The sequence below is a fragment of the Manis pentadactyla genome, chromosome 5 (genome assembly GCF_030020395.1).
Source record: "Manis pentadactyla isolate mManPen7 chromosome 5, mManPen7.hap1, whole genome shotgun sequence".
Lineage (NCBI taxonomy): Eukaryota > Metazoa > Chordata > Mammalia > Pholidota > Manidae > Manis > Manis pentadactyla.
Genome location: NC_080023.1, coordinates 151751016 through 151895194, shown reverse-complemented (window position 1 = coordinate 151895194; position 144179 = coordinate 151751016). Strand labels below are relative to the sequence as shown.

Below are 144179 nucleotides of genomic sequence, written 5' to 3'. Positions count from 1 at the left end.
TCTTTGTATTTCTGTGGTGTCCACTGTGATTTTCCTTTCTGATTTCTGATTCTGTTTATGTGTGTAGATTCTCTTTTTCTCTTAATAAGTCTGGCTCAGGGTTTATCTATTTTGTTCCACTCTCCCCACTTTTATTCAACATAGTACTGGAGGTCTTAGCCATGGCAACAAAGAAATAAAAGGCATCCAGATTGGCAAGGAATAAGTTAAACTGTCACTGTTTGCAGATGACATGATATTGTACATAAAAAACCCTAAGTAATCTACTGTGAAACTACTGGAACTAATATCTGAATTCAGCAAAGATGCAGGATACAAAATTTATACACAAAAATCTGTTGCATTCCTATATACTAATGGTGAACTAGCAGAAAGAGAAATAAGGAAAACAATTCCATTCACAATTGCATCAAAAAGAATGAAATACCTAGGAATAAACCTAACCAAGGAAGTGAAAGACCTATACCCTGAAAACTACTCTTGAGAGAAATCAAAGAAGACACCAATATATGGAAATCCATCCCATGCTCATGGGTAGGAAGAATTAATATTGTCAAAATGGCTATCCTGCCTAAAGCAATCTACAGATTCAATGCAATCCCTACCAAAATACCAACAGCATTCTTCAATGAACTAGAACAAATAGTCCTAAAATTCATATGGAACTACACAAGACCCCGAACAGTCAAAACAATCCTTAGAGGGAAGAATAAAGTAGGGGTTTGGGTGGGATTATGCACCCCAACTTCAAGCTGTACTACAAAGTCACAGTAGTCAAGACAGTTTGGTACTGGCACAAGAACAGAGCCATAGATCAATGGAATAGAATAGAGAGTCCAGATATAAATCCATGCATATATGGCCAATTAATATATGATAAAGGAGCCATGGACATACAATGGAGAAAGGACAGCCTCTTCTATGGCAAAACTGGACAGCTATATGTAAGAGAATAAAACCGGATTACTGTTTAACTCCAGATACAAAAGTAAACTCGAAATGGATCAAAGACCTGAATGTAAGTCATGAAACCATAAAACTCTTGGAAGAAAACATACGCAAAACTCTCCTGAACATAAAAATGAGCCACTTTTTCATGAACATATCTGTTCAGGCAAGGGAAACAAAAGCAAAAATGAACAGGTGGGACTACATCAAACTAAAAAGTTTCTGTAAGTAGGACCTGGTGTTTCCTAGGATAATAGCCCACAGGTCCAGGATATAACAGAAAATTACCTGTTATACCAAGAACCAGAAAACCACAGTTTGAACGAGAAAAGACAATCAATTGATGCTAAAACCAGGATGACTCAGATGTTGGAACTATCTAACAAGGATTTAAAAGCAGCCATCAACACAATGCTTTGATAAGAAATTACAATTCTCTTGAAACAAAAGAAAACATAGAAAATCTCAACAATGCAATGAGTTATACAAATAGAAATTATAAAACTGAATGATACAATAACTGAAAACAAACAAAAAACTACCTTGCTGATGGACTCGGTAGTAGAGTGGAGATATCCAATAATGAGCAAATACCCAACCTCCCTCTCCTTTAATTGGGATAGCCTGCGGTGTGTTCTCCGCTATCTCCCACAATTCCCTTGCAGGGAGTTGAGCTCCAGTTGTCCCAGTGGTAATCGTGTCACTCCATGGGTTGTCCTCCTGTCCTGTTTCATTCCTTACTCAGCCTTATGTTCCCAGGATCAATACCCAAATAAATTTCTTAAACTCAAATCTTTGTCTCAGGGTCTGCTTTTTGGCAGCCCCAAACCAAGACGGTATCTTAAGTAATTCTCATGACCTCCCATAAGGTAGTGCAGGTAAAAACAATTCCTAGTCCAGAGGAAGTTCTCCCAGATTTTTTCATTATTTGTGCCTCCCTGACATCATCTATAAAAGAGAGACATTGAGCCCCCCACATCCCTTCAATGGACTTCATCATCTCATTCTCCTCTTAAATCAGAATCTCTGCAAATCCTGTCTTCATTCTTCCCCTCATCTGGCTTTTCCCAAGGGAAGGTGAACAGCCTTGTCCCTGGGATGCCCAGGCAAACAAAGGAGCTGCTTCAAGCCAGCTGCCCCTCCCTCAACAACCCCAGTGGAATCACAGCCCCCCAGTGTCAGCAGCTGGCCTGCAATTTCTTCCCGTAAACAAACAAATTTAAAGAGATGCCTTAATGCCACCCGCCAAATCCTTCCCCAGCCTTTTATGTCCATGTGTGGGAGTGGGCTCTGCCGAGAGACAGCAAAGGCTGCTGCGAGCCGTGGGCCATCATTAGACCTTCTGTTGACTTGCACCCCTCTCTCTTCCGTCTGCTCCATGAGGAATCCCCCAGATTCACTCCCCACCCCCAGTTCCTATGCTCAGCTTAGACTTGGGAGCCAACTGCCTAGATTTGAATCAGAGATTTCCTACATATTAAGTGTGACTTTAGGCAAATTATTTCACCTATCTGCCTCAGTTTCCTCAGCTCCTGAAAATAGGGACAATGTTAGTACCTACTTCATAGGGTTGTTTGAGGATTAAAATAAATACATATGAAGTTCTTAGAACAGTGCTTGGCACAAGGCCATGCTGTATAATGTTAGCTATTATTAGTTTTACAGGTGGAAGAGAAACTAGGATAGCAGATGCAACAGGAGGTGTAGTGACATTTGGACTTTCCCACAACAAGCCTTTTTGGGCCTTCCCCTGGGGTGTTTATTTAAACATCTGCCCAACACCTGGCAGCTTGCAAGCTTGCGAACATCCACTATTTTATTTGATATAACTATGGAAGGATTCAGCAGAGGGGTTATGATTATTCCAAGTGTACAAAAGAGGAAACTGAGGCCTAGTAGGTGAATTGATTCATCCATGGCCTCAGGAAGTGGTAGATTCATTTTTGGTGGTTTGAGGAACCAAGGTGAATCCTGATCCTGGTCACACACTGAACTCTCTCATCATAGAGTGAACCCTGGTCCTTCATCACCCACTGAAACTTGCCCCTGATCCCAGTCTGAATCGTAATCCTGGTCCCAGGTGGGTCTCTGGCCCGAGTCTCGACCATGTACTGAACCTCAGACTAAGCCACCATCTCGGTTTCAGAAAGAACCCTAAAGGTTGTTTCATACTAGGCCCTGACTCCAGCCTCAGACTGAGCCCTAATCCTCATCTTAGCTTGAGCCCTGACCCTGTGGCAGACTGAGCCCTGATCTTTGTTATAGACTGAGTCCTGGTTCCATACTGAGCCCTATCACTGTCCCCATATGGAGCCCCCAGTTGGGTCTCTAACCTGGAGCTCTACCTCTAGCCCCATCCTGTATCTGCTGTGTGAACTCAATTGCCCATCTTCCCCAGGCTTCAGCACATCATCCTGATGGAAAAGGATAATTCTCCCAGCACCCTTTGGAAAAGACCCACCTCAGAACAGGATTTACAACCCACTGTGGGAAGCAAGACCCATTTCCTCTCCTGTGTTTGCAAAGCCCCCAACCCCACCCCAGGGCAGCCTGAAAGACCCCAGTCCTCCTGACACCAGAACTCTGAGGAGTCCTATTGTTGGGGTGGTTTTCAGTTTTGATTACTTAATACAGTCATTTCTGGTTTTACATTTGGAGCTCTGGTCTGGTCTACTGGGGTAGGGATTTTCTTCCCCCTGTGGCTGAAGCTGTAACACTCTTTCAAACAAAGGAAAATTTTTTAAAACAACCGTGAAAATATTTCTAAAATATGTTCACAATCAAGTTGATCGCTCAGAAACTGGCTAGGGGACAGAAGGGAAGGACAAAGAGAAGGGAGACTGGAAGGTCTCTGGTGGGCTGGGGTTGGGGGTGTGGGGGCCACCTTGGCGCTGGGTCTACACAAAGGTGGCAATGAGGGTGGAGACGGGGGGACTGAGGGTAAAAATGTAAGGAGCAAAGCCAAGGTTCAGGCCTCCAAATGTTCCCACTCTGGAAGGAGCCGGGACCAGAGCCTCTTACTTGCTGTGCATCCTTTACTCTGAGCCTCACTTTTCTCATTTGTGAAATGGAGACAATGACATCTGTCCAAGGAGGATTCTGGAGGTCAAAAGACAAAGGGAGTGCACATGCCCAGCACAAGTCCTGACACTGAGCAGGTGCCAGTAATAGTAGTTCCTGCCCTTCCTAATGTTTATATATATCCATTGTTAGTCAGTTGAGAGGCAGTAGAGGTTGGTGGTACATGGAGGCTGGAGTCAAACTGTCTGGGTTCAGGTTCCATTCTCCTGCTTACTACCTATGTGACCCTGGGCAAGTTGCTGAATCTTTCTGAGCCTCAATTTCCTTATCTGTAAAATGAAGGTGGGAATTGAGTTATTGTGAGGATTAAGTGAGTTAATACATACAAAGCACTTAGAACTGTACTTGGCACATAATGAGTGCCTAACAAGCATTAGCTCTTATTATCTGTTCAAAAAATATTTCATGCATCCCTACTATTTGCAGATTGCAGGGACAGAAATATTATTTCCCATGAAGTGCTGTGAGGTACACTGAACTCCCCGAGTTTTCTTGCTTCACATTCCCTGTCTCAATTCTGACCATGAGCTATTGATAATTGATCAACTGGTGGAATTCATTCACTACCAAACCAACAACTGTGTGCCAGGAGGCAGGGAGAGTTAAAAGACACAAGGCCCTCATGGCCTGGAGGGAAGACAGAGAAGGAAAGTGGGAGATCACAGGAAAGTCAGAGAAATTCTAAAATTCCCGCATGTAGAAGGGGTTGTGGGAGCCCAGGGGAGGTGCTGGAGAGAGGCCTGTAGGAGCTGATGTCTGAGCTGAGTCCTGAAGGGCTCCCAGGAGTCAAACATTCACATGTATTTGCTACCCCCCCGCCCCCGGGCTTACAGTCCAGTGGTGGAGACAGGGAGCAGTAAGGAAACACATGCAGGTAGAATACGACCTTGGTGATGGTCAGCACTGTGAGGAAAACTCGAGTTGGGTGAGGGGACAGAGGGGACCAAGGGGCTTCTCAGGGAAGTGATGCTGAGCAGAGCCTTGAATTAAGTGAGTTGTGTGGAGATCAGGGCAGAGCATTCCAGGTGGAGGAGACATGAAGGCCAGAGGGAGGGAAGAACCTGGGGACAGAGCAGTGAAGGCCCCTGAAGTGGTTGGAGCAGAGGGAGTGAGGGGGTTTGTGGGAAGGGGAGCAGAGCAGTAGCAGGGATGGCGGGGTTGGGGGACACACAGTCTTGTCTGAGTGTCTTCCCAAGGAAATGGGAAGGGGTGGTGGGAAGGGGCAGATGCCAGAGAGCCAGGCCAGGACAGACTGAAGGGGCCCTGCTTGCCGGGAGGAAAATTGGGGGTGGTTTCAAACTTCTCCCAAAGCCATTGGCAGCCACCAAGGGGCATCGATTGGACAGGGGAAGAACAATATCAAATACCACATGAGAAAGGCTGGAGTTCTAGATCCTTCCACACTCTCTCATTTAATTCTCACAGCAACCCATTTCACAGATGGGCAAATGGAGGTCGCAGAGAGTCACACTGATAAGACACAGATCCAACTGCCTTTGGCTCCCAAACTCTGGATCCCTGAGCTCCCTTTTTCTTCTCTGCTCTTTGCCACCAAACCTTAAAGATCCTCAGTGCCCACAGCCTCTCCTGGATCACCAAGAACTCGGCCACCTTCTTAGTGGCAGCTCAGCCAAAATTGGTGGGAAGAGGAAGTGACAGGCACAAACCCTCCAGCTGGAAGGAAGGCTGGTAAATCTAATATTTCACAGGGCAGCCATGGGCTCAGCTAAAAATCAGGGGAAATATTATTATCCAAGAGAAAGGATTGGAAATGGGGATGCCTGGAGGTCTTTACCTGAGACGTCAGTGGAAACCACCAGCCCCCACAGCCATTTTCTGCATGCGTGCTTGTTGGCCCCTGTTTGTGTGAGGTGGAGGGGAAGATGGCTGCTCACAGTCCTGGAAGAGCCTGAATCCCACCTCTGGGACTCTGCAGCCTCTGCTAATGCCCTCCTTCCCCCTGTCCTTCTCAGGACATCCAGCCAGGGCTCCCCGATTCCTCCCTCTGTCTGCCTATAGCCTCTATCCTCTCCAGCCTTCCTTTGCTCCAGTCCGATCTTTGCCCACTTCTGCCTCTCATCATGAAGCCCCTTACAAGTTCTACCCCCACCTTCTCTCTCCAGTCCCTCTGGAAGTTTGGGCTCTCTACTCCTCCTAGGTGCAGCTGACTCAGCTGGGACCAGATCCTCTCTGTCACGAGAGCCACTTATTCTCTCCAATCTCCCTGGGGCCCTATGTCCTGCTGGACACTTTATTACCCACTGGGAACTAAGGACAGAAGCTGTGCATTCAAGCAGAAGAGAAGCGAGCTTGCTTCACCTCTCCAAGCCTCAATTACTTCACCTGTAAAATGAGGTTAAGAACATTTGTGAACTAATTAAACAAATGTTTATCTGCAGCCGCATCTTACCAGGCATTTAAACAAACTCATATAAATGCATTTCTCAAGTTAACAAAGCCAGTAATACCATCACTGAGTGCTTAACAGTCCTCTGCTAGGCTCTTCACACCATCAGCTCAGACGCTGCCCCGCCTCGGCTTCCTTTGCACTTTCTCTGCTTCTTTGCTGACTCCTCTGGCTCTTGCCTCTCTGTACTGAATGCCTGAGTTAGTGTGCACTCTGTTCTGCCCTCTCTGTTTTCATGGCCCTCCCAAATCCTTTTCCCAGCTTTATACCCCTGGCTGGGCAGCTCTGCTTGAGGTCCTGTTTGAGGACACAAACCCAGGGTGTCTAGAACCAAACTCAGTCTGTTCCCCTCCTGGCTCCCGGCTCTGGAAAGGGCCCACTTGTGTACTCACTGGGCCTGTGGAGCCAGGCTGGCACCCAGTCCCCACTTCTATGCCACCTGGGCTGCAGATGGGCTCAGGCCTCAGTTCCACTGCAGCCACTTCCCTGGGTCTGACTTTGACCTTTGCTCCAACCCCACAGCCACTCAATTACTCTTCCTAACACACTGCTTTGTTACCTCACCTGTAGCACACGCTGCCATTGACCAGCCTAAGCCCTCAGCACTCACCTTTCCCTTGGAAGGAGGCTTCCACAAACATGGCAGCTCTCTGCCTGAGGCCAGAGGTGCTGGCGAATTAAGTCACATGGTACCCCTTGGCCAATGACTGATGGGAGTCGATGGATCAATACCCAGCTCCACACCCTGTGGTGGGATACCTCTGAGGGGTGCTCTTCCCTGCCTCCAACAGGTCCTCAGCTGAGATGCAGCTGGCATTGAGCTCTCATAACCCACAGCAGCAATTTGCAAGATTAGGCATCATTTTGGCTAACTTTCCTCCCAGGCCTTACTTCCCCCTCTACCGTGTTTCCTAGAATCACCTCCTAAATTAACCATCTGCTTGATATCTCTTCTCAGTGTCTGCTCCATGGGGATCCCAAACCAAGACAAATTTAAAAAGACACAAATCTTTAGGGGCTTCAGTTTAAAATACAGCACAAATCTTGAGTGGCTTCAGTGGCTTACAGAATTTTATGGACGTCACAGCCAGTCTCCCCAGAATACATTTGCGAAGCCCCTTTCCCTCTGTTTGAGAAATCCTGGTCTCCAGGATGACATCTAAGCTTACCTGGCACTGAAGGCCCTCGATGCCCTGACTCCACTGTGAAGTATCTGCCCTCACACACTTTGCTCATGCTGTTCCCACTGGTATGGAATGATTATTTTTTGCCTAACGCTCATCTGAATTGTACATACTTTTCAACATTCAGTTCCAGTTCTCTTCCAGGAAGCCATCCAGATGACATTACATTAATCCTTGGAGTGTTCCCACAGCCCAAAGAGTCTGCTGCTCACTCGTGGCACAAATATTGTCTTGAATTTTATTTGGTTTGTTCTTCCATCAAGTAGTTAGGTTAGCATTTTCTCTGTTCACGGCTCTGAGAGCTGGAAGAGCCGAGACATGGAGGTGAATGAATGGAGATCCTGCTCTGAGGTCTGAACAGGCCAGTAGAGAAGATGTGCAAGAGAGGAAGTTGGCATTCCTGGCAAGACCATCAATACCATGCAGAAAGGGACCATTTTTATGCACTATGGGAAAACCATTTATTTCAGTTGCTTGAAACAGGTTAGCAAACTATGGACCAGAGACTGAATCGGGCCTATCATTTGTTTTTATAAATGAAGTTTTACTGAAACACAGCCACATTTATGTATTGCTTATAGCTGATTTTGCATTACAATGACAGAGTAGTTGTGACAGAGACCACATGGCCCACAAAGACTAGGGGGTTAAAGGACATCGTGATATAAGACATTTGGCATCACACCTGGTACATTGTAATTGCTAGAGACATGATGCAAAGAGCATTCAGTATACTTACTTATAAGGGAAGCAAGGAAAAGATGTTCAGAATTATAGAATATTGTGGCTAACATGGCCTCAATATTATCAAATGGGGTATTCTTATTCTAATGAAATAGTAAACCAAGAACAACCAAAGAACAAGTCCACTTTATCACTGGGTCTTCACAGCAGTCCCATGAAGCAGAATTCATTTTGTATATTATGCAGATGTGGAAACAGGATCAGAGAGCACAAGCAACTCAGCTAAGGCCACATGGGGAGTGGGGAGAAGATTGGAACAAAAACTAAGGTCTGTTTGATTCCAAAGCCAGTACTTTTTCTACCCTAACCACTGACCCATCAACCCATTGACCCACTGACATCCTCCCATCTACCCATTCACCAACCTATAATCACCCATCCTCCCACACTCCCACCCACCCATCCTCTCATCCACCCAGCCACCCATCTACCCATTTACTTGATAGTTCCGGAGGTCTTACCATCCACCAATCACTGTTCCAGGGTCTGAGATATGATTTTGAGCTCAATGAAGTCTTGTCCTCATGGAGTTCATATTCTGGTTGTGGAAGACAACGAACAAATACATACACACTGTGCATGAGGCATAAGTGCTGTGAAGAAAAATAAAGCAGAGGAGCAATCTCAAGAGTAACTACAGCAAGTTGGCAGTGAGGGAAGTCCTCTCAACAAAGTGACATTTGGGCAGAACTCTGAAGGAAGTAAGGGAGCAAGCCCACGACAACTTGGGAGAAGAGCAGTCCAGGCAGAGGGAATAGCATGCAAAAGGCTCTGAGGATCGCCGAGGAGGCTGATGTGGATGAAGCAGCGTAAGGGAAGGAGTGATGAGAGATGAACAGGCCAGCAAGAGGTAGATGACATCGGGCCTTGTCATTTACTGTAACTGGATTTTATTTCAAGTGAGTTGGCCAATAGAATCTCACCAATAGCAGAGTGGTTAATCATCTGCCAGGGAAGGGAGCACAGGTCAGTATTTCCTGATCTCTCTTTCTTCGGTCTCCCAGCCCACTGACTTTCACAATGCAGTTGATTCTGGTGCCAGGTATGGAAGTTTAGGAGGTTGACACCTGTGCACCAGCTTCCACAGGAGACAAGAAGAGGAAGTTGAGGCTCAGAGAGGTCATGAGCTTGCTTGAGGTCACATAGCCAGGAGGCAGCACCAGATTATCCCAGATTCTACCTTTTCACTCTACTCAAATATTTTTTTAAAAAATGTTTGTTTGAGTTCTTACTGAGTGCTGGACTCAGAGCGAGAGATACTTGTAAACTCACTGCCAGTTCTGGAGGGAACCTTCACCATCACCTGGCACAACTCACCATTCCACTGGTAGAGAAACAGCGGCTTTGAGAAGACTCATCCTTCAGGTCACATAGCTTAGGGAGGGTGAAGCTGGAATATTTAAACTCAGTGTATTTTACTACAACTCTACATGGTAGGAAAGGGAAAGAGGCCATATTTTCCTCTACAATTTTCGTGGCTTGAGTTGGAGCTTGACAACAGATGTGTTTTTAGACTGTTGGCTGTAAAACACACCAGCTTTCCCCACTGAGTGTCACTGTGTTTTGGGTATGGAGCCTAGAACTTTGCAGTGTCCACCCTGGATCAATAACTGCCCCACACAAGCATATCTGGTAAAAGTAGGAATTTATTAATTCATGAATAGGTTTCTTGATTGATTGCTTGATCTCTCTGTCCCTATTGTGAAGGGTTTAATGCAGCTTAGGAAGGAAGTGAAGGGTGGTAACTGGTCATCTTCTGTGCTTCTTGCATTCCGCTCATTGGGAACATGAGGAAATGCACACAAAAAAAAATCTAGCTGCTCCATAGCTGGGGAATAAATTCTTGGTATGGAAGTAATTCTGTTAAGGCTAGTCTCAAAGTACATTCCAAATGCTTTTCCTGTTTTCAAATTTAATTAGGAGATGTTTCTGTAATGTGAGTCATCACTTAATAGTGGGGGGTGTTTATTAGGGAATGGGTAGGAAGAGGACAGGACAGTTGGACAATTCAGCTATGAGTTCTGCAAGTCACTCAGTGACTGTGTGATCTTGGGTGAATCACTTTACCTCTCTGAGTAACCAGTCTCCTTGCCTGTGAATTAATATTTACCTAGCACAGATTTGAGGGAGGTCTAAACTAGATAAAACACCTAAAAAACTTGCTACAGCACATACTCACTGTCTTCTCTTCCCATTTAATCTCTGAAGCAACTTTGAGAACCATGGTAGGAGTGTTTACCTTCTCCAGCATGGACCAAAGCCCTCCAGATACCATTCAGTCACCCTTCTGAAATGGCATTTCAGGTCCAATCTGATGCACCTTCCATTGGCACATCTTTGTTTCTCCCCATGGAACTAAGCACATAGTCATTGCTGTAAAAATAAAGAGTCTTTGGATGGAGTGGGAAGTTTAGAAGAAGGAGACATGTCCGGGGTTGGGGTCTTCAAGGAAGAATCCCTAGAGAAGTGCTAGGATTTGGTCAGGTGGGCATTCAGGAGGTAGAAAGAGCAAAAGTCAATGTGTGCCATCAGGACAGCCTTGAAAGATGCTGTGGTTGGAGGTAATAATGGTAGACTAGCCCCCAAAACCACTGACAGCTCAAGAGCAGGAGGGGAAAGAAAGATCCAAGTCCCTCACTGGCTGACTTGTTCTTGGGGCAAGCGTTACTTTCTTCCCCTCCCGGAGGAGTTCTATTTCCTTGAGATAATAAGCATTGGCCAGCACAAAGTTTGTTTTTCCACTATGCTTTCTTTTCCCCTTTGGGAAACTCCTCTCTGATTTCAGGAGCCTGGATAGAGTTGTCAGTCAAGATGCTTGTCCCTCTGGCTACAATAGGAGGGCTTTCCAGATGGATCCAGTTGGAATCTTTTCCTTCTGTTAGGCTATAAGTGAGGGTCTCTCTTGTCAGGCTATCAGGATGTAGTCTTGCATTTGCAAGTGCCATATTTATTTCACATGGAATGAAGCTATCTGGAGCAAAAAAGGATGATGCTACCAAACTGAGAGATAAGAGAAGCAATGCTGAATGTGGAGGGAGGCCTGCCTATATTGTCTATGTGCCTGGATCCAGCCCTACCTGCAGCCCATTTGGACGTGCCCTTTCTGTGAACCAATAAGTCCCCTTTGCTTGTTTAACAGAATTTCCATCACAGGCAACTGAATGAAGTCTGACTAATCTAGTCAGCAAATCAGAGACAGATCTCCTCTTTAGAAACAGAGCAGGAAAGGAACACAGCAGACAGAAAGGCTAAGTGCAAGTCTGGGCTTCTCTGCTGATTCACTGCAGCCCTGGCTCAAGTCACTGCCTCTCTAAAGGCCTCAGTTTCATCATTTGTGAAATGAACTGCTATGAACAAGAAAGAAAGTCATTTATTTATGTCCCACCTTGTTGCAAAAATGATTTTAGGCAACTTAGAGGTGTTATAAATCCAGAGGATGGGAAAAGAATGGATACTGTAATTGTGAGAAGGGAGAAAAATCTGAGCTCAAGGATGAGATCAGGTTCTGAATGCTTGCCATGAGGTTCTGGACCATTGCTAGAGGTGAATAAAAACTTTTGTTCTGTGCTTCCTTGCAGCCAAAGCAAGTAAAGAGAAATACAGTCACACAGATTCATAGCAGGAAAACCCAAATCAGTTCTGGACAGGAAGACCAACTTTTCTTAGAGTAAAACTCTGAAATTAATTTGTGATTCTCCATCAGAAGGACTTTGTGAAACACCATGAGCAAAAATAAAAGAGAAGTAAAAGACTGGAGAAAGTAGTTGCAATGGACATAATATATAAGTTGCAAGATCAAAATCCATAATAAATTGAGAGCTCCCACAAGTCAATAAGAAAAACACAAAAAACTCCATCATAAAATGGGTAAAGGGGACTAAAGATGCAATAGAATTCACAGTAAAAGAAATGGCTATCAGATCAGCAAAAACTCAAAAGAATGGGTAACACCAGTGTTGGTGAAGGTATGGAGAAATAAGCATGCTCAGACACCTTTATTTTCTTTTAGTACTTACCATCTGACATTATATACTTCTGTGTTTTTTGTTGGGATCTATTTCCCTGACCAGATTGCTAGTTTCATGAGGGTAATGACTGTCTCCTCTCCATGCTGAATCCCCAGAACCTAGAACAGTATGCCCAGCTCAGAGAGCTTGCTCAATAAATATTTATCAAGTGCATGACTGAATGAATGAATGGACAGCACGTAAATTGGTATATCATTTTTTGGTAGGCGATTTGACAATATGTTAGAATTTTAAATGCACATGCACTGATTCAGAAATTTCTTCTTTAGCCATCAGCCCAATAGAAACATACACACTCTCAAAAAGAATGTTCCTTGCAGCATTATTTAAATGGCAAAGGTTGGAAATAACCTAAATTGCCACCAACACTGCTCTGATTAAGGAAGTTATGATACGTCTTCACTATGGAATATTATGTGTACTTCTTAAAAAGAACAAGAACAAGTCTATGTGATCTGATCTCTAAGATGTATTACCAAAAGAAAATAGCCAGTATGAACAGGGGTATGTAATATCTATGGGAAAAACAAGACAAATCCTATCTATCTTATTTATCTATCCACCCATCCCCTTATCATCTATCTATCTATCAATATAAGCAAATGAAGGAATACTTTGGAAGGAAACACCGAACTGTTGACAGCAGTAGCTTCTGAAGAAGGGAATAAAATGGGGAATAAAATAAGATGTGCAAAGAGCTATTTTTACTTTAAAGTTTTATTTACGTATAATATATACATCTAAATGCACATCAAGAGATGTTAAAGCTGATCAGTTGTCACCAACTGCATACAGCCCTGTCACCAGTACTCAGATGAAGAAAGAGTATTGCCAGCACCTCTGTGCCCCGATTTTTATACTCTTAAGGAGTTTTCATTACCTTTCTATCTATCCCCTTTTCACCTTAGTTTTGCCAATTTTTGAAATTTAAATGGGATCATAAGTTGAGTATAGGTTTGTGTTTGGCTGTTTTCATGCAATGTTCCATTTATGCATTTCATTATTCTTTTTTATTGAGATATATATATATATAGATAGATAGATAGATAGATAGATAGATATATTCCTGTACATTTCAATCATTTTTGAAGAGCATGTATCACTTGTATTCTGCCTATGCAAGTTGGATAATTACAATTTATTCATTAAAATAAATGACCACGGATAGCGAGTGCACCAGCAATTTGCCTTCACCAAACGCATCAGGGAGTTGCTCTAGGTAGGAGAGAGCAGAGCCGGACACAGACCCCTCATCCCAGAGTGAGCAGCTGGATCACGGAACCTGCTTTGTGGGGTTTCTTTGGGCTTTGACTGCGGCTTTTGTGGGAGTTGGAGGTTTGGCTGATGGGCTCATTTTCCATGACAGCAGCAGCTCCCGGGTGGTGAGTCCCACCTTGTCAAGCTTGTGATGCTTCAGCTCGTGCTCACACAGGGACCTGGAGAGGGGAGGTGACTTCGTGCAGCAGGGACTGAACTGATTCGGAGCCAGTACTTTACAGCTTGGTGGGGAAATAGGCAGCCAAGAAAAAGAAGAAAACGTGCTAACCAGCACACGTGTGGCTGCACAGAAATCCACACCCCAGGAGATGTAGGTAGGGAGAGAATGGGGTGGTAGGAATTCAGGGACTCTGATGCAAAACACAAAGGAAAAGCCTGCAGGCTGAGGTGGCAGCTTGAGGGGACAGCTGCGGTCAGAGGCCAGGGTGCTCATCTCAGGCCTTCCAGGCCTCTCTGTGTCTTCCTCTGGGGATGAAAGCACCAAAGTCTCCACTTTCAGAGACAGATTGAATGGCCTCCTTTCATTTGTCCTCTATGATTCTTTTAATGCATTTTCAACAGTGCACCAGGAGAGCAGATATATGCAGACAATTATTAAAAAACATTTTTTGAAGTTTTCTTCCTTCCTTCCTCCCCTTCTCTCTATCATTACTTCTTCTCTTCCTTTGCCTTTCCCCTTTCTCTGCCTTCTTCTCCTCTTCCTCTTTCCCCTTCCTTCTTGAATATGAAGTATAAACACAAACAGTACAGAAACGGATGCCAGACACAGTAATTCTCCATCCCACCTGTCTCCCTGCCACCCAGTTGCCCTTCCAGGAAGCAGAAACTGTTTTCAGTTTCTTGTGTTTCATTTCAAAATGGTTTATGTATTTCTGAGCCTATGCACATACATGCACTCCTCCCCTTTTTTCTTTACCAAATGATAGCACAGTACACAGTGTTCTGCACTTCACTTTTGCAACACATCGTGGATATAACGCTTCATCAGTACTTGGACAGCTGTCTCTGTCTTTTTAACAACTGCATAAATCACCATGGTTTAGATGTACCAGCCCTTATTGAATCGGTGCCCTAGTAATGGAAGTGCAGGTTGCTTCCTGCTGTTGGCTGTTACCACAAGGCTGCAACGTTTGACCTTAGGCAGATTTCATTTTTCAAATATGCGTATGTGTAGAATAAACTCCCAGAAGTGGAATCAGTGAGACAAAGAACATATGTGTCTGTAACCAGGTAGATATTGCAAATGGCCTGACACTCCAGCCAGTGTGGCAGAACGCCTGTTCCCCTCTGGCCAGTCACCCAAAACTTCTCATCTAAATGGCAGTCTATATTCTAATTATGTCAACTGTCCCAATGATGTCTTTTACAGAACTCGTTTTACAGAGCAGAATGCAGCCCAGGATCATAAATTGCATTAGTTGTTATGTCTCTTTAGTCTCTAATCTGGGGCAGTTTCTGACCTTTCTTTGTCTTTTATGACATTGACATTTTCAAAGAATACAGATACATTTTACAGAATGTAAAATCCCTCAGTTTGGGTTTGTGACTTGCTTTGACCTTTAGGAAAACAGCAAACATGACACAAGCAGAAGGTCTTTAAGGACTTGTGCATTTGGTGTCTGCCATCTTGCAGCTGGGGAACCCTGTGAGCACCACCAGGGTGGTGGGGAACTCAGGTCGGTTTGCGGGGGGATAAGAGGATAATTTTCTGTAGACAAAACAGCTGATATCAACAAGCAGACATATGAATGAGGCCACTGACCACCAGCTGACTGCAGGCACAGGAGGGGTCCCGACAATAGGCTCATGAGCAAGTCAGTGGTAGTTGTTCCCAGCCACTAAGTTTTGAGACCATCTGTTACATGGGAAAAGCTAATGGATGCATGGTTTCCTCTTCCTTGGCCTCATCCCTCTTTTTGACGGAGCATATCTGTAGCAGAGCTGTTTTAAGAAATATCCTCAAATTCTTTGATATTTGTCCCATTAGGAGATGGAGTTTGTGACACACTCACACATACACACATATGCACCCCACTTGAGTCTGGACCAGCCTTAGTAATAGCAACAAAGTGATGCCACGTAACTTCTGAGGCCAGGGCAGAAAAGGCCATGCCGTCTCCACCTTGTTTCTTCAGACTCTGACTTTGGAGGGGAGCCAGCCACTGAGGTCCCACTACCTCAGACCACGAGCTGGAAAGGCCCCATGTAACCAGTCAGCAGTGCCCGCTGAGCTCAGCCTTTCCGTCATCCCTGCCAAAGGTGCTAGACATGTGAGTGCAGCCATCGGGGATCCCTGACCAGCCCATGCAGCAGCTGGAAACTGCAGTGTGACTTCCATCAACACTGTGTAGAGCAGAACAGTCACACAGCTGAGCCTCCCGAGTTTCCAACTCACAAAATTATCCTCCTACTTTTGGGGGCTAGTTTGTTAACACAGCAGCAGAAGACCAGAACAGCCTCCATCTCCTGAGGGGTGAAGGGGCAGGTGTTCTGGGAGGGAAGAAATTTGTGGCTATTTATGCATTCTGCCTTGCATATTTTTAAGTCTGCTTTCTTACCCTCTATTCCTTTTAAATAGCTTCCTGTTCATGTTTTATGCTTACAACATAATCTCTCAAAGAATATTAATTGTAGGATTTATCATTGACATATCTCCTGTTCCCTTCATTGTCTCCCTCTGAGTCCTTCTTCCTCAGGCCCAGGGTTTGCTTTGGTCTCTTTTGTGTTGGAAATTTCTTTAAGTATGTGATCTCTGGTTGTCCACTCATACTAACAGTCTGATTGGAAGCTGTGGGTGGGGATAGTGGACCGGTGGGCTTCCCTGTAGAGTGGGTGATCAAGTAGCTAGTCGGCTTATTCTGTGGAACATTCGCTCTCTCCTACCAAATTATCACATCTGTGGGTCTTTGCCTCGGAAGTGGTTCTCCAGAGAATTTTCTGCCTGGGAGTGAGGGGAGGGTATAAGCCCACCCAATGACATTCTGGAACAAGGCAGGTAAATGGAGCTGAGGCTCTCGCCTTCCCTGGGCCTGGTGTCCCCTTTTAGAGCCTCTTGGTTCCCTTCTCCAGAAAATAAATCTCCCTTTGCCAGCCGAGATGCTTCTGTTATGGGCTGGACAGAGTGGAGGTCAGGGATCAGGGGGGTCGGCACTCCTTATGCAGACATCCAAACCATTCCCGCTTTCAATCCCCACCTCACCAGCACCTTCTAGACAGCTGGTATCTCCAATTTTTGAGCCTTTCAGGCAAACCAGCTTGTTTCTCCTTGCAGCAGTCCACCCACATGGCAATCACCTCAGGCACTTAGGTTTGACCTTATCCCTCTCTGCTAAGTCACTGACAATTTCTTTATCCACTTCCCATCTTTGTAGATTGTGGTTCAGGGCTACAGCATCTCTCAGTTTTCTCAAAGACAGAGTTTGGGTTTCTGTTTCTTGTTTCAGGGAGATTGTTTACCAAGAGAAGGGAGGTAGAAATGCCATCTTAAAAATATCACTTCATTAGAGTTTTAAGTGGTAAAAGCACCATTATATTGAGCAGAGGCACGTCAGCAATACTGGTTTCACAAGTCTCAGTGCACAGCCTGTACTGTAACCCAGGCAGCTTCGTGTTCTGCTTTTACAAATGTATTTGATACAGTTAATAAAATGACAAAGTATATATTAGGGAAAACACAGGTAAGTCATTGCTGGCCAGGTAGAGGGCAGAGAAGAGGGCAGTCCTTCAAGCCTGGGCAAAAGATCAGAGGTGGCAAAGGGAGGTGGAGGCATGAGGCCAGTCTGTCCCTGCTATGGCAGAGGTGTCACTGTCCTCACAGATCGCCTCTCCCTACCTGCAGGGCCGCTCTGCTCAGATCTCACCTCCTTAAAGAGGACTCCTGCCCACCCATCACTTTCTACCTGCTGACTCTGCTCTGTGTGTCCTTAGCTGACTGCCCGGCAATGGATCACATGCCAACTTCTTCATTTTTCGTGGGTCATCCCCACTAGAATGTGAGCTCCATGAATGGAGGGAGTTTCTCTTCTGTATGCCCAGTGCCTAGCACATTAGTAGATGCTCAATAAAGAGCTGCAGAGTGAACGAATGAATTATGAGTGATGCTGCAAGGTACAGGTTTCCACAAGAAGACAGGAGTTCTGAGGCTAGACAGACAGAGAGATGCTAAAGGGAGTCAGAGAGTCTTTCTGGCCTGGGCAGTGGGTCTCAAGCTGCCTGCCATGGCAGGCCCTGCTCTTGGGAACTGCAGTTGCTTCCCCTCTAATAACTTCCTCTGTGGAGGCCAGGGGGCTATGAGAAAGGCAGAGAACACCAAGTACCTTTATTTGGGGGAGTGGATTCCATCTCAAGACCAATTGTTACCTCAAAGGCCACCAGTCACCCAACCAACCCATCACCCTGGACTCCCTCTCGAGGATGTGGGCACAGACCTGGCCAGAGCTGGAACTGCCCTGGAAACTTGTCTCCCCTTTAATTAACAGCAAAAACGACCAAGGCCGCCAACGGGGTAGGGTATGGAATGGGGGTAGGGTCAAGTTCATAAAGTCCCCACAGCAGCAAGGCCTTCTTGTTTATTTTCCCAAAAATGTTCCCCTTTACCCAGAACAGGGTGGGGGCCCAGAAGGCCGCAGGCAGGGAAAAAGCTTTAACCTCCAGCCTGTTCAGCTCAGCATGTCACAATTTGCCTTGCATTTTTTTAATAATTGCAAACTTAATGAAAAAATAGCCAAACCCCAAAACACAGCAGGGACTCATGGCCAATTGCTGGCAGAAGCCCCTGGCAGCTGTGAAGACTAGATGCAAAGGGTAGAGGAGCCACTGGAAGACAGGGGATGCCCTTCATCTCCAGAGCCAGCCTTGGCTCCCTATTGCCTTTCATGTCACACCCACCTGCCTCAGCCTATGTTTTAGAGCTGATTTTCCTCGGGTTGTGTGCTGAGTGAGAGCGATGCAAATAGTGAGGTGGCCTGGGATGAGTTCTTGGAGAAAACTGGAGGGAAATGAGAGTATGTACTTGTCACAATTGGAGCCCTGGCTGGGTCTGACCGACATGTCAGGCAGCTAGCCCCGGGAAGCAGGCACTCTGATCACCGCTCTTGTATACCCCAGGTCTTGAGTCCAGGCCTGTTTGGCTTTTAACCCATATATTAAGTGCTCCAGAGGAAGCTGGGGGTAACCAAGCAACAATAATGATAGCAGCTTTCATAGACTGCAGACTTGCTCTGTGCTAGACACGGTGCTGTGTGCCTCCCTGTCACTATCTTTTTGTCCTTACAATAACCCTATGTGGTAGGCGGTGTAAGTGGCCCATTTTACATGAGGTTCAAAGTGCTGGTCCAGCATTTTGCAGGCAGGAAACGGCCTGTGCTCTTGCCCCCTGAGCATAATACTCTGCACTGAGTGGGCCTGAGATGAGTTTTATGAGCTCCCAAAAGGAGAGCCCTTGTCTATCTTATTCACTTTTGTGTCCCTAGGTACTGGAACAGAGTTTAGCACATAGTAAGTAATTAATAAATGTTTATGGAGTGAATAAATGAATAAATGAATAAATGAAGGTATATGGATCTAGAAGTAAATTCTAAAGGAATTATCCCTATTCTCCCATCCCCATTCCAGATGACCTCAATTTTATCTTAAAGTGGACAAGGTATGAAGAGACTCCAAAAGCCAGGCTGAGAAACAGGATTTGATGTGAAGGACAGTAGGGAATGACAGCAGGTTCTTGAGAAAGGGAGCTCTGAAGTATGGGAGTAACTGTCTTCCTGCATCTCCCTGGGTTCCAGGAGTTAGTTAAGGTCAAGGAACCTTTGGCCAGAAAGTCACGATATCTCCAGGGGCGTGTGTGTGTTGAGGGCAGAGAAGGGCACTTCTCAGAGCTTGTGGTCCCAAGCATGTCATGCTCTTCGGGGGTTGGTGACTTAGAGGGTGAGAATTGGGCCACCCAGCCAGGCTCCTCGGCTGGCCCTGGTAAATTCCCATGATCCTGGGGCAGGAATACCAAAATATGTCCACAGCCAGACTCCAGAATCAATGCATCATCAAATTTTTGAACAATGGATCCTTGAAAACTTTCCACCCTAGAGTCTTGGAGGCCCAGAAACACCCATCTCAGACTCTGAGGCTATAGAAACTTTCCTATCCAGAATAATGGTAGGAACAAAACATTGCTGAACAAAACATTGTGCTCCAAGCACTGTTTACAAATATTACCCCTTTTGTCCTCACAACCACTCCATGGGGTGGTCACTATTGTGCTCCTTACTTTACAGATGTGAAAACTGAGGCATGTTTTCATGTAATTTGCCAGAGGTCATCCAGTTAGTGAGGGTGGGGCTGGTAGTCGATGAACCCAGGCCACCTGGGTCTAGAGGACGCTGCACTGCCTCAGATGCTTAAAGTCACAGAGTCTCAGAACTGTAGAGGTAAAGAAAGTTACACGGGCAGAATCTTGGAGCCATGGAATCTTAAAATTATAGAACTTTAGAATCCACCATTGTTGACTTGTCAAAGTCTGCAGTCATAAAATCCAGGCGTGTTAGCATCATGGAATTCTAGACTCTGTGGGCTTCAAGGCAGAAAAGTTTGGGTCCTGGGATATTAGAGAGACAGAAAGGATCTTGGGTTGTAGACCCAAGTTCAGTCCTTTCATGTGGCAGACAAGGAAACTGAGGCCCACAGAGGGAAAGGGAGGTGTCCAGGAGAGGGAGGGCCTGGAGGACTGGGTGTTAGTGTTTGGGGAAATTCAAGTGAACAAAGAGAGGCCCTGGGCAGGCAGGAATCTGTTCGTGATTAGAAGTGGGTTTTAAAACTGCCTAGGAATGTGCCCACGTTACTGTTAACCCCGCAGGTTGCTGCCTCCTTTCTTCCCCCTCAGATGCTCTCCTCGGAGACTGCCCTCACCAGGCTCTATATCCTGTTTATACTGCCGACAAATTGAATTTTCAGAAGTTGCCTTCTTAGAAGCTGGCTTAATACTTTGGAGGTTTTCTTTGCCTGCAAACTGGTTCTTGGAGAGATGCCTGCTCTTCAGGAGCCCAGAAGAAGCCCTTAGAGATTTTGAACACTCCAATCACCAGCCCAAGAGGAAGGAGGGACAGGACTCATGGACCAGGTGGCTAAAGGCATGGACCCAGGGGCAAGAATAGAGATGGGGTGTCCTGAGGCAGGAGGTGACAGGCCCACAGGAGCTCCATGCCTCTCGGGCCACACCTGGGAACGTGGGTCCTAACTGGAGCCTTCAATCTCTCAGACACCAACCAAATGGGATTTGTCCAGACTGGGGATAGGGAGAGGTGGCAGCCTTACACTGGGAGGTCTTTAGCCTGGAACAGGTGCTGAGGAAGCAAGAATTCTAAAGCTTAGTCTCCTGGGTGCTGCCCTCCTGAAGGCAGAGAAAGATGGGTGGGACCTCTGGAGGCAGACCTAAGCCCGAAGGGTGGGAACTACCTGGAGCAGATTGGGCTCCGTCAAAAGCAATGGTTCTCCAAGTTCAGCTGGAATCCCTGGTGTCCCAGGACCCTTCCAGGGGATCTACAAGGTCAAAACTATTTTTATCATAATAGTTATAATAGTTTTACTTGGCCTTTTCACCTCGGTGAACTTTTCCAAAGTTGATATGACATGTGATAGCCCCATCACTCTGAAAACAATGAAAAACAAATGCAAAAAAAATTCATGATGAACAAAGTATCACAATTTTAAATAAAGACAAGGTCAATATTATTGATTTTTCCTTTTGCCTCAGGTTCCAATATGGATCTTTCAAAAATATTGTATTAAAATATTTATCTTATGCTCTCTTAACTTACCCTAGTCCTGGCTCTGGGTATAATCCACATGAAAAGAAGTTCTCTAGGATCCTCAATAACTTTTAAGGATGAAAAGGGTCCTGAGACCAAGACGTTTGAGAATCACTGACCAGGGACCACGTTCTTTCAGTTCAAAGTATCCAACAGTGGAAGAGCTTGTATTCCAAAGTACTGAGCTCCCCTCACAAGGTGTGTGCAAACAGAGAGTTTTAAGAGTCAGGCATGGGGAGAAGGGAGAAGTGCCAGCATCCCTTGTCTGGCTGCCTACAGCAGCTGCCCTATTGCTTCCTGTTGCCTCATTGCCCCTGGCAGCTGAGGGATCTTGTCATTTTCCCACTTGAAACCTCCCAAAGGTTTTCCATCACACTCTGAGCAAAAACCACATTCTTCCCTTTGGCCTGTGTGCCCTGACCCCCTCTCCCACACCTAGCCCCTCACGGCTCAGCCTCACGCTGGCCCCTCTCCAGGTCCTCAACAAGCTGAATCCTTTCCCACCTCAGGACTTTTGCATGTGATGTACCCTTTGTCTGGAATACCCTTCTCTTCACTCCCTCAGCCTGTTCCTTTCATCCTCCTCAGCTTGAGTCTGACTTCCTACCAGGTAGTCCTTCCCTGACCACCCTAAGGGAGGGTTTCTCTATCATCATCTCTTAAACTCTTAATTGCTTCCTGCACAGACATCATCACTACCTATTTTAACTTTCTCTGTGGGTGTGGATGGTTCTTATCTGTTCTCCCCACTAGACCACAAGTGGGTCCAGGGCCAGAAGCCTCCTGTCCTGTTATCAGGTCTCAGCACCTGACATAATGTGCGGTGTGGAGAAGGCCCTTGAGGGATATTGTTGAGCAAATAAACAAATTCCTTATGAATGAATTAATTAGCAAATGAATGAGTAAATGAATAGACGATGAAACCAGTTTCCAAGGTGATGCTCAGACACTCACCAGGAAGACCAAGCAAAGGAACACAGCTCACTGGGAACGTGAGTAACCAACACTGGACAGTGTGCGATGAAGTAGAGTGTCCCACCACCCATCAGCGTTAGTCAAGTGGGAGGAGACAGAGATTGACGTGGCTGGAGAAATCAGCTAGAACTTGGATGAGGCGGGACCTGAGTACAGATCTCTGGGCCTTTGCTAAGGCAATGTCCCCTGCCTGGAATGCCTTCCTATCTTTCTCTGTTGATTCATATTTTATTCATTGTCAGGATTCAACTCAAGTAGCCCTGCCTCCTCACGCCCTTCCCTGTCTCTCCTTGGGTCAGAACGAATCACTCCTTGCCCTGAATGTTCTTTCATTAGGACAAACCTGTCTACTACCCTGATTTGAAAACATCTGCTTATAGAAACGTCCTGACAGTCTAGTTATCATTGTCCCATTTTAGAGATCATAAAAGCAAACGCCTGAGAAGAGCTTACATTCCAGTGGAGGAGAGCCATCCAAGGCAAAATAAACAGATCCATGCCCTGTCAGAGGTGATAAGGACTCTGGTGAAAAATTATACAGAAGGGGAGAAGGGGCCTCTCGAGGGGTCATATAGACATGGGTTCAAATTCCACCTAATCACATCAGCTGAAGTTCTATTAACTGTTATTCTAACATTAGTTACTTTACTTCTGGGATGTCTGCCTGTGAGGGCGGGAACTGTGTATATGCACTGCTCTGCCCCCAGCACCTAGTAGGTGCTCAGGGTATGGTAGAGGGTGAATAAATGGCTGATTATGCTCCAGGCATTACACATGTATTACCTTATTTAATCTCAACAGTCAGTGAGGTAGGGGCTATTACCATCCCCATTTTATAAATAAAGAAACTGGGCCACACAAAGACCAACTTACCCAAGAAGACACAGGTAGGAAGTGGAGCTGGAGATGACTTCTAATCCCACTCAGTCTGTCTTGCATCTTAGCCATTACTGCACACAGCCTTGCTTCACTGACTTGCTGGGTGGTCAGGGCACTTTGCCTCCTTCCCTGAGCCTCCATTTGTCTTTAGAATAGTATCTGTGTGACAGGGTTATGTGAGAGCTCACTTCCCGCAGAGCCCTTAGACCCCTGTGCGCACACCATCACATCTCCATCCAGGTGACCCATTCTCCCTTGATAGTCTATCAGTTATCATGAAATAAAAGGATGTAGAACAAAACCTTCCAAATAGACACATCTCTAATGATTTCTGGAAAGTCTTAGAAAACTTGACCAGTTATAGAGGATTTTACAGAGGAAGGCAGCCTTAAGAGTGAAATATAAAAGTGGTATCCTTGCCTATATTTGATGATTTGTAAACAGCCTTCCTCATCCTTTAGGAGGTATTGCACAGGAGCTAGCATTTATGGGGTTCCCACTGGGACCTCAGGCACTATGCTAGGAGCTGAACAGCATGTCTGTTGATTCTTCCCAGCCCCATTATACAGTTGGTACCATGGAGGCCCAAAGAAGTGAAGGGACTTGCCCCAGGCTCCAGAAAGGGTCAGAAACAGCTGGAATTCAAACTCACGGGAGGGCCTCCAAGCCAGCACACCCAACCACTGTGGTCCATCACCAAGGATCAAAGTGGGCCATGAAGACAAGGTCAGGAAGAAGGCTGGAATGTTCCAGAGACCCAGGACTGGACCGCCCAGCTTTGCCCAGGCCAGTCTCCCACCCCTCCTCTCTCACCTTCCTTCCATCTGCCTCCCTCTCAGGCTCCTGCAGTGTTCCTGTCTAGAAGGGCTGGAACTCCTGACGCGCCTGTGTTCTTCTCTTGTTCCTGAGATGGAGATGGGTGTTAGGGGCTTGTTTGGGAGAGCGCTCAGGATAATACCCTTGAGGGAGTAGGGAAGACAGGGCTGGGCTGACAGAAAAACTGACACAGAGTGGAGTGGCAACAGAAATCTCAGCTGATCTCATGAGGCTCTGAGCTGCAATGCCCTTCTGAGTTGTGCCCACCTGAAGGGTAGAGTCAAGTATTGTACGGCACATCAACCAGTGGATGAGGAACCAGCCTCAGAGGGGTGAAGTCGTGCTCATAGTTAGGAAGGGGCACAGACGGGCTTTGAACCCAGCTCTGTCTGACACCAGAGCCCAAACTCTGAAGGGCTCCAGCATTTTGCTTTCCAGGCAACATCTGCTCAACTCTGGCTTGGTACAATGTAATTACGAGGAGGATGGCATTCCCAGGAGGCATTCCTGGACACCCTTTCAGACAGCCTGACCCTTGGCAGCATTGGCGTTAATTAAAACCACACTCAGAGCAAACCCATGTGGGACTGTCCAGGGAGACAGAGCTGGGAGGCAGTAGCCATGGCCTGTGCGTGACCTCAGAGTAGCCGGGCCTGGAGGAAGAAAAGGCTCCATGCCCACAGAGCTGCATGAGGTTATTTCAATAACGGTAAGTAGCATGTATCCAGCACCTTCTTCATGGCAAGCATGATTCTACATCCTTTTCATATTTTAACTTATTTAATATTTTCAGCCACCCTGTGAGGCTGGTACTGTTATTAATCTCCACTGTTGAGTTGAGGAACTGGGCACCATGTGGCCTCAGCTCAGAGGAAGTGTTCAGTAAGCGCTGCTGTTTATCGTTACCATCAGAGGATCTTTAAGACTTGGATTCTGCAGGGCTCTCCAGAACTTAATTTTCCCATCTGCAGCTCTTGCCATCTCTCGAAGACTCACTTTCTCGCATGTCATGGAACCAGCATGGTCTACTCCCTTTATTCTGTCCTCCCCTCACTCCACTCAAAGAAACAAAGGCCAGAGTTTGGAAAAGCTCTGTACTAAGACTCATTCTGTACTAAGATTCATAGGATCACAGCTTAGCGACCAGTTGGGGGAAAATCTACTTCGGTGCCAAGGGACAGCCGTGTTCTAGGAAGATTGCTGACTTTGGAGCAGCCAGAACTCAATTCCAATTCTGAGACTGCCACCACAGTTTATGATGTGGAAGATGCCAAGTCATGCCGTGTGCCACCTTTGCGACCTGTGAAGTGGTCCAGCAAAATCCCCATGTCTGTAAAATGAGAATTTAGGGTCTGTCTCAAAGAGCTGCTGAAAGAATTGAATGAGCCAACATTTATAAAGTGTTTACCATGAGGCCTGCATATAGTAGGTGCTCAAAAATCAAGATAGTTATAATGTTGGTGTGAAATTGTCTAAGGCCACAAAGTTAATAAAGGCAAGAGCTCAGACTCAAACCCAAAGTTAGCTAGCAAATACTTCTCACTATGTACTTTTTATCATATATAAAGGATGAAGGAAATGGAATGAATGATTTACTTATCTTTGTTTTAGTCCAAGGCACAAAATTGGTGCCAGATAGATCTCGGATAACCCTGTGTTGGAAGGACAGATGAGCGTGTGTCTGGTTGGATGGTTAGGTAGAAGAATGGATGGATAGGTGGAATGTTAGATGGATGTTAGATTATTGGCTGTATGGAAGGGTAAATTGGTAGATGGTTAAGTGGAAGGATGGGCATGTGGATAGGTGGGCAATACCTGAATGCTTGAGTAGGTCAATGAATGGGTAAGTGGAAGGACAGATGGAAGGATGGGTAGGTAGCTAAATACGAGGATAAATAGAAGAATGCTGACAGAAGCATAGGCGAGTATATCTGGCCTCCTGGCTGCCCCCTCCCAGCTGCCTTTCCCAGTGGAAAATTTAAAATCACGGGCCCTGTGAGGACATTTCCTTGCGTGTTCTGCTAACAGAGGCCCAGAAAGGCCAGATGAGGCTGAAAGTTCACCCCTCACCAGGACCCTGTCATTAGCCATGCTCCCCTACCTTGGCCCTTGGGTGGAAGTATGAGCTGGCAGCCACTGAGGGACTAGGCCCACCCAGGCCCTCATTAAGTCTTATTTAGCTGACAGAGTGGGAAGAGGAAGGCGAGGGGAACTTTGTCCCAAAGGTCAGAAGTTGGAAAAAGCAAGCAGAGATGTACTCGGGGGTGGTCGTCTACTCCCAAGCCATGAGGAATATGGAAGCTTGTCTAACCCAGCCTGCTCCACCCATCATCTTGCAGGCTGCAAACTGAGACCCATACAGGAGAGAAGAGGAGCACACACAGGTCAGGACAGAGCCACACTCAAACCAGGCCTCCTGACTCACAGACCAAGCCCAGCCTTTCCCTGAAATCTGCAGCCTTAAGATGGATATTGGAGAGGAGATGGAATTAGCATCAGTAGGCTCCTGCATATCCCAAACTCTTGGGCCAAGATTTCTGTTCACAGAGGCACTAGTCTCCAATGTGTCCCCACTGGTAAGATCAAAATTGCTTGTTCTTTCATTGATTCAACATGTATTTATTAAATACCTACTACAGGCCAAGTACTGATCTAGGTGCTAGGAATATGACATTAACTAGCTAAACAAAGTTTCCACCCTCACAAAACTTACCTTCTAGAAGAGAGTAGAGACAATAAACATGCAGATAAATATAATATACTATGAAGGAAATCAATTAGGGATACAAGATGTACAGTAATGGAAGAAACATTCTTTGGATGGGATGGTTGGGGATCGAGGGCCTCTATGAGAAGATAACTGTGGCCAAGGTAGTCAACTGCCCATCAAATATTTGCCCCCCTTGCTGGTATATGGTTGGAGCTGACATGTGGCTGCCCAGGTAAGGACAATGTTTCCCAGCCCTCTCTGCACCCAGATGTGGCCATGTGGCCAGCTCTTGCCAATGGGATGGGAACAGAGGCTATGAATGCCACTCTGAACCTAAGCTTTCAGAAGTGGGTGATCTTCCATACTTTCCTTCCTTTACCCCGGCTGAATGCAAGTGACAGCAGGACCCCAGTATGAAACAGCCTGGATCTCTGCTTCACCTCATGGAGGAGAGCTACATATTGTGCTGGCACATCCATGACATAAATGAGAAATACACTTCTAGTGTACTTGAGCCATTGCACACTTCAGGGTCTTTTTGTTATAGCACTTCAGCCTAACCCAAGGTATTCCATGTTGAGACCAGAAAGATGTGTGATGAACTGGGTTTTAGGGCATTGCAGGCAGAGGAAATGGCAAGGAGAAAATCCTCAAGGCAGAACTGAGCTTGTTGTATTGGAGGAACAAAAAGGATACAAGTGTGACCAGAATGAATGGCATAAGAGGTGAGACATGCAGGCAATAGCCATAGTCAGAAATCCAGATTTTTAGGGGAGATCACTGTGTGTGGGGCCATAAGCAGGGGAAAAATAACATCTGATCCACATTTTGAAAAGAACCCTTGGCTGCTATGCAGAGAAAAGCTGGAGGGAAGCAGGAATGAAGGGGGTTGGTGCATTCATCCTGGTAGGAGATCATGGTGGCCTGGATGAGGCTGGGGGACATAGAGAGGGAGCAAAGTGAACTAATTCAGGGTATATTTTGGAGGGCTTGCTGATGGGTTGATTGAGAGACCAAATAATCAGCAAGCATTAAAATATAATGCAGAAGCCAATATATACTGATAGACACTTTTGGGGTATCTTTTCTGCTCATAACCGTCTCCCCTGAGAACCTCCCACCCATAAAAACTCTGCTTAGCTCATAACCTGGCCTATCCCCCATTGCTGAATGGACCAGAGATGGGCCCCTGATTGGGGCTCATCCCATCAGATTCCAGGACTCTCTCCCAGACAGAGACCCCAGGGAGATGGGCCTAGAAGCTGAGAAAGAATGAGCTCCCCCAGGGCCATCCACACACCCCAGAGGAGAGGAAGTACATAGCTGCAGATGGAGTCAGTCTCCTTCAACCACAGCTAACCTTGGAGAGGCCTGGCAGGGCAGGAATGGGTCTTCCGGGGCAGAGGATGGGAAGAGCAGACCAGGCTTCTGTGGCCCAGCTGGGAGGCATGACACCTGGGGCCTGTCCATGTGTGCACCTAGGCAAGTCACACTCTGAGAACAGGGAAGGAGCTTCAGTTTCTCCATCTGTGAAATAGCTGAGTATGGCAGATTGTGTTTCCAAAAATGGCCACAACAAATATTTCCATGCCCACATGCTCTTAAAGAACATTGCACTCTCCTCTATCAAGAAAGGGAGTCTATTTCACCTCCCCTGGAACCTAGGTAGGACTTGTGATTGACAATGAATAGAATGTGGCAGAAGTGACACTATGTGGCTTCCAAGACTGAGTTAGAAAAAATGATACAGTTTCTCTTGGAACCCGGTTGCCATGTTGTGAGGAAGCCCAGGTCCTACAGAGAGGCCAGATACAGATGATCAGGCTAAAAGCCTAGCTGAGGTTAATTACACAGGCCCTGGACCCTCAGTGAGTTCTTTCACCTTGGTCTCCTCATCTGTAAAATGAGGATCACAATAATAGTACCTCCCTTCTAGTCTTATGTCAGGACCACATGAGTTAATCCACTGAAGCACTGAGAACAGTGCCAGACACATGGTAAATGGTCATAAATATGAACTAGTATTAAAGCAGGAGCGACAGCTGCAGAATCCTAGACCAATGCATGGACTTGTCACACAGTAGGCACTTTGTAAATTGTAAGGATCTTTCTTCTCTTTCTCTTGCTCTATAACATGTGTCACGACCCAACACGGTACCTATCTGCTTATGTGATTATTGTTGCTTTCCTCTACCAGAATGTGACACCATGAGGGTGGGGATTCTGTCTGCTTTATTTCCTGCTTTGTCCCCAGAGCCCAGAATCATGTCTAACACATAGTAGTTACTCAGTGAATATTTCTTGAGTGAATGTATGCATTTCTACTATCATTTTTAGTTTCATGCTTGGCACTCAGGAAGTGATCTATAAATGCTGATCCTCCTCACCCCTGCCAGTCTCTCCATCCTGCCGGTCCCATTTCCACCTGCTCCAGGAAGCCCTCCTGGGCCTTACAGCATCTACTGGCAGCCCTGTGGCCCTAGGGTCTTAGTCACCCCAGGCCAAGTTCTCCACTGACCTCCTCAGCCCACCTCTCACATGTCTCCCTTCCTGTTGAGCCAACATTCACCTTGTTCCCCAGCCCTCACACCTGGCATGTGTGTTGTATCAGGACTTGGGGATTAGAACCAGCCCAAAGAGGAACCCCTGCCCACATCCAACCCCAAGCCAGATGCACCCTTGTTCCTGGACAGACCATGGAGATTTTCCACGTTGTTGAGGGCCGCATGGTCAGATGCCACCAGATATTTCCCTCCCCCGTCCCTCTGGCTGTAGGGCTGCAGGGCTGCAGTCCCATCAGGACCACAGCCATCCTCCGTGCGTGTTTCCAACATCTAATACTTTCCCTTCTCCTCACAGACTTCCTCCTCCAAATTCCTCCTGCTTCATTATTAGTATGTATAAAAAAAAATTAAGCTGTCTTAATCATTTTCCATATTAGCTGACAGCCGGCTCCCATATGCCTGGGAGTGAGACCATTCCTCCTGTGCACGCTTCTGCTTTTCCAAAATAACTAACCCCAAACAAAGCCCAGTTGTTAAAACCCTCAGTCTTGGAGCTTCCACAGCCCTGTCTCCACGGGGTCCTGTCTGGCTGGAGTGGCCCGAGTCAGAAGCAAAGATGGAAGTTCTCTTACCTCCCCAGCAAGCACAGACCTTGGGGCAGAGCTGATTATGGTTCAAATCCCAGCATTGTCACTCACAAGCTGCAATTTCCATTTTCATTTATGTCTGTTTTGCCCAACCCAGAAGAGGAAAGGGCGCAAATTCTGGAGCAGACAGATCTGAGTTCATATTCCAGCTCTGTCATTTACCAGCTGTGCAACCTTGGGTAAGCCATTTAACCTCTCTGAGCCTCAGTCTTCTCATCTATAAAATGACAGAAACAGTAACACCACTTCTCAGTGTTGTGATAAGGGGTCAAGAAGACCATGTAATAACAGTTAACATCCGGGGCTTCCTGCTCCACGCCAGGCACTGAGCCAGGCCCCTACCTGCATCCCATCATTTAATCTGCACAACAACCTGCTCTACAGGCTGGGAATGGAGAGGCTGAGAGATTGGGAACTTCCCCGGAGGATAAACAGCAGGGAGGTAGAGGAGCTGGGATTCTAACCCAGGCACCCTGACCCCAGTCCCTACATCATCAGGTCCCATCCTGGGGCTGGCCTCTGCAGGTGCTCCGTAAGTGCTTGCCCAGCCTCCTAGCCAGTTTCACTTGTGGTCTTTCCCTCTCTTGGCCTTGAAACCTGGGCACCAGGGACTAGCAAGGATTACTTCCCACCCCCTCATTGCCAGGCTGTGGACATCAGGAGGGTAGGTGGGGGCCCACAGCCCATGTATGGCTGACCCAGGTAGACCCAGCTCCACTCTCGCTGCTCATCAGAATCACCTGGGAGCACTTAAAAGCATAGACACCTCTGCCCCATCCCTGGAATTGAAGAAATAGAGGTTCTGGACTGAACTTGAATTGAATGAGAGAAGTCCCAAGCCAGAAGGAAATATACTATTTTTCCAGACCTCAAACTTGAAGACTATTTTCGGTTTTGCTTAATTGTGAACCAAATTGATTTTTTGTTTTTCACAAAAAATATGAGTCAGTGTAATAGAAGCTCCCAATACATCTCCTAGAATTTAACCAAAATATCTCAACTAGAACTTGTCTAAAATAGCCACCCTTTAGAACATACATTGATACCAACATGCCATAAAGACTTCTAATCTTTCTGCTACATGCTTAATCCAAACCCCAATGATTTAGTTTCTCCAAAGTATTAAGTATTCTTTCTGAGCCAGGAACTTTGCCTGTATAATTTCTCCTCCTTTCTACAGCTCTTTCGAGGATGTATCTTTTGTCTCTATTTTACAGATGAGGAAATCAAGGCTCAAGGTGGTTAGTTGATCTGTAAGAATGAGATCTGGATTTGAACCCAAGAACCAGCTACAGAGCTAAGTTATTGATAAGGCAGCCTCTGCTTGCTTCTCCAGGAGGCCTCTGGCCTCACCAAGAAACAACCGTGTCCCACAGTCCTGACCATATTCCATGAGCCCTTCCTCCCTGGACCAGACTGGCCTCTGCCCTGAGAGGCAGCAGCATGTCCAGCTGCCTGGGCTCAAATCCACATTCAGCCACTGATTAAGCAGGACAACTCAGACAAGCCCCCTTCCCTCCTCAGCTTCTGTTTCCTCCTGTGTTCAGCGTAAATACTCTCCTCCGCCTTTAAGGGCTGTTCTATGGAATGAAGCGATCATGTACTAAAGTGCTAGCAGAGTCTGGAACTCTTACTGTACTTCCAAGTCCCTAGGTGGGGTATACAGAGTAGGAGCTCAATAATTACTCACTGAAAACAAGAGACTGGAGAGAAATTTTACAAAATGTTACCAAAAAATCCCTCTAGGGATGAGATTATAGGTGATTTTTGTTATCTTCTCTGTGATTTTTTCCCAAACTCTCAGCTTGAAAGAATATTATACTGTTTCCCCAATTCTATGACTCTATGAACTGTGAGGTGCACCATCAATTTAACAGTATATTTTCAGAGGAAAGAAGGAATTGTAAAGCTTCTCCCGATTTTCGGAAAGTTAAATCTATGGGGGGAAAGTATCTCATATCAAGGAAATATGTTTGTAATTAAGCCGTCAACATGGGGGTCTGCAGGAAATGAAATATTTTTAAAAGAAGATGTGGATACAATGAAAATTTCATAACGTCCCCAGAACATCAGCTTAATCCTGGGGATACACACCTGACTGACCTGGGGTACTTGAAAATAAATACAATATCTGCGTCCCACCCCAGTCCTAATAACCTGGCATTTCTGGTGAGGACCTGAGGATCTGTGTTTTAAGCTGACAGGGCAGATCCTGGGAACTGTGTTGGAAACAAACCACCTCCTATACCTTCTGTCTCCATCTTCCAAATGAGAAGTCTGAGGTCCCCGGAGGGGGTCATTAGGACCCACCTGCTTGAGTAGTAGGAGCAGCCAGTCTCATTCCCCCAAAATGCCCTTTCTCGCCCTCTGCCCCAGCCCTTCTCCCCATCCTTACTCTGTCTGCCTGGAGCTGTTTCTTCTCTCTCCCTAAGGGAGTGTCCGCTGTTCTTCATTAAAGAGACTCTGGGTATTTTTGTCTCTTTGAGTACTGTATTCTATTGCCAGCAAATAACTTTAAATAGAAAAAACATGCCCCAAATTAAACTGGAAAACAGAAAATAAATAGGAAGGGGGTGGGTTGAATGTCAGCCTGCCCTCTCAGTAAAGAGGGTGGGCTCTGAGCCTTCTTTCCCTCATCCCTGAAATGGAGATCGTAGCATCTACCTCCCAAGTGCTGTGAGAACTGGATGAGAAATGCATGCAACTCACTTTGCACAGAGCATCTAAGTGTTCGTTACTGTCCAAAGTTACCAGGCCTACTCACTGCTTTGGATTTGAGATAATCATTTGGAGAAAGCATCAAGGGACTCAAAGTCCTCCTGTTGAAATTTCCCAATCAAGAGCCATTTTAAAACATGCCATAAGATGTCATTTTTCACTAGGTACAACTTTAAGAGCATTCCTCCACCTCCCTCCCTAATCCAGCTGTGCATAGCTGAGAGTGACCTTCCAAAAGCCTAACTCAGATCATATGATTCTCCAACTCCAAAACTTTCCAAAGCTCCCCATTGTCTACAGAACATAACTCAACATCCTCAGCCTGGCCTCGGAGCCCTCCAGGAGAGAGGCCAGGAAGGGTTTCAAATTTCAAGTTTCATCCTCCTCTACCTTCCTCCCACCCTCTGCCCTCCAGCCATGCAGAGCTGCTCCCTGGTCCCCAAATGGGACATCCACTTCTTTTCCCCCCCCTAATTGGAAGTCAGGTGCACAGAGTTAGTTTATTCATATGCCTTAGCTCCAACCCCATACTTTTGTTACTGCACAGGGATACGGGCCTTGTCTCCAGAAGATAGTGATCCCAGGAACAAGCACGGATGGGTGAGGCCATGAATCCAAATCTAACCCTACTTCACCTTTTACTGCTGAGAGACCCTAGGAAAGTCTCACCTCCTTTCCATCATTCCATTTCCCCTTCTGCCAAAAGTAAATGAGAATACCTCTCCATATCAATTAGGAATGCTTGTAGCTGCAAATAGTTGAAACTGACTAACAATTGCTTAAACAATATCTCACAAACAAGAAGCCTGGAAGCGCAAAGCTCCAGAGCTGGCTCACTGGCACAGTGATGTGATTAAGGACCCGGTGCTCAATTGTACTCTCTCTCTCCCCCATCTCCCTCCTTCCCTCTTCGCTTCTATTTCCACTCTGCCATCTATCAACCATTTGCCTTTTGTCTGAAATCTTGTTGCCTCATGGTCTCAAGATGGTTGCTATAGCTCATAGAATCACATTCGTGTTCAAAGTTAGAAGAAAGCTTTGAAAGGAGAGGTGGCATCTAGAACACTGCTTACATGCCTTTCTCTTTTATCAGGAAATAAATGTCTTTCTCAGAACACTCTCAGAAGCTTCCCCTTACATACCACTGGGCAGACATGGGTCACGTGGCAACTCTAGTAGGTAAGTAAAGTGGGAATGCCAGGCTTCTACCTGCAGCCTTCCTGGTGGAGGTAGCAAAGGAAAAAGGACTAAGGATTGGCTCCTGGGTATCTACCTACCTTTTTACCTCACAGAATTTTTGTGAAAACTTGGATTTACTAATAACAGTGGCCACAAGCATATCACACAACAATTTACCTTTATTGCTATTCACGACCTATTAAGAAAAATCAGTATTGGAAGAGAGCAATAACCCTTTGCATTTGCTTGACACTAGACTTTCAAAGGCAGGGAGAAAAGCAAATACTAAGCATAGCCCAGGTCTCGAGACCATGCCAAGTGCCTTACCTGCAAGCCTGTCCCCTCCTCCAGTGGCCCCTTCAGTCAGGCTGAAACAGCCTCTGCCAAACCACCCAGAATTTCCATGCTGCCAAATCTTGTGCTCATTTTCCTGATCTTATATTCATTGTAATTCTGCCTCAGCATTTGTGTTATTTTATTTGACCAGCCACTTGCTTTGTGACACATGATCCTGCTTGGGCTTCCGAGTTTCACAGCGCTGGCTGCTCCTCCTCCACCTGGCTTCTAAATGTAAACTGACTCAGGACTCACACCTTAGCTCTCCTCCTCTTCCCCAAACTCTCCCCACATCTCTCCCAGTGCTTCTCAAATCTTAGCGTATATCAGCATCACGTAAAGGGCTTGTTAACACATAGATTGCTAAGTGTCGTCCCCACAGTGCCTGGGATGAAACCGGAACATTTGTATTTCTTCCAAGTTCCAGATGATGGTGATGATGCCGGTCCCAGGACCACACCTAGAGAACTACTCATGGATGGCCTCAACCTGCGCTCAGAGCCTTGTAAAACTTCTCACCCTTGCCACAAAATCTCAGCTCCAGCCCCCTTCTCAACCTGATCTATTCCCCTCTCTCCAACCATACAGACCCTCCTTCTGTTCCTTAAACACATCCAATTTCTTGCATTGGCTGTTCCATCCACCTGGAATTCTATTGCCCTGGGTCTCTGCTCGGCCAGCAACTTCTCATCTTTCTAAGGTCTAAGTGTCACCTCCCCAGAAAGAATAACCTTGATCCACCTGTTATTCTTTATCATCACACTCTATATCCTTCTCAGCACCCTTGAGTCAGTGATTATTTGATTTATAAATTTACTGGTTCATTGTATTTCCCACTAGACTGTGAGTTCCTCAGGGCAGAAACTGTCTTGTTCACAGCTGGAGCCTCAGTGCTGGGGGGAATGAGACATGGGTATTCAAAAAATATCTGGGGAGGGAGGAGAGAAAGAAAGAATATAAAGGGCTCTGGCAATTCTGAGAGACCACGAGCTACCTGCCATACACCCTTGCTTCTGCCCAGGAGATGGTTCAGATCAGAGATTAGATCCCAAGCCTCCCATTTGGTGGCTCAGAACTGCTTGTGCTAGAGGCAGAATATGCAGGCTGCAGAACCAAAATGTGAAAATACCTATAGGTTCTTTGAGAGCAGTATCCCTGGTTTAATCTTTTAACACTGGTGTGGTGTGTGCACAGATCCCAGCCTGAATGGGTGTTTAATAAAAGTTTCATGAAAGACTTGAACGTCATTTACCTGAAAGAACTCTAAGATGATCTTGTCTCAGTTTTCCCATTAAGTGGGGCAAGCAGTTCTAATACTGCCTTCCACAAAGCTGCTGTGAACCTAAGGAATCCATCCTGGAAGACAAGACTGGAGGCCACCTCCACCTGATGGGGATCCTCAGCTGTCCTCGCCGTATCTGCACCCCTAAATTTCCCAGGTGACCCCAGTAGGCCAGCCTGCCCAGCAGCTGGAGCATATCCTTAGTTATGAGTACTCTGCAAGAGGATGTCTAACCGCCTTTGCTAGCATGTCGTTAATCCCCCAGGGGGCTTCCTCTAATTAAAACCCAAACCGCAATTATAGCTGTGTCAAAGCATATGCACATGGTGCCACTTAAAAGGGACAGATTTACAAGGTGTTAACAACTCCAGAGGCAGCCCTGCCCCAGCACCAGGTGCTACAAATCATCAAAATTGGAACCAAATGAGTCACTAGGGCTCAAGATACAATATCCAGTGAGGCCTGCTGGGTAGTTCTAAAAAAATTTAGGAGTATTTGCAACACACTATATATGCTCTTGCCACAGGGCCTTTGCACTTATGATAGCAATAGTCCATAATTAGTCATTTGCTACACACACAACAGTCTGAGATAATAGTATTATCACCATTAATTATAATTACTGAGAACAAATTTTAATATTTTTGCATATGCAATCCCATGCCCTTCCTCATTTTTAAGTTTATATTATCAGGTAACAAAGCCTTTAATACTATATTCTCTTCCTGTTGACCATCCCCCAGTCTTAGTTCTACAAGTAAGTATATATTAATGCTTACCACCGGTCTTTTTTTTGACATTTCTCTATTCCTTTTTGTTGTCTACAGTTCATTTTCTAATAGGTTCTTCAGGAAAAGCTCATGGAAACAGTATTTCCTGAGCTCTTATATATTGATAATACCTTGTGCCCTTTGTATTTGAAAGTCACTTTCGATGGATACAAAATCCTGGGTCATCATTTTATTTTGTCAAGTATCTTAAATATGTTGCTTAATTTTCTTCTACCATAAGGTGTTGCTTTCAAAAAAATTCTGATGATAATCTAATGTTCTTTCTTTATATAAGAACTCTTTCTGTTTGAATAACCATCTTTTCTTTATTTTCCTTTAAAGCGCCATAATTTTCTGGAACGTGTCTTGGTCAGTTGAGCTCAATATCATCATGTAAGTTTCTCTTTCAATATACAATTTCAGGTTTTTTTTTTTTACTTCAATAAAGTTTTCTTGAATTGTAGTATTTAGTTTATTCTGTGTGGTTTTTTTCCTTTGATTTTCTCTTTTAGATCCTTCTATTATCCATAAAATATATTCTTTGCCTCCCAGGATTTATCCCTTCCTCTCGAATCTCTTTATGTTATTCTTCACTTTTAATTAATAGCTTTCTCCCTTTTCACCTTCTCTTTCTCATATGGGATTAATTTTTGTGTTGATTCCTTCTAGTTTAGAACTTATTTTTTTTTATGGTGTTCCTTTTATTCCTAAATAGCACATTCTGAGATTTTCCTAATGTCTTTTAGCTCCATTGGAAATAACACATTGCAGTTCCAGTCTACTTTATGAATACATTTCTCTGGAGTGCTTTCATTATCTGTAGGATGTTATTGTCCACAATCTTGTTTTTTTTTAAAATAACTCTGTATAAGATTTGAACTTAATACTTTTTGGGGACTAATTTTTATGTTAAATTTGTCTACCTGAACATTTAGAAGGGGGACATTTGGAATGAGCCCACAGGTCAGGGGAGTTTTTCTGAATTCTTAGAGCTTCCTCTTTAATTCTTCAAAGTCCAAAAATATGGTGGCTTTACTTCTGAGATATTTGGGTTCTATTTCCCTCCCCTACTTTAGTCAGGCCCTCCCTTTTCTTCTTTGTCATCTCTATCCAGCTCAACTCTGCGTATCTGTTGCCTTTGGGCGTTTACCCTGCTTTCAGGTCTGTCAGACACAGGTCACTCACCCCAACACGCCTTTCTCCAGTACAGGCTGACTCCCTAACAAATGTTGTGACTGTTCCTGGTTTCCCCCAGTGTGCTATCCTGAGAGATAAAAGGAACACTTTGTTACTGAGTATGGCTATAAATGTAATCCATGGGTTTTGTCTGCTATCTACCTGTTCTGACGGTTTTTCTGTGGGGGTTTAGAAAGATTTAGAAACCGTGCTTCTGTGGAACAGAACAGCAGCAGCAGCCGACTCACAGACACCGAGAAGGGATTAGTGGTTACCAATGGAAAGGGGTTGGGGAGGCCGGTGGGGAGGGAGAAGGGGATTAAGGGGAACGATAATTCGCAATCACAATATAGGTATTTGTGCCCTTTGTATTTGAAAGGTAGGTCACCGGAAGGGCAGGACAGCTCAAAGAAGGCAAGTAATGACTCTACAGCATCTTTCTACGCTGATGGACAGTGACTGCAATGGGGTGGGAGAGGACTTGATAATATGGGTGAATGTTGAAACCACAGTGTTGTTTATGTGAAACCATCATAAGATTGTATATCAATGATATTTTAATAGAAGAAAATGAATGAGAAAAAAAAGTGCTGTCATTGGTGCCATCTTCCCAGAATTTTCCAATACATTTGTACTTTTGATTGGATCAAACTCAGAGCTGAGTCTTTCACGCTAGGCTATAAAGGAAGACATAAAAAATGGGTGGTTGTGGTGGTGGTGACTGTGGGAATCTCTGTGGTGGTGTTATTGTTTTTGAACATAGAATCTAAATGTTTTCAAATAATTGCCAACAATTAACAATAACAAGATTTCAAATACAAGTTCAGATTTCTGACTTCTCTAGAAGAACTGGCAGTTCTGGATGCCATGAGAACATGGCATTTGCAAGTGGCAACAGAGACCCGCAGCCAGTCAGGGGGTATGTGTGCTCTCCACAGCCCCATGCCAACTGACTTCACTTACTTAAGTTACCTGCCTTGGCCCCTTAGGCTTTTGGGGTTGCAGTCCCCGAACTATGGGCACTGGGTGTATTACTTTGCTGCAACTGCTATAACAAAGTACCACAAACAAGGTAGCTTAGAACAACACAAATCTATTGTCTCACAGTTCTGGAGACCAGAAGTGTGAAAGCACGTTGTCAACAGGGTCAGGTTCCCTTTGAAGTGCTGGGAAAAGATCCATTCTGGTCCTCTCTCCCGGCTTTTGGTAGTTGCTTGGCTTGTGGCAACCAGCTCCAGTCTTTCATATTGGTGTTCTACCTATGTGCGTGTCTGTGTCCAAATTGCCCTTTTTGATAAGGACACGAATCATATTGGGTCAGGAGCCCACCCTGCTTCAGTATGAGCTCATCCTAACTGGACAATTACATCTGCAGTGACCCTATTTCCAAATAATGTCACATTCTGAAGTGTAAGTTATTATAATTAAGTATACTATTCATAAATATTCAACATATGAATTTGGTGGTAGGATACAATTCAAGCCACAACACTAGGTTTCTCCAGTTTCTCTCTGGGAGAGAATCTACTGGCCCCAAAGTCCGTTGAGGCCCCAGAAAAAACTCAAACCCCTGCCCATGTCTCTCCAAGCCTTTGCAGGGAAAACATGTTCCCACTGAGTGGGAATATATGATCTGTGTTTCTCCAGAGGCAGGTCTGAGGGTCTTGAATCAGCCGATTGCCAAACCAGATGGGGAGAAGTCTCCAAATGGCACTGGTAAAGGAGGGAGTGGGGGCAGACATGAGCAGCCTTCTTTTCCAAAGACATCTGAGCTCACGCCAGCCCACGCTGCAAATTAATCTCCCTTCACTTACTTTTCTTAGCTACAAAGATGGTCCCTTGAATCAAAGCCAGGAAGGGCAAGGGAGCCACAGAAAAATGGGGAGAGTCGGACCCTCCTGGATCCAAATCACTGTCTAGAGTCATCACGTAATTGGAATCAGCCTCAAAGTATGAAATCTAGAAGGGAGCTTTGGCAGGCCCATCCTAGGCAGACCAGTGACCTTAGTGATGTTTGTTTCCAACAATCCCCACTGACCCCAAGTCCAGCGTCCAGCTGGGCTGCCCAGATGTGCCCTCTGCTGCAGTGGGACACAATCTGAGGTGCTGTATTACCGTGCATGGTTTGGGCCAGGTCTACCAGCATCTGTATTTTTACTGACTCTTTTTCTTTAGCTTCCTTTTTCTCTTTATATAAATAAATACCTTTAAATGTATTTATTGAAGTAAATACACTTTTAAAAAATCATATCACAACTGTAAGTGGAAAGGCATATCTATCTCTTGCTATGACTAGAAGACTTTATATAGATATAAAATACTGAACCCTAACAATGCTATTAAATTTTCCCTGGATCTTCTTGCCTACCTGAAAATGTGAACCTAGAGCATGTTCTCTCTCTGTTAAAAAAATATCACAAGTGCTGGAGAGGTGTTGAGGACACTTTAGTGCCTGACTGAGACTTTCTCCTTTAAGTTATCAGAAGGACTAAGAAAGAATTGGAAATGGAGTAACACGCACTCTGTGTGAGACAGTGTTTTTCAGAGTCCTGTCTGAGTCCTTCCTAGGTTATCTCAGGTACACTTGTGTTCCACCCACACTTGGGGAGAAAATGACACAGTGGAAAAAGAACTGGAGAAGAATCATTGGTGCCACTAAGGCACTTCCCTATGTCCATCAGTTGGTGTGCAGCAACCATTGTAAAGCTTAGTGGCTTGAAGCATTTACTGTTGTAGCTCATGCATCTCTGGGTCAGTTAGACTTCTGTTCATTTTGGCTGGTCTTGACCATGTGGGTTGGTTGGGACTTTGCTCAAGGCTGGGCTTGGCCAGGGCATGTTAGCTGGTCAGCTCTGCTCTGTTTCTCACTTTACTCCTGTGGGTGCCCAGACACATTTTTCTCATGGTGATGGCAAAAATACAAGAAGCAGATGGTAACATGAGAGGCTTCATAAGGTCTAAGCACACTTATAACTGCCTCCTTTTATTGGCCAAAACAAGTCACATGTCTGAGTTAGGAGTTACTTCTTTTGTGGAAGGAACTGCAAAGGGCATAGATGCAGGGAGAGGTGAAGGATTGGGACCAATAATGTAATCTCATACAATAATGCAATTGCTTGCATTATGTTTAAAATTGCACCACTTGTAAGATAATGACATTGGACTATATCAGCCCTTTCACCCTGAGGGACTTTTAAAATTTTTCTTCCACAAGGTCCAAGTTCTGAAATATTTTTGTGTCTTAAGTAAACTGCATTTATTAAGGTGCAATTTCTTTTAGGCTTTTTGAAATAGTACCATCTTCTGGGACCTCAGTTTTGTAATCACAGGATTAGATACCCTTTAAGTATCCACCATTCCATATATCCAAGATTCTACAAATCTATTGAGCAATTGTTCAGACTCTATGTTTCTGAAACATTCAGGACTCAAGTTCTTTTTGTTACACATGTCTAGGACTGAACAACTAATCAAAGAAGCTACATTTCCAAAGAATCTGTTCATATTTCTAAGATTCTCTGGATTTGTTTCAAAGATCCAAAGACCATATGTACTGTCTTAAAACAGCAATTGAAGATTTCTCCTACACTTTTTACACCCTTTGTCCTAGTCTTTCACTCAGGATAATGGCTATTTTAGTAAATTTTTCATGTGTACTTGAAAATAATGTGTGTTAAGTTGTTGTTAGGTAGAGTATTCTATAAATGTCTGTTAGGCACAGTTGTTTGATGGTGGTGTTCAGTTCCATATCCTTGCTGATGTTATCTTTACTAATTCTATTGATTTCTGATGGAGGAGTATTGAGGTCTTCAACAATAATTGTGGATTTGTCTATTTTACCTTTCAGTTCTGTCAGTTTTACTTCCTGCATTTTAAAGTTAATTTGTTAGGTGTAAACACACTTTAGGATTGTTTTGCCTTTTTAGTGAATAGACGCTTTTATCATTATTTAATGTTCCTCTTTATCCCTAGTAATTTGTTTTGCTCTGAAGTTTACTTTGATATTAATACAGTCACTCCAACTTTCCTGTGATAATTGTTTACATGGGATATCATTTTCCATCCTTTCAGTTTTAACCTGCCTATGTCATCATATTAGAAGTGAATTTCTCATAAACATCATTTAGTTGGGTCATGTTTGTTAAATCCATTTTGTCCATCTCTGACTTCTGATTGGTATGTTTTGACCATTTACATTTAATGTACTTAATGATATATTTGGATTTAAGTCTTCCACTTTATTATTTGTTTTCTGTTTGTTCCCTCTATTTTTCATTCCACTGTTGTTCATTTTCTGACTGTTGTTTGGGGTTATTTCTACATGTTTTAGTATTCCATTTTAATTAATTTATCATGTTTTTTACTTTATCTCTTTGGATAGTTATTTTTAGTGGTTGCTCTATTGATTTCAGTATACATGCTAAACTTGTTACAATATTTTTAGAGTCAACATTTTACCACTTTAAGTGGAATGTAGACACTTCTCATCATATATGTCTTCCTCCCTTTATAATTGTCTTATTACATCTACATATTTGCAATGTCCATGAGACAATGTTCAGACAAATTTTCACCTTTAACTGTCAGATGTATTTTATAGAATTCCAGAGAAGAAGAATAGTCTACTATTTTCACTTGGATATTTATCATTTTATGACCCATTATTACCTTTTATTCTGCTCTTCCTTCATTCTTGATCTTCCAAATTCTCTTCTGTTTGAAGAACTTCCTTTAGCAATTCTCTTAGAGCAGATACACTGGCTATGAATTTTCTTTGTTTACTTTCACCTGAGAATGTCTATTTCACCTTTATTCCTGAAGGGTATTTTTGCTGGGTAAAGGATTCTGAGTTGATGGGTCTTTTTAGCACTTTAAATATGCTGTTCCACTTCCTTCTCACCTCCATGGTTTCTGATCTAAAATCTGCAGCCAAAAATGTAAGGAAGAGTATTATGGGAGTGTCAGACAATTAATAAAAATAGTGTGTTACTTTTCTGGATTTTGTATTGCTTGTGATTTGTCAACTTTTAAAAATTTGTGGTTTATTTTCATTTTCTTCTCTCATTTGAAATAAATATTCACATTCATACCTAAATGTATATTCATAACTTTCTTTCTTTTAAAGAGGGTCACCCAAAATGGTATAAGCTTTAGACTTCACAAAAACTAGAACAAGCCCTGATTCCATCTCCCAACCCCCTTTAGCCCTCCATTCCTTTCAGGATATGTCAGAGTAAAAAAAAAAAGACAGGTGGTGGCTACTGGCTGAGTCCCAGCCAGATTATTCCTTCCTGGCACAGTACAGAAACTGGAAAATTCTTCAGGAGGTGCATAGGCAGACTGGTAGCCTCCCCCAAATTCCTTCAGGTCAGAAAATCAAGGTAAGCCAGGTATGTGAAGGTGGCACAGGGGTGGCATCAGAAGCCACAGTCCCATTTGAAAATCAGAATGAAGAGGGCACAGTTGAAGCAGACAGCATGGCTGCTGCAGGACTAGATGCATGAAATGTAGGACTAGCTGCTCCTTTCTGTCCTGGGATTATGTAAACCCCTTAAGATTTAGATACAACTCAGCTGGGAAGGAGAATATTAAACTGACTGAGCTTTCAACCTCAACCTCTATGATTCCTTCCCTCTCCCACCTCTGCCCAGCCATCCAGTTCTTCCTGATATTTCTCACACAACAGGCCAAGCACACTCCACCTGGCCCCAGGGCCTTTGCCCTTCACATTCTCTCACCCTGGGTCTTCATGAACCTCACTCCTTCACATCTTCCAGGTCTCTGCATAAAGTTCACCTCTTCAGGACACATTCTATGATCACTCTATATAAAATAGTGCTCTTTCTCTATCACTGCCTATCCCATTCCCATTTGATTTTTTTCCTTAGAGTACTTATCACCACTTATGACATTCTGTCATTTATTTGTTTTTCATCTGTCTCTTCCACTGGAATGCAAATTAAACTCTCTAGTAGCCGAGATTTTTATCTGACATGTCATGGTCATATTCCTACCCCCTAAAAAAAGAAAATGTCTGGTACATAGAGGTCCTTGAGAAATATTTGTTGAATGAATTAACTAATTAATTCTTTTCTACCTGTCTGAATGGAAGCTAATGCATTTAAGTTTGTGTAAAGAAAAGTAAAGTTATATTTATTGGAATTTGTACCTGGCTCATCTATACTTGGTGCCAAGATAGACTGAGGTTTTTAAGAGTCTTCCTGTGTATAAGATTCTATAATCTGGCCTGTATTTGTTTCTAAATTTCTATAATACTGTGATTCTCTGTGTCTGTATCAAGGATCCTGGAAATCCTGGCCCTGTTGGTTCTGGACAGCTTACCCTGAAATATAAAGCCAGATCTTAATGACTCCAATATGTACAGGATAAGCCAAGGGCACCCAGCTTGATTTCACACAGCAGTTTCAGCTTGGAGGGATAATTGAAAAGATTATCACCAGGAAATTGTTTACAGGACAAGCAAGCTCCAGACATAGCCATCACCACTCCCAGCCCCCGCCTGGCTTTTATTTCACATAAGTGGTTTTCTGAGCAGAGAAAAGGGTAGAACCCTGCCCGGTTTGGTAGGTTTATATAGCTCCAGGAATAAAAGGGGGGCACACACAGGCATCAGGGTTGTCCAGGCCATCATGGGAGAGACAAAGGTGCTGAGATCTTGGGTACCCCACAAGGCAGTAGGATGGTTCTGGCCTAGGGCTAGCAAACCCACATGCCTGTGGGGGCCCGGCAGGTGACCTAAACAGGCAAAGACGGTTAGATGGGAGCCAAGGCAGACAGCATCCATATCTCTTCTCAAGAGGGCAGCTCTGACCAATTTTTGCCAAACAGGGATGCTAGTATGCCCAGATTTTCTAATTTCTCATTAAAAGCCAAAAAATCCAAATTTGTATGCAAAATCTCCCAATTGTACATGTTGGCAACAGAATCAAAAATTTTTATAGCACTTTTTCTAGTTAACATTTCCACGTAACAAACCACTCCAAATTTAGTGACGTAAAGCAACAATTTTATTATGTCCATAGATTCTCTGTGTCAGAAGTCTGGACAGGGCACAGTGGGGATGGCTTGACTCTACTCCATAGTGTCTGGGGCTTCAGCTGGGAAATCTCAAATGGCTGGGGCTAGATTCATCTGGAGGCGTCTCCACTCACGTATCTGGTGCTTGAGCTGAGATGACTCAAAGGCTGGGCTCAGCTGGGACTGTCCACTGGAGTGCCTACACATGGCTTCTCCATGTGGCCTGGGCTTCTCATAGCACACGTCTGGGTCCTGAGACAGAGGAACCAGAGAGAGCACTGCAAATGCAGAGAACAAGAGCTCTGCAAGAGAGCCAGGCTGAAGCTGCACAGCCTTTTATGATCTCTCCCCAAGTCCCATAGTGTCACTTGCACCACACTCTACTGGTCAAAGCAGCCACAGACCCACCCATAGTCAAGGGAAGGGGCATGAGGACCCCATCTTTTGATGGGAAGAGTGTCAAAGAATGTGCAGCCATTTATAAAAAGCACCATGCACCATGTGGCCATATCAAGTGGGTCTGCAGGCTGGATTTGGCTAGAACACTGATGGCAGCATCTTCAAAGGGCAGAAGTTGGTGAAGATACAGATCACACAATGAGATGAAGACCAGCAGGGACATCCCCAGAGTACAGATACAGGTGGAAAATCAAGAGCAGAGGAGTGTCTGCCTGCAGACACACAGCCATGTGGAACCACTGGCCCAGACCCCAATCCATGTACCAGCACAGCGCCTACTCACAACCATCCTTTCCCTCATCCACAGATTCAGGACCATCCCAAGTCATGGCATGACCCAGAACACATCCCTCAGCATGACTGAGGCATCTACTTCTTTACTGACCCAGAGCTCTAGCCATTTTCCTCTCCTCTTCCTCTCTAGGAGGATCTTCCTTTAAGTCCTTGGACATAAAGTCTGATCACACCATTTTTCTATGCAAGATGACATAACTGCCTCTGGTGGGCCCAAGTGTTCCCAAGGGGAATATACCTTCCTTAGCGACCGCTCTTTCAAAGGCGATCCTAGGAGGGATGCCCAGAAAAGAGTGTGCAGTGGAGGAGAAAGCATGGACTTCCTGCCAAGCATTGTGCTATTGGCCTCTTCACATTTGTTCTTTTATATAATACCCACAATGGACTTGGTAAACAATCATTCCCATTTAAGAGATGCAAACTGAGTTTCACAAAAAGTAAATAACTTGCCCAGGGTCACCCAGGCAAGTGGATGGGTTCACACTGGTGGAGCCATGAGCCTGCCCCCGAAACTCAGGTGTGGGGGGCATGGGAGGACAAGCTGCTTAGGTGGAGGATGTGGGTTAGGGAGGAATGAGGTGAGCCAGGTGGGGCCAGACTATGAAGAGCCCTGTAAGCCCCACAAGGAATCCTCAGCTTGGTGAGTCGGGCAGTAGGGAGCTATTCAAGGTTCTTGAGCTGAGGGGTGACTCCACAAGTGAAGTCAGTCCAGCAATGATGCAAGGAATTCCTTACAGAGCATTTTATTTTATAGATCTTCTCCCTGCATTTCCTCATTTGATTCCCACCATGTGGTTAGGCTCCCCATTTGCCATATAAGCCAAGAGTCACAGAAATTACAGTATGCCAAAAGTACCAGTGGCAAGGCCAAAACTGAAATGCAGGCCTCCTGACTCCATACCCCAGTCAGTGAGGGGCAGTGATACAGGGGACATCTGCCACTCTGGCCACCTAACATCACTTCCCCATCCCCCTCTTTTCCTTTTGGGTTCTCTCCCTCCCACTTCTTGACTCCAGGTGCTTCTAGTGGGGCTGTCAATCATGTGGTTGATAGGGGTGGACATAAGACTAGGCTGACCAATCAGAGTCCTTCTTCAGCATTAACAGGGTTGCCGGGGAGAGACAGTTTTGTTGTTTTCTCTTGGGCTGCCAGCAGTAAGGCTCATGTTAAATCCAGAGCCTCTGGCAACTGTCTATGATTACCTGGGGGATAGCTGCTTGAGAAGGAAGCCAACAGAGAGGACAGCTGTGTTGAGAGGAAGATAGAGGGACTGCCCTACTGACACCAGTGAGAGTCCACGGATACAACCATGCCTCGGCTTCTCAATTGTGAAAGCCACTCTGACTTAATTTTTTGTCACTTGCACCCGAAGTACTCCTGACACACAGATTTAGGACCTCAACTTGAGCCTCAGTTTCTTCATCTATCAAATGGGAATCATTAAAATACCAAACTTATAGTTTCTGGAGAATTAAAATGTATTTTGTAAACTATAAAGTAGCAAAAAAGAAAAGGAGAGAAAAGTATAAAAGAAAGTTAAAATGAGAAGGAATAAAAATTACTGTCATTTATAAATGATGTAACCACCCTCAGAAATTTCAAACTACAGCATAATATTAGAACTCTTAAGAGAGTTCAGCAAAATTGTTGAATAGTTGATCAATATTCACACATCAGTCATGTTCCTATATAACAGCAATGATAAATTTTAAAGTACATTTTTTTAAAAAGGCCTCATTCACTCCAGCCACAAAATCTACAAGATTCTCAGGAATAAATCTAACAGGAGGTGTGCAAAACCTCTAAGGAGAAACATAAATCTGTATCAAAGGTCATAAAAAAGACCTAAATAAATGATAAAATATACTCAGTCATGGATGGGAAGGCTCAATGTTATAAACGTGGCAAACTGTTCTCCCAACTTAACTTGTAAATATAATACAATTTTAGTCAAAATCCCTACAGGGTTTTTCACTGAACTTAACAATTTGATGCCAAAATTCATGTTGGAGAATAAAGGACTAGAAATTCCAAGCCTCAAAAAGGAAGACTCATCCTAGAAGGCATCAAGATGTGCTCACCCTAAGGCTATAGCAATGAGACCATGAAATACCAAATACAGATTCATTGTAAAGGCATGCCTTTCTGGATCAGTGAATAAATCCAAGCTAGGCAGTATTTTTTTGAAACAGGATGGCTACTCTCAAAATGACAGAGTGGACAGTATTTTTTCCCCCAGATTTCTCTCTCCCTGTACACCCTGTACCATTGGCATCAGGCCTAGCCGGTGACTTACTTTGGCCAATGATATGTGAACTTGAATACTGTAATGCCTCTTCTGAGCAGAAACTTTAAAAGCCATCATATGTTTCCACTGCGGTTTCTTTCCTCCCTTCCACCAGAGCAGTATATCCCAAATAGGGTCACTGGGTCCCAGAAGGAACCAGCGGGGTCCTAGAAGGAAGATGATGTGGCCAGCGCTGCAGCCAATCTTGGGTGTAGGATGAGGGAAAAATAAACTTTTACTGTAAACCAGAGAGATTTGATATTTGTTTATTACCTTGGCTTAATTTAGAGAAGCTGGCTAATACAGAAATATAATTGAGTGAATTGATAAAATGCTGCAATTTTTGTCCTTTCTTAGAGTATAAATGGCAATTTTTTATAAGTAGTACATTGATGCTTTACATTGGTTTCTCATCTTCTGCCAAACATGAGCATTCCCCAAAATATTTAAAATGATTTATATATTTTTAAACAAGTTTGTGGGAGTGTTGCAGGCCAATGTCTTCCTCAGTGAGAACCATCTTCACATTAGCATATTAAAGACTGCAAAGTCCTGCAGTAAATAAAACTTCACCTTTTCCCAAATTCTTTTGGTGGTAGAACCCTTAGCCTGCCTATTAACATACCATGAGAGTTTGGGACACAGACTTTTCTCAAGATGATTTTTTTTCTTTGCTATTATGTATTTAACACTAGGTAATTTACACGCATATATCATGTAAATCTGTTAACCTCCATGACAAAGGCATCATCGTTCCCATTTTACAACTGAGAAAATGAAGGCTTAAAGAGATAAGGAGTTTGTTTAGACAAACCACAGCAAAAAATAAATTCTTTAAAATTTAGTGGAGCCCGGGCTTGAATTCAAGTGTGACAATAAAGACTAAGCAGGCAACCCACCTAATTTCCTCTTGCCTCCAAAATCACTTCCTAGCTTCTGGAGCTAATGGTCAAGGTTCTTTATCAGTTCTAGTAGCTACCCAATCCAATCCTCTCCATTTTACTCCTCACCACACCTCTTCATGCTCTATGTATCTCCTGCCTGACTATTCCTTTCTCACTCAGGGCCTTTCTACTACCATCCTTATACCTCTTTTCCATCCTTAAGCCTTTTTTAAGATTTAGTTCATTACCCCTCCTCCAAGAGGCCTTCCTTGACTACTTCTCTCCATAGTGAACTCTCTCTGACTTTATATGAATAGATAGTGGAGCAGAACATTTCCCTGGGATATAAATTTTCAGACACCACCTCAGACCTACTGAATCTAAAACTTTGGGAATAGGATCCAGCTATCTGGGTTTTAACAAGCCCTTCTGGTAAGACAGTGATGCATTTCAAGTTTGAGAACCACCAGTCTAAGCTGACCACATTGGATCCTTTCCCCTGACCAGTAATTAGCTTAGAAAGAGACATTGGACAAAATTCCGGACAGAGATGTGAGGGAGAATCTGTAGGGAGGGGGCTTCTGGAAAATGTTCTCATTCTTATTAAGAGACATAGGATGAAAGGCTGTACCCATTAAGGTGTTTTTGGTTTCAAGCAATAGAAAATCCAGCAAACAGGGGCTTAAATGAATAGGTGTTTTATTCTTCTCACTTACAAAAATTCTAAAGGTAGGCAGCTACTAGCATTGATTTGATGGCTCAGCCATGTCTGTAATTTTCTTGTCCTTTTCCTCTGAACACAGGATGGTTGCCACTGATTAGGTGTCACATCATATTCCAGGCAAGAGGAAGAAGTGGTGAAAGCTGCTACAAGCAATGTCTGTCTCTTATCTGGAAAGTGCAGGCTTCCATGTATGTCTCTGGCCAAAATGGCCATGTGGGCACCTCTGGCAGCAAAGGAGTCTGGGAAAGTGGGCACTTGTGTTTTCCAACCTCTATAATGAAGGCAGTTGAGGAAGGTTTGGGGATGATGTGGGGGATTAATAATATGATTTGGGAGTCAGACTAGGGGTCAGCTTGCAAACTATACCACAGTTGATACATATTTCCCCAACTTGTCTTTCCCCTTCTCTTATCTTACTGTGTTTTTGTTTTTCACAGAATCATTCCTTCTGAAATATAGCAGAAGAACAGGCACGCAGAATTAATCAAAAAATGCAAGCAGGGTAGAGCAGTTCAGGTTCTGAAGTGAGAAAGTCCAGGGGCTAACTTCTGTGTGACCTTGGAAAAGTATAGCTCCACCTCTCTGAGCCTGTTTCTTCATCTGTGAAATGGGGCTAATGAGGGCCCTTATCTCCCCGAGGAGACTATGAGGATGAAATCAGATCAACCATATAAAGCAATGAGCTCAATGCCTAGTACTAAGGAAGGTCCTCAGTGAACTGGTACCTATTATTGTCATTATTATCAATTATTTTAGCACAAACCTGTAGTTGTGGAGCTGAGGAGGTTGCTGTTCAAATGACAGGGCATGGAAAATTAGTGTGCATGTTTCTTATTACACCTCCTCAGAGGGCTGCCTTCATGAAATGCAAAATGAAATTCTCATTAGCACATCAGTCATTTCCATGTAAATGAGCATCATCATAAGCTTGAAAGTGGTACCTCTAAGTGAAGGGGAAGAATGCCTTCCCCTCAGCCCCTTTATCAGAAGCTCAAGCCTAGTGGGGGAGGGGAGATCAGCCACTGTCCCTGCTCCTAGGATGGAGGTGGCCAGCATTCCAAGCTGCCGTCTGTACTTCCTGACATTTGTGGTTTAATCAAGCCCCATTAATCCCTCCCAGTTTCAAAGCCCAGCACAGGAACCACAAACTCCCACAGCCTCTGACGGGAATTGTGTAGCTAAAGCCAAGGGGCACTCTTTGAAAGGTAATTAGTGTCCTTTGAATACAGGGCCTTTGATTTTGCTTCCTGACTTTAAAAAGTCACAGGAGATTTTGCAGCAAGAGGGGAAGAAGGCAGCAGCAAGAGCTCCTTACACTGGGCCTTCTGCTGCCCCTCAAACCAAGCGGTGGCCTAAGAGAGGACATCTGCGAACGTGGCCAAGGGTGGACGAGTTGTTGAGTTGTACCAGGGGCCCTTTATTCACTCACTCATTCAGGCTCACACACCACGGGCCAGGCACCATGCTAAGTCCTGGATGTAGTTTGCATTGGTCATTCATTCATTCTCATTTACTATGATTTCTGTGTCAGGTACTGACTAGACCCCAGGGCTATGAGTTTATCGTTTAGTGGGAGAGGCAAACAATAAACAAATAAAGAAAAATAATTGCTGTTGGGAATAAAGCACCGAAATTGAATAAACTGGGTGTTGATTCAGAGAAGAGCAGAGGGATCATCCTTGCGACGGGTACTTAGGGAAGGTTGCTCTCAGGAGAGAGCAGTACGAGTGGGCATTGTGGTATATGTAAACCAGGTATTGAACACAAGTCCCTCAGAGATAAATGTAGTGATAGAGGTTTGTATTGGTTGCCATGGCAACCCAGGGGTCATGCTCTGCTAGTTCGAGGAAAGCTTAAGGAAGATTTCTTAAGGAAAGGAGTCAATACAGGATAAGTAATGCTGTTGCAACAACTTGGAAGTCTTAGACCACAAGGTGGATTTTTAACTCAGCACATCTACTGTGACTTGGCTGTGGCCCTACTCACACCATTGTCTTCACTCAAGGCAGAGGGAAGAGAGAATTCTGGAGAGTCTTGAACCTGCTCTTAAATGTTCCAGCCTGAAAAAGATATGTGTTACTTGCACCACAATTCGTTGACCCGATCTTGTCACATGGCCCAGCCCAACCACAAGGGCACCAAGAGGAACCATCCCACATCATACTCAGGAGAACCAGGCGTGTTTGGTGAGCAGTGTTAAAAACAACCTTAGTGGGTGACTGTGGACCAGGCTTTGCTGCACAGAAGCAGAATATGTGAATTGCAGACAGAGGAGGCAAAATGTGCAAAGGCACAGAAGCCTAAAACAGTCTGGAGTGTTCAGGTAGTTAGAGTGCTGGCAGGGTTGAAAAGAGAGCTGGAAAGTTGGTCACACCTTTGGGTATCCTATGTAATGGATACAATTATCATCTCCATTTTTGAGATGAGAAAAATTGAGGACAAAATTGGTGAGTGGTAGGGCTATTACCTGAACCCATGTGATCTGATTTCAGTGTCTGAACTTTTAACCTCTATGCCATTTTATCTTTAAGATAGGGAAGGACTGGATCACAAAAGATCTTCAATGCAAAGCTAAGGATGCCAGGCAGTAACACAGTAAGAAACTGTGGTGGTTATAGTTGTTTAAAATACATACACTTCATGTTCATATTAAATACACAGGAATATTCTTCCCCCCTAACAAGAAATGTGGTCCCTCTGACTCTTTTTAAGATGGGAAGCCCTGTTAATGTATCTTTTCTTTGCCCTCTTAATACAGATAAGATTTCAGCAAAGTATTTCTCCCTAATAAGGAAACAACCCAAGAATAATATTTAATGATCACTAAAATTCAGTTTCCCTGTCAGGGATCAATAAGGAATGATGGGGACTGTGGGAAACTAGAAAGAATCATGTCCCATGCAAAAAGGGCAGCTGTTGTTCATTTCCATTCTGTTGTTACATATGGAAATGTGGGATACCTTAGATATTTTAGATATTTTGTAAAATCTCCCTATCTAAAAATATTAAAGTGTGGTGCAAGCTTAGGAACTATATCTGTAGATCGAAGTGCTCATGGGAGCACATGCTTGCATCCTCTATGTGGTAACGAGCTTCTAAGATTGCCCCGATCATACCTCTCCTAGTATTTACTGTCTTGTGTCACCTTTCCTACACTAAATCAGGGCTGGCCTGATTATGGCAAAAGTGACTATGTGTGGTTTCTGAATCTAGCTCATAAAGGCATTGAGAGTCCACCTTGTTCTTTTGAATCACCTGCTTTGGGGACAGTAGCCACTATGTCATCAGGACACTTAAGCTATCCTGTGTTACAGCTCATGTAAAAGAGGAACTGAGGCTGCCAGCCTACAGCCAGCACTAAGTGGCCAGCCACATAAATGAGAATTCTTTAGCCCCAGTCAAGCTTTCAGATGAGTGCAGCCCAGCTAATATCTAACAGCAACCTCAGGAAGGACCCTGATCCAGAACTACCTGGCCAAGCTGTTCCCAAATTTCTACCCATAAAAACCATGTGAGGCAATAAGTGATTATTGTAGTGTTAAGCCAGGGGTCAACTAACTTTTTCTGTAAAAGACCAGATAGTACATATTTAGTCTCTATGGACTATGTAGTCTCTGTCACACCTGTGCAAGTGCGGCCATAAATTATACATAAATACATGGGTGTAGCTGTGTTCCAATACAACTTTACTTATAAACATAAGCAGCAGGCCAAATTTGGCCTGAGATCTCTAGTTTGCCAACCTCTATTTTAAGCCACTATATTTTGTGATATATTATATAGCAATATATAACTAGGCCACTCCTGAATTTGTAAGGTTCCCTGAATACCTCACATTTCAGGTAAAGCACATTGTTGGTGATTTGAAGATTGGATTAGAAGCAGCTCACAGACTGAGCCTTGAAAGCAATGGTCCCAGAAAGCTGATGAACCCAGGCTTATGAGAGGAGATATTTGGACCCCAAGTGATGGCATAGATGTCTTTTGTGCTTCCTGCCAATCAACATCATAAGAATGATGTAAACTATAATGGAGACTGTTCCCTTTAATTCTCTCCACAGTCTGGTGCTGACCTTGAACTGTCCCAATAATGAGCAAATGGGACAGACAGGGAGGAAGCTTTTCCTCCTACATGGCTGTGAAGAGCTGGCCTGTGGCAAGCTCCTAAGCTGGTAACAGGGCTATTGACACCAACTGAACCATGAACCCAGAGTAAAGAAACTCCCTGTGGAAGGTTCTAGGAACACTGCCTGTCACCTGGTCTTTCTGCCCTTTCCATGTGCTGCAGCCTTTTCCTTATGGCCCCTCTAAAGACCCAGTTCCTACCCCTGCTGGGGTCAAGGTTGCAGCTGGGCGAGTACACAACCTGGGAGAGAACTGAGCCTCAACGTGTGATGGATACCACAAGAGAGGAGGCGTGATGCTCAGGAGCTGTTTGGGTGGGGGCTGGGGGAAAGGAGATGGAAAAGCATGAGAGAGAGGAAGGGAAAATAAAGGGGAGGTGAGATAAAGGAGGAAAAAGAGGGAAGAGAGAATCGAATAGTCCAGGGGAGGCTGGATACAGGGTTCAAACAATGTCATCAGAAACTGGCCTCTCTCCTGATCATCTGTGTGGATCCCATTCTCCAGCAACCTAGGCAGCTCCAGCTTTCAGATTCCAGAGCTACCAAAGCCGTGGCGACCTTCCAGCAGTCAGTTCACTCCAATTGGCTCTCAGGTCACATGCCCACGTGCCTGAACCAATCACTGTGGTCAAGGAATACTTAAGTCATTTTGGCTTGGATCCAGTGCTCCGCCCCCAGCCCTCCTAGACTGAAGGAAGGATGGGATGGATCCCCCCAAAAAAACCAGGTGTTTGCCAGAAGAAAGGGGAATAGTTAGGGTCAGGGCAGAATGGAGTCCCAATCGATAAATGTCCCATTTAGGGTTCACTGGCTGGTCAAAACTTTCTTTTCCTATCCTTTCCTTGTACAAAAGGGGAGATCAGGCTCAGAAAGGGGAAAGATGTACCTGTCATCACACAGCTTATCGGGGGGCTTTGAACTGAATGTTTGGGCACCCCAAATTCAATTTATGTTGAAGCTCTAACTCCCATGGTGTTGGTGGGGCCTTTGGAAGGTAATTAGGCTTAGGTGAGGTCATCAGGATGGAGTCCATGTGATGGAATTAGTGCCCTTGTAAGAAGAGGAAGAGACCAGAGTTCTCTGTCTCTGCCATGTGAGGACACAGCAAGAAGGTGGAGGTGTGCCAGTGAAGAACAGGGTCCTCACCGGACACCAAATCTGCCAGCACCTTGATCTTGGACTTCCCAGCTTCCAGAACTGTGGGAAATGAGTGTTCATTGTTAAAGTATTCCCAGTGTATTTTACAGGAACCCAAGCAGACTGAGACAGTGACAAGGCCCAGGCTGAATGAATTCTAGGCCTTACTCCCTGGCAACTGCCTCCTCGGGGGCATGGCCAAATGAGCCAGGCCACATGGGAGCTGATGGTGTTCTGAGGTCACCAGGGAAGATTTCCAAGGTGAGGGGGCTGTGGCAGTCTTTAAGCAAGGGTTTGAAGAGTTTACATGAAAAGCATGGAAGAGGACAGGGCTTCCCTCAAAGGGAGTTCTCCCTTCCTGGCTCTCTCTTCCTTTGATGAATGAACAGTCTGGTGGGGAAAGAAGACAGGTGGACAGACAGTTGTCATGGAGTGTGACCAGGGCCTTATAGGAGAAAGCATTACAGAGGGAAGTGGGGGTCCAGCCACAGGCCCTTGCTCAGCTTGGGGAGATCAAGCATGCTTCCTGGTGGCAATGATGTTTGAGATGAGCTTTGAAAGATGAGCACAAGTTGGCTAGGAAAAGAGGAAAAGCCTTCCCAGTGATGAGAACATCACATACAAAAGTGCAGAAGGACAATAGTTCACGATGTGGTGGTAGACGGTAAACAGCTCCATCTGGCTGGACGTGCCAGAGAAAGGTGGGCAAGGAGACCGGGGATTTCAGCAGGCCCTGATGGCACTGCCCTGTGTCTGAAGCTGACCAGAGATCTGACTTTGTTCCCCAAGCTCTGGGGACATAGGGAAGGACACAGAAAGACTGTAACATGGACAGTGGCCACTTGTAAATATGCAAGTGGCTTTGGTCTTGGGAGGGCTGGAGGTGGCACAGATATATAAATCAGAACTTCTGGTTATTGAGAGCAGAAGCCAGCCAACTCAAACCACCTTGGCCCAAAGTGCAGTTTGGGAAGAATCTTGAGGTAACTCATGTTTCCAATACAAGTTGTGTGAAACATCTACGGGAAGGTGACTGTATAATTTGGGATTTTCTTTTTGGAAGACACTTGGGTAATAAGAACTAAAGCCTAAAACATACATATTCTTCAACCTAGACATTCTACTTCCAGAAATTTATCCTAAGAAAATTGATAAAGATGAGGGCCAAAATTCAAAGATGTTCTCTGAAACTTGAAATAATCTGGATGTCCAACAATCAGTGGCTGCTCTAACTGGAAGTCTGAATGGTCTAGTCTTTAGTCATTTGATCTGCTGCTGTGGTAAAGATCAACAGTTCCCAGATATTTGTCCACAGGCCAAGGCTGCTCTATGAAAAAGTTGCTGCTAGTATATGGCAAAATCAGAAAAATAGAGACAATAACAAGATATTTGTAAATTTTTTTTCCTGTAACATTATCTCCACTCCTCTGGATCAAAGATGATCATGAATGTTAACTTTTTTCTTCTTTCTAAGCTGCACATAACAAAAAATTCAGTTAACAGTGGAAAAAACATGTAAGAACTTTTGTTGTAGATGAGAAAAAGTCTGGAAGTAGCAACGGCTGGGGACGTTTCACTGCTCACCAATGCTAGGCAGGTGGGCATCTCTGTGATTCTCTTGCCCTTTCCTTCATGGTCCCCAAAAGGCTGCCACTGGTCTTGGCAAGGTACTCATGTTCATGTTCATGTTCATGATAGGAAGAGTGGGGATGAGAAATGCCATAATGCTTTCCCTTTTATAGGAAAGCAAAAGCTTCCCTAGAAGTCTCCAGAAGACTTTCTCTTATGTGTTATTGGCTAGATTAAGTCATAAGGCCACTCTTAGCTGCAAGGGAGTCTAGGAAATCAAGAATCTGGCAAAAGGAAATGGGACTATCATGTTGGGTTTATTAATGATGACTAATTGCCCAGTACATGGACCCTTCAAACAAAACCAGGAAAGGAAGAGGTAGAGTGGTAGGAAATGGCTAATGGGAGGGTGGCAAGCCATGCCCACCGCATCTGATGGAAGGGAAGCTGGCAACCCTAGATCGGTTTCCCCTAATTTTGGAAGGTGTGATTTACTGGTCTGTGAAATGCTGAAGCCTAGGAACCACTGGAATAGATGACTGGTTTTCAAACCAGGTTCCTGTGTTGCCCAGGGCTGTTTGGGGACTGCCATTAGGGTGAGAGGTAGGTGAGAAAGGGTAAAAGTACCAACCCCACTCTTTCAACCCAAGCATGTCTACTTTTATCTGTACATTATATTGAGCATCCACATAAGGTTCCACTTGATGTATATGTATATATGTGTGTATAAAGATACATTTATATATATTTATAAAAAGTACATTTAAAATATTTATAAAATATTCATTTAAAAAATTAAGCATATGTATCTTAAATGAATGGATAGATAGACCTAGAAAGATACATAGCAAGGGTTTCAAACTGGTGACCACTAGAGCCTAAGTCAGTACTTAAAATCTCTTTTGAGTACTGTTACCCCACAAATTCAGACATCCCTGGTATTTTTTTAATATCGCAATTCACATATTTATATTAAATTTCATATAAATTACCCTACTCACACATTTATATTAGTTTTAATGCTTCTCAATTCACACATTTTTATTAATTTTAATACCATCCAATTCCCATTTACATTAACTGACTGGCCCCCTGTGCATTTAGTTTGTGGCCCCTGAATATACCAGGGTGTTAACAATGGCTCTCTCAGGGTCACGGGTGGTTTTTAACTTTTTCTCTTTCCTAGTCTGGCCTGTCTAATTTTGCTAAAATAAACAGACGTGGCTTTTGTAATAAGGGAAAAAGACGCCATTTTAATTAAAAAGTAATAACAATGTGGCCTGTGATCCTGTGGGCTGTTTGGGCCATGCTCCAGAGGCCCCGCAGAGTCTGGCTCTTCTGGGCCTCTGCTCCTGCCTCCTCATCCTGCCTCAAATGTGTGGCCAAGTGAGCGGCTGGGGCCCCAGCCTTGCCCTGTGAGTGAGGCTCTCCCCACAAGTGGGCTAGACAACCTCTGAAGAATGAGCCCCTCCTGGAAGCTCAGAAACCCCATTAGGGTCTGAGGCCCTTTCAAATGCTGAACTCAAGCATGGGGACATAGTCCCTGCAAATGCCAATTGCTTTACTCTGACTGGGCTGTTAGATATATTGCTTCAAGCTAATGTGGTATTATCACAACGCAGTTCCACTCTTTGCTACTGCAAGTCACCAAGACAACATCTGGTTTGAATCTTTTCTCATTATGACCTAAAAAAATAAAAGCTGAAATCTTGAAATCTAAGCCACCACTTTAACACTCTGTATCTCCCTCCTTTCTTCCTCTCCCCTTCTTTGCCCCTTTTCTTTCTCTTTTTCTCCTGCACCCAATAAACTTCAAACCAGTTGTAAGACTTTAAAAATTGTCCAACCTAAGTGACCTTCCTGCCCATTTTACAGTTGGGGCCGTAGAGGCCCAGAGGGGCACAGTAACTACATCACTAACCTTTGAGCTGCTAAGTAACCTGCGGCAAGCAGCTTGAGTACCTCAGTTTTTTTACCTGCAAAGCAGAGTGTTGCTGACGCCCCTCCAACCCAGTCACCTCAAAGGGCCCCCTGTGAGCAGCAGAAAGAACAGGGGGTAAGAAGAGCCTGGTGATCAGCAAGGCTGTTGTCACTGTTGCTCAAGGGCTTCTGGTTAGTTGCTGGCAGAATTAGGGCCTTCTAGAACTCACATCTCCTGATTTCTAACTAGAGACAATAACAGTGCTGCACCCAGTGCTGTGCGGACAGAGCAGCAGTTGTAGATGAGAGGAGCTCTGTGGTCAAGCTACAGCCTCGAGAAGCACATGACTCTCTCAACCTCGTGGGAAAAATGAGGGTGGTAATAGTGCCTACCTAATAAGCTTCCTAACAGGAGGAAATGACAGCATGTGTGTATGGTTGTAAAATTTTTCGCTGGGAGCAGGTGTGCACACATGAAGCAAAGTCTTTGCTTTCTCTAACTGAGCTCTCTGCCTCCCTGGAATGTTTGACAGCGCCCACCTTGCACTGCACCGTGTGTGTGTGTGTGTGTGTGTGTGTGTGTGTGTGTGTGTGTGTGTGTGCGCGCGCGCGCGCGTGAGAGAGAGAGAGAGAGAAAAAATAACTCCCAGCGATTTTCCTCTCTCTCCCTATTTTTCCCTGACTTCTCTCTTTCCCCTGATCTTCCTTCCTAAGCAGGAAGGACAATCCTAACAACTTATCTCAGATCTTTTCTACCTGTGGCTTATGGTCGAGACCCATCTTCCTGCCTCCCAGTCCAGGTTCTTTATATATTGATGGAACCCGAGGCATTAAGATAATTTGTTTCCCTCTAAATGACATAGGCTTACGAGATTATTCCCTTGTGAGGCACTCAGCACTCTTGAGTTTCTAAGATTAACATCAACTTTTTCTCTTGAGCTTCTGCAATCTTGATGCCCTGAAAGGCAAATGGATGTGTCTGGTCATCTGGGGGAAAGCTGAGATACAAGGCAAGAGGAAAGAGCAAGCACATTGAAATATTTCAAAATTTTAATTCTTGTTATGCTCCTGTGAAGCATTTACTCAGGGCCTGGACTTCAGTAGAGCTTGATGATTTTGGCTATTATATTATTGTTACTATTCTTACATATTCCTCACAAGAGCACTATCATTAAACTCACTTAAAAAATAAGTTATTGAATTCAAGTATAACTTACACACAGTATAACTTATACACAAAGTGGACACACCCTGTAACTGCCACCCCCACCCTCCCTCCCAGCTATTCCTCCCTCCCTGCTCCCAAGAGTCACCCTCAACATGACTTCTAACACCCTGGTTTTGAACTGGTACACAGAACCATGCAGTGCTGTCTACTATTTCTGGCTTCTTCACTCAAAATTAAGATTGTGAGTTTCATCCATCTTGTTGCATGCAGTAGAAACTCATTTATCTTTTCTGTATTGCTCTTTAGTTTTCTCTTATATATATCACAATTCATTCATTCATTTCAATGGTGGTGGACATTTGAATTGTTCCCAGTTTGGAGCTATTAGCTATTAGCTATTATCAGTTACAGCTAATAATTCTATGAACATGTTTTTATACCTTCTGGTGCTCATATGGACTAACTTCTATTGGGTAAAAACCTAGGAGTGCAATTGCTGGCCATAGGGAGTGCATACATTTGGCTTTACCAGACACTGTCAGTTTTCCAAAGTGGCTGTACCAATGTAAGCCAAGATATATAAAAGTTTCAGTTGTGCCACATCCTTGCTTACATTTGCTAGTATCAGACATTTTCTTTCACCCATTCCAATGAGTGTGTAGAGGTATTTCATTGAGGCTGACATTTTCCAGCGAGGTCAAGCATCCTTTCATGTGCCTTTTTGGCCATTTGGATATTCTTTTTCTGTAAAATGCTTGTCTGCATGCATTTTCTTTTTTGAAATTAATTTGTCTCTTAATGAGTGGAGGCACTCCTCATACAGTCTGGTTAACAAGTTTTTTGTTGGTTGTTTATACAGAAGATATCTTCTCTTGTGCTGTGGCTTACCTTTTCACTTTCTTAGCAGTATTTTGGGATGAACAGACATTCCTGATATCAATAAAGTCCAATTTACAATGTTTTCCTTTGTAATTAGTATTTTTCTGAACTCTTTAGGGAAACTTTGCCTGACCTGAGGTCATGAAGATATTTCCCTATTGTTTTACTTATTTCAATTTTCACATTTAATTTTTAATTTTCACATTTAAGATACCACATCCAATCTTCTTGTGTGGTGTGAGATAGGGAGTCAGGGTTCATTTTATTCCCCAATTTGATGTTCAATTGACCTACTACCATTTATTGGAGATTATCTTTTCCTCACTGTACTGCATTGTCAATTTTGTCCTAAATCAAGTATCATATACATGTGAATCTGTTTCCAGTCTGTCAACCCATTCCATTGGCCTCTTTCTACCCACACTATCTTTTCCTAATGACTGGTTTTATAATACAACTTGATATCTGCGGGAGTAAGTTTTCCTAACTTTCTTCAAGGTTTTACTGTTTATTCTTGACTGTTTGGATTTTCACATACATTTTGGAATCAGCTTGACATTCTGCACCATAAGAGAGAGAGAGAGAGAGAAATTTCTTGGGATTTTTATTGAGATTGAATTGATTGGAGATCAGGCCACGGAGAACTGATATTGTTGCAATGCTGAACAAACATAAACAGATTATAACCATTTTAGAGATGAGAAGATTGAATTTCAGCTCAGTTCAGTTCAGTTCAGAGAAGTGATCCAGTCTTTGAAACAAGATGATCACAAGCATCTGAGGGGTCTACTGTCAGGAATAACTCTTCAGGATTCATTGGAGGGCTGGGAACTTGGCAAGAGGAGTCCTACATTCAGCCAGTTTGGGAAGAGAAACAGCCTTGGCCAGAGGAAGGAACCCTGAGGGCAGAGGGAGATGAATTCACTATGTCCCTTTATCTTCATAGAACAGGAGAGCCATGAGCCCATCACCTGCCCTCGCGGAGCCTCAGTCAGTAGAGCTAATGAATCAGGTCTAACCATACAGTGTCAGTTTGCAGTTCAAGCTAGATCATGGGGATGTTCATCTATTCATTCATTCATCCATTCACAGAGCAAGTAAGTATATTAAGTACTAACTGCAAGCTGGGAAATGCCAGGTGAATTAGACAAAGTATCTGCTCACCTAGAGAGGGAAGAAGACAAAATGAGGTGATGAAAAATAATCACAGGCGTGATCAAGGGTCATAATTACCTTCTAGTGGGTGGGGTGGCTTCTTTAGAAAAAGATTTGAGAATGCTTTGTAATCTGAAAAGGCTGTATACACTTGAGAGTCTTTTTTATTCTGCTTCTTTTCCCCCTGTTTTTTCTTCCTAATAAGCAGAGGTCAACATAGGACAAATTATAGTTAATTTATTCCTCCACCCCACTAAGCCTAGTAAAATGTGTTTTAAATAATAGCAGCTAATGTTTAATGAGCTTACCCGGTGTCTAGCACTGTTCTAAACCTTTTTTTTAAATTAAGAGATAATTCGCATACTATAAAATTCACCCTTCTTAAAGTGTACAATTCAGTGGTTTGTGCAACCATAGTCCCTGCCTAACTCCAGAACATTTTTATCACCCTAAAAAGAAACTGTCCACCAAGAGTGAACCCTAGTGTAAGCTATGGCCTTGGGGTGATAATGATGTGCCAATATAGATTCATTGATTGTAACATACTACTCCGGTGTGGGGTTTTGATAGTGGGGGAGGCTGTGTGTATCTGGAGGCATGAGCTATGTGGGAAATCTCTACCTTCTGTTCAATTTTGCTGTGAACCTAAAACTGCTTTAAAAAAAAAGTCCATTTTTAAAAAGGTTAACCTATCATTTTCCCTAAATGTTTCTACCACTTCAGGCAGCCCCAAAGTTGAACAATTGCCTCTCAATGTTTTTGACAAAGGTGCCCAGGGAGAAAGCTTTTTGCACCAGGTGAGCTCCTAGTTGGATCAAATAAAGGCAGCCTTGCAAGTGGGGTCATCCCGGGAACCACCAGACAGGGTGAATACTGGCAGCCTTCTGAGAATGAGGCTTTGAAGGAGCTTCAACCTTATTTTGTCCCTTCTGGTGGCAGCCAGACTACTGGATTTCAAGTCTGCCACAGGTTGGGATGGAGTCAGGGAGAACAGGACAAGTTAAAATGCTAAAATGGCCACTATTCTTAACAAGAGTCAGTCTTTTCCTTGAATAAATGCTCCCTTGACTGCTGCACGCCTTTGATTAATTTCAAGAACTCTGAAAATGTTGATTCTGGCAATTTTTGCCTGTTTTGTCCCAACTTTTATAGAAGAGAGGATTTTTGGAAGCCCTTCTCTACCATTACTGCTCTTCTAAGCTTCTTGTCTTGCCAATGAGTTTCAGCCCTGGGCAAGTTCACTATGGATTCAATGAGACCAAAGAAATGACAGTAGAATGTTCTTGGGGTGAAAGGGTTTATTTATATCCAACTTTATTCCCATGGTGGCAGGTCAATCACTAGAATCCCATCCACTCAGAATCCTGTCCACTCAGAGTGAGTCTGCATGCAGCAAGCCAGTTTCTGCCACTGGGCCTCTCTACCCCCACAGCCGTCTCAGTCTCTGTCCTCGGCGCTGCCACCACTCCAGCCTCTGCTCTGCTCTCCTATACCCTTGCAGCCGTGCCACCGTGTTGCCCAGAGCACTGGTTGGAGCTCTTTATATAGAGTCAATAACGATGTATTGCCCACACCTGTGTAGTGAGCTAGCCAGCCAGGGCCAGGTGAGAATCTTGGCCAGAGGAACCGTCACTTTATCCACACTTCTGCAGGTATCACCTTATTTAATTTTTGCCACAGCCCCACAAGGCAGGCATTGTTTATCATCACCTCCAGTTTACAGATGAGGAATTGGAGGCACTGGAAAGTGAAATGATTTGCTTAAGGTCAGACAGCCAACAATTGGTGGAGCCAGGGCAGAGGCCTGCATGCCTCCTGGGCTCCTTTATCTCCCCAGGATTAAGAAAGGAGCACTGGTTTTGGATTTAGGAAGTCTGAATTCAAGCCTCAACTTTGCTGCTATCCCACTGTGTGATCTGGGTGCAGTTGTCTCTTTCAGTTTCCGCATATGTAGAATGAAGCAGTTGGTTAATGTCTCCTATTCTCTCCCAGGACTTGGGGTTTCCCCAGAGCCGGGAGTGTCCACCAGACACTCCCCCATGAAGTTATGAGCCCTGGATGGGGGCCAGGACTGGGTGCTCCTGCTACAGAGAGGGCCTGTCCATGCAGAACTCCCCCGTGGTGGGTGGCGGCTGTCAAACTGCTCTGGCCCAGCCTAGTTGCGTGGAGGCTTTCAATGAGTCCAGAGGAGGCTTTTGCCTGCTGGGCTGTTACTGATGACAGGGTCCCTTATCAGCTGTGCCTTGCAGCCCAGGCCACTAATTACCCTTCTGGCTCCTAGTCTGGCCTCGCAAGGCCAAGGAGGGCCAGGCTTGGAGGGGGTGGTCCTTGCTTCATCCTTCTCTCCCCCTGCTTGTCACCTCAACCTCCTCCCCACCAAAGCCTGCAGGAACCTGACTCTGCTGTCAGGCATGGCATCAGGAGCTTTCTTTTAAATTTTTTTCCAATTATTTTTCTAATATTTGGCTTTGGATGGCCCCTCTGACCTTATTCCCTACCTGTCCCCTTCCTCCCTGGGCTCTGGACACACGATCCAGGCACCCTCCCACCTCAGGGCCTTTGCACTTGCTGTCCCATCTGTCTAGGACATCCACCTGGCTCACTTCCTCACCTCCTTCAGGTCCATGCTTAAATGTCCCTTGTCAGTGAGACCTTCCCTGTCCTCCCTAGTTAAAGTAGGCCCACCTCACTCCTACCCATCTTTCCCTCCCATTTCACTTTTTCCTTAAGACAGACTTTTTTGTTACATAAGCCAATACTTTTTTTTTTTTGGCATTTTTTTTGCCCAAACCAATTTCTGTTGAGTTTTCCTTCCTTTGCAAACCAAGCATTCCTAAGATTACAGCCCTTGATGGAGCCTTGACAACTAAACCCTCTGAAGGCCCCTCCCTTAGCCCCCACAGAGTACTTGGCATAGAGCTGGGTGCATCAGAGGCACTGACCCAAAGCAAGACATCCTGCCTTGTAGCTGCAATTGACACAGAGATGCTTAAGATGACATCTGTGTGGAGGGTGACAGCTAGACCATGAATAAGGCAGAGGGAATGCACAGTTCAGATGACGCTGGACTGTGCTCCTTCCTTCCCATCCTCACCAACCTGGTGTTTGACCCAGCAATTGGGAAATTGTCTTTTCCTTTTCTTTGTTAAAGTCCAGCCAGTGTTGGCCCTTTCTACCAGGCCTTGTGAGCAAGGTGGAAGCTATGGCAGTCCTGGAGAGGCTGAGGTTTGCATGCCAGAGGCTGGACTTCATCCCTGCCATGTCCCTAGCAGCCAGTCTCCCTGACCCACCACACCCATGCCACCCACCCACAAGGCCATTCCCAGAGTCACCCTGGTGTAGCCAGCTCAGCAGCCCTGGAGTGCAGAGGGGAGAGGAGATGTCACTCAGAGGTCAGTTGATCTAACCTTCCTGGAGAGATGAGCAGACTAAGGCCAGTGAGGGGCAAGACCTGCCCAAGGTGACATGAAAATTCAACAAAATCACAGGGCTTGCAAGACCAAACCAACCTGGGTTTTAACCCAGTGTGCTTAGTTCCAGAGTGGCTTTGTATGCATCCATGTAGGGGGTCAGGGGGGCACAGGGAACAGGTGATGCTGTGGTTAAGGAACAGCTTCCAGAAGCCCTGGCAGACTGATCAGTCTCAAGAAAGTGAGGCTGCAGCATTACAGTTGCTGGTGTCTTAGACACTCCATATCCTAAAGAACAGTCCAGGTCTATACAGTAGTCCACTCTATCCTCTACGTTTCCCCACTGAGAAACTTGCCCAAGGTCAAAATGCTTAGAAGTGATGGAACCAGGACTTGAACCAGGATTCTGACCTTGCATGCTGTAGTCTTCCAGACAGGGACTTAAACCCCAACCTTCTCAGCTGTGTGCTCTGGGCAAGTTATTTAACTTCTCTGAGCTGCTTAACCTCTCAAGAAGTAGTTAAGAGAAATGAGTTAGATAATATAAGCCAAGTACCAGACACATGGTAAATCCTCAATAAATAGCAGTTGCTTTTCAAGGCTTCATTATCTCAAATGAGTTGCCACTTAGGAGCCCCTGCCATGTGCCAGGCATTGTGGGAGGCACTTCAATGACATCATCTCCAGGAATCCTCCCAATAACCCCTAGGGAGTCACCATTAAAATCCCTATTTGATAAATCATTCGCTCAAAGTTGCACAGAGAATAGGCACTGAGATGGAGATACAAGCCCAGGTTGCCTGACTCAAGACCTAAACATTTTCCACTCTATGCACTTGTTAATTTAGTCACTAATGCAACAAATATTTATTGTACATCGATTCTGTATGCCAGGCACTGTTCTGGGAGCTAGAGACGTAACAGTGAACCAGACAGACACAATTCCCTGTGTTCACAAAGCCTCTGTTCTAGTTAGGGAAGCAACAGGCAAAGCATCTGGCCTTTCAAGGTAGGACTGGTCACCCATCCATCTGCTTGACCAAGGTGGGGCAAGTGCATGGTGGGGTTTGGACTGGAGCTGACAAGGCTGAGGTGGGAGGCAGGGAAAAGGGTCAGGATCAAGTCTATGAGATGATGGATACAAAGATGTCTAATGGGGGAAGTGAAGGGCGCAGGAAGGAGAGCGGCCTCAGGAATGAACGGAACAGACCCTCTGTGACCCCTGGGATGTGGGTGCTTTGAGGACTGCCTCTCCCTGGCATCAACAATGCCCAGAGCTAAAAGCAGATATTTCCATGCATGAGGACTCTGACTTCCCTTGACGACAGAGCCTGCTCTGCGGCCCCCAGACGAGGGGTCCCCTGAACCTCCTGGTAGAAATAATCAGATAAAGGAGGTAGGAACCTCCCCCTGCGTGGCTGCCCTCGTGGGCATTTGAGTGGGCCCTGGCGCCCTCTTGTGGCTTCCCTTTTCTCTGCATGGACCCTCCTGTGTCCCGGCGACAGAGGGCTTCCCATGCTTAGACCATTTCTCTGTCACCAGCCTGTACCCTTCTTCCTATCCCAGCTTTACCTGCCTCCAGCCAAGGCCCAAAAAAACTCAAGTCACAGCTCTCTCACCTTTTCCTGCATAGACGTCAAAACACAGAGCTTGGGCATCCTCAAGCCCTTGTGATGCCGTCGGGGGGGCACAGCCTTGTGGTGCTGTAGCTTATAGGCACACTGTCTGGTTCAAAGCCTGATGTGTCGCTTCGGAGCAACTGTACTCCTAACCTTCATGTGCTTTACTTTTCTAATTAAAAAAATTAGGGACATAATATTTTCTATCTTAAAGAATTAAGAGAGTTAAATGAGATCAATACTCATTGGCCAACTTGTCTGTTAAAGCCTCAAAACCACCCCTGTCATCACTCCGACAAATACACACACACACACACACACACACACACCTTTATGCCCCTCCCCTGAATTGCAGGGGCCTGAAGCCTGACATTTTCCAGAAGGACTTGCTAGCCAGATTCCAGGTTAGATTCAGCCAATGGGAGGCAGCGAGGCACATTACTGCTTCTCCAAGAGCAATGGATCCAATATCGGGATTCAGTTTTGCAGCAATTTCTGCAGGGTTTTCCCTGAATACTGCCTCAGCACAGGAGGCAGCTGTGATCATTGCTGGTACTTTCCTGCAGTTCCAGCAACTTCTAGTCTCTCTGAAAGCTGGAGTCAGCTTTCCTTCATCTTTGCATTCCAACCTATCCAATGGTTTTATAAGCACCAAATTTTTCACATTTTATCCCTTGCTACTGGGTGTGGAGCAACTAGAGCTCTTGTTCATTGTTCATGGGAGTATAAAAGGGTACAACTTTGGTAATCCATTTGGCAGTTTCTCATAAACATACACTACTACCATATGACCTAGCAGACCCATGCTCAGAATTTACCCAAGACTAATGAAAACATGTCCACACAAAGACCTGTACATGAACGTTTATGGCAACATTATTCATAATCACGCCAAACTAGAAATAACCCAAATGTCCATCCATATGGAAAAAGGACCAGGCTGTGACTCTGAAACTGCTCTTAAAAATAATGCCTGTTTAAAAAGCAACCTAATTGAAAAAATGGGCAAAGGACTTGAATAGACATTTCTTCAGAGAAGATATACAAATGACCAAAACACAGGAAAAGGTGTTCAAAACCAAACCAAACTGAGATACCACTTCATACCCATCAGGATAGCCACCATAAAAAAAAACAAAAACAAAAACAGAAAATAACAAGTGTTAGAAAGGAGTTGGAGAAATTGGAACCTTGTGCACTGTTGCTGAGAGTGTAATATGGTACAGCTGCTGTGGAAAACACTATGGCAATTCCCCTAAAAATTAAAATTAGAATTACCATTAATTCAGATATTTACTTCTGGGCATATATCCAAAAGAATTGAAATCAGAGTCTTGAAGAGATATTTGTACATTATGTTCATAGCAGAAAGATGGAAGCAACCCAAGTGTCTACCAACAGATGAGTAGATAAGCAAAATGTGATCAACAGATTCAGACCAATCTAGATTGTGTGGCTAGATAGGTAATGTGGATAGATAGGTACAATGGAATATTACTGAGCCATAAAAAAAAATTTGGACACATGCTACAATGTGGATGAAACTAGAAGACATTACGCTGTGAAATAAGCCAGTTTCCCATGAACAGTGAAACTCGAGGACATTATGCTGTGAAATAAGCCAGTTTACTACATGATTCCATTTAAATGAGGTGGCTAAATTAGTCAAATCCTTAGAGATAGAAAGTAGAATGGTGGTTGCCATCAACTGGGAGAAAGGGGGAATGGGGTACAGGGTTTCAATTTTGCAATATGGAAAGAGTTCTGAAGATGGATGATGGTGAGGGTTGCACAGTAATACAAATGTACCTAATACCACTGGACTGTAGATCTTAAAATTGTTAAAGACAGATTTTATGTTACATGTATTTTGCCACAATAAAAGAATCTTTTAAAAAACTAATAGTTATACTAAAATTATATATATATATTTAAAAATTTATCTCTTCCAGGTGGCACATATGCTGTACACACGACTGACATGGGAAATGGGAAGTCTTGGGTTTGATTAGTATTGAACAGTATTAATCACGTGGGGCTTCTTGGAGGAGGTGAAGTGATTAGGCTGATGGTAGGCCAAAAAAAGCAAAAACTCCAGTTTTTTGCAACTTCTAGTTGCAAAAGAAAGACTCCAGTGGTGAATAATTCCACCTCAGTGCCCATTTGGGCCCTGCTCCTCAGCTCATCCCTTCATAGTTTCCAGGTAGACAGTTTCCAGGGAGCTTTGAACACCCACATTCCTGTCACTTGGCAACCAAGAACCAGCAGCTGTAGCCCCTGCCATGTTCTTTTCATCATCCTGGGCCCCCATCTCTGGCATGGGCTTTGCACTGCCCTAGTTGTGGGGGCCCAGCTGGGAAGAGACCTTCCACCTTCATCTCTTCTCAGCCAATCACAGGCCTCATAGGACAACTGAGACTCTTGTTGATGGAGGTAAATCCACAGAAAGTCCTGGATGGACCAGAGGCAGGACACAGACAACCTTCAGCCCTGGGGACCCTCCCACTTGTTTCCATCCACGGAGGACCTTGGGGTCCAGGGTGGATGGAACACAGTACTTGCTCTCAGGGAACTCACCTCCTAGTGAAACAGATTTCACCTCATTCTTTCAATACACATCCTGGCCACATACTTGCAAAGGCGTGGCCCACCCTTAGTGTGTGTGTAGGACAGGGGATGGCAGATGGCTGGGTGCCCAACTCACTCCCTAGCTTTCTTTAAACTCTGCAATTTTCTGCCTGAAGGCTTTTCATGCCCCCCAGAGGCTGCCTTCAACCAGGAAGTGAGTAAAAAGCACCCCCAATTCCCTAATCCTCTATTGGGACAACTCTGGAGACATGTGTCTCCCAGAGTTGCCAGACAGGACCAAGCTCCAGGGACCCAGAGGTAACAGGTGTGATCACGGGACACCCACTGGCTGCCCTCCCTCTCCAGTCTCACTTCTCCACTCCCTTATTGCTATTTCCTGGAATCAGCTCCAAAAACCCCCACTCAAATCCTTGTCACCTTGGCTTCTGAGGGAACCCAGGATAACACAGGGATGGTGATGTACAGCAGAGAGCCAAAGTTCTGTGAAATTTGAGCTATAACCAATTGTATGCAAAGCAGTGGCTGAGCGAAGTGCGGGGGATGGGGAAGACTGTCTGCCCAGGTGCAGGAATGAGGGGGTGCATAGTCCATAAAAAGCTTAAAAGCAGTAATAAAACTGACCAAAAGGCAGTCTGCTTTTTTATTATCACCATGAACCAGCCATTCTAATCAATGTCAATGATAAAATTCACCTCCCCTATGAGGCTGATAGTTCTTGTTGTCCCTTGACACCTCACTGGTGCCATCTGCACTGAGGAGAAAATAACTAACTGTAGGCATAGGAGATGCAGGAAGGCCTCACTCAGGAGGCAGCGTTGGCCCTCTAATCACACAATACCAGCTGCATCTCACACCTCCATGCCTTTGCATATGCCATTGTATTTTATTGGAACACCTTTTGGTCCAAAGTTCATCCCCAATCTTTCATTAAGGTTCAGTGCAGTCGGCCATCTCTTTCTCTAAGAAGCTCTCCCTGACCCCTAGCCTGAATTAGATGCCCCCTCTGGGCTTGCACAGACTTCCAAGTGCTCCTCTGTCATAACAGTTTTCATACCTTTGTCTATAATTTTTTTAACCAGTAGACAGTGAGTTCCATAGCCGCAGAAACTACAGCTTGTTTATTTGGTCCTGGCTCACAGCAGGCACTTGGGAATGGGGCTGCCACTGAGCAGGCATTGTTGTGCAGTGCACAGCCTGCATTACCATCCATGGCAACACAGCTGATGAAGGTTTAGTGAATGATTGAATGAATGAATGAATGAATGAACAAATGAATGAATTGGTGGAATTTTCAATAACTATGGAAGGACACTACCAGCAGAAGTGACAGAGCAAGAAAAAGCAGGGATGCCAAAAGTGCAGAGCTTTTCGGTGGGCAGGGCAAATAGCTTTATACCACAGGCAGTATCTCAGGAGTTCTGTGGCTACCAGCTTTAGCATCACCCAGAGTGTGGTCAACATAATGGCATTCCATCTCAGACCTGCTCAGCTAGAATCTGTGTAGACGGGGGTACAAGAGTGTGGGCATCCCAGGGGAACCTCAGGAACACAAAATTTGGAGAGGTACAGGACCAGCTAATAAAGTGAGTGATAGATTGTAAAGGGGTTATATTGGCCCAAATGGGTTGAGCTTACTCCAATCACTCATTCAACATTCATTCATTCACTCAATCATTCAATAAGTATATATCGAGTCAGGAAGGCCCTCAGGTATACCTGTGCACAAGACAGTCATGGTCATTTGTCACAATCTAGTGAGAAGACAGTCATTAAACAAACAAGCAAACACCTAATACGGTGTCAGGTTATGATTAATGCTTTGCAGGAAAGAAACAGGGTAAGAGGTTAAAGAGTGGAGGAGGTTATTTTGGATGGCATATTGGGGAAGCCCTCTGCTGAGGCTGGTAGGAAGTGAGGGAAGGAGTCACTTAAAATAAAGGCACAAACCATGAAGATGTTTAGGGAAAGAGCATTCCAGGCAGAGACAGCAGTACATGCAAAGACCTGGAGAACAGAACATGTGGGACACAGGTCAGGAAACTACTGCAATGGTCCAAGCATGCTATGTGAGAGGATCAGACCAGGGTGGAGGCAGTGGAGGTAGTAGGAAGTGGTCAGATTCAGAATATATTTTGAAGGTAAAGTTGGCTGGCTTTGCTGTTGGATTAGGTGTGGGTGTGAGAGAAGGGGGGAGTCATGGTTATTGCAGCCAAGAGTGCAGGGGATGAGGGAAGAGTTGCAAGCGATGATGTCAGAGAGAATAAGGGGAGGGGATGGGGGTACAGACCATATGCAGTTCCTATCAACCATGGGGAGGACTTTACTTTTCCTTTGAATGTGATGGGAGCCTTAGAGGGTTTTGAGCAGTGGATGGCTGTGATCTGTGTTAGGAGGCAATGTGTCCTAACAGAATCTCTAGTTGCAGAGTGTAGAACAGACTTTAGAGAGACAGAGAGAGAGTAGGTTCAATCCAGAGGCTGGTGCAGATCCAAGTGAGAGATGATGGTGGCTTTCAGCAGTGTGCTGACTGGGATGGGAAAACTAATTTTATTTGAGTAAAAATTGTAAGGGGATTTCAAGAAACTTGTTGAAAAAATAATAGTGGTAAAAATCATGAAAGACTCAGGCAAATAAATAATTGAAATTTGGTAGTGGATTAGAGCTCCAGTTCTGTGGTCAGCAGCCAGTACCTTCTTGGGAGAAGTGGCTTCAATTCTCTGAGTTTTTTGTCATTGGCAACATGGGGATGATAATGGAATATACTTCACGGAGTTGCTGATAGGGTGATGTAAAGGTTTTGGCACAGGACCTACCACACAAAAATATTTAATAAATTGTATCCTAGGAGCGAGACTGCTAGTTAGGTTCCAATACCATTTCTGCCACTCATTGGCTGGCTGTATCATCTTAGTTCAATTTACCCCTTTGTGCCTTGTTTAGCCATTTGTAAAACGGGGCTATCATTAATACCAACTTTATAGGGTTGGGTCGTGAGAATTAAATGAATGAATACAAGTAAAGCATTTAGAATAATAGAGGGTAGCGAACACTGCGTATAAGTGCCAACTATTGTTATGAATATATTTTAGCCATATTTCATAACCTCTTCCCCTACAAGCATAAGCCCCCATTCTGAGGATGGGAAGTCTGTGGTTCAGAGCAAAGTGTCCTCTCCTTGAGGACCCAACACCCTACCAGCTACCGGGGGAGATGTGGATCCCAGCTTTGGCCGCGCTCCCGGGGCCCCGCCCCCGCCCCTGTCCCCTGCCCCGCCCACTTGCTGCCTGGCGGAACCTTTAAGTGTGACGCTCCAGTTTCCAGCCGGCCCGCTGGCACGACTATGCCAGCGCTCGGAGCTATTTCCGGTGGTCGCTCCTCCACCAGCGGGTGTCTCCATTTTGGCCGCCTCTGGAGACGCAGCCAGGCTGTGCGGAGTAGCAGAGCGTAGTCGTTAGTAGTCGGAGAGCCTAGTCGGCTCATCGCACACTCCCCCTTGATTCCTCTGCCCGCAGAAGCCGGGGGCGCGCATGGCTGGCCTGGAGGTACTATTCGCGGCCGTGGCGCCAACCATCACCTGCGCGCAGGACGCGCTCGTCTGCTTCCTGCACTGGGAGGTGGTGACACACGGCTACTACGGCTTGGGTGCCAGCGACCAGGTACGCCACCGAGCCGGCCGGGGCCGGGGTGGAAGGATAAGGTTTGTTCAGCCCAAAACCGGAGGACGGAGGCCTGGCCCAGAGCGCCCGACCTTACCCCTTCCGAGTCCGGGCCCTGGGGCTCATGATATTAATTGCTATAGTCTGAGGGACCGGGAGGTGCTCTGCTGCCCCAAGTCCAGCCCAGAACCCCTCACAGCACCGCTGGCACAACATGATTCGAAAACCCAAGGATAGAAACTCACTCCAGCACATTCTCCCAGACCAGGATTTTGTGGACCAGGCAACGAAATGGGTGTAGCTCCTCTGAGCACTCCTCACTTACCTGAACTCCACTAAACTGCTTCCCGCACAGCTGGGGTTGGAAGGTGCTGTACCCATTACTGCCCTCACACAGTGCTCAAACCTTCACCAGATACCTGAATGCAAGCGCGATTTTAGGGGTGAGCTTCGACCCACACAGCGCCAGTCAGGGGCCCTTTCTTCACTCCGCAGCATGGGCCCAGAGAGCTCACATGCTCTTCACACTTTACTGAAGGGCCCGGTGCAGCTCACTGACGCTGTCGTCCCCATCTCACACTCCGGGAAACAACCACCTCCCACACACGTGCACACATACAACTTGGGTGTGGGAGCACGGTAAGGTTTCCTCCTCCACAGCTGTACCTATACGAACAGCCATCCTCAGGCTTTCCCATCCTCAGGCTCTGCCTCTTACGTACACTGGGGGCCTGGCATCCCCACAGAGCCCCAGGACTGCTGGACCCAGGCTACCTCATTAATTGTTTGCTATAGCGTTCTTGCATCTTGCCTGCCCCTTTCCTGTGACTCTCACACTGCACTTTATCCTACATATTAGCTTCCTGTAAGAACTGGGCCTGGCTCCCTTCATTTCCCTTCTATTTAATCAGAGAAATTAGCCACCCAGTCATGCTTCCCATATACACACACTCAAGGCTGGAGCCGCCCCTTGCTGTCACTGTCTTCTCACTCTCAGAACCTAGACCAGTTCTGGGGATCAGGGCACCTCGCCCCTTGTATTTTACAGTGAGATTTTAACCTTACTCTCATTTCTAACTACTTCAGTTCTCAAACTCCCTAGTTTTAGTTTTAGTTTTTAGTTTTTTTATATAGTTTTTAGTTTTTCAGATATATACATCCAGGTCTTCATTTTTCCTCTCCTGACACAGACCTTAGAGATCCTTCTTTAAACACAGTTTACACATCCTGAGCCCTTAGAGAGAGGTATCTCCCCTCTCCCTGGCTGCTCCATTCTCTGGCCCTTAGAAGTAGTGACCAAGACCACTACACCCCCTACACTTTATTCCCACTAATAGGACTCAGAAACACAAGAACATGGATTTCTGTCTCTTTTCTGCCCCGCCAGACTTCAGGTATCTCACTTGAACCCCAGATGCACGTTTAGCATCCCTCATCCCTACCTCCAGGCTCTCATACTTCATTCCTCATGTAGACTGTAGGACTGGACGTAATGCTAGAAAAGAAGGGCCAGCCTTTCACACACACAGTTTGGACAGCAGGAACCATTTCTTCCTCTCAGCCCTGGCCTTTCTTCCCACCCTGTGCTTCATTCCATTTACTTTGCTTTCTAGCATTTCAGACTTGGGACCAGGTAGAGGCAACCCCTACTTGCATTGTCAGGCTTCCTCTTGCAGTGCAGAGTTGCCCCAGCGGAACCCAATAGTCTCCTCACTTGCCCCTCTCCAACTTTCTGATCTTTAACAGCTCTTTCACTTGCTCCAGTCAATTCATTTCAACTTTTTCTGGGAAATTCTCCAGGAAGCTGGTGTGTAGGAAAGTGTCGGTGGGCATGGGGTTGGAGAGAGGAGTATGACTGGGTCCTGACCTCAGGGCTCCCCATCAGCTCTCAGAACCCCCTCCTCATACTCTGTCTTCAGATGTAACAGGTCTGCCCTGCTCTCTGCCCCTCTTAGTGTACCTCATCTTATTTATTCCCAGGTAGCAACTTCCACTCTGACACACTGTCAGAGCCTCTCTCCCTGGAACAGGAACTTGTTACAGAGGCCTGTGTGACTTTCTTTTTTCTCCATTTCACAGATACATATCAACACTGCAGATCTGCTTCCACTGCCTGTCCCTTCACACATCCTATCAGCAACTCTCAGTCACTTTGACTCATTAGGGACTCAGTTAATCTAGGTCATTGCCTCCTTCCAGCCAGCATCATCCCCTTGCCTTTCACTCTAAGCCCCAGAATTTTCTGGTGAAATGTGCAGAAAGAATATGACCTTATTTTAATACTGGTTTAAAAAGAAATTCTTGACTGATTCCCAAAGGTCCATCTAATTCCACTCTGTCCCTGGTGCCATGTGTTGAATTCATGCAGGCCAGAAAAAGATGCTGGCTCCAGACATCTTAGGGGAGACCAGGGGTGGTGGGGATGAGGGTTTTGAAAGGCATTGCCCACTCTGCATCTGTCTGCCCCAGTGCTAAAGGGTGCATGTCCTCTGAGGGGATGGGCGTTTGTATTGTATACTAGAGTGTGATTTTGCTTCTCTCTGACCTTCTCTTTAGTGCCATTGGAGCTCAAGTTGCACTTCTCACTTCTGCTAAGGTGACTTTCAGAGTAAAAGCCATTTGGAGAGGCATCTTTCCTATTAGTTTACTTAAGAGAGGGTTTAATTTTCTGGCCTGGGACCAGCAGCCTCAGCTGAGACCAATAGTGTTTGCCAAGCTCTCCAACCACCTCCTGCTCCCCACCTTTCTGGGTGATGAGAGAGGAAGGTCTTAAAAGTGTGCACTTATAATATAGTGACAGTTAAATAGAAAGCTAAATTACCCACTTTTCTCTTTGTTTTTCTCCTCTGGTACAGGAGAATCATGCATGTAAAACCTGATTAGAAGAGAAATATAGCCATTGACTTCAATAAAAATCTAGTATTTGAATTGGATTTCTTTCTTGAGGTCAGCACCACTCCCTCCTCCTAAGAGCTTCACAGCTGTGTCAAGTGGTTAAGGTGGCAGGGGCATAGAGGTGACCATAGACAAGTTAGAGAGTTTTGTTTTCTCTTGTAGGAATCTAAGATTATCACCTAAGAGAAATTGTCCAAAATGATCTGTTTGAGTTTCTTTAGGTGCATTGTAGCCCAGAAGCACTGGGGTTAACTCTTGGCCACTGCATGATGCTTCCAGCCCCAGGATTTTGCCAAAGAGGACAACTGTCTTTACAAGGTCCAGTCTGGTGGACCTTGCTGGATGGGGAGGGGTGTCTCCAGCTAATAGCCTGGGCAACCAGGAGCTCTGAATGCCAAACCTAACTCTGCATCTGACTTACTGTGACCTTGGGCAATTCTCAGCCCCTCTCAGCCCTTAAATTTTTCATCTAAGAGAGTTAAACTACACAGCCATGCACTTTGGCTACTTTCCAAATGTAGCTTTCTGGGAGGCCTGATATTTGATGCCAGACCCTAGAGGGCACTTGAATGCCACGTTTGGCCTGATATCACCAGGGCAAAGCCCTGTAAGTCATTATCTGTTTCTCCCATATCAGGGCAGGCGTTGGGCTGGGAACAATCAGTTCCACTGCAGTGAGAGGCATCAGCCTCATCTGGCCCCAGAATTCTCTCTGACTTCAGAAGCCAGAGGTTATGAGATAGTGAACAGACTGAATGATCTATATTCCAAGAAAAAAATTTTGGTGGATCCAGTGTTGTACACGAAGGGTATAAATAAGTATTCAAAGGCCCTTCACCGAACAAAGACAAGGCATGTTATCAAATTCTTGGCTTCTAAAATACAAATTCCATGACACTCAACATGTTACAGGAAATTTACAGTTTCACTTTTATTTTTTGTACTTTCATTTCTCTGCTTCAGAACTGAGTTTCCTTGTCATCCAGCCAGGTTTTAAACTATGCCAGTTGCAACATCTTGAATTTTACACAGGACCACTTCCCTCCTTGGATTCCTGAGTGCCAGGGGTAACCAAAGAAGAGAGGCCCACACTTCTGCACTCTTGGCCTCCCATTGTTCTTGGTGTGTGTGAGGATGGCGTTGCTGGACCTTTGTTGCCATTTCCTTCATCTTGGTCCCACTCCCTCCCACTATGTTCTCATGAATACAGATCTTTCCAGACCACTTGTTCTGTGTTTAGCTATATTAATATGTATCCATGAAAAAAATACATAGATTTTTGTGTTTTTTGCATAAATAGTACCCAGTTATAAATCTCATTTTTTTCTTAACTTTTCTGTCATATTTGTACTTTATCTATAATGCTATAATTAGATCTAGTTTGTTCCTTACAACTGTTGTATAATAATCCACGGTGAGCTGTTTGGCATTTCACTTTGGGTATCCCTGACACGGTTATGACAAAAATCACTTGTTGTGTCCCCTGTGCCTCTGTGCAGGGGGTGTTTTCAGGAGTGCAGGTTTTGAGTCATGGGGTATCAGCTCACCCAATTGCACTACGTACTGCTAGATTGCTGTCCAAAAGAATGTATGAGTGTAAATGCCCAATAGCAGTACCTGGAGGTTTCCATTCTCCCCCAAAACCCATGCAAACTGGCAAAAAATAGAAAAATGGGCAGTACCAGTCAGATAGGTGTAGCCCAGTATATAATTTCAACCTGTGCTTCTCTGAATGTTAGTAAAATTGAACAGTGCTTTATATACTGTTAGCAGGTCTTATCTTTTGCTTATTCATATCTTCTTTTTCAGGTGGGTTCCCAATTTTTATTTTCATTTTCCAGGCATTCCCATTATGTGTTGGTTATTCTTTTCATTTGTAGCCATGGCAAATATTTCATCCTAGTCTGTGGCTCCTGTTAACTCTGTAGTGTCTGTTGTTGAACAGAAGCTTTAAATTATAAGCAGCCTCAAAGATGCACATTTTTTCTTTTGTGGATCTTGTTTAGGAAACCTTTCCCCACCTGGAAATCACTGTGTTTGTTTTTACTATAGAAATAGTTTGAAAACTATTTTTCAAACTTTAGTATATAAAAGTAAGGTCCTAGGATTATTAAAAAAGAAAAGAAAGGAAGGCATCCCAACTCACGGTAATTTGTTTTTACACCCATCGGGTTGGCAAAAAATTTTAAATTGGGCAATAGCAGCATTGTAACCATGTGGTCATGCAAGAACTCTCATACATAGCTGATAAGACAGTAATCAGTACCTCTATAAACAATCTCACTCAAAATTTCTTCTCCAGACATACTCTATAGAAATTCATCCACATGTGTATTAGATGTGTACCAAAATGTTTATAACAGCATTGTTTATAATAGCTAAACAGACTATACATTCTCCAAATATCCCTCAACAAGTGAATGTGTAACATGCAGCATATTCATACAATGGTTTGCCATCTGGCTGTGAACTCTGTATAGCAATGGATTGCTATACACTGAATTAACGGAAGTTTAATGCATTGATATGGATGAATCTCAAACTATCAAATGAAAAAAGAAAGATAAAAGTGATACCATGTACATAAAATTCAAAAACATTTGAAACTATTTTAGGGTTGCATGTATAGAAATACAACTATAAGGAAAAGTCAGGAAATTTTTAAAAGTACAGAATAGTGGTTACCAATGAGATAGAAGGAGGGGGAGTCTCTGGGTGTATGCTGCTCAAGGCTTTAGTGGTATTGGCAATGTTCTGTTTCGCAAGCTGGTGGTAGATACAGAGGTGTCCATTTTGCAATTCTTTTCCTATCTTCTCTATGTGCTACATTTTATGTGTGTGAAAATTGTTCATTATTTTTGTTAAACCATTGCAATAGTCTGGGGTGGGGGGAGACAGTACAATTTGTACTTTTAGTCAACACTTAGGTGATCCTGTTGCAGATGGCCCAAGTTTCAAACTAGACTTTGAAAAACACTGCCTTAGAATTTCACAGTATCCTGTGGGATGCTTTGCCTTATTCTTGGAAAGGGCATGGAGAGGATACTGTTGTAAAATCAAGGCTGCAGATTCTTGGCAGGTTCCAGCACTATGTCTTGCTGGCAGTCAGATATGAGAGAGGGAGCACTAGAGCAGGAGTCCAGAGACCTGAGTCCAGGTCTCAGACTTGCTGTATGGTGTGGGTAAAATTGCAGTATTTCCAGAATCTCTCTCCTGGCCTTAGTGCATCTCCATATCAATAGGTGTTTCCAAGGGGTGGAGAGAAATAGTGCATCTCTGCATCAGTAGGTGATTACAAGGATGTGGGAGCGAGAGTATAGTTAGACCAGAGAGGTTTGGTGGGGTCCCTTTTTACAGCTGAGTTGTGAGAGACACAGGCGAGAGCCAAAGTGGACAACTGCTTGTAAACAATAAACGGGTTTCTCCTACTTTATTTCTCCTTTTGACTGATTTTGGCTTCAAAGGTCATTTGTACCCACCCCCACTCCCAGCTGGGAAGTTATTCCCCACCCCCTCCCAGAGTTACATATGGTCTTGAGCATCTTATTTCTCTTGATCTTCACATCTTCATCTGTGAAGTGAGGGGGTGGGATTAGATTATTGGTTATTTCCTTTATAGTTCTGTGTTCTGAGGTCTTGATCTTTCCCCTCTCAACTCTGGTGTCCTCTCAGCCAGGTCCCAGTGATAAGAAATCAGAACTTCTGCCAGCTGAATGGAACAGTAATAAAGACCTGTATGTCCTCCGGTATGAGTCTAAGGACGGGTCCAAAAAGCTCCTTGTGAAGGCCGTCACGGTTGAGAACAGCATGATCATCAATGTGCTGGTGAGTCTCTGGGACACGTAGGCGACCACTGGTGGGAGTGAAGGTTGGGATCACTTTTTCAAGACCCATTTAACAGTACGGACCAAGAGCCCTAAATGTTCAAAAGCTTCCACCTAGTGATCTTACTTCTGCAATTTTATCCTGAGGCACGAACTCTAAAAATAGAAAAGCTTTGTGCTCAGAGATGTTTACTGCCTTGTGTGGAAGACTACATCACAGGAGAATGGTTAAATGAATGAAGGTAAACCCATTCAATGACAACATGGGAGAAAAAAAGTTTATAGTGGCTTTGGGGTACTTTAGTTCCTTGGATAAGCCTTGTTGCCTTGGAGGTTTAACAGTTCCTGTTTGCTCTGCTGGAAACTTCTTCTCCACCCTGGGCCTCCTTACACACAGACGTACCCTCCACCAATCCTTAAGCCTGGCTAACTCCCTGTCATTTTTCTTTTCCTCAAAAAGCTCTGTCCTGACTACCCACTCTCACCAGTCATAAAAATCTAAATTATGCCTTTCTATTTCATTATTTTATTTTCATGCTTGGTACTTACCACACTTTGTAATTACATGCTTTGGTTTAATGTTTACATTTTGTCTTAGTGTCTCTGTGTGGACATATAAAACTGTCATGCAATCTGTATTGTACTGCACTTTGCACTTTTCACTCAGTATGTTTTGGAGGTCTTTACTTGGGAATGCCTGTAAATGTACCTTAGTCATTTTAACCACTATGTACCATTGCATGGTACTATAATTTGTCCCTTTCCCTTTTGATGGATATGTAGAGCTCAGACAGGGTTCTTAGTTACAAACAATACAATCCTCTCAGGTTAGTTTAAACAAATAGGGTCTTTTAAAAGAACTGGGATAGCTTATTGAATTGTTGGAAGGACTGGAGAAATAGATCCAAGGCTGGGCTCCAGGACAGTGCCCCAAACCATACCGTGGAAACCACTGCTGATGCCACCACCCTGGAGCATTAGGTACTGGCCAGTACTGCAACCCTAGTGCCCCTTCTCATGGGCCACTGATGTGGTGACCCCTGCTACCTCTGCTGCTTCCCTCATTATTGAGATGTCAGCCCCTTCCTGGGCCTGCTTTTCCATGTTGCCCACCTCCAAGTTGAAGTTGTGCACCCAGTTGGCAGCTCAGTTACACACCTGTGCCCAAGCTGCAAAAGAGCCTGGCAAGCAGCTTTCCTGGGCTTTGCCTCAGAAAGGCAATATTCCTAAATCAGAGATGTTGCCAAGTATTAGAAGGGTATTTCCTGTAAGATAAATTCTAGCTGAAATAAGCAGGCGAAGAGAGGCAACAAAGGGCCAAGTAGTTTATTTGAACGCAAATTCCTGGGTGATGTTCCGTGGTCTGGCTATCACAGGCCGGGGAAGTCACACCCAGCAGGGCAGGCAGCAAGTTTTTAAAGAAGGCAGGGAGAGGGAGAGCAAAGGTGTACAGTGGTGCGAGGATTGGCTCGCCTAGGGTACGTGGGGGTCTCTCACTGGCTTTTAGCCAGGTACTGGAAAGTTACAGCTAATCTTTTAGTTTGGGTGAAGGGCTCTAATTGGGAATGTTATCCGATCAGGCTCTGGAATGTTGTCAGATCAGAACCTGTTGGTCTCTTCGCCTCATGAGGCCTGAGCTTGTCCATCAGGTTCACCCCTTCCCCTGGTGCCTCCATCCTTACATTTCCTATATTACAATCAGTCCTTATACAGTTGACCCTTAAACACCGTTGTGGGGTTTGGGTGCCAAACACCTGTGCATTTGAAAATCTGCCTATAATTTCTGACTCCCCAAAAACTTAATGACTAATAGCCTCTGTTGACTGGAGGCCTTATCAGTAATAGACTATCATTTAACTCATATTTTGTATCTTACATATATTATATACTATATTACAATAAAGTAAGCTAGAGAAAGGAAAATGCTTTTTCAAATTGTCATGCATCTCTAAAAAACTTTCCAATACACTAATTGAAAAAAATCCAAATGTAAGTGGACCCATGCTGTTCAAATTATGTTTTTCAAAGATCAACTGTATATTTATTTCTCTTTGTGCGCAGATTTATTTGTTTAGGTTGATTATTTAATTGTCACTCTCCCCCATCCACTGACTCATTAGCCCAGAAAGATCTCCAGTTTCTCACTTCCTACTTTCATTTTTCTAGGAATATGGCTCACAGCAAGTGTCAGACTTAACCCTGAACTTGGATGATTATATTGATTCAGAACACCTGGCTGACTTCCACAGGTACTTCAAAGTGATGGCTTTTCCCTGGGAAAAAGGAGAGTACCCCAGTAGTCAGATAGAAGGAATGGAGTGGCAGTGTCCAGAGAACGGAGCAAGTTTAACGGAAGGAGCTTTCACTCCTAGGCACAGCCACTTCTCAGTCCTCTTTTCTGTTTTTAATTTATTTGATGAGAAATCTCACATGGGAAATGCCATGAAATGAAGTGATGCAATCAAGAGTCCATAAGTGCTGCTGTGGCTACAGAGCAGAGATGTGGCTGGGCCAGTGGGGCCAGAGTAGGTTTCTGAGAAAAAGTGTCCCTACTCAGGTCTCCAGTCCACCGCCAACTTTTTGTGTTCAGAGCAGTTTCAGGTTCACAGCAAAACTGAGCAGCAAGTACAGAGTTTCCATATACCTTCTGCCTCCTCCCACCCCCTGCCCCAGCTTCCTTCGTTATCAGCATCCTGCCCCAAAGGGGCTCATTTTTTAAAACAGGTAAACCTACACTGACACACATTATCACCCAAAGTCCACGGTTTACCTTAGTCATTCTTGGTGGTACTGGAATATGTTTAGTTTTGCAAGAAACTGCCAAACTGTCTTCCAAAGTGGCCATACCATTTTGCATTCTCACCAGCAGTGAATTAGAGCTCCTGTTGTTCCACATCCTTGTCAGTTATGGTGTTGTTAGTGTTTCAGATTTTGGCCATTCTAATAGGAGTGTAGTGGTGTCTTATTTTGTTTTAACTTGCAGTTCCCTAATGTTACAATGATGTTGAGCATCTTTTCATAACATATTTGTTATCTGTGTGGAGAGGCATCTGTTCAGATCTTTGGCCTATTTTTTAATTGAATTGTTTTCTTGTTGAGTTTTAGGAGTTCTTTGTATATATTAGATAACAGTCTTTTATCATGTATATGTTTTGCAAAATATTTTCTCCTAGTTGGCTTATCTTCTCATTCTCTTCCCTGTTTATTCTGAACTTTGTAACCCTGTAGAAAAGATGGTTTGCCAAAATATCACAGTGAACATTCATATACCTATCACCTAGATTCACATATTTTTAACATTTTACCAAATTTGCTTAATTTTTCTGTATTTTTTTTGTTATTAAACCATTTGGTAATTATTTCCAGACTTTTGAACCATAACCCCTAAATATTTCAGCATATGTCTCCTTGTTTTTACGAGAGTATCCTCTTATGTAACCATAATAGTGTTACCACACTCAGGAGTGTAGCATTGATATATTAGTATTGTGTGATACACAGTCCCTGTTCAGATTTCTGTAGTCATCCCAGCAGTGGCCTTTTTAGCTGTCTTTCAGTTTTTGATTTGAGGTTTTTTTCCTTTTCCAACCAAAGATCAATCATACTGCATTTATTTTCATGTCTCTTTAATTACCTTTAATCTGGAACCATTTCCCAGGCTGTTTTTCATGGCCTTGGTATTTTGAAGACTCATCAGTTAATAGGATGTTCAGTTTGTTTCCCCATGATCAGCAGCTGTATCAGGTTGTTTCCTCATCATTAGATCGAGGCTGACCGTTTTTGACAAGAACACTATGTAGGTGATGCTGTGTTCTCAGCGTTTCACCTCAGGCACGTGGTATTTGTCTCATCGTTGATTTTGTTCAATTAGATCACGTAGTTATGAGAGTATCTGTCAGCTTTCCCTGTAGTAAAGGCATTCCTTGTTTCCCTTTATATTTAATAAGTGATCTGTGGGATTATACCAGTAAACTGAAATATTCTGCTTCCTAATGGTCTTTCATCCTGTAGTTTTGGCATCTGCTGATTCTTGTCCGAATCAATTATTACAGTAATGATTATAAAACAGTGATTTTCTCTGTTTATCATTCTTTCTACATATATTAGCATTTTTTATGAAAAAGAGTTTCCTATTCTCCCTGTTCCCTTTATTTTTAACTTTTTAAAATATCAGTATAAATTTGTGGATTCTTTTTTACTCAGAGTTACAGTCCATTTCTGTCACTCTTGAACGTTCATACTGTTCCAGAACTGACCAGTGGGAGCACCTTCAGGCTGCTTCCTTTGTCCTTTTGACACTTCCCTGTCATTCTTTGAGCATTTTCATGCTGTCTGGCACAATGAGGTGTTCCGGCCTCACCTTGTGCTTTCCTTGCTCCTGTCTTGATATCAGCCATTTTTCTAAGGAGCCTTGATTTCTGTTAGTAGGGAATAGTATTTAAAAAGCAAAATCTGGGCCCTAAGTATGTTCATTAATAGTAATGATTTCATTGCTTCTACGTCCTTTAAGTGAATAGAGCTAGGAAGCTTTTTCCTTAGATTTCTTCCCTAAAACTTCAAACTGATTCTTTTATTTTTAATCTAACACCATGGGATTCTTATTCTTTTATTCTGTACTTGTATCTCCCTTTTGTGGTGAGATCTCTGATTCCCAACAGCACCAATATATTTTCTCATTTGTTTGATCTGAAAATAAACACAAATAGCTTCTGAACAGCTACATCAGTACCAACCAAGAAAAAAATCTACTTAGTTCCAACTAGTCTCTTTTCAGTTCTTTTGTCCTTTAACTGTGTCCCACTGATGATGTATATAGTCAGAGTATTGTGTTCAAAAGGTACTTAGATTAAGGGGTTATTTTTCCATTAGCATAATGAAATTGTGTTCGTTATATAGTTACACCCACTTTATTCCATTTTATGGACTTTTTCCCCATCGTCATTGACCTCTTCAGGGTTTTTAGAGGAAGCCTGGCATCATTGTAAATTCATAGTCATCAGAACTGCCTAGAAAGCCTATTGCATTTAATTACATCCAATCAGCAATAACCATTTTAAACCCACTCCACTCTTCTCAGACTTCCAAACCACCTACCTCCATCATTCTGGCCACCCTTCTTTGTCTCCTTCCCTCTTTCATGCATCCTCTATGTGAGGGAGATCCCTACTTCCATTCCTGCTCACCTCCCTCCAGTTCATTTTCCACAGAAAGGCAGTTGAAAGTTCCTTTAAAAAGGCAGTTGGACCAGCCTTTTTAAAACATAGATCAGATCATGTTAAAACCCTTGCTTGAAATCGCACACACATTAGGATGGCTACTATCAAAAAAATGGAAACTAACAAGTATTGGCAAGGATGTGGATAAATTAGAACCTTGTACACTATTGGTAGAAATGTAAAATGGTACAACCACTATGGAAAACAGTATAGTGGTTCCTCACAAAATTAAATTACCATGTCATTCAGTAATTCTACTTTTGGACATTTACCCAGTATAATTGAAAGCAGGGTCTTGAAGAGATACTTGTACATTGACATTCATAGAAGCATTACTGACAATAGCCTAAAGGTGGAAGCAACATAGGTGTCTGTGAACACCTAGGGGAGATGAATGGATAAACAAAATGTGGTATATACATTTATAATACCAATGGAATGGAATATTATTCAGCTTTAAAAAGGAAGGAAATGCTGACACATGCTACAACATGGATGAACCTTGAGGACATTATACTAAGTGAAATAAGGCAATTACAACCAGATGAATACCGTATGAGTCCACTTATATGAGGTATCTAGACACAGAAAGTAGAATGGTGGTTGTTGGGGCTTGGGAGAGGAGAGAATAGGGAGCTGCTCTTTAATGCGTACAGAGTTTCTGTTTTGCAAAATAAAGAGAGTTGTGAAGATGGATGGTGGTAATGATTGCACAGCAGTGTGTATATACTTAATGATACCACTATACCATATGCTTAAAAATGGTTAAGTTGATAACTTTTATGTGTATTTTACCACAATTAAAAAATTTTTTAATCTTAAAAACCAGAACCCTTCAAGGAATGTTCATTGCTCTTTAGATAAAGAACAGAATCGTTGATGGGGCCTAAAGCCTCGTGCGTAACCCCTCCCACCCTAACTGTGCCACCTCCCCCTTAATTCCTGTGCCTCAGCCGCTGTGCCGTGCTCCTCCCCTCTGCAGAGCTCCTCCCTCTGCCTGGAGCGTTCTCCCCAGCCTCCTCAAGCAGCCAGCCGCTGTTCTTTTACTAGTTTTGCAGAGGAGCCTCCTTTGGTCCCCGTTTGATATTCTGGAACAACCTTTTAAGCATTTAGAAGGTGGGTATTTTATGACTAACTTCTTGGAGTTGGTTTCCCATGTTAGCCTGTGGTCTCCTTGAGCAGCTCTGCCAAGACCAGATCTCTACATATGGTAGACAAAGAAGTGAGGGAGTGAAGCCTTGGCAGAGTGGCTCTTCTGAGTGCTGCCCACACCATGACTCCCCAGCACCCCTTGAAGGGTAAGGGAAGGACATTTGGAGTGTAGTCCCTCTCTTGACTTCTTCACTCTGGAATTCCACTGGGAGGGAAATTGACAAAAATCCCAGGCAGTGTCCTAGGCTGTTCACGCTTTTAGAGCATTTGCTTCTCTCAGCAGTATGAGAGAGAACAGTGACAGTCTCCATTTATTTTTTAAAATACATTTGTTGTTGGGGTTTTGTGTGCTGGGGACTTTTTTTGTGTGATTACAGTGAAATGAGGGACCAATAGTACTACGTCAGAATGTTGTTCTGAGAACAAAATGAGGTTTCAGCACAGTACTCAGTGCTGGTCCCAGCTCTTAGTAAATACGCAAAGGGAAAAGAATCTGATCACCAGGATCATCTCCATGGAAACTGAGGCTCTGAGAGCTGTGGTGTGGATCTGCCTCCTGATCATAAGGCCCTCCCTCTCTGCTCTGCCTTACTGCCAGCACCGCTGAGCTGCTGGCTTCTAGTCGTCTTCCCCTATCAAGCCCTCCGTTAGGTCATCATGGCATGTTCTTGTCTATGCTAGGTGGGAATTTGTGCCCCTTGACAAGCAAACTGATTTGCTGTGGAGTATAAACCTGTTCCTTTCTGCCATGTTCTATGTTAGACAGGATGACAGACTGTCTTTTGCTAATATCAAAATGGCAGTGCTACTGAAGGCTTAGGAATTGTTTGAGAACTTCTTCTTTGGTCCTTGGAAGGTTTTGAATCAGACTTGAGTTCTACAGATAAACATCTTACATAGGGAGATCAGAGACCTTCCACCTGTATCACACACAGTTCATGTGACTGAACAGAAAAAAGGAATTAGACTTACCCCCTCCACCCAGCTTGGTCAGGGAAGGAGCAAGATCCCCAAAGTTCTGTGTTCTAAGTAGAAACATTATCTTCATAGGGATGTATGGACCACAGGCCCTTAGATCTTCCAGGCCATTGCAGGTGTTATACTTTTTAACCATGGAGTTCTTTCTTTGGAGAGTGGTCTCTCTCTCGACTTCTTCATTCTGGAATTCCCTTGGGAGAAAACAAACTGATGGATGTGTATTTGAGAACATAATTGACATACTTAACTGGTAAAAATAAAAATAGAGTTGCTCTGGTGGAAAGGGTGGGGGCGGGAAATGGAGGTCCCTGTGCACCATGCTCTTGCCCTCCCTTGACCCCCTTCTATGCTAGAGAAACCTGAAACCACTGATCTAGTCTAATATTCTCAATTTATCTTATGACTATATAATAAATTTACTTTTTTAATTCAAGTTTTTATTTTGAGATAATTATAGTCTTAAATGCAGTTGTAAGAAATAATACAGATTCTTTGTATACATTTTACCTCCATGATAACATTGTACAAAACTTTACTAGATTATTATAGTCAGGATACTGACGTTGATACAGTGATACAAAACATCTCCATCACCACAAGGATCCCTTTTGATATCTTTTTGTAGCCATACTCACCCCCTTCCCCATCTGCAACCCCCTGGCAACTGCCATTTAGTCCCATTTCTAAAATTGTGTCATTTCAAAAATATTATATAAATGGAATCACACATATAAGTTTTCTCACTCGGCATAATACCCTTGTGATCCATCTGAGTTATTGCATACGTCAACAGTTTGTTCCTTTGTATTGCAGAGTAGTATTTTGTGGTATGGATGCACTGCAGTTTAACCATCCACTTGTTGAAGGACATCTGGATTGTTTCCAGTTTTTTGCTATTAGAAATAAAGGTCCTATGAACATTCACATACAGGCTTTTGTGTGGACATAATTTTCGTATTTCTGCAAAAATGCCCAAGAATGCAGTGGAAATTGTGTGTTTCGTTTTTTAAGAAACTGCCCGATGATTTTCCAGAGTGTCTACCACCAGTGAATGAGTGATATAGTTTCTCTGCATCTTCACCAGCATTGTGCGTGGTCAGTGTTTTTCATTTTAGTTATTCCCATAAATGTGTAGAAGATTTTTATGGTTTTAATTTGCCTTTCCCTCATGGCTAATGATGTTGAGCATCTTTTCATGTGTGTATTTGCTACTATATATCTACTTTGGCAAAATGTTCACATCTTTTACCCATTTTCTTCTAATTGGATTGTTAATTTTTTTACTGTTGTGTTTTGAGAGTCCCATATGTATTTTAGATGCAAGTCCTTTGTTAGTTGGTGGCTTATAAATATTTTCTCCTGGCCTGTAGTTTGTCTTTTCATTCACTTAACAGGGTCTTTCACAAAATAGAAGTTTTTAATTTTGATAATGTCCATTTTATCAAATTTTGCTTTTATGGATCAAACTTCTGGTATCATTATAGTAACTCTTTGCCTAACCCTAGATCCCAAAGATTTTCTCTGATATTTTTCTAAACATTTTATAATTTTATGTTTTACATTTAAGTGTGTGATCTATTATAAGTTAATTTTTATATAAGATATGAGGCTTAGACAAAGGTTCATTTTGTTGTCTATGGATGTCTAGTTGTTCCACCATTTGTTCTGCTTTCATTGAACTGCTTTTGCAACTTCACCAAAAATCAGTTGTCTGAACTTATATGGGTCTATTTCTGGGCTCTGTTTTTTTCCATTGAACTTGTATCTATCCTTCTGCCAATATCACACAGTATTGATTATTGTGCCCACATAATAGACTTTAATATTGAGTAGAATGATTTCTCCCACTTCCTTCTCCTCTCAAGGTAGTTTTAGCTGTCCTAGGGTCTATGCCTTTCTGTATAAACTTAAGAGTAAGCTTGACTATGTTTTTTAAAAATCTTACTGGGATTTTAATGGGAATTGCTTTAAATGTATAAATCATTAAAACTATAATGGGGAAAATTGATATTTTTACTATTAGCATGGTATGTCCTCTATTTCTTTCATCATCATTTTGTAATTTTCAGCATATAGATCCTACACATGCTTTTGTATTTCTTTCAGTAGGGAGGGTGATTACTTAAAGATGGTGTTCTGTTCTTTGTTTTGATTTTTTAATGTTCATTGTTACTATATGGAAATGCAATTTATTTTTGTGTATTGATCTTGTATCCTGTCACTTGCTGAACTCACAGTGTTCTTGAAGATTTTTGTAGAGTACTTGGGAATTTCAAGGTAGACCAGCATGTCATTTGCAAATAAAAACAATTTTATTCCTTGCTTTCTAACCTGTATGCTGTTTCTTTTTCTGCCTTTGTGCAATGGCTGGGACTTCCAGTTTTATGTTAATTAAGAATAGCAATTGTTCCCAGTCTTAGAGACAAAGTATTCAGTCTTTCATTTTTTAAAATTCAGATTCTAGCTTTATGTATTAGATTTGTAACCTTGATAACAAGTTATTTGACTTCTCTAAGTCTCAATTTCTTTGTGAAATATTGATACCAATATTACCTGATTGCTGTGCTGAAAATTCAGTTAGTTAACATATGTAAAGGACTTAGAACAGTGTCTGTCACATAGTAAGTGTTCAGTGAGTATTAGTTGTTATATTATTATTATTGCTCAATATAGATAACCAACGTGTTCCAAAAGTCAGTACTTAAGGTTCAGAGAACATAATGCCTAAACCATATAGGAATGCATTCCATATTTGTCACTTTTACCTATTCACTGGCTTCCCAATTAAAGGGAAATAAATTTTGTAAGACTTTTACCTGCATTCCTATTCCAGTAAACTAAAAGGGGGAAGAATCATAGTTTAGCCTTTGTTCTCTCCTTCCCTATACCTCTCCTAGGTCTCTCCTTTCCACTTACCTTCAGAAATGTCCTCCAATCAGCTCAAGTCTTTCTTAGTAAGTATATAGTTAGCTGTAAGTTTTCTTGCAGATGTTCTTTATCAGGTTGAGGAAGTCTGATTCTATTCCTAGTCTGTGAGAGTTTTTACCATGAATGAATCTTATAATGTTGGATTTTGTCAGATGTTTTTTCTGCATCAACTGATATGATCATATGATTTTTTTTTAGCTTATTGATTTGGTAAGGATTTGTGAATATTGAACCAGCTTTACATTCCTACAGTAAACCCTATGGTATATCATTCCTTTTATGTATTTTTTAATTCAGTTTGTTAACATTTTGTTGAGCATTTCACATCCAAATTCATGGGAAATAATGGTCTATAGTTTTCTTTTCTGTACTCTCTTTTTTGATATCAAGGTAATGTTGGTCTCATAAAATGAGTTGAGAAGTGTTTCCTCTTGTATTTTCTGGAAGTGACTATAAAAATGGTGCTAATTCTTCTTTAAATGTTTGATAGAATTTTTCAGTGATATCATTTGAACTTGGAGAGTTCTTTTTTGGGGTGCTTAATTATAACTTTAGTTACTTCAAAGAATTATTCAAATAATGTCTTTCATTTTGGCTGATTTGTTAATTGTTTATGGTTTTTGAAGAATTGGTCTAAGTTGTTAAATTAAGTTTGTTTAGTATTCCCTCCTTAGCTTTTCAATAACAATAGATGTGTTAAGTACCAATGATGATGTTAAGTACCAAGATGATAATAAGTAACAATATTTCATTCTTGATACTGGTGATTTGTATCTTCTTTCTTTTTATGTTTGCCCATCTTGCTAGTAGTTTATCAGTTTTACTCATTTTTTGGAAGAACCAGTTTTTTGTTTTATTGATTTTCTCTGTTGTTTACCTGTTTTCTCTTTTTATTGATTTCTGTTCTTTGTTATTTCCTTCTGCTTGCTTTGGGTTTATTTTTTTTTCTTTTTCTTAATTCAGGCCAGAACTTTTATTATTGATTTCTTTCCCCTTTTCCAGTGTAGGTATTTCATGCCTTAAAATTTCTTCTCAACACTGCTTTAGCTATATCCCACATATTTAAGTATGTTGTGCTTTTATTTTAGTCAGTGCTTTGTATTTTTTCAAGATCTCTCTTCGATTTATGGGTTATCTAGAATTGTGTTGAGACTTCCTTTGTTTTGATATTTAATATGATTCCATATGGTTAGAAAATATACTCTGTATGGTTTCACTTCTTTTAAATTTGTGAGGTTTGCTCTTTGACCCAAGTTATGGCTTATTTTAAAACACCAGATTTTTAGGAACTCTGGTGCCCTGCCCACTGCCTGTTACTTCAGTCTGCCTCCCTCAGCTATAGCTCACATGGCATGTCTGTCACAGGCAGAGAACAGAACTCCAGAGCAGGCTTCCGAGAGCCTCTGACTTAGTGACAGACTGGACCTTGAGTCCCCTGCCTGCCTGGACCAGGAACCTGGTTCATCTTCCCTGGAGGCTTTGTCTTCCATGACCCTTCCCATGACACGTGATTGAGCACACAATGAGGTGAGGCTGGGGTTGGGCGGGGACAGAGTAGTAGCTAGTCCAGGCCCTGTGTCTCTGCACCCTTACCTCTTTCTTATGAGGTGGTGAATGAGGAGGGGCAATTCAGATGCCTAAGAAGCTTAGGCCCAAATCTCAGAGACAACATCGGGCTGTTGTCTCCCTCACCCAGGCCCACCAGGCGGCCTGTTCTCACCCTTGCAAACAGTCCAAGTGCAGGGCCAAGAGCTCCCAGGCCCGCACTTGCTGCTGTTGATACCGCCAAAATACTCTACATAGAGTTTCCAACCAGGTGCAAGCGGTTGATACCTCGTCTGCTTCCTACAGGACATACAAGAACAGTGAGGAGCTTCGGTCTCGTGTTGTGTCTGGAATCATCACACCTATCCATGAACATTGGGACAAGGCTAGTGTTAGCAGTCCTCACCAGGAGTTACCCCCAGCCACTGCCAGAGAGGTGGACCCGCTCCAGATTCGCCCACACCACCCGCACACCAGCCGGCAGCCTCCCTGGTGAGTAGTCCCCAGTAGACAGCCATGCTTATGCAGTTCCACCCATGACCATCCTGCCAGTTGACCCCATCTCTGGCACCTGTATGTCTTCAACAAAATTGTCAGAGTTTTGGTGTATGGAGATAGAAAACTGAGACATAAGTGGGACAGTGAGTTCTTGTACTGCCAGTCACCCTAACTGTGCTGCATCTTATTAAGCCTGCCTTTTGGCTTTTTTTTTAACCTGTCAATTATTACTTTAAAAAAATTTTTTTAATTGAAGTATAGTTCATATACAATATTGTATTGGTTTCAAGTATACAACATAGTGATTGAACAGTTATCTACATTGTTAAGTCCTCACCCCAACTAGTGTAGTTACTATCTGTCAATATAGGAAGATGTAACCTGCCTGCTGCCTTTTTAGAGGCCACACAGAGCCCCTGAGTCTGCCCAGCTGCCAGTGCCTCTGGGGCTTGTGTATGGTAGTCCAGTTGCTGCCCAAGGGAATTAGTTACTCACTCCAGAGTTCTTTTTGCAGGGCTGTGGACCAGGCATTTTGGGAAAATGCAAAGATGCATTTCCCAAATGCAAAGTACTTTCCCAAAGCAGGTATAAGTCCTGGTGTCTTGCCTATTTTATTTCATTTCATTGTAGTCCCTGACCTCTTTGACAGCCTCAAAACTTTTCAAAACAGCATGGGTATAAGCAAGTCACATCCAAGATCTTTGCCGATTAGGATGGCAGCTTTTAGGCCTGGAGACTCCTGCTCTGAGGGAGGAGACAAGGACCTGGGAGACCTTAATGTCCGGCACTTCCCAATGTGGAGTCCACACTGTGGCAGTAATGGTGGAGCTGGCAGGGTTGGGGGCAGGGTTCACTGTGGGGCCATAATAAGCACTCAGTCTGTGTTAACTGCCATTGTTATTTTATTCTGTTTTGCAATTCTATACCTTTGGTAAGTTTAAAAGGCGGTGGGGAGTTAATGTAATTATTACAATAAGTAATAATTAGCAAATCTCTTTGGCAGTCTTCAGAAATATGGGTCCTGTGAGGAGAGTGGAAAATAATAAAAAGTGTTGGAAGGTTGGGAACAACTTGTCTGATCTAACCTCCTTATTTTATGGAACAAAGGTAAGATGTCTGCCTAAGGTCACCAGCCACTAAGAAAGAGACAGGGACAGGGCTGGTGTCCAGGTGTCCTCAGCCTCAGTGCTCTGGCTGTGATGTAACCAGAATAAGATTTAAGAATAAGCCTTGGACAGCATCAAGTTGGGGAAGATTTTTAGACCTTAAGTAGGTAGTAATTTTCAGCACTCTCAGACTTGGTACTCATTTCAAAACAAATACTCTGTGAAATATCTTTTACTTCTCTTGAAATGGAATTCATAGATAATCTCACTTAACAGGTGCATAATTTCAAAAGGAATCAGTATAAAGTCTTGACTGTAATATAAATGAGAAATAAAAAGAGTAGTTATAAGATGATGTGTATTTTATTGTGCAGAAGCCTGAGCACAGTCAGACATTTATTTGCACTTATATGTGAAATTGTCTTGAATTCAGTGGCACATGGCTTACACTCAAGTACCACAGACTATATTTACTGTTAACAACATGACTTTTCTGAAATAGTGAATAGCTCTTAGGAAAATAACAAACAAAATAGTAGATGGACAATGTTTCTTCAATTACCTCATAGTTATATTGCTGGAAATTTTTGTTTGTATTACAGAAGTATAAAATTTGTCTTCACATATAAAATGGGCCTAGACTCAGAAATTTATGTAGGCTTTACACCTCCATGAATGTCTAACACGACTTTAGAAAATTGTGTGGGATGCAGGCCATATGGAACTCTGCTGTGAATTGTGGAGCATGCAGCATCTCCGGTCTCTTCCTATATATAAAGACCATGAGGACCTTCCAACCACTTACAAGCAGTCTTCAGAAATATGGGTCTTCCACAGTGGCACCTGAAAGCTGTGCCACCCTAAGTGGGAATCATTGACCTAGAGTTTATAATTGTGAAGGTAAAAATTTCTAACCTTGGAAGAATTGAGAGAATTGGAAAATCACCATGTTGCAACTTCTCCTGAAATAATGTAGCTAGGCACACATGGGCAGGGGTTGCTAAAGCTAGGAAAAAGGTTGATAGGAAATGTTATAATGGATGAATCAGACTAATAGCATCTGAACCCATAGACGAATCTTAACACTAAAAGTGGGACACCTAACATTAAATGTCTTCTAATATGATGCAGTAGTAATTTAAAAAGCAACTCAGATATAGATCTAATTCCTTGTTTAAAAGAATTATGAGGGATAGAGAGAATGTGTTAAACATGTGAGAACACATATGGTCCAGCCAAAATTGAAACATGAAAAAGTTTTACTGGATGAATTGACCTAGTTGTTTTCATCAAATAAATGAATGGCATGAGGAGGCAAGGGAGGGATGGGGGCTATTATTAAGAGTCATATCAACCAGATTCAATGTTGGACCTTGTTTGGATCTTGATTCAAACAAATTAACTCTAAAAATCAATTTTGACACATTTGTAGAAATTTGAACATGGATCAGGTATAGATAATGTAAGAAGTCACCGCTAATTTTGTTAGGTGAAATAATTTAATTCTAGTTATGTTTTTAAAAGTATATATATATACATATATATATGTATATATATATATGTATATATATATATAGAGAGAGAGAGAGAGAGAGAATGAAGTCTTTAAGGGTGATATATTATGTCTGAGATTTGCTTTAAAGTAAGTTCACCCACCCCCCGCCCCCGGCCAAAAGAAAAAAAAAAGACATTGGGAAATGAGTATAGCTGAAAAAACAATGGTAGGATATCGATAATTATTGAAACTAAGTGGAAGGATGTACAATGTTTATAAACTATTTGTACTGTTTTTTGGTCCATTTGAAATTTGCTTAATAATGAGGTTTTTTTTTTAAATTAATGCCAATCCTTCACAAGCTCTTCCAAAAACTAGAAGAGCAAAGAATGCTTCCCACTTCATTCTTTGAGCCAGTTTTACCCTGATACCAAAATGAAAGACATCACAAGAAAGCTTGCAAACCAGTATCCCTTGTGAATATGGATGTAAAAATCCTCAACAAAAATACTAGCTACACAAATCTAACTATATATAAAAAGGATTATGTGCCATGACCAAATGAAATTTACCCCAGAAATGGTTGGCTTAACAACTGAAAGTCAATCCCTGCAGTGCCTATTACTAGAACAAAGGATAAAACCACATGGTCATTGCAATAGACAGAAAAAGCATTTGAAAAAATCCAACACCCTTTCATGTTAAAAGCGTCCAGCAGTAGAAGGCAAGTTTCTAAATCCAACAAAGAGCATCTACAAAAAGTCCACAGCTAATATCCTACTTCATGGAGAAAGAATGCTTCCCCCTAAGATGAGGAACAAGACTAGGATATTTGCTTCTGTTACTTTTATACAACATTGTACTTGAGGTCCTACCCAGTGCAGTCACACAAGAAAAAGAAATAAAAAGTATCCAGATTAGAAAGTAAGAAGTAAAATAGTTTTCTCGTTGCCAGTGACGTGGGGTCTTCTATAGGTAAGTCCTAAGAAATCTTATCAAAAAACTTTAGTACTAATAAATGAGTTCAGCACTGTGACAGGATACAAGATCAATAAACAAAAATCTATTGTATTTCTATATATTAGCAGCAAACAACCTAAAAATGAAATTAAGGAAATGATTATAATAACCACAGAAAGAATAAAATGAGTATAAATTTAACATAAGGTAAGACTTCTACACTGAAAATCACAAAACATTTTTGGAAGAAATGAAGGAAGATCTAAGTAATAGATGTCCTGTGTTCATGAATAGGAAAACAGTATTGGCAATTGTCTCCAAATTGATCTGCATATTCAGTATAATCCCAGTAAAATCTCAGAGTTTTTTGTTTGTGTGGTTTTGTTTGTTTGTTTTTTGTGTGGCTTTGTGTGTGTGTGTAAGTAAATTGACAGACTGATCCTAAAATTCATGTGGAAATGCAAGGGAACCAGAAGAGCTAAAACAATCTTGGAAAAAATTAGAGGGCCCACACCTCCCAGTTTCAAAATTTACTACAAAGCTATAGTAATCAAGACAATGTGGTATCGGCATGAGGATAGACATAAAAAGCCAAAGGAAAAGAACTGAGAGGCTAGAAACAAACCCATACATTCATGGGCATTTGATTTCAACAAGGGTATCAGGACAGTTCAATGAGGAAAAAATAGTTTTTTCAAATGGTGCTGGGACAACTGGATTCCTATATGCAAATGAAAGAAGTTGAATCCCTTCTTCACAATATACATGAAAACTAACTTAAAATGGATCATAGACCTAAGTGTAAGAGCTAGAAGCATAAAACTTCTAGAAGAAAACTTAGGAATAAGTCTTCATGACCTTGCTTTAGACAGTGGTTTCTTAAATACAACACTAAAAGCAACAAAAGAAAAGATAGATAAATTGGATTTTATGAAAATTAAAACAAAGGACAGTATCAAGAAAGTGAAATCACATATAAATCTATATCTGATGAGAGAATTGTATCGAGACATAAAGAACTCTTACAACTCAGTAATAAAATGACAGCCCAATTAAAACTGGTATAAGGATTTGAATAGACATTTCTCCAAGTAGATGTACAGATGGCCCATACATAGCATGTGAAAAGATGCTCAACATCATTAGTCATTATGGAAATGGAAATTCAAACTACAATGAAATAGCACTTGTTTCTGCACATATTCATGTACAACTTTCATGCATGAATGTTCACAGCAGCCTTATTCATAGTAGCCAGAAAGTAGAAACAACCTATATATATCTATCAGCTGATGAATGAATGACCAAGTGTGGCATATGCATACAGTGGAATATTATTGAGCAATAAAAATGAATGAAGTACTGATACATGCTACAACATGTATGAACCTTGAAAACATTATGTTAAGTGAGAGAAGCCACATATTATATGATTTTGTGTATGTGAAATGTCCAAATAGGAAAATCCATAGAGACAGAAAATATGTCAGTAATTGCCAGGAGTCAAGGTGGAAGGACTAGAGAGCATGAATGGGAAATCACTACTAATGGGTACAAGGTCCCAGTATGCAGAATATGCCCTGCCTAAAACTAAAATATTTGCACATTCTGTGAACATCTAAAAACCACTGTGCTATATATGTTAACTGGGTGAATTTTATGATATGTGAAATGTATTTCAATAAAGCTGTGAAAAAAAAAAGTCCTATCCTTGGGTTAATTGGAAATGTGAATATATAACAATGGAAATGAGACCCCTAGGATCAAACTATTTAGAGTATTGATAGTAATCACCCATGAGTGAAACGTCTGTATTTTTCCTTCAACTACAGTGATTTCATAGTACCTAAACAATATTTTATGGGCTGGTAATCATACCAGCAAGAGTGATTTATTTAAAATTAGCTGATGAATGCTTTCTCCCTAAGAAACACTCTTACTCAGCCTACTGCTGAAAGTTTTGTCATCAGATTAAGACAAATTGTAAATACAAGGCAGGCAGATAAGAAAGAAGAAATTAAGCAGTTTATCTTTGCGGATGACATAATGGTCTACGTAGGAAATCCCAAGGAATCTACCAAAATGATGATAATAATGAGTTCAGCAAAGTTGCAGGATACCAGTCCAACATTGGAAAGTCAGTTGTATGTATCTATATGTTGGCGATAAAGACATGGAAACAAATTTGAAATAAATTTACACTCAGGAAAAAGAAAAAGAGTATTTAGGTTTCTCTCAAGCAAGTGCATTTTCCAGGACCAGTTCATTGAACTGCGTGAGATGGCTGGAGAGGAGGCTTTTGTCAGCCTCTTAACAAGTTGAAAGCCCTCTGTAATCACCTTGTCTCCCCTGCACCCTGCCTCCTTGCCAGCCGTGTTCCTGTCAGCACAGATGTCCGTAATAGTGATTCATTTATTACAGCTCCCGCCACCACCATGTTGCTGAGCAACCAGGCACTCTCACTTTCACCTTTTTGTTTCTCCCTCAATTGCCCTATTTGGGGGTGAGGCTGTAGGGCAGGAAGAAGGGAAAGTGTGGCACAGCAGCGGGCCCATCTGGCTGCTGGAGGGTGTTAATTACATCACACTGAATAGCCTTGGCTTGTAGAAAATAGCAGCCCCTACCCACTTCCCATAGGAGACAGTTCTGTCTCACCCTTTGCCATCCACAACCCCATTTTGCCTGTCTCACACCTGGAAATCTCAAAATGCAAACCGAAGTTGGAGTGTCTGCTGTAGTGCATAAAGAGATTTGCTTCCCTAAGTGTGTGATGACATGTAGCCAGAAATTGTCAGAGAATATTGTTGGGTCTGCTCATTTGATGCTGGGTGCTTCTAGGCAAGGAGTGTAGATGGAGAGGACATCCATTGTGATGGAGAGTCATGGGTGAAAGTAGGTCTGTCCTACTCTTGAGACCTCTAGGGAAGAATTACTGAAAACAGCCCAGCTGTAAGGGAAGTTTTTTCATCTAGGCCTAACATTTGTTGTCATTACAATTCTAACCGATTTCTCTTTGCTCCATCTGTCCTCAGACTGTATGCCTCAAATCCCTACTTTGAAAAGCCAGTTTTTCTTCTGCTTAACCAGCTTTACTAAAAATAAATCTTTAGATATAAAGCTCTTATTTATGTCATTCAAAATTTATTTTCAATCCCAGTCTGTATCTTCACATATTTTTTAATGTTTCCAATATTTTATGTTCAACATAAAAAAAAAATCTCATAATCCATTTACTAAAGTGCTAAACATATCTTTTTTAGTATCTGATACTTTATTTTGCTGATAAGCTATATAGTTTGCCTAACCTCCGTGGGGTATTTCAAGCATGTCCATGTTTTCATTTTAAATGGTAAAGCTATAAACATCTGTATATAATTTTTTTCTTTTACTTCTTTGAGATATATTTCCTCTGCTGGCAAATATCAAAATTTTTGGTCTCAGGAACCCTCTTGAACCCTCAATTTGAGGACCCCATAGTCTTTGAGTTGTATCTATCAACATTTACCATATTAGGAAACATACTGAAATTTTAAAAGAGTACTTTCATTCATTCATTTAAAAATAATTAACCCATAAATAACAAATTTTTATAAAAATAACTTTCTTCGCAAACAAAAAATTTAGTGTGAGTAACGACTTGTTTTAACATTATTACAAATCTCTTTAATATCTGACATAGAAGACAAATTCTCATTTTTGCTTGTGTATTTAGTCTACAGGTGATAATGTTTTTATTGAAGCTTTACACAGGTTGTTGTAAAAGAGAGGAGTAATTAATTAATTTAATAACCTTTTCAAATAATTGTGCATGTTCTTTGCATTACACCAAAACTTGCCAAGTAATAGTTGCTTTACAAGTTAGTAGAATCTGAAAACCTTTGAGTAGACTTTTTGCACATTATTTCCTAAATCCACTGGTCTGTTATGCTCTTTGATTGCATCTTTTACCCATACATGATACTGGAAGGTCATGTATTGATCATTTAGAAAATATTGGCTCACTGAGATACGCAGATTTGCTAAACGCTGACACACTTCATTATTCAATATACCCCCCTCCAAAATCACATTCATTCATATTAATCACATTCATTAATTACTGATCTCATTAGCACCAGTGTTGGGAAGCCATTAAGCCAGTCATGAATACAAGTTTCCAAATAGTAATTTTCACTTGAAAGCTTTTAATTTTTTTCATTAGTAACATATACTGCAGTTGTTTTCCTTGACATAACAAGCTCACATTGTTTTGAGAAACTGCCTACTATGTGGCCAAATTTAAATAACCATGGTTTGTTTGTCAGTCGTCCTTTCAAGTATGAATGGTTTTCCATGAAATAATGGCTAGTTTGTTCAGCTAGCAAATTAACTGCAAAAGTACTTTTCTTTGAGACAGCCATTGTATTGTACTTCTATATGCAGCTGAAGTGCCATGTGTGTATTTCTGGTTTCATCACACAGAATATTGTATGTGATTTTAGAACACCTGGTAATTTTTACTACTTCATCAAAGACATTGTAAAGTGAAACTGGACATGTGTGTGGTGAGGAATGATATAGTGACTGCTGGTTTAGTGCAACCGCTTTGATTCATGCTAAGACATTCCCCATTGCTTTTACACCATCAGTGCAAATATCAAGACAGTGATAAAAGCAAATAGCTTCGAAGATGAAATAGTTTTGATCTCATGGACCCCCTGAGATGAAAGAGTTTCTGAGATTACTTGGGTCCACGGGTGACATTTTGTATCTTTTTTCTTTTTTCATGTTTATAAGCCCTTTAGATTTCCTTTTTTGTGAAGAGTCTGTTTAAGTCTCTTGCCCATTTTCTACTGAGCTGTCTTGTTTAATGATTTGTAGGCATTGTTTATATATTGCAGATTTGAGTCCTTCATCAGATATATGTAGTACAGACATCCCTCTGTAGCTTGCCTTTTCACTCTGTTAATGGTGTTTTCTGTTAAGTTATTAATATTTTATGTAATTAGTTTATCAGTGCTTTCTCTTTATGTTTGGTTTCTTTTTGATCTGTCTGAGAAATCTTTGTCCTACCCCAAGGTCATGGAGAATTTCTCATACATTTTCTTCTGGAAACTTTGTTGTTTTACCTTTTATATTTCAGTCTAAAATCCATTTGAAATTAATTTTTGTGAAGCATGAGATAGATTCATATTTTACTATATTGATATTCCAGTTGATCCAGCACCAAACATATTTTGAAAAGACCTGTGCCACCTTAATAATTACATTTTCAATTTTCATTACTTGTGAAACTGTTATTCTCTATTCTTAAAATTTGCCCTTATTCTTTTCCTCTTAGAGTCCAATAATCTTGATCACTTTGGTTTTTTTCCTGTGACAAAGTTAGTTCAATAAAATTTAATAGCTACTGTGTATTGAGTGCCAACTATTCCAGACACATGCTAGACATTTCATCCACATGCTCTTATTTAATCCTCCACCCCATGAGGTTGGTAAGGGCTCTCCCCATTTTAAAAGGAGAGGTTCATATGTAAGTAACTTGATCACAACCAGTAAGAAGCAGAAGTTGTGTTATAGTAAGAGTATTGGGTACCACTTACTGAACTCTTTATTACATATCAGGTGCTATACTTTCATAAACATTCTCATTTAATTGTAAAAACAACCCTGAGAAATAGATACTAGTATCTGTTTTAATAGGAGAGAGCTAGAGCTTAGAGGTTCACGACTTCTAGTCATGAATAACTCACACAGCTACTAAATGGTGAAGCCCGAATTTGAACATGGGTCTAACTCTTAAGCATTTGCTTTTATCTTATACACAATTTATTCCCCAAGTATGTCTAAGTGTCCTCTAATATGTCAAGCACTGTACTAGGCCTGAGAATACATGATGAAGTATGGATCCAACCCTCAAGGAGTTCACAGTTGATTTGGGGTGATTACCTTTTTGTTCCAGATCATAAGTCTTCTTAAAACACCAATAAAAATTTTGTGATATTGGGAGTAACTGGGAGTAATTATGGCCAAGGGAACAGTGGATACAAATGAGGCTATGAAGTCCTTGTGTGTGCATGCATGCGTGCATTGGGCAGGGCGAGGGAGCAGGGGTTATTTTCACTGCCTTCACTTGGCATGTGAAGGGAAAATAGGTGAATGTGTGGGCCACATCACAAGGAGCCTTATGTGCAAAGGAGTGGATTTGATCCTGGGATGATGGGAGCTATCAAATAGTTTTGGGTAGAAAGTAATCTGGTTGGGACCCCTTTAACCATTGTCTTTTTTCTTTTGATGAATCCCAGTTAGTCTGACAACTAGTACAGTTAATATTTATTGAGCCCTTAGTGTATGCTGAGTGGTATCATTAAGGGTAAAATATAATCTCTTTTAATCCTTATAACAAGAAGTAGGTGCTGCTGTTATCCCCATTTTGTAGAAAAGAAAACTGAGACACAGAGAGGTTAACTAGCTTGTCCAAAGGAACATAGCTCATAAACTTTGGAGCAGGATTCAGCCCTTAGTATTTCCTCCTTTTACACTTGTATCAGCAATTGCTTCAAAAGAAACGATCTTGGCTTGGATTGCTTTGAGAACAAAGAGAAAGCTAGTGTAATTGGAGCATAGTAAACTGGTGAGGTGGAGAGATGGGAGATGTAAGCCCAGTTCATGGAGAGCCTTAGGGTCAAGATTAAGAGTAATAGGAGCCATTGGGTGTGTCTGACAAGGGAGGGACTTCATATTGTTTACTCTGGCTCCTTTGTAGACAGTGGATTCTATAGGGGGAACGAGATTAGAAACAGGAGGACCGGGTAAGGGGCTGACTCAGGCACCCAGGCAAGAAATAATGGTTGTAGGTGGTAGATGGGTGCAGCCTAGGTAAATGGTCTCGGGTATATTTGGAAGTGTAGCTGACAGGACTTGCTGATGGGTTGGCTTAATGAAGGGAAAATAAAAGGATGGTGCAGGGTTTTTTAGCCTAAGTCATTCCTAATTTGGAGCTACCATAGCTAACACCTCAGTGAACATACTTTTCATGGAACTTAGAACACATCTCTGAGTATTTCCTTAGCATGCATTGCTGAAAGAATAATTACTGCATTACAGACTAAGCCCGTTTTTAAAGATTTAGGAATATAGTGCCCAGTTGCCTTCCTAAGCAATTGCAGTGCCAAATAGTTGACATTCCCACTGTATTCTGATATTGTTGCCTTATCCTTGCCATATTGCTTTAGTTAGTAGAAAACCATCATCCCCATAACATTCATAAGCTAACTGAACCCAAATTCAGTTCCTTGTTGTTATAAGATTGAGGTCCCTCCCCATTGGTCTCTGGCTATTGGCTGGGGGCCACTCTCTCAGCTCCTTAAGACATCCTTCATCTCTTCTCACATGACGTCCTCCAACTTCAAATCCAGCCACCAGTGTGTCAAGTCCTTCTGGTGCTTTTGATCTCTCTTTCTGCCTTCTCTGCCACCAGCCAGAGGAAGCTCTCTGCTGTCTGAGGACTCTTGTGATCAGAATAGCCCTCTCAAATAATCTTTCCTTTTGAAGTCACCTGTGCCATATAACATAAAACAATGACTGGAGTGATTTCTCATCACACTGACAGGTTCTGAGCATTAGAAGGTGTAAAATCTTGCCAGGGGCCCATTTCTAGAAAATTTCCCTACCACAGCCTACCCTGTGGCTTCCCAAATACAAAATACTTCCCCCTCTCCCAAGATTTCCAAGAGTCTTATCCCATTACTGCATTAGTTTAGTCTGAAATCTTACCTAAATTCCATCTGCTTGCAAACCCGAATTTCACCTAAGTTATCTAAATCAGGTGCAGTTGAGGCTTCTGAGCACAACTCCTTTCTGACTGTGGACCAGAGAAATAGATGTCTATTCCCATCATACAATGGTGGGATAGGCAGAGGATAAGTTACTGACTTCTAGCATAGAAAAAGCCATGTGCACAAAAGTTATAAATTATACCATTATTTGTAGTTACATTCACCAGAAAAATACTTTACATACAGTAGAAGATATGTAAATTTTTAAAAATTTGCTTTGCTTGAGTGAGTATTACTTGGTCATTAAAAATGTTAATAACAAAAACAGACAACTTGGGAAATACAGGACATAAGTGGCAGAAAACTGGGATTAGAGTTACACTTATAATAATTTTTTAATAGTGTATAAAAACATGCTTATGAAAGAAGACTAGAAAAGAATAGCAAAAGTAATCACTGTATTATAGTCAGATTATGGTGACATTATTCTTAAAAATTTTCAGTATAATTTATGCATATCTTTTACTTATCTTTTTCTTTCTTTTAAAAATCTTTGTTCACCTAGACTAAATGCAGTATCTCCCAGCCCTTCTCAGTCCCTGGTTCACCTTTAAACTCATAGGATATCTTCAGGGGTGGGGAAAAGAAAAGGTTTAGTGCCCTGCTTGCTCAGAGCACTGTAACTGGTGTTATACTTGTAAATGTATATACACTTTTGTCTGCAGTTATCAGCACCTTTACTTCCCCAGTCCTAAGTTTCTACACTCAGCAGAATAAAGTAAACCCAGACCACCAAAATTCCCCAGCTGAGCTTGTACCCTGATGGGGAAACAGCCTAGCCTCAGACTGGCTAAGTCAGATCACCCAGGAGTTTGTGAAAAGTGCAGAATCTTAGGCTGGCTTCATCCTTGAGCTTCTTAATTAGAACCTACATTTTAGCAAGATACCCCAACTGATTCACATGCACATTACAGTTTGAGCAGAATTGGCCTAGGTGTTTCAAAAAAGGCTTTGTAGCACCTACGCCATACAGAACTGAGTAGCACTACAAAGGCTTTGAAACCAGAACTTGGATCTTGAAACCAGCTGAGTTGATTGCCAGTTAAAACAAAAATAACAGGATTCTCCTAAACCCTCATAACAAATGTTCAACATTTCTAGGACACAATCCTAAATTACTGGGCATAAAAAGAACCAAGAAAATTTCAACTTACAAAAAATACAGTCAACAGATGCCAATACCAAGAAGACATAGATAACTGAAATTACCTAGCAAAAACATAAACTAACTATTATAAAAATGCTCCAAGAAGTGAAGGCAAACAGTCTTGAAACAAGTTGAACAACAGAAAATTTCAGCAAAGAAATAGAAGATGTAAAGGAGAACCAATTAGATATTGAAAAATAATCAGAATAACCTCACTGGATGATTGACCATCAGAATGAATGAGATAACAAAGCAAAGAGTTGGTGAACTTGAAAATAGATCAATAGAAATTACCTATCTGAATAACAAGAGAGAAAAAAGATTAAAAATAAAAAATTCAGGGACCTGTGGGACAATTAAAAAAGGTCTGGCATTGGGGCCATCTGAGTCTTGGAAAAGAAAGAGAGTATTGTGCAGAAAAATTACTTGAAGAAAATAATGGTTGAAAACTTCTTGGGTTTGGCAAAAAATAAACCTACAAGATTAAAAAAGCTCATCAAACCCTAAATAGAATAAACCTAAAAAAGTCCATGCCTAGACATATATAATCAAACTATTGAAAACTAAAAATGAAGAAAAAACATGAAAGCAGCTAGAAAAAACATACTGCTTATGGAAGAATAAAAATTTGAATTTGGGTTTCTCATGGAGATCAGGAAAAAGTAGACCAACATTCTTAAAGTGTGGGGAAGAAAAGAACCCAGAATTCTATATCCAGCAAATATTTTACCTTTATTTCTGAAGGATGTAAAGGTAATTCTTAGTGAAAGGAAATGAAGAGAATTCAGAGTCAGCAAATCTATCCATGGTAAGGCTAGGACAATGACATCAAAATACAGTGGGAATGCCAACTAATGCAGTGGTTTAGAAGGTGCTAAAGGAAGTTCTTCAGACAGAAGGGAAATGATACAAGATGGAAACTTGGAACATCAGGAATAAGGAAGAGCAATAAAAATGGTAAATGTCTGGGTAAATAGATGTACTCTTGAATTCTCTAAAATGTTTTACAGTTGAAAACAAAATCATAACATTTCAGTTATATGTCAACTTAAACATAAGAGGAGGAGAATAAAAGGACCTATGTATGCTGATAAGGTTTCCACCCTCCACTTGAAGTTGGTAAAATTCTCACTTTAAGTAGATAGAAAAGGTAAGTAAATATATTGTAATCCCTTAGGCAACTACTGAAAAAAACTATTCAAAGAGATATAGTCAAACACTAATTAAAATTGAATAAAAAGAAAGGAAACAGAGGAATGAAAAACAGAGGAAACAATTGGAAAACCAATAATAAAATGGTACATCTAAATCTGAACATTCCACAATAAATCACATTAATGTAAATCACATTAAATGTAAGTGGTCTCAACACACCAATTAAAAGAACATAGGTTTTGGAGTTGGGCAGACCTGGTATCAATATTGTATTGGCCATCTATCTGTGTGGTCTTGTGCAAGAAACCTTACTTTTCTGAGCCTGTTTCCTCACCTATAAGATGGAAATAAAAATTATGAGTACTCAGAGGCCTGCTGCAAAGATGAAATAAGATAAATGTGTACAAGTTGTTCAACACTATCTATGTTAAAAAGGTAGTGTAGATATATGTTTGCTCTTATAAGAGTATTTTTGGAAGGACATATAAGAAAGTGATGTCATTAGTTTCTGTAAAGAACTGGTAGGCTGAGAAATGGATGAGAGAGATTTTTTACTTTCTTGGGTCCAAAATCTCTCATCTACAATTCTGAAGTAAAGAGAGCTCTGAAAGCCAAGTTTTTCCCCATAGATTGGTGCTAAACCTTGTTTGGAGCAAAACCTGACTGAAGTGGCATATGAAGCTCCTTAGGTATTCATTTATCCATTTATATGTTGAATACTCATTATTTTGCAGAAATAGGATATTGGTTACAGATGCTGCCTGGGAGTATTACATATAATATGTTAGGTATTCCCATCTGACATTGCTAAAGTATGAAAAATTCTGAATTCCAAAACTCATCTAGCCTAAGATTATGGACCTCTGTACCCTTTTTTTCTTTTACTCTTCTTGAATTTTAAAACTGTTAAATTCATTACCTATTCAGAAAATTACATTTAAAAAATTAATCTTTTTAAAATTAAATTTAGCACAGTGCCTCACACAAAGCAGGCTCCCAGTAAATAATGGCAGCTGCTATCACTCCATTCTTCCAAACCTTCCCTTTCTACAAATCTGTTCCTGTCCAATAAATACTACATTTCACCATCACAGTAGATCCTGTGAGTGTTACTACTAAGATTTTACATCTTAAAAGACTGAGGTGCAGAGGTTTGTGACAGTCCTCTGCCAGCCAACTAGATGATCCCCCACCCAGAGTCCAGAGCCCATCTTCTGATTCCCAGTCCTGAGGCCTTAACAGTTCACCAGTCCACCTCAGCCATTAGAATGTCAGCTGTATTTGTATGCCCAAGAGAGGCATGTTTTTATCTAAGAGGAGAGGGAGCACATAAAGAGGAAAGTGTGTGATCAGGATCCCCTCAGATCCCTTACAGGGTCCCCTGTTGGGGCTGGGACATAGGGTTCAGTAGGCCCAGCCAGGCAATTTGCCTACAGGGTTAATGTATGAAACACTTTCCTTCAATTGATGACCAGATGAAGCAGTAGGGGCTTGATTTCAGATACCATGTACGAAATTACCTTTCTTTGAATCTCTAAATCCTCACTCAGCACATGCAGGACTGAGACTGTTTTAAAGTGAGTTCTGAGCACATAATGAGGTCACAGAAGTGTGCATGTGTTACAGTGAGACTGTTTAGTGTGAGCCTAAAGGATGTGCTGTGACGGTTTCAAGTACACAGATTTTTGGGCTGGGTCTTGAGGCTGCCTTTCTAATCTCCATTGTTCTGCATTTCTTCTCCCTGCCCCACACTCTGTGGTCCAGGAGAGAAAAATAGAGTGGACTGCATGTATCAGGAGCTGTCAAGTCTCTGTTCTCCCAAGCATTTTTATAGCCACCAAAAGTCCCTCTGTTTGCTGCTCTGTAGGGAGCAATTCATGGAGATAGGGAAGATGCTCCCTGCCCTTTGGCACCACCTGGTCTGTCCAGTGAGGCACGATATTAGAGGCCACCAGAAACTTGACTGTTAGCTCCATGAACAATGGCTTGGGAACAGCAGCCTAGGTCAGGAATAATTCCTTCCCTTGGAAGCCTAGCCACATCCACCTAAATCACCATATCCTTTCTAGCCCATTAGGTAGAACTGACTGGAGAAACACGTCCTTATTGTTTTTTTTCCCCAGTTCTTTAATTAAAGGCTTTTTGCCAGTAAGCTTAAATTAACTACTGATTACAAGGCTTCCTAAGATCTGGCAGCAACCCTCCTTGCCCAAGAACTGTCAGGTTTGTATTGCTTGCAAGGGCTCCAAGCGGATTCCAAAGCACATTTTTTCAAACATTACATCTCTTTTGTTTTATTTTATCCATATCTATATCCTTTATAGTAAAAAAGAGAAAAGTATAAAGAAGAAAATCACCACCCGGGAGTAACTATCACTGTTTATATTTTCGGTATGCTTGTTTCTAATTTTATTTACTCCTACATGCCCACACCATGCACACATTTTTCACAGTTGATTTCCTAGGCTACTGATATCCCCTTTTCCCTCCAATTAACACTCGACCATAAGCAATTTGCTGCATTATTTTAAAACTGACTTTAAATTCTAAGAACATTGTTTCCGTAACTGCGTTTAGGGATATTATGTAACGTACCCAACTCATCCCCATCTCACCAATTCCAGTTCCCTTGATTAAAGTCTTTATGGTAATATTTTTAATTTGAATGATGTGTTCTTTCTTTAAGATGGATACCTAGACATAAAATTATCAGATCAAAAAATATAAAGATAAGTAAGACTTTAAAAGATATACTTTGTGTGTATACATATTAGATAATACAGAATTGCTCTCCAGAAATCATGTACTCCTGTGTGCTTCTAGTTTATACATTTTCAGTGAGAGGAAAACTGTTTCCTGGGGTTGGGGTTGGGGGTGTAGAAAAATCTTAGCAATTGTAATAGTTTGTGGCCCTTCAGTGGGCTATACTGCATAAGCAGGTGTATAGTATCTGTCGTATTGAATTTTATGCAGGGTCCGCAATGAGAAAAGGTTGAAAAGCACTGTAGCCATGTTTACTGCACCCATCTCGCTCAATCCTTGGAAGCTTTTAACTCAGCCTTGGGGTTTTGGTTTTGGTTTTAGAATGGTATTTTTCTGATATCAAAGTTCTCAGTTCTTTATACAAAGTTTAAATTTATATGTAGGTTATAGCTGTTAATATTTTAATTTTTCTATAGAATTGGGATCCCCATGTTTGCATTCAGCTCTTTTCAATATTGCCATTGTAATAGTATCAGTGTTAGTATGTGCCAAGGCCACTGTGAACTATCCCTTGTGTCAGGGTCTCACGCAGGGGCTTCCCTGTCCCCCGTGCCTGGGATTGCATGTTGTCAGGTCTGGCCTCTGGGAGCCCAGGCGCCCGGCTGCTCTGGGACTTGTGGTAATTGCCCTTGTTTGTTTCAGGTGCGATCCCCTGGGCCCATTTGCAGCCGGAGGAGAGGACCTAGACCCCTTTGGGTGAGTACTGTGGGTTGGAGGCAGCAACGTAACTTACTCTCGTGGCTTTTTGGCTCCAGCTCATCTTCTAATTTTAGAGCTTTTCGTCAGGCTTCCTTTGAGGTGAAGGAGGCAGTTGTTGCTGAGTGGCTGAGAAATCACTACCACTTGTCCTGCTCTGCCATGCCCAGAGACACAAGAGCTCTGAGTGTTGGGGAGGGGCCGAGCCAGCCCACTGGCGGCCCCGTTTGCCCTGGTGGAGGACAGCAGCCCTTCTTGGGTGGAAGGATGCCAGGATTTTTCAGGTGCAGACTGAAGAGCGCACCATGGACTACAGACCTGAGGGCAGTCAGGGGCTGTTCAGAAGTCACCTCACTTGATAAGGGCGTCTCTGATCCCCACTGGACTCTGTGTGATTCTTGTCATGCATCCAGCAAAGTCATCATAGCCTCAGCCATACACGGTCTTTGAAGGATTCTGACTAGATTTTAATCTCTGCCACAAAGTGACCCCAACTTGAGCATCTCACTTTTAAATAGTAAGGAAATCACATAATTCCACAGTTAGGCTTGAACAGTGACCTCAAAGTTTGGGGAATACCAGCTTATACATCGTAGTTTGAGCACATGAGGTCAGGTTCATGGAACTCCATGAGGGACAAGTTCTGTCAGGAGCCAGACATGAGCAGCCCACGGGCAGTCATAGATTGCACTGAGTCCCTTTAAGGGTACAGAGCAAAACTAGTAACATGAATTGTCTCAATGCCATTATTAGTCCTTAGTCCTAAAGAGGTGCCCTGAACAGCTTTGTAATGGTTCTGCATTGACCTTGGCAAGTTCTGGCACCTGTTCTTGATCAGTTGTGCCCTTGAGGTGTAGAACACAATTTTGCAGGCCCAGGTAGCCCATACAGCAGAAAATATACAGGCCACTTGTGCCAGGAAAAGCGTGTTCTTAATGTCTTGCTCTTGCTCACTTCCTGCTGGTATGCAGGCAGCCATCCACATGGGTCTGCTTAAGTCATCCAGGTAGACATCCCAGGCATTTGTAGTCCATTCTTGCCCCCTTCACGTTTCCTCCAACAGCGCCTTGCCACACCTACTTACCCATCTTTCTTCTTGCTTCAGGTATCGGAGAGGTGGCATGATTGTGGATCCCCTGAGATCTGGCTTCCCAAGAGCACATATTGACCCATCCTCGGGCCTCCCAAACCGGCTTCCCCCAGGTGCTGTGCCCCCAGGAGCACGCTTTGACCCTTTTGGACCCACTGGGACCAGCCCGTCCGGGTAGGTATCACTCAGGTATGCTGAGGAGTAGAACCTGATGGCAGCTCAGCTTGGCATTGCAGGAAGGAAGGCATCTGACAGCAGGCGCAGTCTCCACTAGCTCCATTCCCCTGCCACCAAAAGAGTGGAACCTCCTCCAGGCCTCTGCCTGCTGCCTCTTGGGAGCCTTCCAGGAGCTCCTTATCCCTCAGTGCCTCCCTTCCCCCAACTCTCCTCAGGGAGGACTCAGAGGAGGAGAAGCTACTCACAGTTACAGGAAGTTAGTATGTGTCAGAACCTCACCGGATCCTTTATCAGCACTGCTGGGTAGATAGTACTACCCACATTTCATAGATGCAGAAATTGAGGCCTGAAAGATGAAGTGACTTACCCCAAGTAGGAGAATCAGGATTCAAAGGCAGGCTCCAGAGCACATGCTCTGAAATGCCGTGAACCACTGTGTCATTCTGAAGGGCAGGCCCCCTCGGCTCAGGGCTCTGTCTGCATGTGCTCTCAGCCCCTCCATCATTCCAACTCACCAGCCCCTCTTTCCCTTCCAGACCTAACCCAGACCATCTCCCCCCGCCGGGCTACGATGACATGTACCTGTGAAGGCCTCAAGAATGAAACATCCCAGCCTTCCCTCCACTCTCCTGGAGTTGCCGCCGCTGGCCCCGTCAGCAACCACGTTCTTGCGGGCTGGGGCGATGGACTCTGCCCGTGTGTTTGCAGGCCGGCTGGGATTGCCTCCCCATCCCCTGTCAGAGCCAAGGCACCTGCTGCAGCCCTCCACCTGGCTGCATATAGGGCCCAAAGAGAGATCAGTGGGCCCTTCTCCCCACCAGCTGATTCCACTTTTCAAGGGAGACTCCAGCAGCGTGTACCTTTGACCAGTGCAGTCCCAGTTGCAGCGCTGTAAGAACAGAACACATTTTGGATGTTATTATTAAGAACCAAATGTCAATACAAAAGTCATGTTGCCGGTCTCCCACTTTTCTTTATTGCACAGCTCCTTCCAGCTGTGAGACTTCAGAGTTTGAATCTTTGTGGGGCTAAATGACTCTTTTCCTTCCCAGAGCCCATTCTTGCTCCTCAGGCACCTTCCCTTCATAAATTGCTGTTGGTCCCGACGTAACTAACATGGGTTCCAGTTTGGCTACAAGGATGAAAATGAGGGTCTGGCAACCCTTTAGGCCACGAGAATGACTTTCACAAAGGCAGGCACGTTGCAGAAAGACTGTGTTATTTTGAAAATGGTAGAATCCTCCAGTTCTTCCTGTCTGATCCAGTCCTCTGGGTCCGTCTGTGCCAGGGCAACGGTAGTCTATAAACAGAGGAATAAACAGAATAGATCTGAAGGCTAATCTCATTTTTGTCCCTAACTTATGGAGTGGCCCTAAATAAGTCCTTTCCCCTTCCTTTTCAGGCTTTTGTGCCCCCCTATGAAATCTGAGGTATCCTTCCTGCTCTGAAGCATTCTGATGTCTGCTGCTGTGGACAGTGACCCCTAGGAACTGGGGCAAAAGGAAAAGAATGAAGGTTCAAGGCTGCGTGCGATACTTACCCAAGGCAGAGTGTATAACTCTGTCTCTCCCCTCGGCCCCCTTGGGACCCAGGCAAGAGCACAGGAGCATGGGCCCCATCTATAGTACTGAACTTGGGGAGGAGCAGAGAGCTCAGCCTCTGGAAGCCTGTGGCCTCTGGCCAGACCCACCTGACCTTTGGTGGTCTCCAGAGGCTTTTCAGCCTGAGGCCTGACAGACACGGTCAGAGATGAACCCCTGTGCTGGAGTAGAAACAGCACCTTAGAGCACCATGCTCAGAGGCAAGAGATCAAGGCAGTAGTCACTTCCACTCCACAACTGGCATTTTAACCATGGCTGGGTCCTTTCACTTCTCAGCTCAGTGGGTTCCTCCCCCTAAATTAGGTCGTATTATTTACCTGTGGGCAGCACACTACCACCCAGAGCCTTCCCAAGGTGTCTGACATGCTATAGCCTGGGATTGCCTGTCTGCCCTGCCTGAGAGTGAATGAAACTGGCACATGGGCCCAGGGCCAATTTGAGATGGAGCTGGGCCTGGGTAGGGAGGTGAGCATGAGCAGGCTCCCTGGCATTTCTGGCAGAGCCCATCTCCAGCACTGACTGAGTGAAAGACTACTTTGAAGCCTTTAGAACATCTCTCTTCTGGAGAAAGACCCAGAGATCAGGCAGAGCCATCATCAATCATAGTCCTCCTGAAGGGCTGGCAAATGTGTGGAATATTTTTGTTTTGAAATTGGATCATACCTGCTACCAAAAAGACCTGGGGCAATTTGCTCATAAAAGCATCCTTTATTATTAAAGGAACCTAAGACCAGAGACCATCAAACAAGCAGGGAAAGTACATCACTTTTTGGACCCTGACTCAAAGGAAAGACAAGATTGAAACAATAAATTTGCCACTTAGATTTTCTAGTAGCAAAGGTCAAAACGATAGTCATATACATAATTCTGTTTTTTGAAAACAAAAACTTTAGTGATTGATCTGCAGAATCCGCCATTTTTTGTGTGTGAGTCTACTCACATCAGGGACACTGAAGAACATAGGCAATGTCTTGGTTATGTTGGGGGAAGTGCATGGAGCCTTCAGGAACTTCCAGGACAAGTTACTCATGCTTGTAGTCTGGGTCACTTACTTCTTTCCAGCCATGAATAATCACACCAAGCAGCAAATGAGAATGGTTTGGGTATATGTTTTCTGGAACCCAAAATTTGACTGGAGCCTTAACAATAAAGACCAACACTTAATAATCTGTTCCTTTTTTTTTTTTTAATAACACCTTTATTGAGTTATAAATCATATACCCATAAAGTTGACTCTTTTAAAAGTGTGCAGTGAAGTGGATTTTTAGTGTAATCAGAGTGTTGTACATCTGTCATCATATCTAATTCCTGAACCTTTTTACCACCACAAAAAAATATCCCATACCCACCTTCCCAGCTCAAGGCAACCAGTCTATTTTCTGTCTCTAAAGATTAACTATTGTGGACAGTTCTCATAAGTAGAATCACACAATATGTGCCTTTTGTGCCTGCCTTCTTTGAGTTAATGTTTTCAAGGTTCATTCATGCTATAGCATGTATCAGTACCTCATTGTCATCGCTGAATAATATTCTATCATATGTATATATACCACATTTTCTTTATACATTTATCAGTTAATGGACAGTTGGGGTTTTTTTTCACTTTCAGCTATATGACTAATGCTTGTGAACATCTGTGTACAAATTTCTGTGTGGACATACATTTTCAGTTCTCTTGGGTATATATATCTAAGAGTGGAATTGCTGGATCACATGATAACTCTCTTCAACTTTTTGCAGAACTACCAGACTGTTTTCCAAAGCAAATGTACCATTCTACATTCCCACCAGTAGGGTATGAGGGTTCCAGTATCTCCACATCCTCACCAAGACTTGTTAGTCTTCCATATAGCCAACCTTATTCTAGTGAGGGTGAAGTGGTATGTCATTGTGGTTTTGACCTCTAATTTTTTTTTTTTTTAGAACTTTGATATGGGCCAAGCAAGGCAGAGAACACAGCCAGTCACCCCTGAGAAGCAGCCCATGGGTTTGATAATAGCCACCTTGGGATGACCTTGGCTAATGAGCCACAGAGAAGTTGGGTTTGACTTGGGAAAGTTCTGGTCTGGATGTGATACAGGATAGATCCTCTGTAGGGAAGTTCACGTGACCTTTACAAGTTTAGTGAGGTTCATGACATCACTTTTTCTTAGTTTGAAATTGCTTTGTTCATCCAGTGGTTTATAAGTAAAGGTCTGGTTCCAAATCGTTGTCTTTTAATGAAGTGCCATAGACCACTTGGATCATCTCTGGCAGCCCCCACATTCCCACGTCCTCTTCCTTGCCTGTCTCCTCCCCAGTTCTTAGAGCTGGCTGTGTTTCTTCCTGCATCTGTCTACTCAGTCTCAAACTTCTGTCAAACTCCATGGTGCAGTCATGAGTCTCTTGAGAGACCTGCAGTCCAAGAATATAGTATGCTCAAAATGGAGACTATATTCCTGTGCTAGATGGTTGGTACCTGTTGACAAGTGTTAGAAAGTGGGTAGCAAGCCCCAATGGGAAGCAAATCTCACTGTAACCCAGCTTCCCTCACGGCCTCCCTTTCTACTGTCATTAATGACATTCTATTACTGTTCAATGCCTCTCCACAAAAGGAAAATCAGAAGCTGTGGAGCAATGTCCTCTGTCACCTAATTTTGTCTACTTTGGTACAGTTCCAATAAAACCCACCACTGAGAGGAAAGGTCTCCCACATGCATGTGCTCAGCTTCCTTGCAGGCCAGTATCGACCTTTTGCAGTAAAGGAGGGATTCAAAAGCAGGCATCCAAGTCTTCAGCCCTTCTTGGTCCTTTGGGTAGCACAAGGCAGACCCCCAGTCACTCCAGCTACGCTTAGCCCTGAATCTGACCTGGAGGGTGTGTCAAAACGCAGGAGTGGCAGGAAGTGAGGATGGTGGGCAGTGAGAGATAGGTGACTGAGGACAGTCCCCAGAATACAAAGGGCAGCAAAGGCATGAGGTTTGAACACCCACTAGGGCAGGGGCACCCGGCCTAGGCTGACGGTGCAGTCTAACAGAGACTGAATGCCCATGGGAAAGGCCATGTTCCAGAGCAGCCGCAGAGGGAAGTGCTGGGAGAGGGACAGTGTGAGAGGGTTCACAGGGAGGAGAGAGTGGAGAGTCCTGCTGAGGTGTTAGTCCTAGGGTTCAGCTGCAGTAAAAAGAAACTACTTCAGCTTTTTTAAACAAAAAAGGTTTGTGTACAGAGATCAGCAAGATCACATCATCACTGTCCCTATCCAGGGATCAGGAAACTCCAGAGCCAAACCACAGCTGCCTGGATCTGCACCAGAAAATGAACGTCCTTCATTCTACCACATGACCCCCTCTCAGCTCAGTTCCAAGTTCTAGGCTTAACTGAGTGCATCTGATAGTTGGAAAGTTGGAACCTTTGTCACATCCCAAACCAAAGCTGCAAGGGAAATGTCCTTGGGAAAATGTCCTTGTTCCTTTTTCCTGCCTCTTCATTCAGGAAGGCACGCTGGAACAGAGGTCAGGTGAGCCAGTCTCCTGTGTCTGCACGATGGGTGCAGGTGAGTACCACAGCCATGCTTCCCCAGCAGACCTGAGCCTACTTGTCTCCTGAGATGCTTGCTCCAAGTGCACAGTATGTCCTAGGCCCCAACACACACCTGGATCCAGATCCCTATGGCAGGACCTTTGTATCATTTTTGCTAAGTTTCTTAGATGGTTCATCTGCTGAGTTTGAGAACTGAGAAGGGAAGGGAAGACTCTCCCTGCTGCTCAAACCAGCGGCAACTGCAACACCCGGGAGCTTATCAGAAATGCACAATCTTGGGCCCAACCCCGACTTAATAGATAATCTGCATTTTAACCATTTCCTCAGGTGATTCATGTGTACATTAAAGTTTGAGATGCTCCAGTGTACAAACTATATCTTTTTCTTTCACCTGGCTGTCAGGTGCAAAGGACTGCCACTTTTCTTGGTTCATGGCACATTATAATTAATATATGCAAGAACCCCCTCATTTTAATTTTTTCAGTTTTATTCCCTTATCCACTCTATTCCCAGTCATCCATGGGCCATTGAAATTTGTTTCATGTAGGCTTTTAAATGTGCATGTGCCCTGGTAAACAGCATACATTCTATCTTTAAATCATAACAACTATAATGAGACACTACCCTCTAGACCAGAAAAAGAGGGCTTGGAAAGGTCCAGTAATTTTCTCAAAGCCAAGCATGAGTCTCAGAATGGGGCAGATATAGATGTGACTCCCAGCCCTCTCCTTGCTGGTGTGTGGCCTTCCCTGCAAAATGAGCATCACCTGTACTTTCGGGATTGTTGCAGGTCCAGCCAAATAATGTTTTATAGCCAGAGAGTTGGAGCTTGGCAGGTGCCAGTGGGGCCTCCAGGTCAAGAGGAAGGGAACCTTAAGCGGCCCTCCAGTACAGGAGGAGGGCATTCATCTGGTGCCCACGGTGTGCTAGGCTTTTCCTAGTCTCACGTAGTACTCTAGCCAACCCCATGGTAAACACTGTTAGCAGCATTGGTTGAGCTGGGCTTGCCCCTTTAGGGGTGGCAGAACCATGATGGGAACCTGGGTCAACCTGGTTTTAAAGCCCATACTCCTTTGTAGAACTGCTGTACCCAGACCCCATACCCTCTCCAGCTGAGAAGCATGGATCCCTGTGCAAAACCAATTCCTGAAGCTGGAAAACCAAATGAGGACTAGTGTGAGAAAGGAATAATGCTGCAAAATCCCCGGGATAGTCTTAAGACTCCTAAATCATCCTGTTTGTGAAACGTGTATCATGTTTCTGAGCACTTCATCTACAGCCAAAGCACCCAGAACATCTGAAACCACCTAGCACAACACCCATTCCACAAAGGAAGAAGCAGGCCCGTGAAGCCCCTCTGTAGGGTGAACTCCTGCAAGGCTTTACTGGGCCCCAGAGCTGGGCTTGGCTGCACAGAACTGTCACCCAGCCCCGAGTGATTCTTGCCTCTGCCTGCTGAGTTTAGCAGGATGGGAGCTACTCTCCCCACTGAACAGATGAAAAAGCAGGTCCCAGGGAATTAAGTGACCTTCCCAAGGTCACAGATGCCATAGAAATCCTAGCTTCGGGGTTTTCCCACTAAACACTGCCCAAAATAGTTGTGTTGGTCCCTAAATGACAAAAATAAGAGTCTCCTTCCTTTCCCCATCCCTTCACAGCTAGGCTGAGCATTAACAGGAAGGCTCCATACAGATTCAGCACCCTGGTCAGCACCCACCCTTCATGCACTGATAGGCAGCTGTTAGGCCAAGGTAGGTCAGTGTCGGCTGCTCCCCAATTCAAGATGGCCCAATCCTGGGGACAGAAAGACATCCCTAAGAGAAGGGGACCTGGACCTAGGTATCCTACCTCAAAGACAGAGCCCTGCCTTCCCCCTCTTCTTCAGATTAGAATGAGAGAAGCACGGCTTCATCCTATAGGCTTCTTGGTTCCCAGGACATAAATTCAAGAAAGAAGCCTGTGATGAAGAAAGGAACAGGCAGGGGACCTAAAACATGTTGACCCTGAGCAAGTCTTGCCCCTCAGTAAAATGGGGATAAAGGTGGACTCGACCATCTCCAAGGTCCTGCTCTTCTGTGAGATCCATGGGCCTGACCAAGTCCAGCACATCCTTTCACAGAGCTTCCCAACTCACATTTAAACCACAAGCCTTAAAGTGGCAGTCCACAGCCCAGATCTATCCACAAACATGTTCTGACTGGCTTGTGTGTTATTAAATTTGGTAAGATGCATGATGGCATGTTATTAAATTTGAGTCTTGACTGCTATTTACCAGCTGTGTGACCTTGGGCAAGTTATTTAGTCTACCTGAGCCTCAGCTTCCCCATCTGTAAAGTGGAAGTAAGGATAGCACATATCTAAGATGGTGGTGAGGTTTAAATGAGCTAGTAGATGTCAATATCCAGAAGGGTGCCTGGCACAGGAAGAACACTATTTCATTTAAAACTTGGATGATCTAATGTGTATAATGGATAACTGGTTCATCAAAATGTACAACAAGAAGTGTTTTTTGCTTTTTATCAAACTGTTCTTTGTCAAATCCCCCTTTTTCATCTTACCATCTAAGGACCAACCAACAACTAACTGGCCACTCTGCTTTTCAAACTCAGTCCAGTCTAAAACTTTCCAACTCATGTCCAGTTCCAAGATCTCTTGTACCCTTGTTCCTCCACCGGTGGGGTAGAGGGGAGGAAGGGAGAAAAATGAACTATCTTCGCTGACAGTGTGATGGGGTAGGGGGAGGTGCTGTTGCTCTAATTCACACAGGGTGGTTTTGGGGGCTCGGGGTTTTGTTTGTTTGATGCAGTAGACAGTATGCATAGTTTTGGGGGCTGGTGAGAGCTATGTTCTAGACCCTCAGGAGTAGGGGAGTCCCTGTCCAGGCCACTTGAGGCCCACAGCCCACCTGCTTCTTGAGGTAGTGTGCTGGGCTATATAGCCACCTGTGCCTCCCAAGGCCCCAGCCTCCTCTCACCTCCTTACATTAACACTAGGAGCCCCTCCAACAACAGGGTCCTTCAAGTGAAACCTTTATGGGCCTCAGAGCACTTGGATGCAGGACTGCCCTTCCTCCGTGATCCCCAACACCCCTGTCCCTTCAAGCCAGCACAGGCTATTTCCATGAGCCTCGCTCATCAGAAATTCTCCAGGCCAGAAACTGGCCTCATTTCCATACTCACAAACACCCTTCCATTCCAAAAGAAACATTTCAACACCTCTTGAAAACACTCTCCTTATGTTTTTCATCTGCCCAGTACTGTATCTCCAAAGCCAGCAGAGAATTGTGCTCAAATCTTTGTTGCAAGAAAGAAGGATCCTTGGATGGGCAGCCCTGCCAGCTTGTGTGATCTTGGGCAAGTTGTGTAATCTGCCTGTGCCTCAATTTCCTCATCTGCAAAATGGAAGTAATGACAGCACACACTCTCCAAGGTGGTGGTGAGGTTTACATGAGCCGGTAGGTGTAAATGCAGGCCTTGCAGTTCAGCAAGCCTCCAGCTGGGAGGCAGAGGCCAGCCCACTTCTTGAGGGCACCCTCATCTCTGTGAGTGACTTAGTAAGCCCTGGGCAGAGGGAGAGGCTGGATTTCTGGCCCCAGCAATTGGCATCTCTTTGGATACTCCCTCGTCCTCAGTTTTGGCCTGCCACAATTCTCAGGCAGTGGGATCATCCCTTCCAGCATCCTTTTACCCACACAAAGGTCCAGATGTCCAGCTGTTCTTGGAAAAGTCAGGAGCTGTGGCAAACCTGAACCCATCCACCACAGAGCAATAGCCAGCCAGAGCTGAAGCAAGCCCCTCTTTAATCCTGCCACCACTGTCCACAGCTACATGCCTCATTCATGAGTGTCACCTGCTGAGCCCTGTAGTTATTTGCAGTAGGGCCCCTGCTTTCATCTTTGATGGGAGGAGTCAGGTAGCTGACAAGTAAGTCAGCAATAGTAACAACTCACCTATGGGCACCTAACCCCCAGATGGCTTCAGTCAAAGGAGATGTGAACACAAGAGAGGAAACAAAAAGGAAGAACAGGGAGACCTCAGGGGAAGAGAAGAGCTAGAAAAGGGAAAGAGATGGTTTTTTCTGATGCTCTTGACCCTAAGTCAAGGCAGATGCCTGGCCACCTGGGAAGAGATTGGCATGGTAGCTGCCATCCTCCCCTGTCCTCTCTGCTCCCCTAGGGCCAGCTTTCCTGCCAGAAGATAGATCCTTCTGCTCACTAATGCTCCCCTAGGCCCAGGAGAGAGCAGCAGCTGTCACCTCACCTTGATGGCTCCAGACCCAGAAGGAATGGGCTGTCAAGGTGGAGGCCTGGAGCTTGAGGTCATGTCCAATGCAGCTGGAGACCACGGTCCCACGGACTGACCTCCCCAGTGCCAGTGTCATCCCTGCTTTACATCTGCCTTCAGAAGATTCTTCCTGCCATGCACATCTGCAAGCACCAATAATGGCTGAGAGTGAGCTCTCACCACATACCAGGCCCTGTGCTATGCACTATACAATATGCAGTATGAGCTCAGTCCTCCTAACCCTATGAATTAAGGACTGTGGTTGTCCCCATTTGATAGACGATGACATGAAAGCCCCCACAATGACATCCTGCCCTTCAGCGTGCCTCATCTCAACAGTCCGGCACAGAATGTGCACACCTTACTCCCACCACTGCCCCCTCCCCAGTACACAACAGGCTGTTTTATGCCTCTGAGCTCCTGCTTGCAATACCTTTCCTGCTCCCCATTCACCCCACACTGGATACTGCCTCACTGTTTAAGACTCCTATTAAAAATCATCCCTTCCAGGAAGGCCTTTTCTGAACCCAGCTCAATCAGTTACCTCCTCTGCAGCCCCCAAACCCCATCCCCCCCACACACATATAGCCCACTGTGCACTGTCCGATTTCCCCCAGATAATCTGTGACCAATTTAAGAGCAGGAGCTGTGAGTCCGCAAAGCGTCTCGTCCAAGAAAGACTGCAGATTAGTTGTGAGCGAATGAACGTGAATAGTTAACATATGGAGTGATTATGAAGTGCCAGGCACTCTGCTAAGTGCTTTATAGGTTATCTTATTTACTGCTCACTATGCCTCACAGGGGAGGCATTATTTCATAGATAAGAAAACAGAGGCTCAGGGGCATTAGGCATCCACCAAGCATCCAGGCAATCAGACTTTGGAGCCAGTGCCCTTATACTCTTATCTGATGGACGATCCTCAGTGGACCCCCCCACCCAAAAGGGGCCTGGCCCCCAATCCCTCTGAGATTTGAGTAGAGGGAAAGCTCAGAAGTGCATGGTCCCCTGGAAGGAGGAAGGTAGCCCTGCCACCTTCTGCAGCATTCAGATAGCCTGGGCCTTCCAACCTGCTCATGAACAACCTGACCCAGGGAGAGGAATGATTGGGGGAAGAGGGTGTTTGGGCCAAAGATAAGAAGACACAGCAGTACCAGGGTTCCTATTGTTCTGAGCTAGGCTCTGGCCACTGGGACATTGACTCGCCTCAAAGAAGGGGGTTGGAAGCTTGGAGAGCCTCTTGACTCCTACCAACCCCATGCTCCACCTCTAAAGATGTCCCAAACCAGCAAATGCTGACATATCTCCACTGACAAGGCACACTCACTCCAACTAGGGCAAGGTCTCACAAACTACTCTTTCCTTTAGCTGAGATTTTCCTTCTTGAGGACATCAGGCGTCCACTCTCTCTCCCAGAGAAACCACAGGCCCCACTGGAGGGCATCTTCTCTCCTTTCCTCCCCGACAGAACCCGGAGACAGCACTCCACCTCTTGTGGCATCTTCATAAGGCTTCCACCCACTCCTGCCCCTCCAAAGCTCTCCAGACATAGGGCACCATGCTCTTTACTTTGGAAAGCCTTCTACTTGTGTTTCCTGATCTCCTTTGTCCCTGGAGAAGGCAGACTGGGAAGGCTTACAATTTAAATCTGGAGGACCAGAGAATGGGAATGATTTGCCCAAAGGCCCATAGGGAAGAGGGGATCTGCAGGACCTGACTCACCTGGTTCCTAGCACAGGACCACACAGTTCCCTCCCAAAATGTGTTTGCTCCTTAGACATCCCCTGCTCCATTCCAAGTGAGGAATTGGAAGGACACAGATACTAGCCTAACCTAGAAAAGAGAGACTTGAGATTTGACTGTTGCTATGAGGTTAGAATCCCAAGATCCCCAAGACCTTTGGCTTCTGGAGAAAGAGGAAACGTTATCACTAATCCAGATGTTGCCCTGACTTAGAGCTGCTTCAACTGATTATGTGTCCTTAGCTTGTAAGTTAGGTCAGCAGACAAGAGAAAGCTGTGTGTGTGTGTGTGTGTGTGTGAGTGTGCATGTGTGTGTGTGTGTGTGTGTGTGAGTGTGCATGTGTGTGTGTGAGTGCGCAGGCATATGTGAGTATTCATGCACAAGGTATGTGCACATGAATGTGGGTACATATGCACAGGTGTGTGCTCCTGCATGTGTGTGTATGTGTAGGTGTACACATTCAAAGAGGAGGACATTTTAAAGAGAATCCCAGAGAAGGTAATGCTTATTCTGAAGGGAGAAATAATGGTGGAGTCTCAGGTAGCAGGCATTTTCAGCTTGGAGACTCATGCCTGAGGTAAGTGAGCAGATATGATGATGGACAGTGGGGTTACAAAGGCCCAGGCCTGGACACTCGAGGTCTTTGAGTGAGGGAGAGGCAGGATGGGAAGGCAGATAGGTTTCCAAGCTCCAACTTCACGTTCCAGAGACAAAATAAGCTATTTCAATACTTCCAGCCACCTGAACTTCGTGACTGCCTCTTACTCCTAGTGGGGGCTCCAGGAGGTAGGGCCTCGGGACCCTGCACAGGGCCCTGCTACAGCAGACAGAGAAAACTTCTGTTTCATTTATTCATTCAATGATGTGTCAAAACTGTTTTAATACTGGGCATACTAGGAGGCCAAAATGGCAGCCCCCATGGAGAATGCAATCCAGCAGGGAGTGGTGGGAGAGAGAGAATGAGTAAGTACAGGACACAGTCTGCTGGGTGTGATCAGTGCTCCGGAGAAAACAAAGCAAGGAAGGAGAAGAGGGACTGAAGCTGGTGGGGGGAGGGGTGCAAATTTAAATAGATGGTCAGCAAAGGCCTCACTGAGAAGGTGACAGCCCTAAGGAGGTGGGGGAGTGGGCCTTGCAGATGCTGAGGGGGAGGGCCTTCCAGACAGAGCAGCAAGTGCAAAGGCCCCAAGGTGGAAGCGTGTCTGGCAAGGCTGAGGGACAGCAAGGAGGCAAGTGTGGCTCGAATGGAGTGAGCAGAGGCAAGAGGTGGGACATAAAGTCAGAGAGGCAACGGGGCCAGATTGTGTAGGGATTCAGGAGGTCGATGTGAGAGATGGACCCAGGTTTGGGGGAGCCTGAAGCTTATGCAATTTAAGGGCCTATCATTAAATAAAATCAAAATTACAAATAAAAATTTCACTCAGAGCTTTGGAAGGGGCCTGCCCCAGTGAGGGGTCTGGATGGTAAATCCACCTCTGGCCAGGGTAAGGGTTTTTGCTTTGGCATGGAGTGACAGTGAGCCCTGGGAGGGTGCTGAACAGAGGAATGACCGGACCCAACTAACGTTTTAACAAAATCTGGCTGCAGAGTGGAGGATGAACCAGGGGCAGAGGGAAGACAGAAGAGAAATTAGGACACCAGTGAGCTACTGGAGTGAGGCAGTTGTGGCCCAGTGTGGGCAAAACCAACAAGACCTGCTGATAGGTAGGATGCGGGGAGTGAGAAAAGACTGGATAGCTGACCCCGAGGTTTTAGGCCTAACCCCCTATCCCCAGCTGAGACGAGCAAGGAGGGGGATCCCTATGTGGTGGACCTCACATAGGTATGAGGGGGTTCTTTATCTTGTCCCCACTGCCACCCAGCCCTGCAAACAGAGGGGGGCTTTCAGTCCTCCCACCTCACAGATAAGAAAACCATACTCAGAGAGGTGGAATAACCTGCCCAAGGCCACAAAGCCTGGATTCATACCCAGGTTTTACCAGTACAAAATCAGTATCTGTTCTGATACACCAGGTAAAACAAGGTTTGGAGACTCTAGTAGCATTGGATGGAAGAGGCGGTTCCTGGAGGTAAGGCAAGTTCCAGCAACCACAGGGTCCCCTGGGCCACTCCACACCTGCCCCCAAAAAGCCTGCAAGGAAAGTTCTCAGCAACCTATGCCATGCTCCTTCCTGACTCCTTCCTTCCTAACCCTGCTTCTGATCCACCAGCTGGGAGATCTCAGCTGCAGTCTTGGGGAAATGTTTCTGGCATTTTTCAAGCTTTCTTAATTCACTGACAAGGTAATGACTGCCTCAATCCATTATGCACATTTTCTAAAGGAGTTTCTACATTAGGATGCAAGGCAGGCTTCTCTGGCTTTGAGAAAACCTGAGATTCCTGGGATTTAATCTTCTAACACATTTAGCCCCTAAATACAATTCATCGCATTTAAACTGATACGAATTGATGGTCCCAGATGCATCCATTCAACAGGGTTAGTATCCAAATGAGTCCCCCACAGGCACAGTAATCCGTAGGCTTGGATTTATATTTATATTTTTATTATTATCATCATGGATTTGAAAGGCCTTAGCCCATCATTTGAGATGTTCAATTCACTGTAGTTTACCCAGAACAGCTCTTGCCACTCTCTGCATCCACTCCTCACTTAAAGCCTGGGAGAGACTGGAACAACAGTGGAAGCCCTGGACTTGTGGATCTTTCACCATCTTGAGGCTTTGTTCTTTTCAAACCACACCCCTTCCACACCCAGAACAGCACCTGGCAGGCCAAACTGAACAGCCCTTGTCCCCTCCAGCCCTCCCCTAGCCCTCTGTCCTTGGCAAAGCCTGCCAGCAGGAGCAGATATTTGATCCATCATAGGAGCTGTGATGTTACACTGCCCAGATGTTCAACTCACCAGACTGAAGGCTCAGTTACAGCTAATCAGGGCTGCTCTAAGCAGGACAGACCCCATGCCCACTCCACCCTTCCATCCCCAGAATACAGGATCCTTGGCCCACATGGCCAACTGAAATGGAGTAAGTAGGACCTTCATGGGGTCAGGGACTCACAGAAATGGCCCATTTAGGATCTTCACCCCAGTTCCGAGAAGGCATGAGCTCTCAAAGCCACCTTAGGGCCATTCAGAGTGGATGGTACCTCTCCCAGTCCTGAAATACCTTGCTCACCAGGCCCACTTTCTTTCCCTGTCAGTAGTTTAAAGAGAGTCTAGATGGAGCCTGGAGACTCCACAAGGGAAGTAGAACAGCGATCAATGTAGCCGGAGTTTCCAGACCATCAGAATGTACCTGCTTTCTCCTCAAATAAATGGGGGCTGCATTTTACTGCTAAGGTGGGATGGGAGGAGGTTACAGATTCAGCATTAAAAAAATTTTTTCTGCTACCAGAATATGGTCATGGCCCAGAAACACACCATTGAGGGTGGGGAGGTGATGAAGGCCACAATGTATCCCCAGAAATACGACAAAGCCCGTACCTTTTCTTATATAAATGATCCCTCTTGTCCAAGGAGTTGGAAGGTGAAAACTGTGCAACTGACTTTGCAAAATGTGTGCAGAGATCTAGTCACTGCAGGTAATTTGATTCCAAGACCAAAACCAGGCTATGGAAAGCTTTGGATTTAACCCAGCCTAACCAGGGGACTTGAGGAGCTCTTCAGCAGGACCCTGCAAGCTGCCAACTGGCTGACAGGAGGGCTACCCAGCACCAGAAAATGATCAGCACCTGCCAGACACTCACCTCCTGAAGGAGTGGCCAGAGGCAGACACTGGGCTCCCATTCCCAGAGCAGAACTGGAGGGGCCCCAGGGGTCATCTAGTTCCACCCTCTTGCCTCATAGTCAAGGGGACCGAGGCCTGGAGAAAGGAGCACCCCAGTGCTGACTTCTCCCTTCATTGTGAAGCCACCTCCCACCTTAGATGGTCAGGAATGAAAGGGGTCCCTCCAAGACTGCCCAACACCCACACTTTGCTAATGAGGCTCCCAGAATTCCCCAAGGCATGAGGAACAGGATGGGCAGCCTTTTAAACAACTCCCAGTCCTCGGAAATGCCAAGAAACCTCATCCTCCAAGGGCAGCAGTTTCCAAACTTTTGTATTTTTAGCAGCAGAAGCCATCCTCCAAACAAAACCTTATGCAAAACCTGAAGCCACAAAACAGAGCAGGGGGCTGCTCTCCTGAGTACAGCCTGGACCAGGCCCCCCAGGCTCCCCATCAGGCACCGAAGACTCCTTCCACAGGGCCCTCTGTGGAGCTCAGTCTGAAACCCCAGGCCTTTGGGGGCCTTGTAGACCTGAAGCTGAAGCAGCCAGATAGGGTGGGCTCTTACTTAAGACCCCTGGAGGGTGTGGCTGGTCTCTGAGACCTGGACAGCTTCATTCTCCACCAGGGCCTGGCCCCCGTCCCCATTGAGCTGTCTCATGCGCAGGTTAATGGAGCCATAGGTCTTCCTGGAGCCCCTGCCAGGAACGAAGGTCGGCCGGCGGTACAGCTCACCCTTGCACAGGGAGACCATCAACAACACAGATAAGAGCATGCCGCCCACTGTGAGCAGCCCCAAGCCCGCAATGATGCACTTGTCCAGGTGGGAGCCCAGGCGGGCATAGTACATCTCTAGGCGTTCCATCTCCCGTGCTGTCACTGTGTCCGGGTTGACACGGGCCTCTCGGGGGATGGCGTATGCTGTCACCACAAGGAGGATCCCACTCACCAGAAAAACCAGAGCAGAAACAAAGCCATAATCCACTGGGCGGCTCACAGGCTCCAGGCCTGGCCCCTCTTCTGAACGCAGAGACAGATCGTCCCGCTGGGATCGGGGCTGCGAGGGGACACCCTCGGGGGTGCTGAAGGAGCTGCCCAGTCCGGCATCCCCAGGATTCTGGAAATGGGTCTCACACTCCTCTGAGGAGAAGCAGGCATTCTCCACACCCTCCCGAGGTGGGGCCACTGGGCCCAGAGGAGCTGGTCTCCTTGGGGCCCGGGGACCATTGCTCAGTGTCTTCAGTTCCAGACCAGGGGGAGATGCCATTGGGAAGGAGGGCCCCGCTCATCCCTTGGCCCCTTGGCAGCTAGAAGAGAAAACAGAAAGTCAGTCGAATTTAGCAAACCTACCAAGAGCCTGCTAGTGCCAGAGATCAGTTGGCCCTGAGCGATGTCAAGGTGAGTTGGGCAGAGTTCCCACCCCGAGGAGCCTCCAGACAGAGGGTGAGGAAGGAGTCAGACAATGACCAAGCAGTGCAATCCACTCTGTGCTAGGACCCCTCTTCACCACTGGCTGGCATGTGGCTTTGGGAAATTCTCTTTTCCTCTCTGGGCCTCAGTTTCTCTCTCTGTTAAATGACAATAACATAGTATTCCCTACTTAACAGGGTGGATGTAGAGATTGAGATAATACATATAATGTGCTCAGAACTATAAGTGCTCAGCAAGTATCAGCACTGAGCTATTATGATGATGGAGGGACTGTAGGTACAGTCGATACCATGTTCAAACCCCAGCTTTACCATTTGAGCTTGGGCAAGTGATGTGACCTCTCCAGACTCAATTTTCTCATCTGTTAAATGGGAATAAGCAAAATGCCTCCCTCATAGAGTTGATGTGAGGATTTCATAAAATAATGTGTTTAAGTCCCCAGGGGATAGGGGAGGGGGCAGAGATGATGAAAATGCTGTGGGAACAAAGAGGAGAAAGTCAGGGAAGCTTCTAGGAGCTGGTGGCATTTGAGCCAGACCTCAGAGGTTGAGGGGAAACCCCCAGCAGTGACAGGGGATGAGGACATTCTGGATAGCAGTGCCTCAGAGGCCAGCGGGGACCAGCACTTAGAGGACCGAAAGCTAGGTCAGGGAACCAGGGAGGAGAGGTGTTGGGGCAGGGGGTGCCGACATCTGCCTAGGTTTTAGAAAGCTCTCAGGCTGCTGCATGGGGGACAGATGGGATAGGAAGGAGGAGGGTGAACGCCAGGGGCCCAGGGAGGAGTCTGACATGGTCAGGTGAGGCATGGCCGTGGCTGAGGGGGCAACGAGGAAGGAGCATATTTGAGAACCGTGACCGAGGCCAGAGCCAAATGCTTTTCTGTAAGTAGCAGATGGGGAGGAAGCCAGGTGGGAAGGGAGCAGGGGACACTCTCTGCTCAAAGAGGAGGTACCCCACCCTAGTACTGAACACAAACCTGCACAGACAGACTGCACATGTGTGTTCCCACTGAAGGACACCAACTTACAGCCATGAGCCATATATAGCTCACAGAAGTTTTGTTTTTTCTTGTTTCTGGTCTGTTCACTTGTTCTTGGTGAAGTAGTTGCCATTATATAAAAGGCAAAAGATTTTCTATTTTAAACTTTGGATTCCAGACTTGGCTTGCAAAACAGAAGATTCTGGCCACCCTAGGCTCCCATTCCCTTACAACCACACTCAGCTGGAGTTGACAGTGGAGTCCTCCCTTAGGCAGATCCAGTGCTCCCCTCACCCCATCTCATACCACTTTGGCTCCCTTCCCCACCTGGCATGTAGAATTCTGATCCCACAGAACCCTGTTCCCCATACCTACCAATGTCCTGGGGTATATACATCCAGGGTCTCAAGGCACACAGACCCAAGTCCCCATGCTATACAGAGACCCCCTCATGCAGAGTGGCTCACATGCTCTGGCATGTCTATACACATACACATGATTCCAGATGTTTCTCTGCATTCCTATGCTTGAGTTTATTCTCTACTGCTTTGTGGTTCCCTGTGTGTGTGTGTGTGTGTGAGAGAGAGAGAGAGAGAGAGAGAGAGAGAGAGAGAGAGAGAGAGAGAATATGAGCAAATGAATGAAGTGAAAAATGAATGAAATGAATGAATGAATAAAACTCAGAGAGCCTCAGTGCAGGAAGGCACGTTTTTCTGTCTTTCTGATCTTCCTTCCAACATGGGCTTGCATCAGACACCTCCTCTTGGCACACACAGGGCCTTTCATCTGAGTACAAAGCCTGTTTCCACTTACAACCCATTTCTATCACCACATTCCTCTTTTCTAAGTTCCAGTTTAATAAAAGTTTACTGAGTACCTTCCCATCCTGTTGGGCCTTACAGCGGGCACTTCATTCAGGATTATTTCATATAGCACTCACCAACTGACTTTACTATCTCCATTTTATAAAATATGGTTAAGATCCCATGGCATGCATTTGGGGGCCAGAAGTTCCCTAAGAATTATCACTTACACGCTGATAGACAGTGACTGTGAAGGGGTATGTGGGGGGGGACTTGGTGAAGGGGGGAGCCTCGTAAACATAATGTTCCATATAATTGTAGATTAATGATACAAAAAAAAAAAGAATTATCACTTACAAACCTATAAACCCACCACTCCTGCACCAGTGACATCCTTCCACCCTCCATCCCTGGCTCTTCCAGCCCTCACTAATAGACTCTCTACTTTATCCCACTGTTTAACAGCAACCAAGAGCAGCTTGAGGGCAGGGTATGTCTAAATTCCATCTGGGTTCCAGCCCCCTGCACAGGGCTCAGAATATAGCCAGTCCTCAGAAATGGCTTGGCAACCTGCCCAGCAGACAATTCCTCCCACACATCAGTACCCACTCAGGGCCAGGCTCTGCCCAGACTGCTCCCACTTTCCAGTAAACTGAAACTTGGCTTTTTTACTCTTGGTACCAAAAACATTTTCCTGAGTGCCCAACCACAAAGGAGCAGTGACTGTTTCTGCCCAGCAGGTGTAGAGACATGCTCCCGCCCATGGTCTTCAGCAACGTCCACAGAACTGAGCTCCTGGAGGGTCCAGGGACCCTTCCCCCCCAGACTGGCACATTGATGTCCCCGTATCCCAAACAAAACCCAAGGCTCCCAAATTCTAGGAGCAGGGCTCCTTTCTCCAGGTAGGAACCCAAAACTTTTTCCTTAGGATGCCAGAGTTAGAAGAGGGCAGAGGAAAAGGAGCCCCCCCTCTCACCTAGAGCTGCCATGTCCCTTACACGCAGGTTCATTGATACCCACCAGTTACACAAGGACATGCTTAGTTACCCCAGACATAAGCAGGAACAGACAAAGATGCTAGTTTCCACTGTTCATATCCTGCAAGTGTACCAGTTACACTCTAATTTCATCTGCAGTCCAGCAGGACCTGAAAGGCACACCCCAGTTCCATCTCACACCCCCAGGGGCCTTTTCCAGTAGCAGCACCCACAGACATGGAAAGTCACACAGTGTGACCTACCCACAGATCCGCAGACCACACTGGTACCCACACCTCAGTAAGGGATAGAGCTGGTTACACACACACACATACACACATGAGTTAACCACCCCCTAGGACTGCTAAGACCTAAGCCAGAACCATCAAGACCCGCCAGGGCCCACCCGACCGCATTCACACGCGGGGAGACAGACGCACAGAGGGTGTGGGTGAAGCTTCACAAAACCCAATCGATAGACACACGCACGAGTTGTACACAAAGCCTCGGGCGCGCACAAACGTACACGCAGGTCCACGCTGTAATACCCAAAGTTCCGCGCAGGAAGCCCCAGCATCGCGGCTGCCCGCCGGTCCGCAGCTCACACCCCCACCTCCTGCCCTTGACCACTAACGCCGGCGGGCCGGGTCAGGCGGCGCCGTTTACAGGGCGGCCAAGCGGCCCAGGGAGGCCGGACTCCGCGAGCACCGGCGTGCGCCCGGGTCCCCTGGCCGCATGCCCTTCGGCCGGGCCGCGAGGTCAGGCTAGCCCTCCCTCGCCGCCCCTCCGCGCCGGGGCCCTCAGCCTCCGCCGGCCCCGCAGCTCCCTCCCCGCGCGCGTACCTGCACCGGGCCTCCCTGCCCGCCTCCCCACGCGGGAGGCGAGGGCGCCTGGCGGCTGGCGGGCCGGGCCGAGGGCGCGTCCTCCGCGAGCGCCCACCCGCCTCCCTGCAGCCGGCGCCCGCGGGTATCTGCTGCGGCGCAGTCCGGGAGGTCCTGGCGCGGGCCCCGCCGCCGCCGCCCCGCTTCCCCCGGCTCCCGCCCCCTTCGCGGCCCGGCCCGGAGCTGCTGCCGAGGCGCACGTACCTGCTCGCGCCGCGCAGAGCTGAACGGCGCGGTCGCGGCCGCCTGGGGCTCCGGGGAGGAGGGACAGGGGAAGGGGCGGGGGCCGGGGATCGCCGAGCGCCGCGGATCGAGCTCCGCCCGCGGCCGGCAAGGGCGCCCGGAGAGTTAGCGCGGGGAGGGACCGGGAGGCGGGTGACAGACTGGGGTCACGGTGTGGGGCGCAGCGCCATCCTCCTCGCCCTTCCCTCAGGGCATATCTTCTTCGTTGCTCTGGGGCTTAGGGAACTGAAGCTTTGAGCCGACGGTGTCTGGGCGCAGGGGCGGGGCGCGGGGGTGGGTCCTGAAGGAGATCCCTCCCCTCCGCCGGCCTCTCCCCACCCCCGGGGAGCCCCACTGCGCCAAGAGCGGACTCTTCCCCACCCCGCATCGCCTTCCACACACACAGACCCCAAGTAGGTAGGACCCAGGGTCCTCTCCTAGGTCCTCAGATCGGAACAGTCTTCTCAGGTGCCCAAGTCTCCACCACACTGTGGCTCAAGGGCGCCACCCGAAGGCTGAAAGGAAACCTCTACCTAACGCTCCCCTTTCCCTTGTCTTTGCGGGATAGTGGGATGCACAACCCAAGACTGGTGCTCTCTTGGGATACTGCCGATGGCCACACACACCCGTGCCCTCCAAGGGCCAGCTGCTGTGCCTCCTACCCTGGGACGCTTACCTGGCACCCCCATGCCCCAGGAATCCCTCCATCTGGGCTGTCCCCTGCCTGCATTGTTGCCTTTATCTCTCAGCTGAAATTTTCTGTAAGAGCCAGCCTCCTTCATCAGACTGGCAGCTCCTGGGTACCAGGGCCCGTGTCTGATTCCCGAGATCCTAGAGAGGTGGGTGTGGGTGGACAGGCGGCAGGCACGTAGCAGTGACCCTGCTCTTTCTTTCCTTTACAGGGCTCAGATTAGGCTGAAGTAGATGAGGGGCTCTCAGCACAAAACCTAAGGAGACACTCCCTCTCTGGGCACCCAGGAGAAGTTTGGTCTGAAAATCATGGGGTTTCTGGGAAGACTTGGAGGCAAGCTCACTGGTGTGACCTCAGGTAAGGCTTTCACCTTTCTGAGCCTCTGCGATCCCCTCTGTCAATGGGATCATGAAAATTCAGGCTCCGGGGTTTTTGAGAGGGTCAGTGGAGGTTGGCCACCTGCCCAAAAGGACAGGCAGATGAGGAGGCCCTGATCTGTCTCCTCAGCCACCTCATGGGGGAGCCTGACCTCTCTGTCTCCAAAGACTGTTGGTCCTTGCCAACCAGAACAAGTGGAGGCCACCCTGGAAGCCAGGTGCATGGGCCTTTGAGGCCAGTGTGGTGCAGGCTTGGGCAGGACCTCCAGGGATGGGCAGGCTTCAGTTTCTTCTTGCTTTCCAGGGGCCTGGCCTGTCATTAGGGTCTTCGAGCAGAAGCTAGCCAAGGCACCAGATTCCCATATGCATCCCAGCTCTGCCACTCACAGCTATGTGGCTTTGTGCACAGGGCTCCCCTCTCAGAGCTGTTTTGTCATCTGTGAAATGGACTCAGTAAGGGCTTTGGAGAATAGATGAGATGTTTCCTGTAAAGATGTGTGAGTAAAGGCTTAAAAAAAACCTTTTCCTCTTTTGCATAACAATTTGACCTTTGGTCAACTATCTCTGTTTCCTGGAAACACATAAATATATGTCCACTATGTTACTAGGCAACATTGTTATGATAAAAATGACCCCTGAGGAGGAGGCTAGTAATGGATTCAAATAGGAGATATCAGTATGAATTCATGTTTAGCTTAATATAGATATAGAGGATTGCAGATAGGAATACTTAAAATATGTGTATGCACACAGATTAGTATATATGCATACATTTCCTTTTTCTGTCAGCTCAGAGGGCCCAAGGCATTGATACTGCATAGCAATGAGCATACCTCGCACCCAATCATGGTTTCTAATACCATTCTCCTATGAAAGGAACCAGGGAAAAATGGCTGATTCCAAGATTAGGGCAGGAAATACACAAGATGAGCCTGGAAGTAAGGAAGTGCTTCAATAAACAAACAAAACACACACACACACGCACACAATGATGTCAAAGGACATTAGGGCTAACTGAAAGAGTTCCCAGTGGCCAAAGCTGGAAAATTTGATCAATAATATAGAGCAATATTGGATTGTAACCTGAAGTATGGGAAATGAAAAAAAATAGGAGAAAAGATAAATCTCCCATGCATAATTTCAAATATGTAGATACTGTATTCTCAAGGAGGGGGAGCATAACTCCCCAGGTCCTAAATGTAGGCTGAGCATAGTGACTTTCAGAAAGTACAGTATTGGGGGTGGGAGTGAAGGTTAGGGGTGAGGGTTTGGGTTAGGCTTAGGGTTGGAGTTAGGGTAGAGTTATGATTAGTGTTAGGGATAGAGTTGGGGTTAGGGTGAAGTTATGGCTAGGATTAGGTTTAGGGATAGGGTTGGGTTTATGGTGAGGTTATGATTAGGGTTTGAGTGAGGGTTCAGGGTTACAGTTAGGGAGAGGATTAAGTTTAGCATTTGGCTAACAGTGAGGTGTGGGTGAGGGTGAGGGTCAGGATTATGGGTGTGGTTAGGATTAGTTAGGGTTCGGGTTTGGGTGAGCTTCTGGTTATGCTTAGAGTTAGGTTTAGCATTCAGGGTTAGTCTGAGGGTTAGGTTTAGGTTTAGGTTAGGGTAATGGTTAGAGGTGGATGAGGGAGAGTGTGAAGATTAAGGGTGAGGGTTTGGGTTAGTGTTAGGGTTTGCCTCAGGATTGCGGTTAGGGTGCAGTTATGATTAGGGTTTGAGTTAGGCCTTAGAATTCGGGTAAGAGTGAGGGTTAAGTTTACCTTTTGGCTAACAGTGAGGTGTGGATGAGTCTGAGCGTCAGGGGTTATGGTTTGGGTTAGGGTGAGACTTAGGGTTCAGGTGGTGGTGAGCTTCTGGTTATGCTTAGAGTTAGGTTTTGCATTCGGGGTTAGGCCATCTGTCCACCATGTCTGATAAGTCATCTGGTGCCCAAACTAAAGGGTCAAGGCTGGTGGCCAGGTGTGGGCTGTTCTGGCAGCCGTGTGGTCTGGATTTGGGGCACAGTGCTGTCTGAAGTAGTTGGAGGTCCGTGTCCTTTCTGTGCAGCCTGTGGGGGTCCCCAGGGTCATGCTGACTGTCCTCCTGCCTCCTTGTCCCTTCACAGAGCTTGCTTGGGCACCACTCCAGAGTGCATGGGACATGGAGACAGAGGTGGCAGCCAGAGTCCTGGGTTTGGATTCTGAGCACAGGGTTAAACTCTCACTTCTTGAGACAGCTCAAGTAAAAAGTTGCCTGTCTACAGACAGAAAATAGGAATTTACATGAGAGGCTGCATTGTGAAATCTGCCTCAGAGGGGACTTGGGGGAAGTAATTCTTGACCCCTTCCAGCAGGACAGTGCCAAGCTGTGTTGGCCTCATGTGGCATGGCCTGTGTGAGCCTTGGTTGGGTGGGTCCTCCTGAGTCCTGGCCACCTGTCCCCCATGACCCATTGGGGTGTTGGCTTAGTGCCTTCCTCAGGCTCAGGACTGGACTCCACTCAAGCTAGAGCCTGAGTTTTGACTCTGGTTTCTCCTTCCACCTGCCACCAGGGGTAGGGGACTAGCCCTGCGCCTTCCGGGGCACCAGGAAGAGGGGTGGTCACGTGCAGGAGTCCTGCTGACTGTGGGTCTTGCAGCCCGGCAGGTGCTGCAGTTGAGCTGTGAGGCCTCCACATGCTAATGGGGACTCCATGATGTGACCTCCGCTTGGGCCGCCACATGCCAGCCCAGGATGTGCAGCACTGTTGGGGAAATAGAGTTGGCAGGCCTGGAACTCAGTCCTTGGGTGTCCCCGGTAAGTTCTTCTTGGATTTTCATTCTCCATCAAAACAGTTCTCCTTAGAAGCTATTTCCTGCAAGTAGGACCCAGCTGTCTCTACACCAGGCACTGGCGAGGTCTTGGGGTGCATAGAGCGGGAGAGCTGTGTGGGCCAAGCATGGCAGCGGGTGGCTGCAGGGAGTTTGCTGCCTGCCTGCAGGCACCAGCATGTGGATGGCTGAAGGACAGACTTCTGCTGCTCAGGCGCTTGTTTATGCACGCTTGCTTATATCAGGCGCTTGCTTATACACGCTTGCTTATATCAGGCGCTTGCTTATACACAGGCCTGTATTTCCTGGGCCACCACTTCACCTACCTAGATCGGTTGCTAGAGGCGGGTGGGGAGTTCTCTTTCTCTCTCTCAGTTTTTGCCTTAAGTGTTTTGAAGCTCTGTCTACAGTCCCACCCACTGGGATCATACATCTTCCTGAAAGATGCTCCCTTTGATCATTACTGAGATACCTTTTCTCTCCTATAGTGTTGTTAGTGTTGGAATCTACCTTCTCTTAAGTCAGTGTAGTCATTCCAGCCTTCGTTTGCATTTCGTCTGCATGATGTACCTTTTTTCTGTCCATTTTACTTTTACTCTATGGAGAGTAACTCCCTGGAGTTAGAGGCAGACCCCATGAGTCTACCCCCACTTCAGAGGCCTGCTGCCAGTATTGGGGCCCAGGTTCCTGCACTTCTGTCTGATGTTCCCCCCCTTTCAGGCTCAGTAGCTCATAGAACCCAGGGACACAGTTTATAGTGCCAGTCTATCATAAGGGATACAAGCAGGAGCACCAGATGGAAGAGGTGTATAGGTGAGGTGCGGGGTGGCACACAACTTCCATGCCCTCTGGGCACCCTGAAGTGCTCTTATTCTCACCATTTAGGTTCTTTCTGGAGCCTCCCATATGCAGGCTTGGTTGCTTAAACCACTAGCCATTGGTGATTGAGCTTAACCTTCATCTCCTCCCCTCCCTGGAGGTTGGGGGTGGGACTGAAAGTTCCACCCTCTTGTCCCACATTGGTCTTTCTGGGGACCAGCCTCCACCCCAAAGCTTTCCAGGGATCCCCAGCTTCCAGGTATCTCATGAGCATACAGAAGATACTCATCACTCCAGAGAGGCCAAGGGTTTTAGCAGCTGTCTGTCAGGAACTGGGGACAAAGACCAGATACTCACTTCCTGTTATATTACACATATGGACAGCATATATATGGTGGGTACTTCTTTCATCCATCCTGACAAACTCTACCTTTTAATTCGAGTGCTTGGTCTGATAGCATTCCAGGTCATGGACATGGTCAGACTGACATCTTCCAGTTTACTGTGAGTTTTCTATGTGGTGCATCTGTGTTTTTTTTGTTCCTTCAATCTTTCTCCTCTCTTCCTTCTTCCTTGCCTTTTGGATTACTGGAGTATTTTTTAGAATGGAGTTAAAGTGTCTGTTGCCATCTAAGTTATACTCTTTGCAGTGTGTTTCTAGTGGCTGCTGAAGGACCGGGACTGTGTGCTCTTCTAGTCTGAGACTAGAAACCGGGACTGTGTGCTCTTCTAGTCTGAGACTAGAACTGGCATAAATAACCATGCCAGTTCACATGGAGCCTGAGGGCCTCGTAGTTTAAAATAGACACACTGTGAACTATATAAAATGAAAGCAGAAAATACAACCAAAACCAAACAGACACTAACGGGAGGGGAAGGGAAGTTCTGATTGGGGAGCAGGTGGACTCAGTGGTTGAGGAGCTGATATTGAGGACAGTTCTAGAACAGACTGCCCCTGCAGGGCTGCAGGGTCCTGAGTCGGCTCTGGGTCTCCTGCAGAGGCTGGTGTAGGAGCAGGGACTTGCTCTCCTTAAAGGGATATGGGGTCATGATCCGATACTAGGTCCCAAGCTGAGGCATGGACTGGAGAAGTCCTGGCTCTCTCTACAGGGTGCATGGTCCTCTGTGCCTCTGGATCACCTGTAGAGGCAGAAGCAGGGTCAGGGGCTGGCTTTCCCTGCAGGGTGCATGGTCCTCTGTAGCTCTGGGTTTCCTGCAAAGACAGGATTCAGGGACCAACTCTACATGTAGGGGAGTATGGTCCTCAGTATGCTTTTGGCTTCCTGCAGAGGAATAAGCAGGTGAAGGGGCTGGCTCTCCCTGCATAGATGGAGGGTCCTGATCCAATGGCGGGATCTCCTGCACAGGCAGGAGCAGGATCAGGGGCCAGCTGGGGTGCATGGTTCTCAGTGGGCTCTGGGTGTCCTGCAGAGGCAGGAGCTGGAGCAAGGTCTGGCTCTCCCTGCAGGGTGCATGGTCCTCTGTGAGCTCTGGGTCTCCTGCAGAGACAGCATGCAGGGACCGGCTCTACATGCAGGACTGTATGGCCCTCAGTACACTCTGGGTCTCCTGCAGAGGCAAAGTAACGAGAAAATTAAGTTAAATCCCTGGGTTTACAATTCAACAATAACATTAACTGGAAAATGAACTCAAGTAGCTCCCAAACTGTGTAACCATTAACAGAGGAGCGGTTTCTTTTTATCATCCTCTTATCTGAGTCTCAGGGTCAGAGATAACACAGAGAGCTGATTCTGCAGAACCCAAGACATCCTGCCCCAAGGTTCTGAGGAGGAGCCAATGCAAGCTACTTATGTGTCTGTGGTCATGAACACCACAGCCTCCCCCACAATTTCCCCTTTCAAAGCCCTAACTGCTTGAACCTCAGGAGGACAGTGACTCTTTAAGGCACAAGCCTGCCACTCCCTCATTTGCTGCCATTCTTTTCCTCTCATGATTGTGTTTTGTGATTTGACTTCAGTGACAAGAACTGGTTTTCAGTAGCAAAATTTTGACGAGCCAGTCAGGAGGGTCTCCTCTCCTGCGACTTCCAACAGGCAGAGCAGTGGGCCTTGGCAGCCCCCCCGGGTGAACTCGGGCAGCTGTGGGTGGTGAGGAGGGGCTGTCCAGAGAGTTGTGAGCCCCCAGCTCCAGCTGGAGACCTGGAAATGGTTCCTGCCTCCTCCCCCGCACCTGTGCACAGGCTCTGCTCCACCCCAGCAGTCCTCACCCCAAGTGTCTCTCAGTTCTGCGCTTCTCCCTGGGTGAGACTCCTCACCTGTCTAGCAGCTCTATGCTCAGATGCTCACCTCCTTGCCCTCCTGTGCACAGACCACATTCTCCTGAGTCAGCAGGAGGAACCTTTCTGTCATGTGAGCCTGCCAGGTCTGCCCCACGTCCCTACCCAGTCAGTCCAGCCTCATCTCTCTCCCTACCACCCCACCTCTGGGTCCAGCCCCCAGGGCTAAAGGTCATCCAACTCAGGACCTGGGTCCTGACTCCAGACCGCAGCTCATGTCATGCCCCCTGCCAGGGCCACCCTTCTGTCCCCTGGCTCTTTGCATCTGGCCAAGTCCTCTTTGTATCTGTCACCTATTACTGGGTGATAAAACCCCAACTGGTGATGCAAAACAGTCGCAATCATCAGGTCCCATGTCTCCCCAGGGCCTGGCATGACCAGGCTCAGTGGGGTGGTCCTGGCTCAGGGCTGTCAGGAGATGGGTGGCAGTTGGTGGTTGGGCCAAGTGCAGCTAGAAGGCCTCCTAACATTGCTGTGGATGAGTCAGGCTCTCAGCTGAGGCACCTCCCCGGGGCCTGCCCGCAGGCCTAGGCTTCCCCTCAGCATGGCTGGGAAGAGCCACCACCAGTGCCCTTAAAGAGATAGAAGTCCATGGCCTTTGATGCCATAGCTCAAAAGGTACAGTGTCACCTCTGCTGTCCTGGGTCCATTAGAAGCTCAGGACAATGGCAAGTCCATGTGCAAGGGTCAGGGTTCACAGGCCACCTCTTGATGGAACCTCAGAATACAAGCATGTTTTGAAACTACCACTTGGTCCATCTCGGCTCAGAAGCATCTGGCGAACGAGAGGTGGAAGCTCAGCAGTGGGCCAACTCCCACTGCCTGCCCCTCAGACCGCGTCACTGTCCCCGTCCCTAGTCAAGTCTAATGTTGCCCTCCTCCTACAGCCACAGAAACATCCAGGGACGGCTGGTACTTCGCTGTGACTAGCTGCCCAGCCTCTGGCTCTGAAAGAGTGTCACCAACCAAGCTGGGCCCAAAATTTACCATTTACCACTTGTAAGTGTACAGTTCAGGAGCATTTAGCACATTCACATGGCTATGCAGCTGTCCCCACCATCTCCAGGACTCTCTCATCTTCCCAAACTGAAGCTCTGTCCCCACTAAACATTCCCTCCCCTCCCCCACCATTCACCTGCCTTTCTCTACCAGCTCCCCTTCCCCAGGCGATGAGTGGAAGGATGGAGGGTTTGCCCTCTAATGACTGGCTCACTTCACTGAGCACAATGTGTCCTGCAAGTTCATCCATGCTGTAGATTTGGCATGATTTCCTTCCCTTTTGAAGGCTGACACCCTACTCCTCAGTGCCTTCCCAGGAAAAGCCGATTGCAGTCATTACTGAGATGGAGGATAACCCGCTGTCTGATTTCCTGGGGGCTCACAATACCACAGTCAGGCTGGGCTGGGCCGCTGCCTGCACATTTCCCAGGTCAGGGGGGTGCTCTGTGCACTTGCAGACAGGAAGCCTGGGCTCCGGAGCCTGGAGACCAGGCCCTGTCATCTAGCCAGGGAAGCCCCTCCTTTGGCCCAGCTGCTCCCCTGCAGGAACACTCAGGACAGCAGCCACCCCAGCCCCCACAGCCCGCAGTGAATTGAAGCAGGACCCCTGCTTCCCTCCTAAGTCACAGGGAAGAAGACTACAGGCCCTGAGGTCTTTTAGTCCTACTCCCATTGGACACCAGGTGAGACTGAGACTCAGAGGCCCTGCCCTCCCAAAGGCCTGGGACTAGGGGGCCAGGAAGCTGCTCAGGCTTCCTCGGAGCATCCTGCAGGGATGGCTTGTCCTGGGAGGTGCCAGAAGCTCAGTCACGTTTCCCCGGCTACAACAGCCCCACCTACTGGAGGCCTCCGCCTCCGCGGGGTCTTCCTGCAGACACCTGTCATGGTGTGTTATTTTTTCAGGATAGTTTGCACCAACCAGAGGTGCTGACACCTTCCTGAATAAATTTACTGAAATTTAACAAAGCTCTCAGCACTCTTCTAAAGACCCCGAAGGGCAAGTTTTGAAATCTCAAACTCAGCTTTGCCAGAGTCCCCAGTTCGGGATTTTCTGAGATCTGAATTCAGAGCCACAGCATACTCTGTCCTTCCCTCATGGGGCATTTGCTGTTTTCTGTCCCTTTGTGTGAGGGGCACTCCCTCCTTCGCAGGGAGTCATCTACCCCTTGTGGCAAATCCTAGCTCCCACTCTGAGGCCCAGCAGCCTCCAGTGTTTGGTAAAGGCTGGAAGTGATGTGAACAAGTTTGCATCCCGTTCATTTCCTGCAAATGGCAAGTCTTTCTGGAAGGGCGGTCAGCCCAGGAGGGATGCTGAGTGGGTTGGGACAGGGGTGGTGAGCACTGGGTCCATGGGTGTCCCCCTCCCACCAGCTCACATACTGTCCCTGCGGCCCTCTCATGGTGCAGTGGGAAAGATGTTTTTGTCTTGACCTCTTGTCTGGCCCCCATCATCTGGGAGGCGACCTTCAATGCTGATATCCTGAATGAGCAGTTCAGGCTCCAGAAAGCCACTGTGGGACTAACCATGTTTGCTACCAAAAAGTAAGTAGGTGAGGTGACAAGAGGGTGGAGACCAGGAGGTGGGAGTGACCAGGGACATCAGGTCTATTTTTGTCCAGGCAGAATGGGGTGGAGACCTGCCTTGTCCTCCTGAGGGGTAGATGTGAGGGTCCATTCATTCAGGGGTTGTTCTGGGCTCTGCTGAGCTCTGTGAGTGGACACCACCTCACTGCTTTTCAGGGGGTTGTGTGTCACCCAGGAGGGTGGCTCAGGTCTTCCCCCCACCCACCCCGGGGTTGGCAGGCTGGTCAGTGATCCCAGCCTGCTGTCCTACTGAGCCAGGAATGGCCATGAACCCCTCCATACAGGTTACAGTGGTCCCTCCACCACCCAGAGAAGCAGCAGGAAGGAAGCCTTTTGCCACTTTGGACAGGGTAGAAGTGATGCCCAAGGCTGGACTCCCCTGTGTGCTCAGACATAGGTGAGGGGGCAGTGAGGGGGCACTCAGGTCATGCAGAGCACTGGGTCCCACACCCCAGACCCCTGAGAGGGAGCTGAGCAGTGAGGCCCTGGAACCCCAGGTCAGGAGACTTCAGGTGGAGCTGGGCAAACGGGGGCCAGGGGTTTGACCTCGGGAACCTCTGGAGGGGATGCTGGTGACAGCATGTGCTCTCAGGCTGCCACAGGGAGAATAAAGCCTGTAGGTGTAGGTCCTGAGCATGGGCAGGAGGGGTGTCCTCCTCCTCAGAGATCCCCTGAGACTGACAGGTGGCCCTGAGGCCTCTGCACCCTGATCCAGGTCAGATTGGAGAGAAGCCCTCAGACCAAGTGCAGGGACTCATTGGGGTGCAGAGCACCCAGAATCCCTCCTCCAGGTACTGGGGACAGTGCTGTGGAGGCCCCGACCAGAACCCTCACTGCCCAGATTGGGCCAGCTGGTGGCTCTGTCCCAGCACCGCCCACTGTGCGTGCACTGACTGTCTGCATGTGTGCCCTCTGGGCTGAGTGTGGTCCCCAGGTGTGGGCATGTGCTGGGCATGTGCAAAGGTGCCCTGGCCTGCAGCACCCTCAGACCAACCCAGCCTGCCAGAGCTGGGCCTCCAGCCCGTGGTCACTCGCCGCTATGGCTGGGCCCGGACCTACCCCTGGCAGCCTCACTCTGCCGCCTGGGCTCCTGGTGGCAGCTGCATGGCAGCCAGGGTGCATGTGGGTGTCCCTTCCTTCACCACAGTGGGCACCTTCCCCCTGTGAGGGATTTACTCACCCACCAGGTGTGTGGCCATCACAGGTGAAACAGCCTCAGCTCCTGCTTGAGGAACTCAAGGTAACTGGGGTGGTGGGAGGGCTCAGCACACTTGCCCACAGATGGGAGCACTGTCCCCGTGGTGGGGAACACGTACCCACAAATCACTGGGATGTCCAGAACCATGCAGGGGCTGCAGAGGGTGAGGGAGGGTGGGGAGGCGGGCCAGCCCCCTCCGGACACCCTGCTCAGACCCTTACCGCAGATGGGTATGACTCCATGGTGCCCCATAGAGTTGCTCTCTCCAGGCTCCCGTCTCAGTGGTGCCTCCTTGGTCCCCTCTGCTGTGTCCTCCTCACCTGCTCCTTGTCTGAGGGCCCCCGTGCAGTCCTGGGGTCTAGCTGACCCCACCCAATCCCCAGGTTGAAGACAGAGCAGGAGCTGCAATGGCTCCTGTCCCCTCTAGAGGCCCACCTGGGGCTGTGGGTGAACCTGCCCACCTCGCCGGGTCAGGTCCTTGCTCCCTGTACCTGCCCGGACACCTTCCCCGTCAGGACTCTCTGTCTTAGGAGAGCAGACTCCAAGTGCAGACCCTTGGGGTCATTTGCCACTTCTTACAGCCACCATCTCCAAGCTGTACACAAAGGCTGCCAGTTGTCCCTTCTCAGCCATTGGTGACCACCATCCACTTCTACTGACGTGGGCCTGGGCAAGCGGCCTGTTGGCCTGGACTGTAGGACCAGCCACCCACCCGTCCTGCCTACCCCCGAGTTGCCCAGGCCCAGTCCCTCAGCAGACAGACAGATCATGAGGCTGGTCCCGGGTGGCTCCTCTGCTGGGCCCCTCGGGGCTCCCCATGCCAATATGTCCCCATGACCTCCACAAGCCAGCCCCGACCTCCTTGCTATCCTCACTCCCACTGGTCCCTGCTGCATGGGGCCCCAAACTTAGAGTTTTGGGACTCTTGATGGGAAAGCATAAGCATTGAGGGGCAATCCTGGGAATTCCTATCAGAAAGGAAGGTGCACACTGCCTCCCACAGCACGTGGCAGCCGCACTGGATGACTGTTTTCTCCAAACTCCAAGCCTGCTCCTGCCTCTGGGCCTCAGCTGACCCTACAGGGCCCCCCGGTAACATGTGTGCATTGCTGCACCACACTTCCTCAGGTCTGTGCTCACTTGGCTCCTTGCACACTGCTTCCCTGGCCACTGGCCAAAAGTGGCTTCCCCAGGCCCCCTCTGCTGCTACTTACAGTCCACCAGCCCTGACACCCCAATTGCTCTCTGTTGTTCATTTTGTCATTTGGAGAATGTTCTGTAAATGGAGTCATTCAGTCTCTGACCCTTCAGATTCGGGTGGAGCATGGTTGGCCCCTGATCCTCACTGACTAGTTATCCATAATCTTGATGGACCGGAGTTTTTCACCTTCACCTATGGAAGGACATTTGGAGTCTTTGCACTGGGGCTTTTAAAGCTACCTTGACCATTCTTGTGCAAGTCAATGTGTGTGGACATCAATTTTCAGCTCTTGGGAAAATACCAGGGAGCTGGATGGCTGGATCGTGTATCAAGAGTGTGCTCAATAAACACTTGCCATCTATTGATCTGAGAATGACACTCATCTAAGATATGTAACTAATGCCCATGAAGGTAAAATAGTCAGTCCACAAGAAAAGGGTGGCTCCCAAGGCCGAGGACGGGATGTGGGCAGAGGACATGGACAGTGTCTGATCAAGGCAGCCTGGCAGGGTGGCCCCTGAGCAGTGGAAGAGGAGACATTAGATGAGGATGATGAGAGGACAGAGGCTTCCAAGGAGGAAGATTTCAGTACCAGGGGAACCCAGAGCTCTTAGAAAAGTCCCGAGGCCCTCGAAGAGGTTTGCTGAATTGCTCTCATTGGTCAGAAGGTTTGTGTCCCAGTAGCCAGTGCGCACTGGACGCATTCTGTGTTGGTTCTAGGAATCAGCGCCTACCTGCGATTATAATTCACATCTTGTTAAACACAGGGCACATTTCCTTTTCATAACTTTTAGGTTTTTTTGCTTTTGCAGACAAAGTGCTGAGCGTGTGGGTTCTCTGTCTCTTGCAGTCCTGGCCTCAATTTTCAGGTGCCAGATTCCTGGGGCTCTCCAGCCCTGCTGACCCCATGGGCCACCCCTTTTCCTGTCACACAGTGGGCATGAGTCCCAGTTTGCAGGGAGGTGGGGGTCATGCTCCCAGATGGAGCTGCAGGGCTCCATGCCTCAGGGCAAGAGCATTTGCTGAGCCAGTGGTTGAGAGCACAGAGCCCAGACTCCAGAGTCCATCCAAGGGACAGGCCCCTTTGTTTGGGGTGGGGTTGGAGGCCATCACGGCACAGGCCTTGGAGATTGCCCAGAGTGCATCCTGCTGTCCTCCAGTGCTGAGCCTCCTCCCCCTGAGCCTACAGTCACCCTGGCCCTTCTTCTACAATCTGGAATGACGCTGAGCATTCCTGGGAGCAGGGCAGCAGCAGGGGCTCCTGAGCAGGGATGACCGACCCTGCCCCGCAGGACTACTGTCACCAGCTGGCATGTGGCTCTATGTCCTCCAGGAGCCAGGAAATCATGCCATGTCATTTCTCAGGTAATTCTCCCAACAGCCCACCAGGAGGGCCCAGGTATTTGCCCATTTCACAGATTGGGAAACTGTGGTTCAGAGACGTCCTGGGGTGGCTCAGAGAGAGGGTGAACTGGGTCTAGGACTCCCATCTCCCCAATTCTAGATCCTTCCACATAATGGCTGCAGGGGCTGTGGCTTCCCTGGCCTCTGTACCCTCTCAGCCTTCAGCCCCCTCTAAACTCAGGGGTCATAGCTGCCCTGTCTGCCCAAGCAGCCAGCCTCGGGCACTGGGGGCCCTCCAAGTCCCAGGACCAGGCTCCCAGCTGCAGGACCAGGACTGCTCTCTAGGGTCCCTTGGGCCTCTGCTTGCTCACACCGGCATCAGGGACAGTTGTCATCACACTGGAAAACCTCCAGTCTGCTGGGACCAGTGCCGTCTCCATAGTGTATATGTTTTCATGTCCTTGTCTCAGCCGCACACTCCCCATACTCGTTGTCTCTCATTTGGAATTGGCTGTGTTGTTCTTTGTCCCTTTTTACAACTTTGGCTTCCAAGAGTCGGTGAACGTGGATGTCAAACCTGTCCCTGGCCTTGGGTTGAGGAATAATTTTGCAGTTTGTGGCTTGTCTTTCCAGCTTTGTACTTTTTCTTGTTTTTGTTTTGTCCACAGAAAGAGCCAGCATTTGCCTTCTGGATTCTGGCTCTGGTGTCACACTGAGATTAGCAGTCTCTCCTCCAGATCAGGCAGGTATTTACTAAGAGGGTTTCATTTTAGGTCCTTAATCTTTATTTCATCTGGGATGACCCTTTCCAATAAGTAAAATGCTATTTCAAATAAAAAAGATATTAACCAGTCCTCCCATAAT

The 144179-nt window shown here is 45.1% G+C and overlaps 2 protein-coding genes across 4 annotated transcripts; one reads left to right on the top strand and one right to left on the bottom strand.

The window, feature by feature from the left end:
* Nucleotides 1-72061: 72061 nt before the first annotated feature.
* Nucleotides 72062-112597, top strand: PSMF1 (proteasome inhibitor subunit 1). 2 transcript variants are annotated; one of them, XM_036924811.2, is made up of 7 exons: nt 72062-72371; nt 78939-79091; nt 81257-81339; nt 91216-91401; nt 108493-108546; nt 109652-109810; nt 110350-112597. In XM_036924811.2, exons 1-7 carry the CDS (start codon nt 72243-72245, stop codon nt 110399-110401), a joined length of 816 nt encoding a protein of 271 aa, XP_036780706.1. In that variant the 5' UTR covers nt 72062-72242; the 3' UTR covers nt 110402-112597. The 2 variants fall into 2 exon arrangements, with proteins under 2 accessions (XP_036780706.1, XP_036780707.1); XM_036924812.2 differs by having other exon boundaries at nt 72242-72371; nt 78943-79091.
* A 10881-nt stretch (nt 112598-123478) lies between these two features.
* Nucleotides 123479-130293, bottom strand: TMEM74B (transmembrane protein 74B). 2 transcript variants are annotated; one of them, XM_036924813.2, is made up of 2 exons: nt 129998-130293; nt 123479-126029 (listed from the first exon to the last, which is right to left on the bottom strand). In XM_036924813.2, the coding sequence occupies exon 2, from the start codon at nt 125987-125989 to the stop codon at nt 125291-125293; it is 699 nt and encodes a 232-aa protein (XP_036780708.2). In that variant the 5' UTR covers nt 125990-126029; nt 129998-130293; the 3' UTR covers nt 123479-125290. The 2 variants fall into 2 exon arrangements, with proteins under 2 accessions (XP_036780708.2, XP_036780709.2); XM_036924814.2 differs by lacking the exon at nt 129998-130293 and adding an exon at nt 129755-129911.
* Nucleotides 130294-144179: the final 13886 nt, after the last annotated feature.

Excerpts from the sequence above, each read along its gene's own strand:
- PSMF1 (XM_036924811.2), top strand. The coding sequence starts at position 72,243 with ATGGCTGGCCTGGAGGTACTATTCGCGGCCGTGGCGCCAACCATCACC. Across the intron at positions 79,092-81,256 it reads GCATGATCATCAATGTGCTG|GAATATGGCTCACAGCAAGT; the intron begins GTGAGTCTCTGG and ends TCATTTTTCTAG. Across the intron at positions 109,811-110,349 it reads ACTGGGACCAGCCCGTCCGG|ACCTAACCCAGACCATCTCC; the intron begins GTAGGTATCACT and ends TTTCCCTTCCAG.
- TMEM74B (XM_036924813.2), bottom strand. The coding sequence starts at position 125,989 with ATGGCATCTCCCCCTGGTCTGGAACTGAAGACACTGAGCAATGGTCCC.